At 36.4% G+C, this 144,179-nt stretch overlaps 4 protein-coding genes, 1 long non-coding RNA gene and 1 other non-coding gene across 6 annotated transcripts; 2 read left to right on the top strand and 4 right to left on the bottom strand.

Moving 5' to 3' along the window:
- Nucleotides 1-46,600: 46,600 nt before the first annotated feature.
- Nucleotides 46,601-47,002, bottom strand: LOC126656829 (uncharacterized). Its single transcript, XM_050351451.1, has one exon. The coding sequence runs from the start codon at nucleotides 47,000-47,002 to the stop codon at nucleotides 46,601-46,603; it is 402 nt and encodes a 133-aa protein (XP_050207408.1).
- A 31,578-nt stretch (nucleotides 47,003-78,580) lies between these two features.
- On the bottom strand, nucleotides 78,581-79,770 carry LOC126656828 (uncharacterized). Its single transcript, XM_050351450.1, has 4 exons — nucleotides 79,678-79,770; nucleotides 79,394-79,563; nucleotides 79,109-79,229; nucleotides 78,581-78,997 (listed from the first exon to the last, which is right to left on the bottom strand). Exons 1-4 carry the CDS (start codon nucleotides 79,768-79,770, stop codon nucleotides 78,581-78,583), a joined length of 801 nt encoding a protein of 266 aa, XP_050207407.1.
- Nucleotides 79,771-81,395: 1,625 nt separating this feature from the next.
- On the top strand, nucleotides 81,396-82,301 carry LOC126656827 (uncharacterized). Its single transcript, XM_050351449.1, has 3 exons — nucleotides 81,396-81,602; nucleotides 81,705-81,734; nucleotides 81,840-82,301. Exons 1-3 carry the CDS (start codon nucleotides 81,396-81,398, stop codon nucleotides 82,299-82,301), a joined length of 699 nt encoding a protein of 232 aa, XP_050207406.1.
- Nucleotides 82,302-93,595: 11,294 nt separating this feature from the next.
- LOC126656457 (transcription factor NAI1-like) lies at nucleotides 93,596-98,838 on the top strand. Its single transcript, XM_050351031.1, has 4 exons — nucleotides 93,596-93,865; nucleotides 93,938-94,498; nucleotides 97,021-97,401; nucleotides 98,429-98,838. The coding sequence occupies exons 1-4, from the start codon at nucleotides 93,836-93,838 to the stop codon at nucleotides 98,495-98,497; spliced, it is 1,041 nt and encodes a 346-aa protein (XP_050206988.1). The 5' UTR covers nucleotides 93,596-93,835; the 3' UTR covers nucleotides 98,498-98,838.
- A 17,067-nt stretch (nucleotides 98,839-115,905) lies between these two features.
- Nucleotides 115,906-116,012, bottom strand: LOC126658939 (small nucleolar RNA R71). Its single transcript, XR_007634504.1, has one exon. It is a non-coding gene; the product is annotated as a small nucleolar RNA R71 (small nucleolar RNA).
- A 12,258-nt stretch (nucleotides 116,013-128,270) lies between these two features.
- Nucleotides 128,271-129,479, bottom strand: LOC126655065 (uncharacterized). Its single transcript, XR_007632868.2, has 2 exons — nucleotides 129,397-129,479; nucleotides 128,271-128,481 (listed from the first exon to the last, which is right to left on the bottom strand). It is a non-coding gene; the product is annotated as an uncharacterized LOC126655065 (long non-coding RNA).
- Nucleotides 129,480-144,179: the final 14,700 nt, after the last annotated feature.

Genomic DNA, 144,179 nt, shown 5'->3' with positions numbered 1-144,179 from the left:
TATAAACGATTAAGATATGTTATATTTTATTAAAGGTCGCATAAGAATAAAGTTAAATTATAGAAATTTACCTTTTCGTTGTATCATCGAATTGTAATATTCTTTGATTTTATTAAGAGTATCGTGATGTAAAAGTAACTATTGCCTATTGTGGAAACATTATTAACATGACGAATATCGTTTTTAATAGCACGAATCATTTTAGTAGATGCTACTATCATAAAGATCCTAAGATATATGTGTGTGGCATAGAAAACTTATGAAATTTTACAAAATACTTATTATTTTAAAAGCTTTGTTAACTGTATGGAATTTCTAAGTCCAATGTGTTTAGCGTATGAAATTATATTTAAATCCAACTTGCGATCTGGGGAAAACGAGCTACCTATTGGGCGTCAATAGGCTGTGTGATCACCAGTATAGATACAAGTCTAGGTGTCTATGGTCAATTATTTACGATGATAAATTATGAATTTTGATTGAATAAGGAAAATGAGGATAAAACGTGATAGGCACAAGGTTTAACTCAATGGAACTATTTTGGGACCCGTGTCTAGTGGGTTAACTCGGTCGAACTATCTCGGGATCCACAACTTGGGATTAAGAGATGTTACAGTTAACTGTGGAATTATCTCGCGACCGAGCCACATGGACGATATGATCGAAAAAAGTTATTATCGAGGTATTAAGTAAGTCTTAGTAATTGGGTTTAGGGTTTCAAACGGATCCAATATTAGAAATTGATAAATAATATTTTATATTTGATTATGTTTATTGAAAAGCTTATCATTAAAGTGTATTTAATTATAAGTTATTGTTTGAATATATTGAAAAGTATGTTTTATTGTTAATGCGACCTTATGTTAAATTATAATATCGTTAGTAAATTGTGAACTCACTCAGCTATGTCTGACCCGTTGATATTTAAATTTTTCAGATGTGTAGTTGATAGAGTTTGGATCGAGCTTCCACTCGTTGACTCAAAAGGCTCGTCTCTTTTTGCATGTACAACTTCTGAATGTCTAGCGCTGCAGTAGTTCAGGCTTATATTTTTGTCGAGGTCCTATTAGCGGTCTACGTATGGTTTGGGCTAGTAACCGTTGCTGTTTATATCATTTTGTTAGTCCTCGTTTTCTCATTAACAAACAAACATCGGATGTAGTTATGTTTTAACTATTTAGTTGTATATTTTGTAAATGTCTGGATAATACTTGGTAATATATATGGCTATGTAAATTGTATTGCGCAGGGTGGTTTGTGATATCTTACAGTTGTGGTTAATTAAGTTTTCAGTCGTTATGTTGCCGATTTTTTGAAAATGAACTATTTAAGTTTTAAAATGATTTTTTTTAAACGCGAAAAAGTTTTTAGTAAATTTAGGCTTGCTACGGGTTTTGGAGCTACCACTCCCATTCTCTAGTGCAGGTGTCGACTAGAGAAATCGGGTCGCGACAAAGGTGGTATCAGAGTAGTTGGTCTAAGATACCACTGCTTTAGGAGAGTCTACCTAGGAAACTACTGCATCACATAGGGTTTGTATCATGTCTTGAATCGTAATCGCTGTTTTTGTCAATTCTTAGGGTGCTTTAAATATGAGTTATTTTTTTAGGCTAACTGTTAGGGGTAGCGTATTAAAATATGTTTATTGCGTGTGGGTGACGATTGAGTATTTATATAGTAACTTACCTTGAAATTGTTTATGTTGTAGCATGCCTGGGTTAAGGAGAGTTCGGGTCTATGAAGTATCATATGAGGAGGAAGCGCCTCCCGCTCAACAAGTTAGGTTAGGCAATATTAGGGTACCTGAAGTCAACCAGAATGGATTTTTAACTAGTAGTGATGGATCATCAGAGATTCATCAAAATGGGGTTATGGATGCTGATAATGAAATGGTTGAAGCTCAAGATAGGTCGGTAACACCTGAGGAGTTACCCGAAGAAGAAGAAGAAGAAGAGTATAGTGAAGAAAGTGAAAGGGAAGAGGATCCATCAGAAGATCCTTCTGAAGACTCAGATATTGAGATATTTAGGAGAGAGCGGTTTTGGATTGAGACCCATAGGTATCGTGATTTCAAGGAATAGGTAGCTAGAAGAGAGACTCAAGCAGAGTCGAGCCTGAATAGCATTAAACCAATGTTTGATATCTTCTCTAGGGGTGTGCTTACCGTAGAGTCCTATACGACCGAGTTTCTTCGCATGGTGCGAGCGGTCCCTGAAATTAATAGGAACAATGGGGAGGTGAACGGACGATACATTAGGGGTTTGGGACCGGACTTTGTCGAGCTACTTGATTATGCATTTGAGCATATTGGATCGATAGCTAGTAGGGCCTGGAAGATAGCTAGTGACCGTGAATTGAATGACGTCCCCATTCGTCCCTTTTATTTTCCCTGCGAGAGGTCAGTGTTCCCGATCCGTTGGGATGAAGCTTCTGGGTCCGTAGCTAGGGGAGGTAGTGGCCCGGGGCGAGCAAGAGGACGTAGGTCAAATGGGGTGGCTCGAGACCCTAGGACACCCGGTCAGGCTTTGCCAAGTATTAATTTAAATATGTGTATAACTTGTGCTTATGTTACAATATTGATAAATAGAACGAGTAAGATAGTGTGTGAGCAAAAAGCGAAAATAAAAAGATTTTAATTAAGTAAGGCATTTAGGTGTATTGATTTAAGGAAGGAAGATTAATTATTGGAATCAAACTTAGAAAGGAATAATTCAAGAACATAAGAAGGGAAACATAATTTATTGTATTGAATGTGATCAGAAAAGTGGCATATGAATAATTGATAGTAAAATAAATCGTAGGAATACAGCTTAATAGGAAGGTATTAAGGTTTAAAAACCAGAATGATAAAATGAACTTGTAACCCTATGCCATAAAGTGAAAGGTGGCCAAGAATAAAGTCTAACAAGCCATAATTCACTTAATTAAATAATGTAATGCTTTAGATAAGAGAATTGAATATAAACCACATAGATTGGCTTAAGTAAACAAACATAGGACCGTCACAGAGTTTTAGTCTAAAGGACTTACAAGTTCGTTATTATGTAAATATTTTACAACTTTAACGGTACAATTATGCGCGGACCCTACATAAGACATGTCATCCAAATCACCACAAAGTTAAGTTAATATTAGTACATATATAAATTTTTTCTATATAAAATAATATTTTCAACGATAGATCATGCATCATATATATGCATATTTCAAATAAAAGTAATTTGAAATTGCAACTCTTTAGTGATGAGAGGTGTCATAACTCTGTAGCGCAATTTTACTAAAGATTTTTGGTATCGGTAAAATGATTTTTATAATAGTTTTGAAAAGGAAAAGTTGAAAAGCCAGCAAAGAAAAATATTTGAGTTGTTTTAAATGTGTAAGCTAATTTGGACAAAAGACTCTATAACGATAATAGCAGCAAATAGCGAACATAGATGAATAAGTGTTTAAGATCAAATAGAAAAGAGTTTCTAGAAGTAAGAAAATAACAAAATGACTTGGAATAAGGGGAACTTTGATAAGAAAGGTAAAAACAAATGTAACATTACGTTTAAACTGTAAAGGTTGTATACATAAATTCAACAGAGGTATTTTTAGAGATAATATTTTCTTAAATATAATGTAAATAAATATAAAATCATAAAATAATTGTCACGACCCGATTTCTCGAGCCGAGACCGACGCTAGAAAACGGGAGTGGTTGCTCCGGAATCCGTAGCAAGCCTAAAAACGAGTAGAAATTTTCCAGATTCTAACCTCACAAACACCATCCAAAACACAACCGAATCCAAAAATAAAGAGGTTACCTCTTGTTCGTGCATGTGTTAACTCTCCAACCGAGCTTGAATCATCAAAACCGGTTGTCGGATAATTAAGTTATGGTCGCCATCATCCACCACGCACAAGGAGAGGAAGAGATGGTGATGGCGGTGATGAAGTTTCGTGCAGAAGGGTTGGGTTTTAAGTTATCATTTTTTGATTTTCGATTGATATAGAAATTGAAAAGATGGAGGGGATTATGTGTCATTTTCTTAATGAATTTGTGGAAAAAAAAGTCTATTTAAGTGCTCAAACTAGGCACCTTTTATAACTAAATCCTTAGGCTTCAATCACTCCAATTTAATATCAAATCGATTTCATAATTAAATGGAACCTTGACGATTATTCTTTATCGATAAATAATGGACTCCGTCGCATTATTTATTTATCTGAGTCCAAATAATTCATTTATGTCAATTTCCTTTTCCGATAATCAAATTCTGCTTAATTAAAATCCTTTCGTCCAATTTTTTAAAATTAAATCTTAGCTCCTTAAATTTATTTTACGAACTTTATTGTAAAATATATTAATTCGGGACTTACCATTTATTTTATTTTAATTTATTGATTTCTTCTTAGTCCCGCTAAAATTCAATTTATTGAATAATAACTTATATTTAAATTATTATTTTACGATAATTTTAATAGACCCGCTCTGGTCTAATCCTTATTATTTAAACTTAATTCCGATGTCCTTGATTTAATTTTTTGCACTTATGCCTCGTGGCACCTTACTTAGTACTTTAAAAGAACGGGGTATTACAATAATAGTGTGGTCAGTTAAGCCACCAAGAAATAAACGATCAAATAAGATATAAAATAAGATGGCTTATATAGTGCGATATTTGAATTGAACATGAGGATATATTTAAGAATTTGAGTTAAGTAAATCATAAATTATTAAATATAATAAAAGTAAAAATATTAATAAGTGGACATACTTGAGTATAATCACGCGGGCAAATAATTAAGCATAAATAAGTATCGTATGATTTAGCTGAAACTAGGAAATTATACTTTAGACCTATCTAATCCTATGGAGGACATTGCCAAGAATGGAATGAGAGACGGAAACGATTGAAGCAAAGTAAGTAAATCATAAAGGTAAAATTATAATAATTCATAAAAATTTGAATTTAATTTATCATCTCGGAATGGCTCCGAGATATTCGGAGAGATGGAACCCTAGTCCTGAACGTCGCGTTCATGGACTGCCGATCAGCATCAGCTCCCGGCAGCCACCGATCACCAAGAACAACTACTCAGATATACAGGCATCACGCAGCAATCCTATTCCATTGGAGGTTACAATTCCAGCTCGAAAATTACAAAACCAGGCCAACAACGTTGTTAATGATGTTAACACAGGGATTTCACAGGACTCAATTATCCACCAGGAGGAGAAGAGAAGGTTGATTTACTTTGATAACTTTCCTAAAACATGGAGATTTAGAGATCTAGAGAAAGTTTTTGCGAGATACGGCGTCGTCGGTAGAGTCTCCTTAGCAACTAAACTTTCCAAGAGAAATTGTAGCTTCGGGTTTCTTAGGCCTGAATCAGAGAAACCCATGTCGTGGATTCTCAGTCAATTGAATATGATCGCAATTGGTAAATTCAAACTTAGGGCATATGTTTCCAGGTTTCCGGAAGCTAAACAGAACCCTAGCATAAAGGCTGAGATAAAGAAAGTGCAACCTAGGTCTATCAGCTCTCCCTCTTTCAGAGATGGTAGATCATACAAAGATGTCATGTCTGCAGGTTCACAGCAGATTGATGAGCACAGAGAGATGACAAGTTTGGGGAATTTTCAATTGGCAGAGGTGACTGTTCAAGAGGTTACAGTGGAGACAGGCAATGCAGGTTGGATGGTAAGATCAATTGTTGGTAGGGTCAATAACATTCAAAAAATTCTTCACACAAAGAATTTTCTTCTTGAGAAGCAGATTAAGGTTCAGAATGTTTCGCTAATGGGAGGCAATCTCATATTGCTCACTTTTGATTCAATTTTTAATGCGGAGGAGTTTATTGTCAACATTGGTCAAATACTCATGGATTTTTTCCAATCTTTTATCTGGGCGGAAGACTATCAGCATTGTTTCTTACGCCTGGTTTGGGTCTCAGTGACCGGAATTCCTTGTGTGCATTGGTGTTCGAAAACGTTCAAACAGATAGGAGATGCCTTGGGTGAGACGATTGCAGTTCATCAACTGGTAGAAAAGAGGGAAAGGTTAGACTCAGGACTGGTCCTAATCTCAACTACATGCAGTTTTATTAATCAGTCAATTGTTTTGAAAATTGGTGAGGAGAAGTTGGCAGTTCACGCAACTGAATCGTGTCAACCGGTTTGTTTTGAAGAATCTGAAATCTCTTCAAGCTCATGGGACTCTGATGGTGGTAAAAATTCTAGAAAGGAAATCTACTCTACTGAATCTTCTCTAAAGGGGGTTAACTTACTACAATCCTTCGAGACTGTTGTAGCAGATACAATTGTGGAAAATGGTAGTAGCGGTTATTATGATGAACAATTGTTGGGAGGACCTATGAGGACATATTCTTATGTTCCTAAAGATAGCAGCATGGCAATTCATGAAGAGGAGTTCACCAAGATCATTCAAAGAGAAGAAATTTTCTGTGAAAATGCAGGGAATATATGTGAAAATGCAGGAAACATAGAGGAGCAGTTGGAGCAGCTAATTGACGAGCAAACAGCAGCTAATTCTCTGAAGCAGCCATACTTGGGGGACGTGAATATTATAGACAGGTGTGTTAATGGAGAACAAATCCAAAATATTGTAGAGGGTAGTGAGGAGTGTTTTCTTAACAGTGTGAGTAAGTTTCACAATGAGCAGAATGAGGGGAATTTAACAACTTTGGCAACTAAAACCAAATCGGCATGCAGACCTTTAAAGTTAATTAATATTTTGGGTGCTGTTGTGAATGGCTCAGAATCTCAAATGGAAGTAGAAAGGGAACTCTCAGACACAGACATTGCTAACATGTGTCGTTTGAATAAAATGGCCATGGTTCCGGATCCTTTGGCCACTCCGGAAGACGAAGCTACGTTGACATGGAATATGGGACATGATTTGGGGATTTTCGATAGGAAATCTAAATCAGCAACGGTGTCTAAATTGGCACATAATCTGGCTCTGACAGCCGATAGACAGTAACCTTTTTTCCTTTTCAAGGTTTTTTTCAGTTACTATGTCTTTCCCATTATCCTTTGTTTGTTTGAATTGTCGAGGTGGGATTTCTTTTAGTAGAAAGCAGAATTTTATTAAAAACATGGTAGCTCATAATAATCTCTCGTTCATTGGGTTATTGGAGTCGAAAAAAGAGATTATTGATGACTTTCTTGTTAGGAAGCTTTGGCCGAACTTAGATTACAAGTTTGATTTTATTCCTTCTGTTGGTGCTTCGGGTGGTATTTTACTTATTTGGAATTCTATTCTGCTGCGGAATGTTTCAATATCCAAAGGTAATAGATGTATTGTTCTGGATTTTATGTTTGAATCTATCCCTTGTAGGCATATTTTGATTTATGCCAGTAACTTGGTCTCGGAAAGAATGGTTTTTTGGAGGGAGCTTGGTGTGTATTTGTGTTTTTCAGGGACCATCTTCATAAGTGGGGATTTCAATGAAACACTTTCGCCAAATGACAGAATGCATGGTTCGGATTTTACGCCGTCAATGATTGCTTTGCGTGACTTTGTCAACAACGCGGAGCTGCTTGACCTTCCGTTACAAGGGAGGAGTTTCACTTGGCAAAACTCTCATTCTAGATCCTGGATAGATAGATGCTTGATCTCTGCTTCTGCTAGTTCTCTTTGGCCTCGTATGTCTTTATTGGCAATGCCTAGAGGTCAATCTGACCATGTGCCGATCTGCTTCCGTTCAGCAGAAAAGATAGACTGGGGTCCTAAACCGTTCAGATCCATTGATGCATGGTGGAATCATGAGGAGTTTGAGGAATTTGCAAAAGATAAATGGGGTGTGATTTGTTCGCGTTCTTCTAATATTGTGCATAGATTAAAGGAATTTAGGAGTTGCATTAAGGGATGGAATTATGATGTATTTGGTGACCAAGCCAAAAAAATCAAATTGCTTACAGATGATATTTTATCCAAGGAGATAGCAGGAGATTCCGGATTGTCAACTGAAGCTGAGGTTCAGGAGTTGTCTAAGCTCAGAGAAGAACTGTGGACAGCAGAGAAGAGATTAGAGTCTCTTTGGGTTCAGAAATCTAGAGTTAAATGGAGTGTTGCAGGTGATAAGAACACAAAATTTGTCCATAGTCTGGCTTCCATCCACTATAGAAATAATCAAATTTCATCGATTCAAGTGGATGATTCGACCTTCTCTGAAACTAAAGACATCAGATTTCAGATCAGGGAGTTCTATAGAAAGTTATACAGCAGAGCAGATAGTTGCCGGTTTGATATTTCAGGGTTGAGTTTCAGCCGGTTGTCAGATGGGGATGCTGAGTTGCTGATTCGGCCTTTCTTGGAGAAAGAAATTTGGGATGCCGTTTGTTCTATGGGGGAGAAGAAAGCTCCGGGTCCTGACGGCTTTAATTTCTACTTCTATAAGAGAGCGTGGCCATTTATGAAAGACGCATTTCTGAAGTTTTTTGCTGATTTCTTCAATTTCAATATCCTTCCCAAGGGTATTAATTCTTCTTTCATGGTTTTGGTACCAAAGATTGCGGGTTCTTCTCATATTACTGATTATCGGCCGATCAGTCTGGTGAATGGATTCTTTAAATTACTGTCGAAAACGCTTTCGAGAAGAGTATCACCGCTTCTTACCAATTTAATCTCAGAGAATCAGCATGCTTTCTTGAAAGGTAGAAGTATACAGGAATGCTCTATGATAGCTAATGAGTTTGTCCACTTAGCGTCAAAGAAAAAAGAGAAACTCATTGTTCTGAAACTTGACTTTCAAAAGGCTTTCGACAGTATCGAATGGGATTATTTGTTTGCGGTTATGGGATGTATGAAGTTTCCTAAAAAATGGCTGGACTGGATGTCTTGTTGTTTTTCTACTGCTACAACGGCTATTCTTGTTAATGGTAGTCCAGTAGATCCTATCAACCTTCAAAGAGGAGTTCGTCAAGGTGATCCGATTTCTCCTTACCTTTTTGTTATTGCTGTTGAAGGTCTTAAGAGTCTTCTGGACCGTTCTATGGAGTTGGGTTTTACTCGTGGGTTCTCATTCTCTGAGAATCATGATCCTGTCTCGTTGCTTCAGTTTGCGGATGACACAGTTCTATATCTTCCATATGATGTAGTGCAGCTCCAAAATTTGACTCGTATTCTGAGATGCTTTGAACTCATCTCCGGGCTTAAGATTAACTTCCATAAAAGCTCCATTATGGGAATTAATGTCAGTGAGATTGATATTTTGTCAGCAGCGGAGGTTGTAGGCTGTCGAGTTGAATCTTTTCCGATTAAATACTTGGGTCTTCCTTTGTCTAATAGAAGGCTCTCAGTTGGTTCTTAGGATTTTGTGGTAGAGCGCTTCAAATCCAAATTGGCTTTATGGAAAGGATCGCTTCTTTCTCCTGCAGGAAGGTTAATTCTTATTAAATCTGTCCTGTTTAGCGTTCCGGTCTATTTCATGTCTATTTTCAGTATGCCGAGATCAGTTCAGTCCCTGCTTGAGTCATACATGAAGCGTTTTCTTTGGAAAGGAGATGTCAGTTCCCGTGTCCTTAGTAAAGTTTTTTGGAGGGTGATTTGTCAGGATTTCAGAAATGGTGGGCTGGGTATTTCTAATTTGCAGGTTAGAAACCAAGGTTTGCTACTTAAGTGGATTTGGAAGCTTAGAACAACTTCGTATAATTCCTTGTGGTTTAAAGTTGTTTCTAATTGTTCAAAAGTGGTTGATTGGGATTTTTTGTTAAATGGTGAGGTGGGGAAGATGTCGTTTATTTGGAAGGGTATTAAAAGATCGTGCTGTCATGATAAAAAGATCTGGAATACTTTTGTGGCAAATCTGAATTTTAAGATAGACATGGGCAATTCCATCTCTCTGTGGTCTGATAATTGGATGGGAGTGGGTATGGCTATGAATTTATTTCCTAGACTTTTTCATCTCTCCAATCAAAAACGAGTTTCAATTGATATGGTTTGGTCGGAAGGATGGAAATGGCGTAGGAGATTGAGAGGTGATGAATTGTTATTGCTATCGAATTTGCAGGCAGCGTTTAGAAGCATAAATCCTCATCTGAATAGACCGGATGTTGTTGTTTGGAAAGATAAATCCGGGGTTTATTTATCCGCTTCTTTTTGTAAGTTATTACAGGCGGAGTCTATGGTTCAATGTGCAGCAGATAATTTGGAGAATGAGGGTGAAGAAAATACGCGGGTTGAGGAGGCTGTCAATGCTTCGGTCACAGTGGGGAGAAATGAGGGTGAATTTCTATCAGGTGGGTCCTATGGCGTGCATGGCACTGTTCATAGGAATAATTTTTCTGCTTTACCTAATGTTTTGGTTGGGTTACATGCGGTAGTGGATGATATAAATCTTGAGTTGGATGGGCTTCTACCGGCTGAGTTGGATGTGGTCCCTGTTTTAAGTGAAGGTGCAAGAGATTGGGTAGCAGGTGATGTTAGAGCTGGGCAGGGTATTATTCATAGGCAAGTTTTACATACATTACATAGGTCTTCGGCTTTGTTTGGTGAGGACCGTGTTGCTGTGCTTGCGAGAAGGAATTCTATTTTTCTTGATGTGTGGAATTTTCTAGCTCCTCCTCGAGTTAAGTTTTTTACATGGATTGCTATTCATAATAGAGTACCTTCGTTGTCGTTTCTTGCATATCGAGCGATTATCTCTATAGATAACTCTTTGTGTTCATTGTGTGGGGAGTTAGAAACACAGGATCATATTTTTATTCACTGCGTCTTTGTTAGACAAATTTGGATGGTCGTCATTCAAAGGTTAGAGATTTCGTGGTGTTGTCCTTCTTCTTTCAGGGATTTTATGATTCAATGGTTCCATATTATTCCGTCGGGTCCGTATTCGAAATTGTGGAGACTTCTTTGGTTTATCATGATTTGGGAAATATGTAAGTGCAGGAATGGTAGAGTATTTCAGAATGTGGAGAAGGATGCTGAGTCAGTTATTTTCAAGAGTTTTTCTCATGCGGTTTTTCTTTTTAAAATCTGTAATAAGGATTTTGCTTATACGGGTTTAGATTTATTTAGGAATCCCGCTTGTATTTTATTCTCAGGTACGTGATGTTTTGCCTTTTCTTGAAGTCGTAGCCTCTAGTGTGCCGCCTTGAGTGTGCCACTTCTTGTGCGAAAGCTTTAAGTTGGGTTTTTTGCCTCTTTTGGTGGCTTTAATATACATTTCATTCATCAAAAAAAAAAAAGTTTATAGTAGACGGGGAAAAGATTCAAGAAAAGTTTAAGTGCTAAAGGAGAGTAATATATAGGCATTTTCCGACACCTTAAGTATGTTAAATTTAATTCAAATCAAAACGGAAAATGTAAATGGAGTTATAGATAGTGCACTTAAAGATTGTGATAAACAATTTGACGATCATAAGTAAATCATTTAATGTTTTAAGTTACCATTAAATCGATTTTCATAGAAGTTATAATAGCAAAAAAATTGACAACTACGAGTACCCCAAGTGCAACCAAAGTTAAAATGTTAGCTTGCCATTTAAAATATAATTTCGTATTAAATTCGATTCAGGTTGGTAAAAAATTATTGGATTTAAAGTATGAGTATGGATACTGGGTAGGTGATTGAGATAGCTATTTTGGAGACAATTTCGAGCGTGTTCGCGAATTGTTTTGGCAAAAGTTCTTATTGACATGCGGAGAGGGTATTTCGAAAAGGATAATGATAAGCACGGATCAATCCTGCAAACCAAGATCTGCCTTAGGCAAGTAGGAAAACATACACACCTAAGTAAGCCTATAAATTAAAAGGAACAAAGGATCAATTCACCCCCTCAACTTGGCATGAAATATCAAATGAGTCATTCTCGCTGGTTTTGGTACAAACAAACCCAAAACTTGCGTTTTCGTATCAAAAAAGCCCCCGATAACATTTGCCCAATCTCAGCCCCTAGAGTGTGTTTCACTCTCCACTAACAACATGGAAAAAAGTCTAAATCAAACCTTATATTTAATATATTTTTAAATTAACACCTAACATTTTAAATTTTTCATTATAAACCTTATGATTTTAAAAAATCAAATATTAAATAAATAAAAAGATAAATTTAGGGACTTTTTTATAGTTTTTTCTTCTTCCTCAAAGAGGATGAACAACAACTGTTCATCCTCTTTGATAAGTCTCTATTTTACGTCAATTTCATATCATTTGTACTGCATATTTTAGTCTCTTATTGTGTAAAATAGAGAACTTTATACTCAATTTTACTTTTTGTAGTTTTTAATTTAAAATGTAAATACTTAGCATTTTTGGTTTAACTGAATTAACAGAGCATAAATGAAGTTAAAGTCAAGCCGGATTGATTCTATCAAGTTCAAGAAGAATAATAATGGAGAGTAAAGTCTAAATGGAAGCAAAGTGGCCGCTAAATCAGTCTCTGAAAGTTTGAATCGAAAAGCTGAAAATTCGGACATAGCTCCGTATTCGGATCTTATTTGGACTTAGGAATATCCTAATGATGTGATTAAACATCTCATGGAAAGATAAGAGATAGACCTACAACTTTCATGAGGAAACCGAGTCCAAATTCGGACTCGAACCGGCTCAGAAACGTCCCCCAAGACGGAACTCATGCAAACCAAGGATCAAATTTCCCAGAGTTGGTGGAATGAGTACATACAGCCCCTTGGCCGGCCCTTAACCGGCCCACGACCTCCGGGCCGGCCCAAAACCGGCGTAGACCTGGAAAAGTTTTGTTTTGGCCATTCTGGAAGATTCCGAAAGCCTTGATGACCACTCAAGCGCCTTCCATATCAAGTATATCCTTGCACCACACTCAAGAGAGATTTTTCTTGGCCAACACACAAGAAAAGATCTCAAAATCAAGCTCATTATGGAAGGAAGGCTAAACTTGGGCATCACTCAAGCTATATATGGAAACAAAAGATCTCAAACTTGATCCTTACTCCACCTCTTTATGAGACGAAGTAAATGCATACCTTGGGAAACACTCCTAATTAACGACACTATAAATAGGCTTTATTTGAAGAAGAAGAAGGACAACTTTGGAGATAGACATTTTCACACTTTTTGTATTCACAAATTCTTTTAACCATTTTCTCTTTTCTCTTCTTGTATTTCATGTTCTTGAGGTATAACAATTTTATTGTTATTTTCAATATAACAATGGATTGCTAAACCGCTAAACTAGGATTAGGGATGTAGCCTAGTTTGGGGAAAATTCTTGATTATTTTGTATTACATAAAATTAATGTTTTAAACAAGGTTTTTCTTTAATTCTATTGTGATGATCATGAATGTGAAGATTGATCAACTTAATATTTTTATCCTAGAATTCATGTGAAGGACTCAGAGGTGAAGCATGAATTTGAATCTAAATATTAAACACAATTTACTTAAGAATAGAGACATGTCTAAGGAATTGTGATGACGCTAATTGTTTTACTTAATGGGTTTAAATGATTAACATGGTAATTGAGAAATATCCAGACTCATTTAAACACAAGTTTGTGTCTTGAGAGGGAACAAACATATTTTAGAAACAATTGTCATGAAAAAGCTTTTGAGATGTAATATTAGATGTGATGGAATTTCCCCTCAAACTATGGTGAAACCCGAAATCCTAGTTATTCCAAATCTTGATATTTTATTCTAAAATATTCTTTTAATTTTCATCTATTACATAGTTGTTTTCAAATCCAACTCAAATTAACAGAACGGTTACTTAAACAAAAGTTAATTCAAATAACAGTTTAAAGAGTTTGTCCTTGTGGATTCGACCTCGGATACTCCGAGTATTACTTGCTACAATTGATTCTGTATACTTGCAGAATTGACCTATCAAGTTTTTGGCGCCGTTGCCGGGGACGACGATTATAAATTGTTATTTCTTTAAGTTTAGTTATTATCAAAATTCTTTCAAGTGTGAATTTCAGGCAGTATATGCAACTGAGGCGTTCCAAGAACACCGGCGGCACAAATTTATTACCAGTGAACTTAGAAATCGAGCGCACTTCTAGAAGAAATTGAAAAGAAAAGAGACAAGCAATGGCAGACCAAGTCGTTAACGCTGTCAATGCGCCTGCCACGCATCGATTAAGAGACATTCAAAGGCCAGTGGTGGTAAACAATCCTTCATGCATCAGGATCACAGACGAAGCTAGGAACTATGAGCTTAAAACCATTCATCTCAATATGCTACCACAATTCAATGGAACAGTAGTGGATGATCCATTATCATTCATCAAGGAGTTCTACAGTGTGGTAGAAAATTTTCCACTGAACAGATTGACAGAAGATAAATTGAGGAATAGGTGTTTTCCTTACTATATGAAGATGAGTGCAAGAACATGGCTTTTGAACTTTCCCAAAGGAATATTCAATACTTGGGGAGAGGTATATGATGCTTTTATTACAAATTATTATTCTCCACAAAAGACTTTAGATCTTTGTGGCAAAATATATAACTTCACGCAATTTGATGGCGAGCCATTTCATGAGGCATGGGAACGTTTCAAAATGCTCCTAGCTCAATGCCCACATCATTGTTTTGATGAGTTACTATTAACTCAAGTGTTCTTTGAGGGTTTGACCATGAGTGGGCAAACTTTGGTTGAAATGGCATCCGGAGGAAGTTATGGAGAAAAGGCGGCAGCCGAAATAAATCAAATTTATGATAATGTCTCACTAAATTCTCAACAAAGGGCCATTAGAGGATGAAGGGCAGCCGTCCATGAGGTATCTTTACATCATGATATGGTATCAGAAGTTGCTGAGCTGACTAAGCAGGTGAAGATGTTATTTAGCCAAAATCAGAAATCAACAGAGACTTGCGCGGTCTGTGCCATTCAAGGGCATGGTGAAACTTCTTGTAAGTATGCTAATAGAGTCCATCTAGAAGAAATAAATTTTGTTGGCTAAAATCAAAACAGAATGCCAAGGAACGACTCGTACTTAAACACTTACAATCAAGGGTGGCAAAATCATCCGAATTTTTTATGGAGAGATTCGAACAACGTTAAGCTGCAAGGTCCATCTGAATTTCACCAAAACAGACCAACACCTCCACCTCCACTACAAGAGAAGAAACCTTCTCTCGAAGAGATGATGGTTCAATTCATGGCAAATCAGAATGGAAATAACAAGAAAATGGAGCAAAGGATTAGCCAGATTGAACAATCATTTCAATATTCCATTCATGATGTGGAGCTTCAACTGGGGAAACTAGCAAATAAGGTTGCTGAAAGAGAAAAGGGAAAATTCCCTAGCCACACTGATACAAATACAAAGGAGAGAGCTATGGCAATCTCTTTAATATGCGAGAATGAAGTTGATGACGCATCAAAAGAAAAGAAGGCGGAAGGATCGGTTGTTGTGAACGAGAGAACGAAAAACAAGGTGGTAAAAGAGAGCATTATAGAGAAACCTTTACGACAATATGTGCCTCCAATTCCATACCCTCAGCGGCAGATGAAGAGGAATAACGAGTTGAATTTTCAAAAGCTTCACAACATTTTCAAGAAAATTCAAATCAACGTTCCTTTTACCGAGGCCTTGGCACAAATACCATCATATGCAAAATTCTTGAAAGATATCATTTCCAACAAAAACAAATTGTAGGAGTATGCAGCAGTAGCCTTGAATGAGGAGTGCAGTGCAAGGCTGCAAAAGAAATTACCGCCAAAGTTGAAGGACCCAGGGAGTTTCTCTATCCCATGTACTATTGGTAATGTTGATGTTGCTAATTGCTTATGTGATTTAGGTGCAAGCATCAACCTGATGCCGCTGTTGCTTGTGAGGAAGCTAGGCATAACCGAGATGAAACAAACTACGGTTTCATTACAACTTGCGGACAGATCCATTAATCGACCGCTTGGCATAGTAGAAGATTTGCTCGTAAAAGTTGGTAAAATATTTTTACCAGCTGATTTTAAATGCTTGATATGGATGATGAAGTGGATTTGTCTATTATTTTAGGGAGATCTTTCTTGGCAATATGAGGAGTAGTAATTGATGTTAAAAGTACTATGCTAACTTTTAGGGTGAGAGAAGAAATATAAGAATTTAACATAAGCACACCCCTAAAGAAATCGGAAATTTTGAATTCTTGTTATAGAGTTGACACATTTGATAAAATTGTGAATGATACATCTATGAGAAGATCAATCAAAGAACCACTTGAAACATATTTAGCTCTAAATTTAAAAGAAACAAATGAGGTGAAAGAGATCAATAATTGTACGCCTAATCTAGAAGGTATTAGAGTTGGAAAAACCAAGCACAAAACTATGCTCGGAGAATATTATAGAGAAAAACCAAAACCTAAGCCTTCTAAAAAAGTGTCACTAACATTGAAACCACCTCTCATTTTTTGGAAACGTGTATTTCCAAAAGCTAATGTAATTCGTTCAGTGGTTATGTATGCTAATCCTAGTTCTGCAGCGAAAGAAAAGTTGTTAGAGATTGACAAGAAAAAGAAGAACACGTTTCTAGTCAATGGTCAAACGGAAAAACATTACTACAAAACTGACCAACTAAGGGACTTAAGTGTCATGACCTTCGAGGAATGGTGATATGCATCGAGCCGCGACGTTAAACAAAGCGCTTGTTAGGAGGCAACCTAACATAACTAAGCTTTCGACATGATGGAAATTCGACTCAAAACCAACTGTTCAAAATTGACATTGTTGTGAAAGAAGATATCGGCTAGTAGTTCCTTTGGTGGAATTCGTTGTCGTCTAAAAAGGGATGATTTTTATTCTCCTTTCTTTTAGTTTTTCTCTTTTTTTTACATTGAGGACAATGTGTTGCTTAAAGTGTGGGGTGGGTAGTAGTCGAACAAAAAAAATATTGTTTTGAATAAATTATTCATTTAAAAAAAATTATTTAATAAAATAAATTTGTAATTTGTATCTCTTTGATTCAATCGTAAATTTGACTTTTTTATTAGATAATTGACTTGTAATTTTGAGTAAAAAGCAATTAAAACAAAAATTTATTAGACACTGTTTTACTTAATTATCATGTATGGTGCTAAAATTTTAGTAAAGCCACATTTAACTTGTTGAATCACACACTTAAGCAAAGTGGAGAAATTTCGAGCCTAAAAGCATATTTTTCGTGCTTCAATTCTTGTTGAGTGATCTGATTGTAAAGACTGTTTTTCAGAACTTGCTCTAACATACAATTTGAGACTTGCTGATAAATTATAGCATAAAAATGATATGGTCAATTAGGATTAACCCCAAATTTTTCCTTTCTTTCAGCTCTAAAAAAAATCACCATTAGATAAACCAATTTTGAGCCTAAACCATTTGTTGTTATACACTCCAATTAAGCCATTTCCATTTTTGTATCCTTCTTAGACTACCATTTTAAAGTTAAAATGACTGTTTATTTCACCATTAAACTTTGTTGTTGAAAAGAAAATAAATTGCTCAATCAAATAAAAATTTCGAAAATGAAAAGAAAAAAAACGGAAAAGAAAGATTATCGAGAAAAAAAATTAGATATATAAAAAAATGAGGAAAGAAACAAAAAAATAAGAAGCAAAATCAGTTGCTTTGAAAAAAAGAAATCGGAATAAAGTGAACATTTCAATATAGTACAAAGCCTATAAATGGTGAAATAAAAAAAAGAGAGCAGTCAATTTTAACTTTAATAAAACTTTCTCTAGCATTTTTCTATCATACCCTTACCTTAACCCCATTAAAACCCAATAAAAGTATCATTGATTTGTGTTTTAATTTATCTAAATAGTGGATTTTTGATGTTTTAGCAAGTTTTTGGTAAACCTTATTTACAGTTCAGTTGAGTGAAATTTTATAGCTGAAACACTTGTGCGCCAAGAGAGAAATCTTGCGAGGGTAATGATTCAACTTGTTGTTTGTGGTTAAACTAAATTTTTTGTATATTATTGATACTTAATTTTGACTTGTGTTGTAATTAGCAAAAATTCTAATTGGCCTTGAAAAGTTTTGCAAGTCAATTATTTTATTTGAAAGGATGGATTGAAAATTGATGATTAGTGTATATAATAATTGCAATTTACTTTTTGAATTTATTTTGCTTGAGGACAAGGAATTGTTCAAGTGTGGGGTAGTTTGATAAGTCTCTATTTTACGTCAATTTCATATCATTTGTACTGCATATTTTAGTCTCTTATTGTGTAAAATAGAGAACTTTATACTCACTTTTACTTTTTGTAGTTTTTAATTTAAAATGTAAATACTTAGCATTTTTGGTTTAACTGAATTAACAGAGCATAAATGAAGTGAAAGTCAGTACAGATTGATTCTATCAAGTTCAAGAAGAAGAATAATAGAGAATCAAATCTAAATGGAAGCAAAGTGGCCGCTAAATCAGTCTATGAAAGTTTGAATCGAAAAGCTGAAAATTAGGACATAGCTCCGTATTCGGATCATATCTGGAGTTAGGAATATCCTAATGATGTGATTAAACATCTCATGGAAAGATAAGAGATAGACCTACAACTTTCATGAGGAAACCGAGTCCAAATTCAGACTCGAACCGGCTCAGAAACGTCCTCCAAGATGGAACTCATGCGAACCAAGGATCAAATTTCCCAGAGTCGGTGGAATGAGTACATACAGCCCATTGGCCGGCCCTTAGCCAGCCCAAGACCTCCGGGCCAGCCCAAAACCGGCCTAGACCTGGAAAAGTTACATTTTGGCAATTACGGAAGATTCTGAAAGCCTTGATGACCACTCAAACGCCTTCCATATCAAGTATATCCTTGCACCAAACTCAAGAGAGATTTTTCTTGGCCAACACACAAGAAAAGATCTCAAAATCAAGCTCATTATGGAAGGAAGGCTAAACTTGGGCATCACTCAAGCTATATATGGAAACAAAAGATCTCAAACTTGATCCTTACTCCACCTCTTTATGAGACGAAGTAAATGCATACCTTAGGGAACACTCCTAGCTACACTATAAATAGGCTTCATTTGGAGAAAAAGAAAGACAACTTTGAAGATAGACATTTTCACACTTCTTGTATTCACAAATTTTCTCAACCATTTTCTCTTTTCTCTTCTTGTATTTCATGTTCTTGAGGTATACCAATTCTATTGTTATTTTCAATATAACAATGGATTGCTAAACCCCTAAACTAGGATTAGGGATGTAGCCTAGTTTGGGGGAAATTCTTGATTATTTTGTATTACATCTAATTAATGTTTTAAACAAGGTTTTTCTTTAATTCTCTTGTGATGATCATGAATGTTAAGATTGATCAACTTAATATTTTTATCCTAGAATTCATGTGAAGGACTTAGCGGTGAAGCATGAATTTGGGTCTAGATATTAAACACAATTTACTTAATAATAGAGATATGTCTAAGGAATTGTGATGGCGCTAATTGTTTTACTTAATGGGTTTAAATGATTAACATGCTAATTGAGAAATATCCAGACTCATTTAAACACAAGTTTGTGTATCGAGAGGGACCAAACATATTTTAGAAACAATTGTCATGAAAAAGATTTTGAGATGTAATATTAGATGTGATGGAATTTCCCCTCAAACTATGGTGAAACCCGAAATCCTAATTATTCCAAATCTTGATATTTTATTCTAAAATATTCTTTTGATTTTCGTCTATTACATAGTTGTTTTCAAACCAACTCAAATTAACAGAACGGTTACTTAGATAAAAGTTAATTCAAATAACAGTTTAAAGAGTTTGTCCTTGTGGATTCGACCTCGGATACTCCGAGTATTACTTTATAAAATTGATTATGTATATTTACAGAGTTGACCGATCACTCTTTTAGGAAGAACAACAACTGTTCATCCTCTTTTAGGAAGAACAACAATTGTTCATCCTCTTTGAGGATGAACAGATTGCTGTTTATCCTCTTTGAGGATGAACTTGTCGAGTTCATCCCCAAAGAGGATGAACTCGACAGTTCATCGTCTTTGAGGATGAACCCGATCTTTGAGGATGAACCCCAGCAGTTCATGCTCTTTAAGGATGAACCCAGATCTGGGTTCATCCTCAAGGATGATGAACTGAACTGGTACTAGGATGAACCCGATCTGGGTTCATCCTAAAGGAGAATGAACTCCACCAATTCATCCTTTTTAAGGATGAACTCGATCCTCAAAGAAGATGAACACATCGGTTTTTTTGTCTTTGGGATGAATTGACGGCGGCCGGAGTGTTTGCTGGTGTAGGTGGTGATTGGTCGGAATGCGAGAGGAAAAAGCGGTCGTGGCCAGAGTATGAGAGGTCGGGATGGGGGAACTAAAATTGAAAATTTAATTAATTAGATTTTAATTAAGTTATAATTAGAGGTTAGATTAAATTTGATTACAATTAATTACGTTAATTGAAAAAATTAAGAATCTCACTCTCTGGAGGGTCTTTTTGAGCTAAAAGCGCAAGTTTTAGGTTGATTTGTACCAAAAGCGGCGAGAATGACTTATTTGATATTTCCTGCCAAGTTGAGTGGGTGAATTGATCCTTTGTTCAAATTAAAAGTTAAAGACAATTTTAAAGCTAATCTAGGAAGGCTACTTCTGGATCAATTTGCGACCCCCATAAGTGTTATTTTAGATCTAGGACCAAAACAAAAATTGTAAACAGTGTTACATAGAATAGGTTTCAAGTGATAAATTAAAACGTGGACAAATTTTATATGTTGGTTTTATTGCCTGAAGTTGGCTAAAAACCTAAAGTTGTAAAATTAAGGAAAAGCGATTTTTAGTTAGTCTGAAAAACTAACTACGTAATACTTTGATAATATTAAATAAAGATAAATACATGTTTCAAAGAATCATAGAATAAGGTATTCTATGATTTTATGCTCTAAGGAAGTGGCGGAAATAATTAGCACTAGCAAAGAAAAAGGCAATATTAAAATAATTAGACAATAAGTCTTGTATGAAAATTCGAGAACGAATTTTTATAGGGGGGGGGAGAATGTAATACCCTGCATTATTGGTAAATATATATATTCGATTATTTATACTATTTTATCCAATTAATGCTAAAAATAAGGAAATTTCCGATATTGGAATGGATAAATAAAAGTTTGACGAGAATTAGAATTTTAATAAAGTTTGATTATGTGTTTTGCTTTAAATGAATATGAATTAATATTTATTTCATATTTGGATCTCGAGATAGTCATATCGGGATTAAATGAGAAATTTGGGAAAATTTCCATTAAATAAGAATTCAGGTCTTTTAAGTGGATATTCTAGATAAAATCCATATTTTGTGATTTGGATTATTTTAAGGGAATCTATAAATATTTGAAATATTATTTTTATATACGGATTAAAGCGTGACAAATAAATTATACGGTTAAATAACAAAATTTTAAGGAAAAGGTTATGATTAATATTATTTTGGATTATTTAAAAGGACTCCGTATAATTTAAAGTCATTTGAAAATTGGATTTAAGCTCGGTACTAAAATGACTAAGTTAGTCGATAAGGTTATTGATGGAGTCTGCCTTCTGATCCGATGATTTAACCTGCAAAATAGGGTAGAAGCTAACCGGACGGTGGTTGTCCGATTAACTCTTCGATGCGTGTTTAGGCATACCTCAAGCTCTTTATATAGTAGTTGAATGTATACCTTATAGAGTTGGAATAGGAAAATGAATCCTACTTAGTAGGGTTTGACCCTGATTAGGAGTATGATTCCTTATTCGGATATGAGTCCTATTTATGAACGTCTTTGTAACACCCCGTAATTTTCTGAATAGTTTCGTTAAGCCTATCATATACTTTGGGATTCGTTTGAGTGGTTCGACCACTTAGATTCGTGGTTCGAAGGTTCTAATCCTTTTTATATATGTTTTGAAGTGTCTTAGGTGTGGCCTTGGAGTTCGAAAAGGTTCCGAGCTCGTTTTCAAAATTTCAATTTTTCATTGGAGGAAGAAGCTTTTCGCGGGCGCGACAGGCTTGGATCGCGGGCGCGCCATTTGCATAGCGGGCGCGACGTGTGACATTTCAGCTCGACTCTTTTCTATTGAAACCCCTTAACTCGACCTAAAACACTTTCTAAACTTTTCTAAAAACCCTAATACGGCACCTACTTTCTGAATATTATCTCCTATTGATTCCTAAGCCTATTTTGATCATTGGTGAGTATTTTTCATCAATCTCTTAAGGTTTAATCATAGTTTAACATTTTCTAGTAGTACTTAATCCTTTAGCCATTGTTTTGATTGATTGTAGGCTGATTTTGGTAATATAATTTCTGGGTTTTCTTTATTGAACCGTTCTTGATCCGTTCAAAGAGGTTAGTGCTTCTAATCCATTGATTTTATGTGTAGAGATTGTTATGTTTTGATTTGATTATATACCTTGGCTTGTGTTTTCTGTTTTGGTTTGAAGTTAAATCTGGAATTAGTTAATTAATGTTGTAATTGGCTTGTGTATGTAACTTGTACCTTGGGTGGATTGGAGCGATTGTTATAATTGATTGAATTATCGATTTCATTATGTTGTTGGCTTGATAATTATGTTTTAAGGCTAAACTAAAATCTGGAAATTTTATAAAGAATTGATCTTAGGTTGTTAGATGTCTAACTAATACTTTGGGTGATTGTGGTTATTTGCTAGAGTTAAATATTATGTTAAATGAGATTTTTCAAAGGATTAATTCGCTATTCTGAAATGTTAATTTTACTAGAAATTATTTACAAAGGGTGGTTTAAGTATTTAAGAAGTTACCTTGGGTGTTTGTTGGTTATTGATATAATCGATGTTTTTGGCTTTGCTAAATGCCTACTTAGGGTGATTTCGATCATGTTACTAAGGGCTGGGAACTATTCTTTTTAAGTTATTTAAAACACATAAAGGATGTTTTCTTTATCTTAGGTTGTGGTTTAACGATTGGTTAAATGATATAAGGCATATAAAATGTTTGATGGTGTGTAATGTTTTGGTTAGAGTATTCTAGTTTCACGTCGATACATGAACGATGTTCGAATCTTATTGATTCCATATACGGTGATATATTTAAGTGTACTTTGGGTGCTACTTGCCAAGTGTTGGCAAGCTTAATTGGCTTTGTTGCTTTCTATGTTTATGGCATTATTAAGTTAGGGAATGAGTTCTTATTTCAAATGACTTTGGTTTTTATTTAAGGATTGGTTCAAAACTTTAATTTTCACTTTGGTTTATGGTTTGGTCGGGTTAGACTTAGTCGCCTGACATGTTGTGCTGAGCTAAATTGCAGATAAGGCTAACACACTACTTTGTGAAACTCTTTTGTTTGGAAAGGACTATTTAAGTATTTAAGAACTTCGGTTTTGGTTTTTAAGAATAAGAACTCACCTAAACTTAACTTGTCTAACTTTGCTATTTTTTTTGAATGAAATACTTTGGCTACTTTGGTTAACCTTTGGTTGTGTATTAGGATGCTAGTCCAATATGGTGTCTAGTAATCTTAGAGTTCGGGGTTGATCAGATTTTAACTTATACAATTGTTTTAGACCCGTCGACTGCTCGTGCTTTGGAGTCTACGAAGGGTTAGCTATTTGCCAAGATTCACGTGGATAACCAAGCAGTGAGATTATAGTGTTATTTACCACTTTTTTAATTAACGCAAAGCTATTTTAGTATATCAAATGTTTATGAACTTTTTTAAGCGATTATGGATTTGGATTGGAACGAGCTACTCGATAGGCGAGTATTGAGACTGTGTGCACCGGTAAGTACTTTGTAATCGGCTGACCAATGTCTGGCCTACTTTGGTAATTGATGAGGACATGTTCCCATCTACTTTGGGATTATACTTTGGGATTTCATTTTAATACTGTATGCCATAATCAACTATATTAGTATAAAAGGTTTTGTTTTAAGGGTATTAATCTTAATAAATGTAAATAGCATTATGAACTCATCTCAGTATTTCTGACTCCGTTTGTCACGGCCCATTTTCATGAATCGCGACCGGCGTTAGGGTATGGGTAATGTAGTACCAAAACCCGTAGCTAGCCTTTCATTTAACATATAAACACGTAAACCTGCAGAAAACCAATGCTCGGGGGAAACCGAAACTTCAGCCTAAATTTAGCAGTTATAATATTCAACAATTAAAATAACATGCTTTCCAATAATAGTATTAACTCGGCTTAACATAAATAATCTGAAATAATCGTTTAACATGCCAGAGCAATAAATAATCAGTCAGACTAATCTGACAACAACTAGAATAAAATAAAGACGTCTAGTTACTATTGCGGTCTAAGAATAAAACAGTTTTACAGTTTATCAAAAATAAATGGAACCTCCAAGGAAAAGTAAATGCGGAGATCACCAGACTCTCTCAGATCATAATCCTGGGAAAATTGGGAAAATAACGAGGTCAGATATACTGAGATGAGTTTATACCACTATCTACATTTATTAAGTGGAAAACCTTTAAAACCGTTTAAAATATTTAATGACGATATTACGAATAATAGTTGGAACCCTAATCCACAATTCTAAATAAATAACATAATCCAATAGGCCTGGTCCCGAGAGCTGAGCTACACCGAGTTACCACTGATCACACTTATACCAGATCCAGAGTCCCGAGAGCTGTGCTACACCGAGTTACTCTATTTGGTCCCGAGAGCTATGCTCACACCGAGTTACCACATTACCATAAATACCTTACCCAGATCATTACCGGTGCGCACAAAGTCCTAATGATGCCCATTAGGTAGCATGTTCCAACTAAAAGCCATAATATAAAAACAGTTCGAAATATACGTACATTATATATATTTAATATTAAAATAACAATTTACTTAATAAAGCGGTAAATAGTAAGTACAAACTCATTTCTTGCTAATCCACATGATAACCGGCAAGCAACTAATCCTGGTTCGCCTCTGGAGCACGAACAATAGACGAGTCTAGACAAATAAAATAATTATTAAAAACAGACCCTAATTCTAAAGAGTACTAGACACCACATAGGACTAGCACAATTAACACGTCGGAATTAAATAATCCATAACAACACAAAAATACCCAAAAGGTAACAATGCACAATTATTACAAGTCTATTGAGTTCTCGCTTAAAATCCAATTTATAAATATTATTTAATAATCTTTAAATAATAATTAATTTCCAAATAGTGGGTTAGCCGAGTTACCAATAACTACCAAGCTAACCACACTTGTCGAGTGACCCAAGTCTAACCCGACTCAAGACGTTTATCAAATATAAACCCGAGTTTATATTTATAAAATAATTCGATAAAATAATATCCATTTTAAAAGCGGAACTCAATAACTTCAATTTCAAGTAACCCAAGTTACAACCCAAAAATCTAACCATTTAAAGTTTATAAAAATTTAGGGACTAAACTGTACTTTAGCCAATTAGGGGCTAAACTGTACTTTAGCCAATTAGGGACTAAACTGTACTTTAGCCAATTTGATATTTGAAATCAAATTAATTACTTTTGTTACAATTAAAACAACATATAAAGTTACCAACCAAAAACCCATTTAATTAAGTTATAAAAACGTTCAGAGACTAAATTGTAATTTAACCAATTTCCTTAATAATTGAAAATAAAAATAATTACCTGAGTAATTATATTAACCTAAGTTTGTAAAACATTAAACGTCTACAATTACTTAATTATAAATCAAAGAGAGGTTCAAAAGTTATTATTAAAACAAAATCAACTAATAATTAACCTTAAGCATTAACTTGACTTAAATGGAACATTATGGTGACAATAATGACAATTTAGCCATCTTTTACAATTTGAAACATCAATTCTCCCCCTCATGGATTTGCAGCAACCATTAAACCAAAAGCAAAACAATATCTTACTTAGCAAAACTTAAATCGATCATAGTAACCAAGACTAGATACATCCCTAAATCACACCACAACCACATTATTCATGAACAAAGAACAATCTTAATCACCTAGCAAAACCCATAAACAGAAACACCAAGAACAAGAACACGGCAGTGAAAGAAAATCAAACAAAAATAACCATATGACAAAAAACTCAACTCTGATCTTAATTAATCAATCTTAACAATTATTGATGTTAATAAACATCAAGGAAATCCAAACTATGGATCAAGAATTTTTAAATGATTCGGCAGCAACAATATACATTAGAAACAGGTTATACAAAATTCAAAACGGTAAACCGTACGGCGATTGAAACGAGGTCAATCACGTACCGTTTTGCGAAATCAAAGTGGGGGATCGAAGGTACGCGAGTCTAGAACGTCTGAGATCAAGCGAAATCAATTTCGATCTAGAAACGAGGGAGAACGATTAAGAATACGGAAGTGTCGTCTAAAGCCAAAACTGAAATCAAAGGAATAATAAAACTTACCGGACAACAAAGTTAGAGGGATGATTACGGCTTCGTTTCTCAGCGAATGAACAAGGGAATAGAGGCTAGGGTTTGTTTGTAGTATGGAGAAGAGATTAGGTTAAAAATTACGTATTTAAGTAGGTGGGAATAGGTTAGAATGAAAGACAAAAGTGCCCCCACGAACTGGTATGGCTGTTCTCAAACCAGAACAGCCATTTTAAGCTGGTTCTCGTTCAAGAACCCTGGTTTCGATCGAGAACCAGGTTTAAACGTTGGGTTCTCGTTCGAGAACCAACAACTTCTCGAACGAGAACTTGTTGCTGAACCTCAGGTCTCGTTCGAGACCTGGGTTACCAGCACTTGGTTGAACCACACCTTAATGGATTTTTTTATTTGAACCTAAACCGAACCGAACTAAAAATTAAACTATGAATCAAACCGTCTCCCAAAAAACTCAATTTATTTCCGAAAACACATTTAGAAAAATTTAAAAAAAATTCGGGATATTACACCGTTGTTTTTCCAATTGTTACAGGCTTATGATTTTGAGACCGTTGGTCATCTTCGGCCACTGTATTCGTCTGTCTTAGCCCTTTGAACTGGAGTCTGATATCGTCTAAGAGTAGATCTCTTGTGACTCGGCTCGGTGGTATTTATGGTAGGATTCGATATCCATCAGTTATTAATCAAGGATTTAAGTTAGAAATAATAAAAAAGAGAGTTTAATTGATTTGGGGCTAAATTGAGGTTTAGATTAAAAGAGCTCATTGGAATTAATAAGCCCCACCCTTTTGTTTTAAGTCTAGACAATAAAACTTTCCAGAGAATTCATTTCTCTTAAACTCCATCTTCTACAAGTTTATAGCTCTATGGCATGCAATGGAGAAAAGCTTGGGTTTTTAAAATTTGGGTTAAAATTCCATCAATCTCTTCAATGAAGGGCTATTTTTATCATCTACTACCTAAATTGCAGCTGAAATTAAAGGTTAGAGTCTCAATCCTTAATTGAAATTATAGTTTAATAGGTTAGGGCTTTTGTGGGTTTTGAGTATAAATTCAATTGATATCTTACTCTTAACTCCTAGATGGTCTAAAGGTGTGTGTAGGATGTTTTTATTGCGGGTAATTGTTTAATTGACAGATATAAAGATTAAAGTTGATTTAAAGGTTTAATCAACCAATTTTGTTAAGAAAAGTTATGTACAAAAGCTGGAAATTTAAGGTTTTAAACAAATGCGAGTTGAGGTGGTTTGAAGTCGGTTTTGGCGGGAGAGCGGTGACCGGAAGGGATCAGTAAGGCCACGGTCTTCTCTGTTGAGCCGACCTGTGGGCCTGCTGGTCTGCTTCGAGGGGCAGACCAGCCGGTCGCTCCGGATACCGTGTCGCCAGAAATTTTGGTCGGCCTTAGGTGTTTTTGGAATTTTAAACAAATCTATTTAAGTGCCAAATTAAAGCTGAACATGGATTTAAAAAGAGATTTAATAGGTGCTTTTTGACTTAGAAGTTAAAGTGGGTTAAGGTATAATTGAATTCAAGCTAAAGTTGCTTGAACCTAAGATTTAAAGTGTGTTAAAGTTGGATTAAGATTGTTTATGGGTTGAATAGATGATTTAAAAATTGGTTTAATACAGTTAAAGGTATAGCTTAAAGTAAGTTTGAGATTTAGTTTAAGTGTTAAAATTTAGGAGTTAAAAATGGTTTAATTGAGGGATTTGTTAAGTGGTAAGTCGAATCGATGAATAAGTTGTTAAGAAGGCAAGAGTAAAAGAAAAGGACTTAGAATCAATTCAAGCTTGAACGCTTGAATATAAATGCGAAATTTTAAAAGTGAAATAGTTTATGAGTTAAAATATTAATTTAGTATTCATTTGTATTATAAATCCTACGCGTTATTGGGCGGAGAAATAGAGGATTTGGAAGGTTAAGCAACGGGCTATTATATTTTTACTTTCGAAAGTTGGAATAAGCGATCGAGGTGAGTTCGTGATTTACTATCGAGTATTATTAACTTTATATATAGAGATATATGTATTTGATTGAATATTTTAGTGTAAAGAGTTATGTATTTATTTGTGAAACTAATATTAGCATTAATAGAGCTCCATCAAAGTATTTTAATAACAAATTTATATCTTCTATTAATAATTTATCTTATGCTATAAACGATTAAGATATTGTATATTTTATTAAAGGTCACATAAGAATAAAGTTAAATTATAGAAATTTACCTTTTCATTGTATCATCGAATTATAATATCTTTGATTTTATTAAGAGTATCATGAGGTAAAAGTAACTATTTCCATATAGTGGAAACGTTATTAAAATGACGAATATCATATTAAATAGCACGAATCGTTTTAGTATATGCTACTATCATAAAAAGCCTAAGATATATATGTGTGGCATAGATTACTTATGAAATTTTGTAAAATACTTATTATTTTAAAAGTTTTGTTAATTGTATGGAATTTCTAAGTGTTTATCGTATGAAATTATATTTAAACCGCATGTGCCATCCGGGGAAAACAAGCTACCTATTGGGCGTCAATAGGCTGTGTGATCACCAATATTAATACGAGTCTAGGCGTCTATGGTCAATTATTTACGATGATAAATTATGAATTTCGATTGAATAAGGAAAAGGAGGATAGAAACGTGATAGACACGAGATTTAACTCCGTGGAATTATATCGGGACCGGTGTCTAGTGGGTTAACTCGGCCGAACTATCTCGGGACCCACAACTTGGGATTAAAAGATGTTTACGTTTAACTCGGTGGAATTATGATCAAAAAACGTTATTATCGAGGTATTAAGTAAGTTTTAGTAATTGAGTTTACAGTTTCAAACGGATCCAATGTTGGAAACTGATAAATAATATTTTATATTTTATTATGTTTATTGAAATGCTAATTATTAAAGTGTATTTAATTATAAGTTATTGTTTGAATATATTGAAAAGTATGTTTTATTGTTAAGGCGACCTCATGTTAAATTATAATACTGTTAGTAAATTGTGAACTCACTCAGCTATGTCTGACCCGTTAATATTTAAAATTTTCAGGTGTCTAGTAGATAGAGTTTGGATCGAGCTTCAACTCCTTGACTCGGAAGGCGCGTCTCTTTCTGCATTTACAGCTTCTGACTCTCTAGCGCTGCAGTAGTTCAGGCTTACATATTTGTCAAGGTCCTATTAGCGTTGTACGTATGTTTTGGGCTAATAACCGATGTTGTTTATATCTTTTTGTTAGGCCTCATTTTCTGATTAACAAACTAACATCATATGTAGTTATGTTTTAACTACTTAGTTGTATATTTTGTAAATGTTTGGATAATATTTTGCAATATATACGGATATGTAAATTGTACTGCGCAGGGTGGTTTATGATATCTTACAGGTGTGGTTAGTTATGTTTTCAGCTGTTATGTTGTTGTTTTTTCAAGAATGAACTGTTAAAGATTTGAAATGATTTTTTTTAAATGCAAAAAAGTTTTTAGTAAATTTAGGCTTGCTACGGGTTTCAGAGCTACCACTCCTATTCCCTGGCGCCGGTCTCGACTCTAGAAATCGGGTCATGACAAAGACGTTCTTGAAACTTGTACTGTCCTCCTCAAAGAACCTATTTGAGGAATAATTTTAGTCTAGAGTAGAATGGAGAAGGTGGAGCACAGCAGTAATCACAGTTTATTTGAGAATTCAAGTCAAGGTGAAAATTTTAGCTCTATTTGAGGCGACTCGATTCATATTCTGGCATACCGTTTTTACTTCTTCAACAAGATTTCTACTATTCCATCTTACTGCCACGTGTCAATCGTCCATTCCTTGTTGCGTTTGAATTTAAGACAAGTGTCTGTTCATGACTTATTTTTAACCATTGTGCAACTTCCATTTCATTTTTTGTCTTCTAAGTATTCATTTGCTTTCTGAACATTGCTTTGCTTGTTGTTAATATTCAATCTCTTGCGCTTGAATTATCAGGTAATCTTTGAAGTAGCTTTAAGGACTTTTGTTTTGTTTTCATCGCTGTTTTGGTAATTATCTTGTTCCTTTTCCTTTTAGCGTTTTTCTTCATTTCTCATTTTCTGGGTAACTTGCTCTTGGTGTTCTTCATTTTCTTGGTAATTTTCCCTCTTTGATCCTCTTCTTTCCTCGGTCTATTGAAATATTTGTTTGTACCTAATGGTTCTTGATCTGCCGGTTTGAGTTTGATCCAACCTACGAAAGAAAATAGGTTAGAAGGATTCAAGCCGGTGTTGGCTCGAATACCCTCTGATGCCTAAGTCAGATAGATTGGAATGAAGTTGAGAGTGAATATGAGTGAAATTAGGGTTTACCTAACCTAGGACTGAATATATATATATATACATGTAGTCATTGTAATGCGTTAGGAGTCTTCTCCTTTATTCTGAGTTCATCTTCTTGTTATGATGAGCTGTTTTCTATCATTATCCCTGAAGATCAGGGACTACTAGCTTATCCGTATGATTAGTTGGTTATTGTTGGGTTCTAGGTCAGGGACCTACGACTGGTCTTATCGTTTGTGACTTGCGTCTTGTTACAGTCTTCTGGTACTATTTCGGATGTGATATCCATCATTAGTCCCTCCCCAGAAGATTGTGTCTTTCAAGCATTTATGTTTGTTTTTCTGGGTCATCTTTGGGCCTGTTTTGGGGTGTCCCTTTTCTTTTTATCTGTTGGGATTAATTGCCTCTTCAATTCCGTTTTTCAAAATTCAAACTGCCATCATTTCGTGCTCCTGAATGCCCGCCACGTTTCCATTGAGTAACTGCTGTTGCGGTTTTCTAGATCCTTCTTTAAATTTCTTTCCTTTTCTTTCCGTTTTCTTTTATTTTCTTCTTCTCTGATCATTTCAAAAAAATTCTTTGTTTTCCTTTTTCGGCATTGTTCCCTTTCGCCTTTCTTCTTCCTTGTGGTTTCCAGGTAAATTTCATTTTCCTTCTTGATTTTTTGTATTGAATATGACGCGTACTAGGTCTTCTGTGTCTCTCCCTTCTTCCGGTGCTGCTGTAGATTACCGTAATTCTTTAGGTTCGTTCGTCACTAATATTGATAGAGAGTCTTTGAGTGAGATTCGGGATGATTACGGGATACCAGTTGCATATTCCCTTTCTGTCTGTGGCGCTCGCATGAGTGCTAATGAGGATGTGGGTGATGGGAAAGTAGTTGTCTATAGGGAACAATTTTGTTGCGGGTTACGTTTTCCTTTGGATCCATTGATTGAGTCTTTTGTTAAGGAGTATGGGATCCCCTTAGGCCAGATTCATCCAAACGCGATCCGAGTCTTGTGTTGCTTTATCGAGTTAATCTGTGACAAAGGTCTGGTTCCTACTTTGGGTCTTTTGAATGAGCTTTTCTTTATTACTCGTAGAAGTAATGAGTTTTATCATCGTTTGGCTGTTCATCGGGGTAGGCGTCTGATTGATGCTTTGCCTAAAATTACCAAACGTTGGCAGCGTTCTTTCTTTGTTGTGAGTCATGATAGTGCCTTTGTTGATTTTCCCTCTGATTGGGTTGATGACTCTGAGTCTCTATCTTTCTCCCCACTTTGTGTTGTTGACTCCGAGGTAATAGATTCTTTAGTAGATGACGCCCAGTCCCATCTATTCGATTGTTGTGACTTAGTGAATAGATACCTTCATCGTAAGTTTCCCCATATTGAGTTGCCTCCTCGTACTGTAACTGAGGGGCCTCTTGAAAGTGATGGTACACTGTCCCAGTCTTGCCGTTCCCCTTCACCTCTATCTTTTGTAGATTTGACGTCTGCGTCTCAGGGTATGCTTCTCGTTAGTCTTTTCTTGGCCTCTGTCATAATTGAATGTATACTTATCTATATTGCTTTTGCAGGAATGGGGGATGATTTTCTTGATGCTTTGACTCTTTCTTTTGATGATGACTCGGATGTTATCACTGGGTCTAAGCCTGCATCGCTGTTGTTGCCTCCTCGGCCAGTTGTTAAGATTGAGAAGAATCTTGAATCTGGATTGCCCCCCTCTTCTAGTAAGAAAGGGCGAGATATTCGCGATCGGACCAGACAGGGGTCTGCGAAACGTCTAAAAAAAACATGGATTCCTGCCCTAATCCTAGGGAATGGTTAGAGCAAAATATTGAGGGGTTATCTGCCTCTTCTCCCGAAGTGTCTTCTTTATTTTCCCAATATGTGCAATTTCCTAAAGACATGGAGGTTTGGGACAGTTGTACTGGATCTAGTGCTTGTGACCGGATTGATTCTGCCTTGCTACAGGTAAACCTATCTTCTTTTTTTTGTGACTGGTTTGTGTGTCTCCGTTTTTAGTGTTCTTTCTTTCTTATTTCGTGTTTCTGTCTTCAACTTATTCAGGGAAACGCCTTAATTCGTCGTAAGATGGAGGAGACTGCGTTGTTGGAACAGAGACATGAGAAAGAGATGGCCTTATTACGAGATTCTATATCTTCGGAGAGGGTGAAACTGAACAAACATAATCAAACAGCTCTGGACCGTATTAAGATCTTAGAGAAGAAAGTTTATGATCGCGAAGCTACTATGTTGCAACTTCAGACTTCATGTAAAAGGCTGACTCAAGATCAGCAAAACAACAAACGAGATGCTAACATTTACATGAGTGTATGTCTGACTAGCTTTTGTGCCACTGTGATCAAGATAGTTCGTGAAGATTATCCAGATTATGATATCAACAAATTCCTTTCAATTGATCTCCGGGCTTTGGGTCAGCGTGTTTCGGCTAAAGTTGCTGCTAAAAAGGCTGGATTACCTGTGTCACCAGTGCTTCCTTCCGACGTTATCAGTGAAGGTGTGAAAGATGCCATAGATCCTGGTGAGAAGACATCAGGTCCTGATTCAGATGTTTGTAGTGATAAGGGACCGTTGGGTCAAACTTTTGCGACTGAGACAGCTCTGGTCCTAGTTAGGGACTCTCATTCTTTCGGTATTGAAACTTCTAATGCTCAGGATCGTGATCCCTTGGCTTCTGACTCAGTCGAGGAGAATGTGGAGGAGAAGATTTCAGAAGATATGATTGGTCCAAAGGAGGGAGCGACCCATCCAAAGGAAGTGTAGTTGCCCGTATGTTGGGCCTCAGCTAGCTTTCTAATTTCTGAACTACTTTCATTATAGTACTTCTTCTGTTTGCTTATTTTCTTTTGCTTGGAGGGATTCATGGGAAACTCTCCTTTTCTGAGATTTCTGAACAATTACGATACTTTATGAATGCTATGTACGTTTGCTTTTCATTTCGTCTTTTTATTGAGTCACGATTGTGCATGATAATTTAATAGAGATACTAAAACATGGAAAAAATACGAGATACAACTTTATTTATTATTCGTTGTTACATCTTTTACTGGAAATATTTCTTCAAGTTCTCGATATTCCAGGTTCTAGGCAATGGTGTGCCTTCTAGATGAGCTATTCTATATGCTCCTTTCCCTACAACTTCAGTGACTCGGTACGGCCCATCCCAGTTGGGCTCGAGTTTTTCAACTACTGCATCTCCTTTCCCTATTTCAGCTTTTTTAAGGACTAAGTCACCTTCTGAAAAGCTTCGTTCCTTGACTCTAGCATTATGATACTTAGTCATCTGTTTGCGATAGGCCTCTGCGAGTACAGATGCTTGGTGCCTTCTCTCTTCTAACAGGTCTAGGCATAACTTCATTACTTCGTCATTGCACTCTTCGTCAATGATCTGTACCCTAAGTGTGGGCGTTCCCATTTCTACGGGAAGGACAACTTCTGTTCCGTAAGTGAGTCGGAAGGGTGTTTCTCCTGTGGCTCTTCTAGGAGTTATTCTGTAAGCCCATATTACGTGGTACAGTTCGTCCACCCATCTCCCTTTCAAATCTCCTAGTCTCTTCTTGATTCCAGATAGGATAGTCCGATTGGTGACTTCGTGAGGCCATTGGTCTGTGGATGCGCCACGGAAGTAAATTTCAGGTTGATCCTCAGTTTAGCGCAGTATTCCCTGAACTTGGCGCAATTGAACTGTTTCCCATTGTCTGTGACTAGGGTATGTGGCGTTCCAAACCTGTTGCGTATTAGTATATTCTTATTTTTAAAGGACTTTATTCACATAACTTTGAAATTTTACCTGCTCATAACTTCATTGGTGAGCCAATTGATGATCTTCTGGGACGTTATGGTGCTCATTGGTTGCACTTCTATCCACTTGGTTAAATGATCTACTGCGACTACGATGAACTTGACTTGTCCTCGAGCTGGGGTGAATGGTCCTAGTATGTCCACTCCCCATGTCATGAAAGGCCAAGGACTTCTGATTGCTGACTGATGGGCTGCCGGGGTTCTTATGATTGTGCCAAATCATTGGCATTTGTCGCACTTTCTCACCATATCCTCTGCGTCTTTCTTCATAGTTGGCCAGTAATATCCCTGGAGCAGTGCTTTCCAACTCAAAGTGGCTGCTCCTTCGTGCGCCCCACATTCTCCCTCGTGGATCTCCTTCAGTACATACGCTCCTTCTTCTATCGAGATGCATTTGGACCATGGGTGTGTGACCGAGGTCCGGTACAAGGTTCCTTCTATAATGGAATAGATAGACGATATTCATACCAGTTTTGTTGCTGCTGCTCTTCCTTCTGGGACTACTCCATCGTCTAGATATGCGACAATGGGTTGCATCCAAGGGTCTAGCTCCGTGACTGGTAGAACTTCCCTCTCGTTTACCATGGGACTCATCCTCTCCTCTTTCATGTAGAGTGAGAGATATAGGGGTTTTTTTGTTGCGGCTGCTTTTGCTAGTGCGTCTGCCCTCGTGTTCTCCTCTCTGGGTATCGGGATTATTTCCCACTGTCCTTCGTTCTTCTCTATTTGTTTCAACATCTTCTTTGCTCTTTCCATGTATTTTGCCATGTTGTCATCTTTCGTCTGGAATTGTCCCAAGACTTGGTTGGTAACCAATTGGGAGTCGCTATGGACCTTCAGCTTTTCTGCTTTTACTTCTTTTGCTAATGTGAGTCCTGTTAGAAAAGCCTCATATTCTGCTACATCATTGGTAAGGCATGAGTATCTTAATAAGTTTATGTAATAGAAAAAATAGCAGCGTACTTGTATACCTGCCACGTTGTTGGTTGCTTTGAACTTTAAGTGTACTGCATGTTCTATGACAACCTTCTGAGGTCCGAGTAAAACTATTCTGCTCCTGCTCCCTGTTCACTGGAGGCTACGTCTACGAACAAGTTCCCGGTTATGTCCTCTGTGACATCAGGTCCTGATTCAGATGTTTGTAGTGATAAGGGACCGTTGGGTCAAACTTTTGCGACTGAGACAGCTCTGGTCCTAGTTAGGGACTCTCATTCTTTCGGTATTGAAACTTCTAATGCTCAGGATCGTGATCCCTTGGCTTCTGACTCAGTCGAGGAGAATGTGGAGGAGAAGATTTCAGAAGATATGATTGGTCCAAAGGAGGGAGCGACCCATCCAAAGGAAGTGTAGTTGCCCGTATGTTGGGCCTCAGCTAGCTTTCTAATTTCTGAACTACTTTCATTATAGTACTTCTTCTGTTTGCTTATTTTCTTTTGCTTGGAGGGATTCATGGGAAACTCTCCTTTTCTGAGATTTCTGAACAATTACGATACTTTATGAATGCTATGTACGTTTGCTTTTCATTTCGTCTTTTTATTGAGTCACGATTGTGCATGATAATTTAATAGAGATACTAAAACATGGAAAAAATACGAGATGCAACTTTATTTATTATTCGTTGTTACATCTTTTACTGGAAATATTTCTTCAAGTTCTCGATATTCCAGGTTCTAGGCAATGGTGTGCCTTCTAGATGAGCTATTCTATATGCTCCTTTCCCTACAACTTCAGTGACTCGGTACGGCCCATCCCAGTTGGGCTCGAGTTTTTCAACTACTGCATCTCCTTTCCCTATTTCAGCTTTTTTAAGGACTAAGTCACCTTCTGAAAAGCTTCGTTCCTTGACTCTAGCATTATGATACTTAGTCATCTGTTTGCGATAGGCCTCTGCGAGTACAGATGCTTGGTGCCTTCTCTCTTCTAACAGGTCTAGGCATAACTTCATTACTTCGTCATTGCACTCTTCGTCAATGATCTGTACCCTAAGTGTGGGCGTTCCCATTTCTACGGGAAGGACAACTTCTGTTCCGTAAGTGAGTCGGAAGGGTGTTTCTCCTGTGGCTCTTCTAGGAGTTATTCTGTAAGCCCATATTACGTGGTACAGTTCGTCCACCCATCTCCCTTTCAAATCTCCTAGTCTCTTCTTGATTCCAGATAGGATAGTCCGATTGGTGACTTCGTGAGGCCATTGGTCTGTGGATGCGCCACGAAAGTAAATTTCAGGTTGATCCTCAGTTTAGCGCAGTATTCCCTGAACTTGGCGCAATTGAACTGTTTCCCATTGTCTGTGACTAGGGTATGTGGCGTTCCAAACCTGTTGCGTATTAGTATATTCTTATTTTTAAAGGACTTTATTCACATAACTTTGAAATTTTACCTGCTCATAACTTCATTGGTGAGCCAATTGATGATCTTCTGGGACGTTATGGTGCTCATTGGTTGCACTTCTATCCACTTGGTTAAATGATCTACTGCGACTACGATGAACTTGACTTGTCCTCGAGCTGGGGTGAATGGTCCTAGTATGTCCACTCCCCATGTCATGAAAGGCCAAGGACTTCTGATTGCTGACTGATGGGCTGCCGGGGTTCTTATGATTGTGCCAAATCATTGGCATTTGTCGCACTTTCTCACCATATCCTCTGCGTCTTTCTTCATAGTTGGCCAGTAATATCCCTGGAGCAGTGCTTTCCAACTCAAAGTGGCTGCTCCTTCGTGCGCCCCACATTCTCCCTCGTGGATCTCCTTCAGTACATACGCTCCTTCTTCTATCGAGATGCATTTGGACCATGGGTGTGTGACCGAGGTCCGGTACAAGGTTCCTTCTATAATGGAATAGATAGACGATATTCATACCAGTTTTGTTGCTGCTGCTCTTCCTTCTGGGACTACTCCATCGTCTAGATATGCGACAATGGGTTGCATCCAAGGGTCTAGCTCCGTGACTGGTAGAACTTCCCTCTCGTTTACCATGGGACTCATCCTCTCCTCTTTCATGTAGAGTGAGAGATATAGGGGTTTTTTTGTTGCGGCTGCTTTTGCTAGTGCGTCTGCCCTCGTGTTCTCCTCTCTGGGTATCGGGATTATTTCCCACTGTCCTTCGTTCTTCTCTATTTGTTTCAACATCTTCTTTGCTCTTTCCATGTATTTTGCCATGTTGTCATCTTTCGTCTGGAATTGTCCCAAGACTTGGTTGGTAACCAATTGGGAGTCGCTATGGACCTTCAGCTTTTCTGCTTTTACTTCTTTTGCTAATGTGAGTCCTGTTAGAAAAGCCTCATATTCTGCTACATCATTGGTAAGGCATGAGTATCTTAATAAGTTTATGTAATAGAAAAAATAGCAGCGTACTTGTATACCTGCCACGTTGTTGGTTGCTTTGAACTTTAAGTGTACTGCATGTTCTATGACAACCTTCTGAGGTCCGAGTAAAACTATTCTGCTCCTGCTCCCTGTTCACTGGAGGCTACGTCTACGAACAAGTTCCCGGTTATGTCCTCTGTGACTGCGTCAGGTGGTTTTTCTATCATTTCTGCGACGAAGTCCGCCAATGCCTGTGCCTTTAGCGTCTTCCTCGGCTCGTATCTGATGTCGTGTTCTCCCACCGACCAGCTTACTTGTCTTCCCGATGTTTTTGGGCGATGAAGAGCCTTTCATAGGGGTTGATTCGTTCGGACGATGACTGTGTGTCCTTGAAAATACGGTTTCAGCTTCTTCGTGGTTACCACCACAGCTAATGCCAGTTTGTCGATGGTTGGGTAGTTGAGCTCTACACCTTTGAGCGTTCTGCTAACATAATAGATAGGTTGCTGTTCTTCCCCTTCTTCTTGGACTAGAACTGAGGCGATTGTCTCTTTCCCTACTGAGAGGTAGAGGTATAGCGTTTCTCCTGCTATAGGCCTACTTAGTAGCGGTGGCTGAGTCAGGAAAGACTTCAGATTCTCAAAGGTTTTCAGGTAATCTTCATCCCAAGTGAATTTTTTCATATTCCTTAGCTGCTTAAAAAATGGCAATCATTTTTTAGCCGATGAAGAGATGAAACGTCCCAGTGCTGTGATGCGACCGTTTAACTTCTGTACTTCTCGGATGTTTTGCGGAGCCTTCATGTCAGCTATGGCTTGGATCTTTTCAGGGTTAGCCTCTATCCCTTGCTGGCTGATCAGTTTTCAGGGTTAGCCTCTATCCCTCGCTGGCTGATCAGGTATCCTAGGAACTTGCCTGCTTTTACCCCAAAGGCGCATTTGGCTGGGTTAAGCTTCATTCTAAATTTGTTTAAGACTGAGAAAATTTCTTCTAGGTCTTGGGCGTGCTTCTCTGCAGTGAGACTCTTTACAATTATGTCGTCGATATAGGCTTCAACATTCTTTCCTAATTGATCTTTGAACATGAAATTTACCAATCTCTGGTACGTTGCTCCGACGTTCTTCAGTCCGAATGGCATGACAATGTAGCAATACGTCCCTTTGTCTGTCACAAAGGAGGTTTTCTCTTGATCTTCCTTATCCATGGGTATCTGGTGGTACCCTTGTGCAGCATCTATAAAACTATACAGAAGATAGCATGCGGTTGAGTTTACTAACTAGTCTATGCTTGGGAGCGGGTAACTGTCTTTGGGATAAGCCTTGTTCCGGTCAGTGAAATCCACACACATTCGATATTTCCCATTTGACTTCTTGACTAGGACAACGTTGGCTACCTAGTCTGGGTAGTATACTTCTCGGATGAAACCAGCTACTTCTAGCACGTTAACCTCGTATGCGATAACCTTCTGCCTCTCCTCTGTGAATCGCCGTTTCTTCTGTACCACGGTTCTGCTCCCTAGCTTTATGTTTAGCTTGTGTGAAGCTATTTTCGGATCAACTCCTTTGATCTCTGTTGGCTCTGTAGCGAATGATTCCGCATTTTTCTTTAGGATGGACTGTATTCCCTCTTTCACCTCTTTTGGGACGTATGTCCCTACTTTTACTACTTTGGTCGTAATTATTTCGAACTCTTCCATGTCTCTGACTGGTTCTACGCCTCCTACTTCTTCTTCGTCTACGACCATCCCCAGAAAAGTGGTGATTGGTAAGCTTTCTTCTTCTTCTTCTTCTGTTGTTATCATACAGCACTCCCTGGCCATTTCTTGGCTTCCCCTTACTACTACTAATCCTTCTGAGGTGGGTATCTTTAAGGTTAATAACCTGATGCTAGTTACTGCGCTTGATTGGTATAAAAATGGTCTACCGAAGATTCTGTTATATGCTAGAGGTAAATCTACTACATTGAACTGGGCGTGTAGTTTCTTGAGTGGCCCTTTAGTCTTCTCTCCTAGTTCTACGTACAGGTTCACGGTTCCCTCCAGCCGAATTGGCTTTCGTAAGTCTGTGACCGATCCTTTCATCTCTTTGAAAGCTTCCAGGGTTAGAAAGTTCACAGAACTTCCTTCATCTATCAGGATGCGTTTGACCAGGTGGTTTCTTATCACTGATTCTATCACTAATGCATCATTGTGAGGTCCTCGTACGTGTCCTCCATCCTCTGGGAGTTGTTGTAAGGCTCGCCTCCGTCGATGACATGTATTACGCCTGCGACCTCTTTAGCTTTCTTGTTTTGTACTTCTTTTTCCGTGGTGTCTCTCTTCCTCTTTTCTCCTGTCTTTTCATGGACGAATTTCCTAAGCACTCCGGATTGGATTAGTTGTTCTATCTTTCTTTTAAGATCCCAGCAGCGGTCTGTATAGTGACTATAGCCTTCGTGGAAGCGACAGTACTTGCTCTTGTCTCGTTCTTTGTCAGGGTCCATTCTCCTGGGGGTGTTGAACATCACCCAGTTTTGCTTCATCCAAATAAGTATATAGACTGGGGCTCGGTTCAGTGGCATGAAGTCATAAGGTCTGCTCAATCCTCCAAATCTTTCCGTCCGGGGTCTCTCCTCCTCTTTCTTTCCTCGATATTTGGAGTTGTCTTGTTTCGCTGTCTCCGACTGCTTGGTTAAAGTTCTCCTTACCTCGTCTAGTTCCACATACTTGTGTGCTATCAGCATTAAGTCCCGGAAGGTGGTTGGTTTTTTCATCGGAATTTTGTCTCGGAGCTCTTCAAATCGGGTCCCAATCTTCATGGCCTCTATGGTCGTGTCGTGGTTCAAATTCTCGATTTGGACCTCCTCTTTATTGAATCTCTCCACAAAATTCTTCAACGTTTCTTGCTCTCCTTGTTTACATTTTCTCAAATCGCTGGAGGTTTTTTGCATTGGGATGTTGGTCCTGAAGCGTACTTTGAATTCTGTGGCCAAATTGGAAAAAGAGCCGATTGAGCCAGTTTTGAGATGTGAATACCACTTCTGTGCCGAACCTTGCAGTGTCGCTGGGAACACTCTACAGAGCATTGGGTCCGTCACATCGTGTAGCATCATAATTTTTTTGAACTTGGAAATGTGGCTCTTTGGGTCTCCTGTTCCATCAAAAGAATTAAATGTTGGCAATTTAAACCTTGAAGGGAATCGTACCAGTTGGATTTCAGATTTGAGGGGGGAATCCTCGTCTTCTTTGTCTTCATCTTCTCCCTTTCCTTCGTTTCGAAATTTCCTCATGGCGTTGTTGATTTTCTCGTCGATGTCTATTTGCTCTTCTGCTCCTCTTCTCTTGTTTGAGGAATGGCTCTCCCTGTCTTTCTCTGGGGCCTTCTTCTTCTTCTGCGCTGAGATGGCCTCCCTGGATACGTGCTCATCGTCAATATGGATTCGATTGCTTTTAATTGTCTCTGCGCCTACGTCTTTCTCTTTATTCTCTAATTCTCTTTCTTTGTTTCGTGGAGGAGCATCTGCTCTACCTTTGTCTGCGTCTTTCCGCTGAGGCACTGGCTCGGATTGCCCCCTTCTTGCGCCTTCTTCTCCTACTTTTCTTCTCTGCGTCAGAGCTTCGGGTCTGTGCCTCCCCGTTGGGACTGTAGGTTGCGCCTCCTTTCCTGCATGTCGTTCTGCTGACTGTTTAGCTAGTCCCACCAGATAGTCCTGAAAATCATTAACACTTTTCATTACTACTTCATGGTATAGCGGTGGTAATGGTGTGCCTTGCGGAACATACGGCGGAACCAATGTAGTCGATGTCACTGTTCCTTCTGTGTCTAAGGACGGGAAAGGAATTGGATTGACTGGCCTCTGGTATCCTTGGTAACTGGGGTGATTCCAAGGAGGATATCATGGGTACCATCCCGACTGTGGATACGTCATTGGTGCTTGATATTGGGGGGTGTAATAACCCCACAGTGATTGCGTCGGCCCTGGGACTCCTCTCCTCAGGGGCGGTGGTGTAATATCGTACGACACTCCGGTTGTTGGTGGAATAAGGTTGATTCCTGGTGCAACTCCTCCTCCAGTGCTGGCTACGGGAATAAGGGTTGGTCCGCTGCTTATAGGCAAAGCCCCGGTTGTTTCTACCACTCCTGGTGGCGGTGGTTCTTCCTCATTATTAATCTTCTCGGCAAGAAACCAAAATTAAGAATTTTTAAGTGCGTAGAAAACGAACTGATCGTTCCTACAGACGGCGCCAAATAATGGTTCTTGATCTGCCGGTTTGAGTTTGATCCAACCTACGAAAGAAAATAGGTTAGAAGGATTCGAGCCGGTGTTGGCTCGAATACCCTTCGATGCCTAAGTCAAATAGATTGGAATAAAGTTGAGAGTGAATATGAGTGAAATTAGGGTTTACCTGACCTAGGACTGAATATATATATACATGTAGTCATTGTAATGTGTTAGGAGTCTTCTCCTTTATTCTGAGTTCATCTTCTTGTTATGATGAGCTGTTTACTATCATTATCCCTGAAGATCAGGGATGACTAGCTTATCTGTGTGATTAGTTGGTTACTGTTGGGTTCTGGGTCAGGGACCTACGACTGGTTTTATCGTTTGTGACTTGTGTCTTGTTACAGTCTTCTGGTACTATTTTGGGTGTGATATCCATCAGTACTGTTAAATGGCGGCTAGGAGGGCAAAAATAGAGTTTTCCTCTATGGCCATATCTGATTCTTGTCTTGACAAGAATGAGGTTAGGGATATCTATTATAAGTATAATTTTCCTTTTGAGTATAGAGTTAGATTACCCGGTTACCAGATTCCTGCTTTTGCTTCTCCCGGGTCGTCTCGCGAAGCGGTTGTTTTTGAGTAGCAATTCGCTGCTGGTCTTCGGTCTCCTTTAGATCCTTTTTTACTAGAGTTATTTAGAGATATAAGGATAGTTATAGGAGCGTTCCATCCTGGAACTATCCGAGTCGTTCTAGCTTTTGTTGAAGCGTGTAGGCTTCGGGGGAAATCTCCTTCCCTTAATGTACTTTATCATTTTTTCGAATTTAGAAAGTGTGATAACTGCTTTGTTTTTTTCTATAGTTAGGGAAGGCCGCTCTTCCATTTAGTTTCCTTGTTTAGACAGTGGCTAGAGGAAGCGGTATTTCATAGTTATTCACGATTTTGCTTTTTCTCAATTTCTGGATGGTTTTTCTATTTATCGTGTACAAAATTATCCATCTCCTTTAAACTTGTCTGAGTCGATTCTCGCCTTTGACTTGTCTTTCCATAGTATATTCCAATGTCCTATTTTAGAGGTCTTGGTGAATAGTCATGCCCGATGTCGATGGCATTCTTTGGAAGATTTTTCACGAGGTTTGGCGGATCTCCACTATGAATATATTGGAGGTATTTATTTATGACTTAGTTTTTGTTTCGCTTTTCTTTTGTAGGATGTCTTCTTCCTCTGACGATCTACTTTCCGGTTTCAAAATAGATTTGGATGTTCCAATAGGTGAGGCAGCAGTAGATGCTGATGCTCCGATTCCCGAAGATGATGCTCAAGTTGCCCAAGTTCCTGCCGGGGGCGATTTTATAAGCGGGCGACAGGGTAGTCGTTGCGGCTGACGAAGATGATGATGTTGTTGGCATTGGCGAACCCGCTGGTGGCGAGGCTGCTATCCCCATTCCCCCTCTATCTCCGGCGATGTCAACATAAGTGGTGGAGTTAGTAGACCTTGATAAAGTAATTGTTCTGGATTCAGAGCAAGTTTCTCCAAGCTCTGATCCTTTTGTCCTGCCATCCTGGAAGAGGCGTGGTGTTGATGAGAAAAACCCTTGTGGTTGTTCATCATCCGCTCCAAATTTGACGGAGAGAGTCGAGGGCCATGATCTGGCGAGTTTACTAAACCCTCGAGTTCTGGCCGAGTATATTAGAAGTTTGGCGATTCCTGAGGACATTACCTGGTTCGCCTCTAAGCCTGGACAAGAGCTTTCATACATTATATGTTTTCATGGATTTTTGGTAAGTTTTTTGAACTTAGCTTATTTATCCGATTTTCTTTGTTGATTTATTTATCTTGTTTTTTCTTGGTGACAGGCCCTTAAGGCCGTATTGGTATTGAATGATCGCCGGCAATACGTTGAGGAGGAAGCTAAACGCCTTGCTGCTTTCTTGGCGATGTTTGAGTCTGAGAGAGAAAAGCTAAAAGCTTCAATGAAGGAGCATGATTCGCTCGTTTTGAGGTTGAAGGCTCAGGATACCATTAACGATTGCCAGGTCAAGGTTATCAAGAAGAAGACTGTTGATTTAACTCAGGAGATCGAGGAGCTGATAACGGTTAACACCTATGTCGGCGAGGAGAGGAATAAGTTAAGGGTCGAAGTAGAGAAACTTCATATCCGTCTTCTTGACACGAAGGCCTTCTATTCCGATTTAATCAGCGAGTATCGTCTCGCCATAGGGAAAAAACTCTTGGAGCAGAACCCAGATATCGATTTGTTTGGTGTGAATGGGTTGGATCTTCAGGCTATAGCTCAAGGATTGCTGGATAAGATGGCGAAAGATCGCTCGTTGGGAAAATAGACTTATCTTTAGCCTTTTTGGGGTTGTATCGCCGTAGTGCTTTTTGTAATTCGTACTATGTTGAATATACGATTCCTTTTTCAATTTAATGTTGATTTCTTTTCGAATGCTTGGAGTTTTTTTATTTTGTTTTTTGCGTTTGAATCTGGTTTCGATGGTTCGCCTTTGCTTTGTTTTGTTTCTGTGGTTGGCGATGTTTTGCTTTTCCAAGAGTTAATCTAAACTCTTTCTTTTTGGCGCTTCACCTATTTTAGAGTTAATCTAAACTCTTTGTTTTTGGTGTTTCGCCTTATTTTAGAGTTAATCTAAACTCTTTGTTTTCGGTGTTTCGCCTTGTTTCAGTTAATCTAAACTCTGTTTATTTTTGGCATTTCGCCTTAGTTGAGCTAATCTAAACTCATTTTTTATCGTTTCACCTTTTGTATTACTTGAAAACTGAAGTTTTATTAATATAAATGGCTTTGCTTACAAAAAGTAAAGATAGTTATAACACCATCGGGTACGACACAAAGTCTCTACTAGCGATGGGTTATCCAGTTCCTACTACTCTACTTTCTTCTCCTGCTTGCTTTCTTGAAGATCTACTACGGACTCGTCGTAGCACTTTTTGGCGACATTATGATCTCCTCTTATTATTACTACGCCCTTTTCTGTTGGCACCTTCATGGCTAGTGCTCTTATGCTGGTAACCGCAGCTGAATCATGGAGGAAGGGTCTTCCGAGAATTGCATTGTCTGTTCGCTCCAGATCTACTGTATTGAACATGGACATGCCCTTTTTGTTGATTCCCCTTTCTGGGCCGATGATGACCTCTAGAGTCATCGAGCCAAGTGGATTGATAGAAGGCCCTCAGAGTCCGGATAATGGGATCGAGAATCGGCGTAATCTCGCCGCGGTACCTCCTAACATTTTGTACGCAACATTTGTCATGAGGTTCACGCCGCTTCCCTCATCTATAACGATTCGCTCAATATTCCATTTTTCGATGATGGTAGTTACCACTAGAGCATCGGTATAAGGTGCTTTTACATGTTCGTAATCCTCGACATCAAAATCACTCGTGGCATGGGTGTCTCTCTAATGTTCATCACTTCTCTCCTCTGCTTTCTCCGAATGGTTGAACTGCTATGTCTTCCTACATTAATAATGTGTATCGTTCCTAGGATCTTGGATGGCCTTTCTTCTTCCTTTTCTTTTCCCTTGTCGTCCCTGCTCCTCTTTTCTCCCTTATCACTGCTTTTTGTTTTATGGGCTATGAACTTCCTTAGCTCGCCTACGTCTATCATTCTTTATATCTCTACTTTCAAATCTCTGCATTAGTCTGTTTCGTGTCCGTGTTCATCATGAAATTTGCAGAATTTTCTGGTGTCTCAGATCTCAGCTTTCATCTTTGGTGGCCATACCATATTTTTCACATTCTCCTTGATCCACATGAGGACGTTGGTTCGGCTGGTGTTCAACTGTGTGTAATAGCGTTCGTCATTTCGGGGATCATACCTTGGTTCATATCTCCCTTGGGGGGGGCGAAGCGCCTGCTCTCTTCAGGCATTGACCACCTATCCTTCGATCTTGATTTTGACTTCTCCTTTGGGTTTTCTTTTGAATCCTTGCTTTTCGCCTCTTTTCCTTGAATAGCTCTGCGGCCTTCATCTTGCTCGAAATATTTTCGGCTATGCCCATCAGGTTCGAGAAAGTGGTTGGCTTGTTGACCATAAATTTATCTATCCAATTCCCAAATCTCGTTCCCTCTCTCAGCGCTTCTACTGCCATATCGACATTCAAGTTATCTATCTTCATAGCCTGTTTATTGAATTGTTAGATGTAACTCCTTAGAGTTTCTCCTTCCTCTTGAATGCACGACCTCAGGATGCTGATGGTTGTTTTAGCTGGTATATTGGTAAGGTATCTATTGAGGAATTTCGTCGACAAAGAGGCGAAGCTCTTGATCGACCCTGGCTTGAGTTTATTATACCATCTCTGGGCCGTTCATGTGAGGGTTGTCGGGAATACTCGACATAAGATTGTGTCTGAGACACTCAAGAGACCCATGGTTGCGGTGAATCTGGACGTATGGTCCCTCGGATCTCCTTCTCTATTAAAAGTTGGCAAGGTGGGTAATTTCATGTTGTAGGGGATCGTTTCTTCCATGATTTTGGCCGATAAGGGCGAACCCTTAAGCCTTAGGTCATTAATATCCAGCTTTTCGGATTTCAGCTTCTTCAGTGCTTTGGCGATATTCCCTTTTAGGTCTTCTTCAGCTACATACGTGGCTTTGCTTTTTTGGGTCAATTCCGAGGATTCGCCTTCATCTTATTGGTTCTTTTTCTTGGATTATGCTTTTCCGGTATCTTTCTCTTGCTTCTTGCTCTTTGGTGGGGCATCTTCTTTCTCTTTTTCTCTTTGTTCCTCTCTTTTAGAGTTTAGTTCGCTTCGGGTATCGTCTTGATTTTCTCCATTCTTTCCCCCATTCCTTGGACCATCTTCTTCTGATTCAGTATCCATGTGCTCTCGATTTTCTAGGTTTTCTTCTTCTTCGTTTCTTCCCTGGTTTCTTCCTTGGTTTCTTCCCTGCTTTATTCCTTCATTCCTTCCTTCGTTTCTTCCTTCGTTCCTTGGTTTGTTTCTTCCTTCGTCTCCTCTGGTTCGTCCTTGGTGGTTTGGATTCCTTGTGTTTTCTGCCCTGTGCGTTCGTCGGGAAGGAGATGGGCTGAAATTGTCCCTTAGTATTTTCATGGTTGTCGTTTGATCGTTTGGCCTCGTAAACCAATCTGCCTAGATTTTCTTGAACAGCTTCCAGTACCCTTTTCAAGATCTCGTTGTATATTTCTGGTGTTACCCCTCACAGTGTTTGCTCATTTTAGCTTCAAGATCAGGGAACGCAATAGGGTTCCTGTGATGACCGCATGCGTTTTTAGGTCGCATTTGCATTTTTAATGCGGGCTCACACGATTTTGTCAAATTCCGTATAATACAAATGAATTGTGAAAATAAATATGGAGTCGCCACCCGGGATTAACCGGGAAGGAAAAGACGGTTAAAGCATTATAACCATCTTCACCTCTTCATAGATTAAGTTTCGGAAATACTATTTTATTCAATCCATCGTTTGCTTACTGATAATTACGAGTTAACATTTTGATTTCTAATTCTAAGGCAAAAGGGTCTGAAAACCAATATACCCTCACTGTTAATCGTATCTAAATTTAACAAGAGTTAGTTTTGAGTGAAAACTTTCGCGTAGAGCTCGGGGCTTCCCTCGAAGATGACAGTACTCATTTTCGTCTAGCCTAAAATAGAGGTGAATGGATCATCCTTTCCATTTTGTGAGTGTGTGTAACTAGTGAAGTTAGAAATAAATAAATAAACTAAATCCATAAATAAAGTACACATATTGTATTACGAATCTAATTGTAAAAATAAATTATAATTTTACTGCTAAAATAAAATTAAATAAAAAAGGACTAGATTTGAGCATATATAAATAAACACAAAAATATATTAAACATGGAACTAAAACTAACGTCAATTATAATACGAATCCGTATTATAAATGACAGATAACAAAATATGATAAAAAATCTAGATTTAAATCTGTATAAAAATAGATTCAAAAATAAATTAAATACAGACAAAGTTAACATAAATTATAATACGAATCCGTATTATAAGTGTGAGATAAAATAAATTATAAAAGGTCGGAATGGAACCTATATATAAATTAATGCAAAAATATAATGAACACTGAAATAAAATTACCCTCAATTATAATACGAGTTCATATTATAAATGAGAGATGAAATAAATTATAATTTTTATTGAAATAAAATAAAGTTTAAAAAGGCGAGACTTGAATCTGGGTCCCAAGATGCCTACGTATCCGGTGTGCCGGAATCAAAGTCGACGTAGTTCGAATGAGTATTTTTATATAAAAAAAAGCGAGTGTTTGAAAAATGGATTTGAATCCCGGTTTGTATGCCGAGATGCCTACGTACCCACTGTACCGGGATCAAAACCCACATAGTTCGTTTGAACCGTATAACAGAAATTTTTAGAAAAATGGATTTGAATCCCGGTTTGTGTGCCGAGATGCCTATGTATCCGGTGTACCGGGATCAAAACCCACGTAGTTCGTTTGAACTGTAAAACGTAAATTTTTTGAAAAATGGATTTGAGTCTCGGTTTGTGTTCCGAGATGCCTACGTATCCGGTGTGTCGGAATCAAAACCCACGTAGTTCGTTTGAACTGTAAAACATAAATTTTTAGAAACATGGATTTGAGTCTCGGTTTGTATTTCGAGATGCCTACGTATCCGGTGTGTTGGAATAGAAACCCACGTAGTTCGTTTGAACTGTAAAACATAAATTTTTAGAAAAATGGGTTTGAGTCTCGGTTTGTGTTCCGAGATGCCTACGTATCCGCTGTGTCGGAAACAAAACTAACGTAGCTCGTTTGAACTGTTAAACATAAATTTTTAGAAAAATGGATTTGAGTCTCGTTTTGTGTTCCGAGATGCCTACGTATCCGGTGTGTCGGAATCAAAACCCACCTTGTTCGTTTGAACTGTAAAACATAAATATTTAGAAAAATGGATTTGAGTCTCGGTTTGTGTTCCGAGATGGCTACGTATCCGGTGTGTCGGAATCAAAACCCACGTAGTTCGTTTGAACTGTAAAACATAAATTTTTAGAAAAATGGATTTGAGTCTCAGTTTGTGTTCCGAGATGCCTACGTATCCGGAGTGTCGGAATCAAAACCCACGTAGTTGCTGCGTTTTTTTGTTGTGATTCCAGGGGACTGAAAATTTGAGAATTGAAATGTTGAATTATGCTTTCAGTTATTTTCTGGTTTCTATATCGTAGATGTTTGATTTACAGGAAACGACAAAATAGATTGTTTATAAAGTGGCTCCATCAAACTGAAACTGTTAGCTCTAGAGTGCAAGTGTAGTTAAATTCGAGCTAAGGCTAGCCGCTGGAGTATCGGATGCGAAGAAAATGGGAGAAAACAGTGAGGCTTATAGGTGATTACGACTGGAGTTTTGAAGGTATTATGTTGCGGATCGGTATCGATCCATTCGATAATAAGGCTCAAGGAAGCAGAAACAGAAAGATGAAAATGCAGAGTATAGAGTTAAGTTCTCTTTTCATTTTTCTGCTTTGTGTAGTTTGTTAATTCTGGATGTGTTATTGATATGCTATTTTGTTTATATTTTGCCATTTTGAAAAAATGGGTATCCACCCATTTGATTATTTTTGTGATTTTTTTGATTTACACTTAAGTAAGAATGGATATCCACCCATTTAAAGTTATAGAAATACTATATGTTTTATGCAAACGATATGCTAATAAATGAAAATGATAGCAGAATATAGTTCAAAGCAAAAAGAAAAAGAATTAAAAGTTTAGATTCTGGAAACAGATTAATACCTTTCTTTTATTTGTGTTTTCTATCTCGTATTGACAGGGAACTTGAAATTTCAGTTGTGTGTATGTGATGTGTGGTTGATTAGTGTAATGCCCTATTGATGCGGGTATTTTATATAGCACTTTATCCGGTGTAAAGTGCTATATAAAATGTAAACATGTAAACATTCTTGTGGCGGTGGATTATGTTTCTAAATGGGTGGAGGCCATTTCTTTACCATCAAACGAGTCAAAACATGTGCTAAATTTTTTAAAGAAAAATATTTTTACTCGTTTTGGTGTTCCTCGCACAATTATTAGTGATGGTGGCTCCCATTTTTGTAATCGCTATATGACCACTCTTCTTGCCAAGTATGGTGTTTCTCATCGTGTAGGTACACCTTATCACCCGCAAACAAGTGGACAAGTGGAAGTCTCTAATCGAGAAATCAAGCGGATCTTGGAAGCAACGGTAAACTCTTCACGGAAAGATTGGGCATCTAAGCTCGACGATGCTCTTTGGGCTTATAGAACGGCTTTTAAAACACCTCTTGGTATGTCACCATACCGATTGGTATTTGGCAAAGCGTGTCATCTTCCGGTGGAACTTGAACACAAAGCATATTGGGCAATAAAGTTGCTTAATTTTGAAGAGGACGCCGTTGGTAAAAAGAGATTTTTGCAATTAAGTGAATTCGAGGAGATTCGCCTCGACGCATATGAGAATGCTCGGATTTACAAGGAGAGAACAAAGAAGCACCATGACAAACATATTCAACCACGTGAATTTCATGTTGGCCAAAAGGTACTTCTTTTTAATTCTCGCCTCCGACTATTTCCCGGAAAGCTCAAATCACGTTGGGGCGGACCTTTTTACATCACACAAGTTTTTCCACATGGTGCGGTTGAAATTGAGATCAGTGATCGAAAATTTAAAGTGAATGGCCAACGGGTCAAGTTATATCATGATGAAAGTTTTGATAGAAGTACGGATATCATCTCGCTTGAGTAAGCAAGCATCAAAGTCAAGCTAATCGACTATAAAAAAAGCGCTTTGTGTTTTAATTTCAGTTTTATTTTTTTAGCGTTTGATTTTACGTGGTATTTGTTTGTTTTTCTTATGTAGGAATCGTTTTTGCCAAAGACAAAAAAAAAATATTTTTTTTGGTCTGCACATTCCCGCCAGGGAGTTGAATCCTGCCGGGAGGCAAGATTGGTCACCTCGGCAGGATTGGAAACTGAGCCCAAGTCCTGCCGGGGTAACCAAATCTTGTCGGCCGGCGAGATAATTTTCCCCGGCAGGAATCAGCAGTGCTAATTCCTTTGCCGGGGAAAAATATCTTGCCGGGAGGCAAGATAACCTTCCTCGGCAGGAATCAGCAGTGCTTATTCCTTGCCGAGGAAAGTCATCTTGCCGGGCGGCAAGATGCCCCATCTCGGCAGGACTGGCTACTGTGGCCAGTCCTTGCCGAGGTGGGTATTTCCTGCCGGGCGGCAAGACTGAGTTGCCCGGCAGGAAATGCGGGCCAAGCCCAATTTTTATATTTTTTTTTCTTCTTTTCTTTCCTCTATTTTTTTTACAACACTCCATCTTCTTCCCCAAAATTTCTTCTCTCATTAACATAAACCCTAAGATTTTACTCTCTAAAATTAAGCTTTCTAACATTAAAATCAAACTTCAAAACTTCAAATTTCTCATTTAAATCATGCCTAGAGCAAAGCAAGTGGCCCAAAAAGCCAAGAAAGGAAAGGAAAAGGGTTCTTCAACACAACAAGAAAAAGAGCAAGTGGATGATCTTAGAAATTATTATGGTGCTCCCTTCTCAATTTTCTCACAAGAAGAAGGTAAGCGTTTTAATTCTCTCAAGGATAGACCTTTTGCTTTGCCTAAATACTTTGATGATGTTTTGTTTAATAGGTTGGGTTTAGCTAGATCTTTGAATGAAGCTTTGACTAGGATGGAATTGCTTGATTTTAGTAGAATGAAATTTAAGGTTTACAAAGAACTAACTCTAGAATTTTACACTTCTTTCCAACTTAGCAAGAATGGTAAGAAAATTGCTTTTAGAATGCATGGAGTGGATTATGAACTTGATTTTGAGTGGATGCATTCTAAATTAAGTTTGCCTAAAAAAGGTATAGTAGAATTTCCTCCTAATTTTGATATGCCAAAACATTGGCGTTTGATAACGGATGTTCCTATAGCAAAAGGGCAACGGGTGCCTAATGGTATCCTTAAAGATGCTTCGGTTCTTCTTTTCCATAAATTCCTTTGCCACTCGGTTTATGGAAAGAGTGAATCATGCAAGGTGTCAAAAGAGGACTTTCTTACTATTTTACCTTTAGCATTAAGAACCGCTAAAAATGTTAATATTTCCCATATGATTTTCAAAAAAATTTAAAATGTGGTAACGCACTCAAAAACAACCATTGGTAATGGTCATATCATCACCGGTATTGCCCAAGCTCTAGGGGTGTTGACCGATGAAGCTTGGGTAAGCGGGATGGAGTGCTATGATGAGGAGTACTTTACTTCGGTAATCCTCCCAAAATCGGATTTGCTAGATGGATTTGGGAAATAGGAAGGTTATGAAAGGCTATAGAAGTGGAGATGAGGAGGTGAGTGGTGATGATGAAAATAATGAAGGAGGGGATGATGGCGAGAGTAGTGAAGCCGGATTTGAGAATGTCAATGTTGAGATTGGCATTGAGCAACCGATAGGAGAAGAAGTGAGGAGAGAAAGAAGACCAAGACAAGCTAGACGTTTAACCAATGACGAAATTGCAAGGCGGTTAGTAGCTCTTGAAGCGTCCAATTCTCTTTTAGACAATAGAGTTACCGCAATGGATAACACCTTGCAACAAGTTAATGCATCCATGGTTGAGATGAGAAGAGAGCAAAGAAGGGCAAATCGAAGGTGGGCGGCATGTTTTGCCGAGCTTGGAGCCCACATCCCTTCACCGCCACACTCTCCGGATGCTTGAGGTACCTATATTCTACTTTTTAATTTATTAGTTCTTGTTTTAATTTGATTGGGTGACTATCATTGAGGACAATGACTAATTAATTTGGAGAGTAAAATTTAGCTAGTCTAGTTTAATTTTTTCTTGGTTGTCTTGTTTTGAGCGATTTTGTCTAGGATGTTTGTTTAAATTTATTTTCAGTTTTTGTAGTTTACATAGTCTTTGAGAAAATTTTGTTAGTTTGATATTTGTTCAAAAACTTAGAAAAATATGGATATTGGAGCATTCTTGAACTTTGCTAATTTGTTTAACTACACCTTGTGAAGTTTTAAAATTTGACTAATCTTGATTACTTTGAATTATTTGATTGGAATCTTAAAATTTGATATTTGATTAATGTCATGCATTAGCTTTTGAGCATAACATTTAAACACAAAGAACTCTATTATTTGTGAATTAAAGATTGCCAAAAGTCTTCAATTTTTATCAAAATCTAGATTTGCTTAGAGTTGTTTGAGCCTTTTGGAAAATTATTTCAGACCAACCTGTCACGACCCATTTTCATGAATCGCGACCGGCGCTAGGGTATGGGTAATGTAGTACCGAAACCCGTAGCTAGCCTCCCATATAAATCATAAACACATAAACCTGCAGAAAACCAATGCTCGGGGGCAACCGAGACTTCAGCCTAAACTAGCAGTTATAATAATCAACAATTAATATAACATGCTTATTCAATTCTGAATCTAAAATAGATTTATCATAAACCGATATAAATAATGAAACATGCCAAAGCAATATAACCAGTCGAACCAATCCGACAAAATAAATAATAATAACAAGGACGTCTAGTTACTACTGCGGTCTAAGAATAAAACAGTTTTACAATTTTATTAAAATAAAAGGAACCTCCGAGGAAAAGTAAATGCGGAGATCACCAGACTCTCTCAGATCATAACCCTGGGGAAAATTGGGAAAACAACGGGGTCAGATATACTGAGATGAGTTCATACCACTATCTACATTTATTAAGTGGAAAACCTTTAAAACGTTTAAAACATTTAATAACGATATTACGGATAATAGTTGGAACCCTAATCCACAATTCTAAATAATAATCATAATCCAATAGGTCTGGTCCCGAGAGCTGAGCTACACCGAGTTACCACTGACCACACTTATACCAGAGTCCCGAGAGCTGAGCTACACCGAGTTACTCTACCTGGTCCCGAGAGCTATGCTCACACCGAGTTACCACATTTCCATAAATACCTTACCCAGATCAATACCGGTGCGCACGCAGTCCTAATGATGCCCATTAGGTAGCACGTTCCAACTAAGAGCCATAATATAAAAACAGTTCGAAATATACGTACAGTATATATATTTAATATTAAAATAACAATTTACTTAATAAAGCGGTAAATAGTAAATATAAACTCACTGCTTGCTAATCCACGTGAAATACCGGCAAGCAACTAACTCTGGTTCGCCTCTGAAGCACGAACAGTAGACGAGTTTAGACAAATAAAATAATTATTAAAATCAGACCCTAACTCTAGAGAGTACTAGACACCACATAAGACTAGCACAAATAATCACGTAGTAATTAAACAATCCAAAATAACACAATATATACAAAAGGTAATAACGCCCAAATAATACAAGTCTATTGAGTTCCCGCTTAAAAATCCAATATATAAATATTATTTAAAAACTTTAAATAATAAATAATTTCCAAATAGTGGGCTAGCCGAGTTATCATAAACTACCAAGCTAACCTCACTTGTCGAGTGACCCAAGTCTAACCCGACTCAAAACAATTATTAAATATAAACCCAAGTTTATATTTATAAAACAATTTAACAAAATAATAATCCATTTTAAAAGCGGAACTCAATAACTTCAATTTCAAATAACCCAAGTTACGAACCAAAAACTTAATTGTATAAGTCAAATAAAAATTCCGGGACCAAATTGTATTTTAACCAAGTAGGGACTAAATGGTACTTTTGCCAATTAGGGGCTAAATTGCACTTTAGCCAATTTGATATCCGAAATCAATTTATTGCTTTTCTTTATAATTAAAACCAATAATAAAGTTATTAACCAAAAATCCACTTAATTAAGTTATAAAATAAGTTTAGGGGCTAAATTGTAATTTAGCCAACTTTTGACAAAACGACATTTGAAGGCAAATATAATTACCCGAGTAATTAAATTAACTTATTTTATAGTTATCTATCGTTTTCACTATTTAATTTATATTCAAAAATAAAACCCAAGTTATTAGTTTCAAGTTTAACCTTAAGGATTAATTTGTTTTAAGTAAAATAACTCCATGACTAACATAGCCCTTTGGCCATCTTCTCATTTCAAAAGAACAGAACCCCGCCTAAGCCTACAATTCCATAACTGGACATGATTTCAAAACCTTAATTCATTCAATTATAAAGCTAGCACATTAAGCTTTATCAAGAACAATCTGAATTTAATCTAACAATCAAAACAAAGATCAAACTTCAACACCAATAACAAAACCGTAGCAAAACCCAAAAACAGAAAATCAAGAATAAGAGTACGGCAGTGGAAGGAAAATCAAAACGACGATAACCGTACAACAAACCGATAGATTTAACATCACGTTGTCAATTTGTTTATGAATCACAACAAACCTAAGGATCTAACACCATGAGAAATATCAAGATCAAGCTAAAAGAAAAGAAATGGTTTGGCAGAAACTTCAAAAACCAAAACAGAAATATAAGGCAAACCGAAACGATGAAACGACATCAAACTGAGTTTAATCAAACAGCAACTAACATATCAAGCTATTTATAACAATTAATGTGAATGATTCAAAGCCAAACAATCAAGAAGAAATCGGCAGCAACATGGTTATTCAAGAACAGTTAAGCCAAAACAGAAAACGGAAACCGTACGGCGAATGAAACGAGATCAACGGCGTACCGTTCAGCGAAACTGAGGTAGGGAAACGTAGGTACGTGAGTCTAGATCGTCTGGAATCAAACGGTTCAGATTTCGATCTAGAAACGAGAGAGAACGAACCAAATTACGCAATGACGTTCAAAAACGAAATCTGGAAATTCAAGAATTCAGAAACTTACCGGACAGCGATCTTTGGCAGATGATAACGGCTTCGATACTCAGCGAAATGACAAGCGGAAAACGGCTAGGGTTTGTTTGCAGCGTGATGAAGGTTTTCTGTGAAGAAATCGACTTAAAAAGACGTAGGGAAGTGGGCCGTAAACGAGGTCGAAAAGGGCCACACGACGGGGTCCTAAAGCTGTTATGTTTCCCGTACGGGAATGGCTGTTCAGCCCATTACTCCCGTACGGGAATGCCTGGTCTCGAACGAGACCAGGCCCAAAAAAAAGGATTCCCGTTCGGGAATTCCAATTCCCGAACGGGAATGATTAAATTCCATTTTTTTTTTTATTTTATTTTTTTAAACCGAACCAAAATGAATCGAACCACAAAAATTTACGAAACTTCAAATACCCCTCAAAACACATCCGGAACCACGTCGGAAATTACAAAAATAAATTTAAAAATTTTACGGGATATTACATTCTCCCCAACTAATTAAAAATTCGTCCTCGAATTTAACACTACAAGTAAATCACATCAGAACAACACGAAACACAAGTAAAAACTACAAAGTCACAGAAAAAACAAGATGTTGTACCTCACGGAAATAGAAAAGGATAGCGATTCCGCATATCCAACTCGGTCTCCCAAGTACACTCCTCTACAGAATGATTGTGCCAGAGAACTTTGACCATCGGAATCTCCTTGTTCCGCAATTTACGCACCTGCGTATCAACAATCTCAACTGGCTCCTCCTCATAGGACAGCTCCTGATCAATCTCAACACTCTGAGGCACAATCACGTGCGAAGGATCAGAAATGCACTTTCTCAACATAGACACGTGAAACACCGGATGTACTAACGACATGTCTGGCGGTAGAACCAGACGATAAGCCACAACTCCAATCCTCTCCGAAATCTCATAAGGACCAATATACCTCGGTGCTAACTTTCCCTTGACGCCAAAACGAACCACGCCTTTCATAGGCGAAACCCGAAGAAATACGAAATCACCAACCTGGAACTCAATGTCTTTCCTCTTCGGATCAGCATAACTCTTATGCCGACTAAAAGCAGTCTCTAACCTCCGCTTAATCAACGGTACCTTCTCAGAGGTAATCTGAATAATCTCCGCTCCCGAGAGTTTACGCTCTCCGACCTCCTCCCAACAGATAGGAGATCTACACTTGCGCCCGTACAAAGCCTCATACGGCGCCATCTCGATACTCGCATGATAACTGTTGTTATAGGAAAACTCAATCAACGGCAAATGAGTATCCCAGCTACCCTGAAAATCGAGAACACACATCCTGAGCATATCCTCCAACGTCTGAATAGTCCTCTCAGACTGACCGTCAGTCTGAGGATGAAAAGCTGTACTGAAATCCAACCGAGAACCCAAGGATTCCTGTAACGCTTTCTAAAACCTCGAAGTAAACACAGAACCTCTGTCTGAAACAATAGAAACCGGTACACCATGCAAACTGACAATCCTGTCGATGTACAACTGAGCCAACCTCGAAGCAGTATACGAAACCTTAATCGGAAGGAAATGAGCTGACTTGGTCATACGGTCAACTATCACCCAGATGGAGTCGTATCCCTGTCGAGTACGTGGTAACCCAACCACAAAATCCATAGCAATCCGCTCCCACTTCCACTCTGGAATAGGTAGTGGCTGCAGATAGCCAAAAGGTCTCTGATGCTCCAGCTTCACCTGCTGGCACGTCAGACACTTAGAAACATACTCAGCGACATCCTTCTTCATCCCGCTCCACCAGTAGGTACCCTTAAGATCATGGTACATCTTAGTAGAACCCGGATGAACACTATAAGCAGACTTGTGCGCTTCTTCCAGAATCTGGTCCCTCAAACCATCTGAATCCGGAACACACAATCTCGAACCATGTCTCAGAACACCATCCACAAAAGTAAATTCAGGATTTCCATCCTGCTGAACTTCCTCAATAATCCGTTTCAACTGTGAATCCTCAGCTTGTAAAGCTTTGATCCGATCAATCAAAACGGGTTGCACTTGCAACTGTGCTAACAAACAACCAGTCTGAGAAATCTGAAATTCATAGCCTGAAGCTATCAAACTGTGCCACTCTCTAACCATGGGTCTACGCCCAATCTCAGAAATATGAGCCAAGCTGCCCGAAGACTTGCGACTCAACGCATCGGCTACCACATTAGCCTTACCAGGATGGTACTGAATAGTACAGTCGTAGTCTTTCAGCAACTCTAACCACCTCCTCTGTCTCAAGTTCAACTCTCTCTGATCAAAGATATATTTCAGACTCTTGTGATCAGTGAAAATCTCACAAGTAGCACCATACAAATAATGCCTCCAGATTTTCAGCGCAAAAACCACAGCTGCCAACTCTAAATCATGAGTAGGGTAATTCACCTCATGCTTCTTCAACTGTCTGGAAGCATAGGCAATCACCTGTCCATGTTGCATCAGAACGCAACCCAAACCAATCCGAGACGCATCACAATACACTGTGAAACCATCAATGCCAGAAGGCAATGCCAACACCGGAGCTGTAGTCAAAATCTCTTTGAGCTTCTCAAAGCTCGCCTCGCACTTGTCAGTCCACTCAAACTTGACACCCTTCTGTGTCAGTTTAGTCAAAGGTGCAGATATTCTGGAGAAATCTTGCACAAACCGACGATAGTAACCAGCTAAACCCAGAAAACTTCTGATCTCGGTAACTGACCTTGGCCTTTGCCAATCCATGACCGCCTCAATCTTCTTCGGATCAACCTTGATCCCATCTTTCGACACCACGTGTCCTAGAAAGGTAACCTGATCCAACCAGAACTCACATTTTGAGAACTTAGCATACAACTGATGCTCACGCAACGTCTGTAGTATAGTCCTCAAATGGTAAGCATGCTCCTCCTCACCCCGAGAATAGATCAAAATGTCATCAATGAAGACGATAACAAATTGATCCAAAAACGGCTTGAACACTCTGTTCATCATATCCATAAACGCTGCTGGTGCGTTCGTCAGACCAAAGGACATAACCAGAAACTCAAAATGCCCATAACGAGTCCGAAAAGCAGTCTTAGGCACATCTGCATCACGGATCCGAAGCTGATGATACCCAGACCTCAAATCAATCTTGGAAAAACACTTCGCACCCTGCAACTGGTCAAACAAATCATCGATGCGAGGAAGAGGATATCTGTTCTTAACAGTAACCTTGTTCAACTGTCTGTAGTCGATACAGAGTCGAAAGGAACCGTCTTTCTTCTTCACAAACAGAACTGGAGCACCCCACGGAGAAGTACTCGGTCTGATGAACCCGCTATCCAACAACTCTTGTAACTGGTCCTTCAACTCCTTCAGCTCTGCAGGAGCCATCCGATACGGCGGTATCGAAATCGGAGCTGTACCAGAAACCACATCAATGCAAAACTCAATATCACGATCAGGTGGTAATCCAGGCAATTCCTCTGGAAACACATCAGTGAACTCATTCACTATCGGTACACTATGTATATCACTACCACCAGCCTCCAAATCACGAACCACAGCAAGAAAACCCTGGCAACCCTTGCCTAACATCCGCTTCGCCTTGATGGCGGAAATCAGATTCTTAGGTGTCTCTGCCTTTTCTCCCTGAAAGGAAAAAGGTAGACCACCTGGAATCCTGAACTCGACTGACTTCTCTCGACAGTCAATAGAAGCATAATGGCGTGACAACCAGTCCATCCCCAAGATAACATCAAAAGAAAGAACGTCAAGTACAATCAAATCAGCACATAATTCTCTACCCTGAATAACCACTGGACACGAAGGATAAACAACGTCCACTACTACACCTTCAGACATAGGTGTAGACACAGCTAGAGGTTCATTCAAAACAGATGGTGCTCTACCCAATTTCCCAGCAAAACAAGTAGAAACAAACGAATGGGTCGCACCCGCATCAAATAATACCAAAGCATCAGTAAAAGAAATCGGAATGGTACCTTGCACCACAGCATTTGATGCACGCGCATCCTGAGGAGTAAGTGCGAACACTCTGGCCTGACCCTGCGGCTGCTGCTGCGAACTCTGTCCAGTACCATAACCGTTGGAACCTCTACCGCCGTTACCACGGCCACCAAAACCTCTGCCACCAGAACCACGGCCCCGCTGGCCACCAAAAGATGCTGCAGGTTGAGAGTACCCTACAGACTGTGTAAACGCAGGTCTCTGCTGCTGATAAGATGACTGCGCCACACTGGAGTTAGACATCTGCTGCCCAGATGTCGGACACTCCCTAGAAAAATGACCCGGCTGGCCACAAGTAAAACAGCCTCCAGGAGCTAACTGACACTGTCCATAGTGCCTGCGTCTGCAATTCTGGCAGAACGGAATGTTCGATCCACCACTGTACCCGCGTCCTGAACCACGGTTGCTCCCACTGCTACTGGAACTGTACGGAGCACTCCTGGCACTATGCCTCCCTTTGTTGTGAGTCCGTCGACTCCCCCTGTTGGCCTGAGAAGAGCCACTGTAGTAGTTCCCACTACCATGCTGCACTGGGGCCTGCTGCCCCCCACTAGGAACATCACTCTTTCCCTTCTGATTCTGGAAAGGGTCAGAGATCGTCCCAAACTGAACCATCGAATTCTCCATCCGCCGCGCACTATCCACTAACCGGGCAAACTCCATGTTTGTCCCTATCAGCAAAGGGAGAAACTCCGAGCCTAAACCCCTAACATAACGGTCGTTCACTCGCTCTTGATCACCCTGTAGATCTGTAGCAAACCGCCCCAAACGTACAAACTCAGTAGTGTAGTCTGTCACTGATCTATCCCCCTTCTTCAAAGTGAGCAGCTTTTCTCTGAAACTCTCAGTAACAGAGAAGGGTAGATAGTAACCTCTGAACCTGGTCACAAAATCAGCCCAAGGCAAAGTATCCATAACTGGCCTGATGTTATCGCGATACCAATCCTTAGCTGGACCTTTCAGCGACATTTCCACAAGCATCACTGATTGACGATCAGACGCTTGAATCCTCTGACTGTTGTACTCAAATTCCTCCAAAAAGTCAAGAGCATCCCCAGTACCATCAAAAGAAGTCGGATTCAACTTCAAGTAGGTCATCACCAACTCTCTGTCTGTTGGAATATGACCGACACCAGCATTCCCACCAATACCAGCTACAGCACCAACCTGAGGTTGCTGTTGCTGCGCTAACTGACCCAGTATATTACACTGATTCTGCAGTAGAGCCTGATTGTTCTGCATCTCGACAACGCCAGCCAAGAAAGTAGTGAAGTCGAACGCTTGCAAATTTGGTGCTTGCTGCACCCCTGGTGCCTGCTGCACATTCGGTGCCTGAACACCTGCTGCACCGCGTCCTCTAGCTCCACCTCTACCAGCACCAGCTCCTCTGCCTCTACCAGCACCTCTACCTCTGCCAGCACCTCCACCTCGACCACGTCCAGCATTAGCCTGAACAGGTGGTGCGTTCTGATCGACTTCCATAGAAATCGCATCATCAGCCACAGCTTCTTGCTCTGCCGCAGCACGAGCACGAGTACGAATAACGTTGTCCATATCCTAAGATTGAACAACAACAATTTAAATAACAGATATTTCATACCCAAGTATGAACAAAACAAGCAACATATAGGATTTCCCAAGAAATCAACAGCAATAAAATATTCACCCAAGTGAAATAGCATTAACAATTAAAAACATCAAATCAACAAATAATGACTGACTCGACGCAATCCTAATGGTGTAGGCAGAATGTTTTAAAATCAAAAGATGACGTTTTTAAAGACATGACAGAATCCTATATCCGCAGTAGTTCCTAAGACACAACCAAACTTAACAGAGTAAACACATAGCAAGCAATTGGCCTTGGTTTGAAACCAAGGCTCTGATACCAAGTTTGTCACGACCCATTTTCATGAATCGCGACCGGCGCTAGGGTATGGGTAATGTAGTACCGAAACCCGTAGCTAGCCTCCCATATAAATCATAAACACATAAACCTGCAGAAAACCAATGCTCGGGGGCAACCGAGACTTCAGCCTAAACTAGCAGTTATAATAATCAACAATTAATATAACATGCTTATTCAATTCTGAATCTAAAATAGATTTATCATAAACCGATATAAATAATGAAACATGCCAAAGCAATATAACCAGTCGAACCAATCCGACAAAATAAATAATAATAACAAGGACGTCTAGTTACTACTGCGGTCTAAGAATAAAACAGTTTTACAATTTTATTAAAATAAAAGGAACCTCCGAGGAAAAGTAAATGCGGAGATCACCAGACTCTCTCAGATCATAACCCTGGGGAAAATTGGGAAAACAACGGGGTCAGATATACTGAGATGAGTTCATACCACTATCTACATTTATTAAGTGGAAAACCTTTAAAACGTTTAAAACATTTAATAACGATATTACGGATAATAGTTGGAACCCTAATCCACAATTCTAAATAATAATCATAATCCAATAGGTCTGGTCCCGAGAGCTGAGCTACACCGAGTTACCACTGACCACACTTATACCAGAGTCCCGAGAGCTGAGCTACACCGAGTTACTCTACCTGGTCCCGAGAGCTATGCTCACACCGAGTTACCACATTTCCATAAATACCTTACCCAGATCAATACCGGTGCGCACGCAGTCCTAATGATGCCCATTAGGTAGCACGTTCCAACTAAGAGCCATAATATAAAAACAGTTCGAAATATACGTACAGTATATATATTTAATATTAAAATAACAATTTACTTAATAAAGCGGTAAATAGTAAATATAAACTCACTGCTTGCTAATCCACGTGAAATACCGGCAAGCAACTAACTCTGGTTCGCCTCTGAAGCACGAACAGTAGACGAGTTTAGACAAATAAAATAATTATTAAAATCAGACCCTAACTCTAGAGAGTACTAGACACCACATAAGACTAGCACAAATAATCACGTAGTAATTAAACAATCCAAAATAACACAATATATACAAAAGGTAATAACGCCCAAATAATACAAGTCTATTGAGTTCCCGCTTAAAAATCCAATATATAAATATTATTTAAAAACTTTAAATAATAAATAATTTCCAAATAGTGGGCTAGCCGAGTTATCATAAACTACCAAGCTAACCTCACTTGTCGAGTGACCCAAGTCTAACCCGACTCAAAACAATTATTAAATATAAACCCAAGTTTATATTTATAAAACAATTTAACAAAATAATAATCCATTTTAAAAGCGGAACTCAATAACTTCAATTTCAAATAACCCAAGTTACGAACCAAAAACTTAATTGTATAAGTCAAATAAAAATTCCGGGACCAAATTGTATTTTAACCAAGTAGGGACTAAATGGTACTTTTGCCAATTAGGGGCTAAATTGCACTTTAGCCAATTTGATATCCGAAATCAATTTATTGCTTTTCTTTATAATTAAAACCAATAATAAAGTTATTAACCAAAAATCCACTTAATTAAGTTATAAAATAAGTTTAGGGGCTAAATTGTAATTTAGCCAACTTTTGACAAAACGACATTTGAAGGCAAATATAATTACCCGAGTAATTAAATTAACTTATTTTATAGTTATCTATCGTTTTCACTATTTAATTTATATTCAAAAATAAAACCCAAGTTATTAGTTTCAAGTTTAACCTTAAGGATTAATTTGTTTTAAGTAAAATAACTCCATGACTAACATAGCCCTTTGGCCATCTTCTCATTTCAAAAGAACAGAACCCCGCCTAAGCCTACAATTCCATAACTGGACATGATTTCAAAACCTTAATTCATTCAATTATAAAGCTAGCACATTAAGCTTTATCAAGAACAATCTGAATTTAATCTAACAATCAAAACAAAGATCAAACTTCAACACCAATAACAAAACCGTAGCAAAACCCAAAAACAGAAAATCAAGAATAAGAGTACGGCAGTGGAAGGAAAATCAAAACGACGATAACCGTACAACAAACCGATAGATTTAACATCACGTTGTCAATTTGTTTATGAATCACAACAAACCTAAGGATCTAACACCATGAGAAATATCAAGATCAAGCTAAAAGAAAAGAAATGGTTTGGCAGAAACTTCAAAAACCAAAACAGAAATATAAGGCAAACCGAAACGATGAAACGACATCAAACTGAGTTTAATCAAACAGCAACTAACATATCAAGCTATTTATAACAATTAATGTGAATGATTCAAAGCCAAACAATCAAGAAGAAATCGGCAGCAACATGGTTATTCAAGAACAGTTAAGCCAAAACAGAAAACGGAAACCGTACGGCGAATGAAACGAGATCAACGGCGTACCGTTCAGCGAAACTGAGGTAGGGAAACGTAGGTACGTGAGTCTAGATCGTCTGGAATCAAACGGTTCAGATTTCGATCTAGAAACGAGAGAGAACGAACCAAATTACGCAATGACGTTCAAAAACGAAATCTGGAAATTCAAGAATTCAGAAACTTACCGGACAGCGATCTTTGGCAGATGATAACGGCTTCGATACTCAGCGAAATGATAAGCGGAAAACGGCTAGGGTTTGTTTGCAGCGTGATGAAGGTTTTCTGTGAAGAAATCGACTTAAAAAGACGTAGGGAAGTGGGCCGTAAACGAGGTCGAAAAGGGCCACACGACGGGGTCCTAAAGCTGTTATGTTTCCCGTACGGGAATGGCTGTTCAGCCCATTACTCCCGTACGGGAATGCCTGGTCTCGAACGAGACCAGGCCCAAAAAAAAGGATTCCCGTTCGGGAATTCCAATTCCCGAACGGGAATGATTAAATTCCATTTTTTTTTTATTTTATTTTTTTAAACCGAACCAAAATGAATCGAACCACAAAAATTTACGAAACTTCAAATACCCCTCAAAACACATCCGGAACCACGTCGGAAATTACAAAAATAAATTTAAAAATTTTACGGGATATTACACAACCACATGATGATTTTTGCCAAACTACACTTTAGAATGTGAGAAATTTTGAGCCTAAACATTATATTTTTATTCTTGAGTGTGCTACTTGCTATTTATTTGCTAGAACTTGCAATTTTTCAAATCAATTTGAGGCTAATTGAGATAGGTGATGACATAAATATGATTTGGGCAATTAGGAAACTCTTTTTCTTTTCCACTTAAAAGACTACCCTTTTTCCCCTTAGAATTAACCAAATTTGAGCCTAACCGTTTTTTTTGATTTCACACACATGTATTCACCCTTATCACTTCTTTTATTTTCCCCACTTTTATTAATCCATGAGTTAAAATTTTATTTTAGCAACATTATCAAGAAGGAAAGATATGGAGATCACTAAAAAAAATATAACAAGGAAATCAAAGAAAAAAAAACAAAAACAAAAGGGAGAAACCAAAATCAAAGTTAAAAAAAAAATGATCTTCTAAAAAGAAGAAAAATTACATAGAGCGAGAAAAAGAAATTTTGGTTTAAGAAAAATGTTTGATTCCTTGTTTTGAGTTTCATGCAAAGTTAGTAGAATCTCTTGTCTTATGAATAAATTTTTTTGGCTTATTAGTTTTAACTCATTTATCCTCTTTTGAGCCTTTCTATCATACTTTACCTTAACCCCATTACAACCAAAAATGTAAGTCCCTTTGATTTGTGTTGTTATTTATTTACAAATGGTGAAATTTTGTTTGAATTGCAAGCTTATGGTTCAATTTGTAGCAAGTTAGCGAAGAGCGAATTTGTCATACCTTAAATACTTGTGTGATTTGAGAGAAACCTTGTGAGGATAAATTTGGTTTAAACTTAGATTGTGGTTGGAAATTTGTAGTTTTCTAATTGGTTGATTGCATCTTAAGGTAATTCTTGGTGATGATGGGATTGTAACTTTTGTGTTTTGATATTAATTTGTTAATAATTTTGCAATTTGTGAGTTCTTGTTTAGCTTGAGTTAATGCATGATTATTAATAAAGATCAAAATTTTGGAGTTCATGATATGGTTCATGTAGTTGTGATTGTTTATTTTGGCTTTGCTTGGAGTAGCGACTCATGTTAACTTGTGACGGATTGATTCAATTGAATTATTTTACTTGAGGACAAGTAAAAAGCTAAGTATGGGGGAATTTGATGCGGGTATTTTATATAGCACTTTATCCGGTGTAAAATTGCGTTATTGCTTTGTTTTGAATGATTTTATGCTTGGAAAGGTGTTTGTTTTGTAGGATATTGCATTTGGAGAAAGTAAGACATATAAAGATCAAAAGCGAGAAGTTCGAAGTGGATTGCGGCGTTTGGGAGAAGTAAAGATTTCCCTGCCGGGGAAGCCATTCCTGCCGGCCGGCAGGAAGCCTTTGCCCGGCCGGAAAAGCTGCTGAGGCAAATTCCTGCCGGGCAAGGCACATTCCTGCCGGGCGGCAGGACCTCTTTCCCCGGCAGGAATGTCTAACGAATTGTTTACGCTCCAAATTCTAATTCTAATTGGATTCTTACCTCGACTTGAATTCCAATTGTAATAGACTACTAGAATTTCCCCTATATAAAGACTCAACTCAAGGCTATGTAATCATCTAGTTTTTCATTTTTTTTTTTTATTTTACAAACAATTTAAGTTAATCTCTTTTAGTTCCTTAGAGTTATTTTTCAAGACTTAATCCTTCGAAGCTTTGATTCGAAGGCGTGTTCAGAATATTTCCAAGTTTTATTTCAAGTATTTTTATTTTCAATCTCTTGTTTTGAATATGTTTATTATTATTGATTGTTTAGTTAATTTAATTATGTCTAGCTAAATTTCTTGACTTGGAATATTGTGAGTAGAATGGATGCTAGGTTTAAATTCTGAAAATTAATTTCTATATCTTTCTTTGTTAATGCAATCCTTAGTTATTGAGAGTAATGCTTGTGATTGAGTAGCTAACAATCACATGAACTTAGAATAAATTGTGAGGAGGGGAACTAAGCAATTTAATTGAAAAAGGGTAACCAAGGCATAATTACAAAGTATTGTCTGACCACCATGTTTGCGTTATGTGGTCTATGTGGATAACTAATCGATAATGCGTTGATTATAAATTGCCGTTTATCTTCTATCATTCTGTAAGCCGTGACAGTAAGGGTGATTCGGGGTAACGGGTTGTAATTAATAGGCCAACAACATTATAGGAATATTGAGCTAGTATCTTCAATCTATCCTCCATTGCATGTAACAATTAAAATTGATTGATATAAATTAGATTTTTAAGGCATCGATAATCCATACGAAAGCAATATTCTGAGTTATTTGTCGTTATTGTTTATTCCTTAAATTATTATTTTCTGTTTTTATTAGTTTTAATTAAAATCACACAAACCTCATCTTTGTTAGTTCAAATAATTCTTAATTTACTATTTTGGTACTAAATTCAATTCCTCGTGGGTTCGACTTTTACTTATCATTATATTACTTGATTTAACGATATTGTATACTTGCAATTTTGTGCATCACCTATCCTCTTTGTTCTTCCGTGAGAGTTTCTTTTAGCTTGTGCTTCAACTATTACTTAATATGTATGCCTATTTTCTCTTTGTTTTTATGCTATTCATCTCTGTATTTCAGCAGCTTTCTGCTCTCCTTTTTTTATGTATATTTCTTGCTATTTCTGCAGTGTTCCTTCCTCTTTTTAGCGTATTTTTCTTGGTGTCCTTATTGCAATTGGCTGTGCTCCTTATATAGAGGAATAGGAGATTTCTGATTGGTTATAGGAACGGTTATTAACGTATGGATGCTGAGTGATAAGTCTCTATTTTACGTCATTTTAAGATCATTTGTATTGCATAATTTAGTCTCTTATTGCGTAAAATAGAGAGCTTTATACTCACTTTTACCTTTTTATAGTTTCTAATATAAATTGTGAATACTTAGCATTTTTGTAGTGTAATTGATTAAACAGAGCAAAAATAAAGTGATAGTCAAGCCGGATTGATTCTATCAAGTCCAAGAAGAAGAATAATGGAGAATCAAGTCTAAATGGAAGCAACATAGCCATTAAATCAGTCACTGAAAGTTTAGATCGAAAAGCTGAAAATTCGTACATATATTCGTATTTAGATCTTAGCTGGAGCTAGGAATATCCAAATAATGCGATTAAACATGTCATGGAAAGATAAGAGATAGATACAACTTCCTGAAGCAACCGAGTTCTAATTCGGACCCAAACCGGCTCGAAATCATCCTCCAAGACGGAACACGTGCGAACAAAGAATCGAATCGGCCAAATTTAGTGATTTTAGGTGAAATAGTTGTTCGGCCGGCCCGGAGCCGGCCCACACCCTCCAAGCCGGCCAAAGCCCGGCTGAGGACCTGGAAATTTTATTTTTGACAGTTTTGGGAAGTGCGGGGCCTTGGTGAGCACTCAGAGACCTTCCATGTCGATATAACCTTGATTCACACTCAAAAAGGGATCTTCCTTTACTTGCACTCAAAGAAATGAACTTTGAATTCCATCAAACTCGTTATGGAAAGGAGAAATACAACATTGACTTCAATCAAGCTCCTTACGGAAATGAGATATGTCAAACTTGATTCACTCAAGCTCATTACGGAAATGAGATATGTCAAACTTGATTCACTCAAGCTCATTATGAAAAGGAAAGAGAGACTTGATCACTACTCCTACTCTTTATGGCAAGAAGATATGTCAAACTTGATTATCACTCAAGCTCACTATGAAAGGAAGATATTCTTGGCTTGGCTATCACTCATTTTGTGCCTATAAATAGAGCACTCTTGTGTAAAGATAGTCATTCGCTCATAAATACAATTGTGTAGACATTTTTCTATAATACAATTCTCTCAACCATTATTCTATTTTAACTTCTTTTCTTATATGTTCTTGAGGTGTAACATTTTCATTGTTATGTTCAATATGACAATGGATTGCTAAACCCTTAAACTAGGATTAGGGATGCAGCCTAGTTAGAGGGGAATTCTTGATTATTTATTATTGCATCTCATTAATGTTTTAAACAAGTTTTTTCTTTAATCTTCTTGAGATAATAATGAATATTAAGATTGATCAACTTAATGTGTTTATCCTAGAATTCATGTGAAGTACTTGACCGTGAAGCATGAATTCAGATCTAGAGATTAAACATAATTTACTTAGAATAGGAATATGTCTAAGGAATTGTGATGGCGTTAATTATTTTGCTTAATGGGTTTAATTAATAAACATGGTTATTTGAAAATATCCAGAATTAATTAAACACACATTTGTTGTCTTGGAAGAGAACAAATATATTTTAGAAATAATTGTCATGAAAAAGGTTTTGAGATGTATTATTAATTATGATAGAATTTCCCCTCAACTATGGTGAACCCCGAAATCCTAGTTGCTTTAAATCTTGATATTATACCAAAATTATTCGTCTACTTTTCTTTATTTAATTATTTGTTTTCAAAACCAAATCAACTTAACAGAACGGTTACTTCACAAAAGTTAAATTAAATAACATTTTAAAGAGTTCGTCCCTTGTGGATTCGACCTCGGAATACTCCGAGTATTACTTGCTACAATTGATTCTGTGCAATTGCAGAATTAGCCGATCAAGGTTTTGGCGCCGTTGCCGGGGACGACTATTTTAAATTGTTATTTCTTTAATTTTTGTGTTTTTTTTCTAAAACTCTTCAAGTGTGAATTTAAGGTAATATATGCAACGAAGGCGTTCCAAGAGCACTGACAGCGCAGAACTACTACTCTTGAACCAAGAGATCGAACGCACTTGCAGAAGGAATCGAAAAGAAAAGAGACAAACAATGGCGAATCAAGTGAATCTTGTTGTTAATGCGCCTGCCGCGCATACACTGAGAGATATTCAAAGGCCAGTGGTGGTAAATAATCCTTCATGCATCTGAATCTCGGATGAAGCTCGAAACTATGAGCTTAAAACCATCCATCTCAACATGTTACCACAATTTAATGGAACAGTAGTGGATGATCCATTATCATTTATTAAAGAATTCTATAGTGTGGTGGAAACTTTCCCATTAAATAGGTTGATGGAGGATGAATTAAGGAAAAGATGTTTTCCTTATTGCATGAAGACGAGTGCGAGAACATGGCTTTTGAACTTACCCGAAGGATCTTTCAATACGTGGAGCGATGTATATGCTGCTTTCATTACAAAATATTATTCTCCATAGAAGACTCTTGACTTTCGCGGCAAAATATATAACTTCACTCAATTGGATGGTGAACAATTCCATGAGGCGTGGGAGCGCTTCAAGATGCTTCCTGCTCAATGTACACATCATTGCTTTGATGAATTATTACTAACTCAAATGTTCTTTGAAGGATTGACCATGAAGCTGGTATTCGTATACTTCACAATATCTTTTACAAATCTTACTTGAACTTTGGGTTGAAATTGAAACCCGAAAGCGTCGAAAATTAGCCCAGAAGTAGTTTCCTGGGGTTATCGTTAGCCGCTTGTATAGGCTATTCTTTGAACCTATGGATTAAGAATTCAGGTAGTCTTTATCTGAATTATACTCCGTGTTCTTATACTTCATGTTTTTGTCTACTACTTCCATTTAGAGTCGAACGTCTTTCGACATCTTTTTAATGTCCTTAGGTATTCATTTGTACTAATCCCTTCTTATCGAGTATAAGATTAATCCTTTACCTTATCTCGAGGCTAATTTTTCCTTAGATTTTTTTATCTCGTGATGTGTTATTACTTAACACATGTTTCTTATTCTCTACTTTGAGTCTTTCCTTGTCTTATATAGTCTTGCCTCTTACTTCTTTCAACATACATGATGAACTATTATTCCATAATAGTTCTATCGATATCTCTTCGATTGTCTCTTGACCTCTTGGCTTTTAGCCTTAGTCCTAATTCTTATTCATTAAGTTGTACTATTCCTCGATGGATCTCCATTCCACTTTCTCAATCTTATAGACTTTTGAGTTTATCGAAGTCTCATGGTTCTTGACCTTTCTTGTCTTCTTTGTATTTGATCATATACGTGATTACTGTTTTTCCTTTTTTGCTTTCGCTGCGACACTCTGATTATCCATTTACTAACCATTTTCTTTATAGTTAGAATTATATAAAGCCTTTCGTCCAATATCCTTGTCCTTTTCCTTTGGTAGTCTTTTCCTTTACTACTAGTCATACACTTCATGGCTTTCTGAATCTCATGAAATTGAATGCCTCTTTGGCATTACTTGATATGTATCGCGTCCTTTTCCACGATACATACTATCTTTCGATCATTTAGCTCTAACGAATGCCAGACTGGTAACTTCTTACCTTCGCCCAGTGTAGCTCTTATCGTAGTTTTACTTGTTTATCTATTATCTTGTACTTCTTGTTTCAATTCCTTCAGTATCGATTATCGATATGAGATTGAAAATTACTCTTTCGAATTTTTTGACGTATTGCACTTTCGGTCATGTGCACATCCATCTATCATCTCCTTACTGATATTTCGTCTATCAGTGGTGCTGGTCTAATACTTAGACCAACTTTACTCTTCTCGACTCCATGCGTCCATGATTTTATATAAGTCGATTTCCTTATAATCTTTTCGTTACCTTTCAAGTAATGTTCCCACTTCCTTTCCTCGATTGCCTTATCGAGTACTACAACATACGTAGGTTGTTTAATCATTATCTACCTCGACTATCTTAGTCGATCTCTTCGTATCCTTTATCCATCTTTTGTTTTTATACTTCCTTATACTTGAATGCCTCTCTATAGGCGTCTTACTTCAAGTTCTTATTCTCCACCTTGATCTATCCGATAGATACTTCCGTGTTATAGCTCAACTCCTTTATTGAGTATCTCCTCCATATCCTTTCACATTCTTTGATGTCTACATGGCTTACGAGCCTCATCGATCATTTCCTTTATTTGCTTCTTCTAAGCATTATAGATTCATAATGATGTTCCCTTTGGAATTCGTGTAGTCGCATATCGCGAGTTCACATCGTCGTGATGGTTTTGTACATCAATCCTACACCTTTGTATTGATACTTTTGATCATATTTACCACTATCGATATCGTTAACCTTATACTTTAATGTCGTTATCTTCGGTTATCGCTGCACCTCTCACTCTTTAGGTGGCTTACTTCTTCTTATATAATTCCTACCTTTATAGGGTCTACATATGAGGTGTGAAGCCATGTTTGCTATCAACTATCTTTATACATATAGCTTCCATTCTTGCAGCTAAAAGTCATACTCAATGCTATGTAGCTGTTGCTATGTTTAATTAACTGATTATCAACTTTTCGCTCCGTTTTCAAAACATTTCGTTTTCAAATAAAACGTCCATTTCTCATTTTCCAACTTTTGGTCGGCCATACCTTACACTTTTCTGGCTCGACTTTCAAATACATGTATTTTCCACACCAGCTAGCCAAGACTCCACAGTCATTAGGCCCGGTCATCGGAATTTTCAAAATTTTGAAATAATTGTTTCACAATTGTTTTCAATTTCATTCAAATATAGGGAGCTTCCATTGACAACCTTTAGTTAATTAAAATATATCCTTTATATTTTAATCACTTATATTTTTGGTTCACTACCAAAGTTCGCGCAAGTTTCCTATCGTTACTTTCAAAAACCGCTATCCTCTAGTGGTCTGTTCGACAATCGCAACGGTTAAACCCTAGGTAACTGTCTTAGGAATATCATATTCCAAAATTTAACCGATGCAACGGTTCAATTAAAAGATATCAGTGTTATACTATACCCTATCTATTTTTAGAGATCATTTGAAAGTCGTAATCGATATACTATCTCTAACTGGTACACCTTGCATCGTGTACTTCTAACGTCTTAATCATAGCTTGATTAATAAGGTTCTATCTTTTCTTTCTTACTCCTCGTGTCTTAGGGTACTATGCTCTAGACATCCTCTTTGAGGGTATTCCCATCCGTCACTCGTCGTAGCACAGATGTATGTCTCAATCTGATATAAGTTGTAGTTCATTTAACTACAACTAGCTGTGTACTTCGTAGTCATAACTGAGTTCTCCAACTTTTACTCTCGTATGCTTCTGTTACACCCTCGAGAATCGCTTACTGCTTGATCTCGAGCATTTACTTTTGTTACAGAGTTCTGGTCTAGGTATACTTACAATAAAACAAATATGTTCAAAACATTTCAATCACTTGCGTACGCATTTTCAAAATCATTTTTTAAAATTAACTTTTTAAACATCTGCATAATTATGCATAGGGTGATGATGTCTCATGTCTAGGCACAATTATGCTTTAAAAATCATTAAATTGAATAACCATACGAGGTCATAACATTTAGTTTTGTAAGTTCCTTCCGGGCCCTAAAGTCTGTAACCAGTAAAAATTCTCCACACTACTTCACTTCCTTGAGTCGGTACTTTTTTCGCCAATTTCCCTTTGTACTACTGTCGAATGACTTCGACAGTGCCTTCAAGTTACTTCATTCTTGATATCCAAGCATCGATATCGAATCGTCTAGACCGTACGCACGCGTATATCGCAGTCTTATATCCCATAAGGGAAGGCTGAGACCCTATATGACCTAAGAATAGTTATAGAAGACATGACTCGAATCCTACAACTGCAGTAGTTCCTAGCTTATCCTAATGCCAACTACTCCATTTTCCAAAATCATGTATCAGCAATGTTTTTCAATTCTCGAGTCCGAGAACCGTTGCTCTGATACCACGTTTGTCACGATCCAAAATCTCGAGTTGTGACCGGCGCTAGGGAATAAGAATGGTAGTTCTAAAACCCGTAGCAAGCCTTATAAATTTTTTGCAAATCTTTCAATCATTCAAATACATATTATAATAGCTTGTCAAAGCTTGACGTTTATAAACGTCTATACATTTCTTCAAAACGTTAAGTAGGAACCTAGGTCTTATTATACGATGTCTCACATCCTAGCATAGCCCGTTCCAGAATAATGCAAACGGTTTGAAAATACAATTTTCAAAATCTTTTATATTCATCAGAGTGCGTAATAAACATATAAAAACCGTTTGACTAATAACATTTGTATTTTGGCCCAACTACTGCATCACTGCTCATTGACTCTTTCTTACAATATATAGGACTTCTGAAACAAGGTAGAAGTCCGTCTTATCAAAATGTGTTCACCTGAAAGGAAACAATGTGGGGGGGATGGTCAGTTAACACTGAGTGAGTTCATAATTACTGTAGAAAATAAATTAAAAACAAATACCTTTGTATGCATCCAAATATTGAACCGGATGAAATCCTATGTACTTTATGTTTCTTGTTTATTATGCTTTTCAATTCAATTCATTACTTTTAACGATACTATCAATACTCAATTCTTATTGGTCCCAAGTAACGGGATAATTCGACCGAGTTAAATGGGGTGATACAGGTCCCAAGATAGTTCACCGAGTTAAACTTGTATCTCGATTAATTCACTCCCGAGATAGTTCCCCACCGAGTTACTGTCAGTAATCATTTCCTGATGAAGTCCCGAGATAATTCACCGAATTAAACTCACATCAGTCGATATTATTGGAGGTACTTTATGGCTTCTTACTTTATTCGATATTGCTTGTACGTCATGTACTTTCAATATATTACTGTTCAAATTTTTCGTTTATTTCGTTTAGTATAACTGGTGTACACACAGTTCTATTGATGCCCAATAGATAGCCTGTTTTAACGGGTTATATATAACATTTCAAAACATTTAAATGAGATTTAAAGCATTTATAAAATTTTGCGGTATTAATAATCGACAGTAAAATATAAACTAACTTCTTGCTATCCAATAATCTCGATCAACTTATAGCGCCCGTCAAGCTCCCCGAGCTCCTTGTCCGCTAGTAGGTTTCCTTATCGAACCTAGAACAATTGCCAAATAATTCTCGAGTGAGAATCCAATTCGATAGATATGCTAGACTCAAGAATAAATAGCCCACATATAACCTATTATGTTATCGCGTCTAACTTGATACCCTTCTATTTATGCTTATCTGAAGTAGTCCGACCCTTAAACAAACTTTCCATTCCTAAAGTTAGGAATGTCTTCTGCAATTTCCGTTTAGGTCTCGGACTGATATGAGAATTTGAGGGTGTCGAAAACTAGCCCGTAAGTTAACAACGTCGGCTTTCTAGAATTGCAGAACTGTTACGCGCGACAGAATATTCCGCTCTGTTTGGACAACTTAGAGTCCGAATTAGCCAAAAAACAAACCTAAACATTTGTAGATAACACCTTTATGTTTTCGTACCAACAAACAGAAATTAATTCGGAGTTATATGACTTGAGATATTTCCCTTGCGATATCTCATTTCTGCAGTACACTATTCTGCCAAACATCTAACTAACGTGCGTATACGTAACTTGTAACTCATAACATGTCGAGACGTTTAAACCCTGTCGACGACATGACTTAATATAAATATATTCAATCCCTCAATAAGCACTACAAGGACTCAAAATACATGGTTCAACATCAATTCAAACATCTAAACATGGAATTGCAAAAATGGCTGAACCCTATGCACATTTTTCCATCAAGTTTTAAGTCAAATATTTTTCAATGAAACTTGATTATAATTCAGCCATTTAACTCAAATCCAAGGCTTACTATCATCACTTAATCCCTAATCATGTTCTTGACCCTTTGGCCGAACCATAGCTAGCATTTCATGTCCAAATTTTATCAAAATACAATTCCAATAGCTAAAAACATCAATACTTAATCATCATCTCAAACACCTTAATGCAAACACAACACTTAAAAACTCATCAAATTTCATACATTTAAAATCCAAAATTTCAAAAATCCTCCTTACCTTGATGATGCCTCTATGCCGAACTCTCGAGCTCCAAGAATCACCATCCATAGCCTCTCCTTTAACTCAATTTCACTTCAATTGAATCAATCATGAAAACCCCCAAATTAGTTCTATGAACCCTAATATTTCCTATTCCAATTACTCCAAAATACACCAAACAAATTACTAATTAATGACCTTACCTTGTCTATCTTTGATCCATGGTTGATTTGCTTCAAATTTGGAGTGTTTTAGTGAAGAATTCCTTAGCCATGGAGGAGAGGGTGTTGCGGCAAGGAGAAATAGGAAGAAGGGGTTTTCTTTTCTTTTTCTCTTTTGATTTCTTTTATTATCTTAAGAAATGAGAGAAAAATATCTAAATCAAGTCCTTAATGAAGAATTTAGTGACATCATCCAAGGGTACGAAATTCCACATAAGCTCGGTTAATTTACGTTTTAACTCAATCGATTAACCGATGTGCTTAATTCTCAAAACGACTTCCAATCATGCTTAATTCTCAAATCGAGTCCCGGAAATCCTTTCTTTTTCTATTTATTTATAATAAATGGAATGAATAAAAATTCATTTCCTTCTTGATAATTTGTTGGCTAAAGGACCACTCTGGCTGAAAGTGGTCAAAAGTCCATTTTAGCTCGAAATGGCTTATTCGCACTTTAGGTCAACTATCCGTCGTGCTTATCTTTCAAAAATCCTTTTCCGATTAATTCTTATTAATATTTCCCGAATGTTGTCGTGAAAATTATTAGCTCGGGACTTCCATTTTTTTATATCAATTTTTCTTAGCTTTCATAAAGTCCCGCTAATATTGCTTTGACGAATAATAATTTCCACGTCAAATTATTATTTCGTGATCCGATTAATTTTCTTATTCCATTTATACTTCTTATGTCGAGTCCCATTCCTGACCTACTTGACCTAATTTCCATAATTTAGGACTCGTGGCACGATCTAATTATCGCAACAACTTTAGGGTTGTTATAGCAGACCAAGCCGTTAACGCTCTCGATGCGCCTCTTGCACATCGACTGAGAGACATTCAAAGGCCAATAGTTGTAGAGAAACCTTCATGCATCTGAATTACGTTTGAAGCTTGGAACTGCGAGCTTAAAACCATTAATCTCAATATGTTACCACAATTCAATGGAACAGCAGTGGATGATTTATTATCCTTTATCAAGAAGTGCTATAGTGTGGCGGAAACTTTTCCATTGAACAGACAAATAGAAGATGAACCCAAAACATGACTTTTGAACTTTCCTGAAGGATCATTCAACACTAAGGTCCATTAGAGGACGAAGGGCAGCCGTTCATGAGGTATTTTCACAACATGATATTGTATCAGAAGTTGCTGAGCTAACTAAGCAAGTGAAGATACTATTTAGCCAAAATCAGCAATCAAAGGAGACTTGTACAATCTGTGGCATTCAAGGGCATGGTGCAACTTCTTGGAATTATGCCAATGAAGTACAACAGAGGAAGACATTTTTGTTGCCTATAATCAAAAGCAGACCACCAATGAATGATCCTTATTCAAATACTTACAATCCAGTGTGGTGGAATCATCCTAATTTTTCATGGTGAGATGGAAACAATGTAAAGCCATAAGGACCACCTGGATTCCAACAAAACTGACTGGCACCTTCCCTTCCTCAACAAGAGAAGAAACCTTCTATCGGAGATATAATTGCACAAATCATGGCAACTAAAGATGGCCATAATAAGATGATGGCGTAATTCATGGCAACGGCGCCAAAAACATAATTGGTTAATTCTACAAGTATACAGAATCAATTGTAGCAAGTAATACTCGGAGTATCCGAGGTCGAATCCACAAGGACAAACTCTTTAAAATGTTCTTTAATTTAATTTTTATTTAAGTAACCGTTCTGTTAATTTGATTTGGGTTTGAAAATAACTAATTAATTAATGAAAATTAAAAGCAAATTTGTGATAAAATATCAAGATTTGAGATGATTAGGATTTCGGGTTTCACCATAGTTTATGGGAAATTTCATCATATCTAATATTACATCTCAAAAGTTTTGTCATGACAACTGTTTCTAAAATATGGTTGTTCCCTCGTAAGACACAAATTTGGGTTTAGTTAGCTCTGTATTTCACAATTACTATGTTAATCAATTAAACTCATTAAGAAAAGTAATTGGCGCCATCATAATTCCTTAGACATATCTCTATTCTTAAGTAGATTGTGTTTTAATCTCTAGATCCAAATTCATGCTTCACCTTTAAGTACTTCACATGAATTCTAGGAAAACATTAAGGTAGCTAAAAGTAACATTAAAAATTTTAACAATAGATTTAAAGAATGACCTTGTTTAAAATATTAATGAGATGTAATACAAAATATTCAAGAATTTCCCCCAAACTAGGCTACATCCCTAATCCTAATTTGAGATTTAGCAATCCTTTGTAATATTGAAGATAACAATATAATTGTTATACCTCAAGAACATGAAAGACAAGAAGATAAAAGAGAAAATGGTTGAAAGAATTTGAGAATACAAGAATGTGTGTAAAACTCTATACAAGAGTGAATGAATTTCGTCTCTAATGAAGGATATTTATAGTGTAACTAGGAGTGAGGATCAAGTTTGAGATCTTTTATTGCCAAAAAGAGCTTGAGTGATGCCCAAATTTAGCTTTTCTTCTATAACAAGCTTGAGTATTAATCAAGTTTGCTTTTCTTGAGTATTGGCCAAAATCTCTTTTGTGTGTGCTGCAAGGATATGCTAATATGGAAGGTCTTTGAATGCTCATCAAGACTTCCAAACTTTCCCAAAATGAGCCAAACATATTTAAGGCAGAGCTTAGCCGGTTTGGTTCGGAATTTGGTCGGTTGACTTCAAACATGATCCAATTTACTCTGGCTTTGGTTATTTTTGAGACTTATTTAGAAATATTTAAAAAAATGTTAAGTATTTTATAATTTTTATTAAAAACTATAAAAGGGTAAAAGCAATGATAACCCTTCTATTTTACATAAGAAAATACTAAAATATACTAAATAAATGGTATGAAAACTACGTAAAATAAAAGCTTATCACGCTGTCGCATATCCGCTTCTGTTTCCCAAGTACACTCCTCTACTAAGTGATTCCTCCACAATACTTTCACCATTGAAATGTCTTTAGTGTGAAACTTTCTTAGTTGAGTATCCACAATCTCAACAGGTTGCTCCTCATAAGAAAGTTCCTCGTTTACTTCCACCGCTTGTGGTTGAATAATATGAGAAGGATCTGGAATATACTTTCGCAACATCGATATGTGAAAGACCGGGTGAACATGCGACATGTCTACCGGTAGGTCTAACTCATAAGCCATAACTCCAACACGTTCTACAATCGGGTATGATCCCACATATCTTGGAGCCAACTTCTCTTTCTTACCAAACCAGATCACACCTTTTATAGGTAATACCTTCAGAAACACATAATCGCCCACTTGAAACTCTATCTCTTTTCCTTTCGGGTCTGCATAATTCTTTTAGCGACTAAAAGCAGTTTCCAATTGTTGCTTAATCAATGGCACCTTCCCTGAGGTAATTTGAATAATCTCCGCTCCTGTTAACTTTTTTTCTCCGACTTCCTCCCAACAAATAAGAGATCGACACTTTCGAGTGTATAACACCTCATATGGAGCCATCTCAATACTGGAATGATAGATGTTGTTGTATGAAAATCCACCAAAGGTAAATATACATCCCAACTACCTCCAAAATCCAGTATACATAACCCAATCACATCTTCTAGAGTATGAATAGTCCTTTCAGACTATCCATCACTTTATGGATGAAAAGCGGTACTAAAATCTAACCGCGTTCCCAAAGTCTCTTGTAGACTTCCCAAAAACCTATAGGTAAAAACCAAACATCGGTCTGAAACTATTGACACAGGAACTCCGTATAAACTAACAATCTTATCAATATACACTTGTGCCAACTTTGCCGCAGTATAAGATATATTGATAGGTATGAAGTGTGTTGACTTCGTCAGACAATCCACTATCACTGATATCTAGTAAAAACCTTTCTGCATTTTAGGTAATCAGACCATAAAATCCATTGTAATTATGTTCCACTTCCATTATAGAATGGGTACTGGTTGTAAAAATCCATATGGTCGTTGGTGTTCCAGCTTAACTTGCTGACATACTGGACACTTTGCCACAAACTCTTCTATGTCCTTTTTCATTGCGTTCCACTAATACACTTCATTAATATATCGGTACATCTTTATCCAACCTAGATGAATACTCTACGTTCCACCATGTGTCTCTTCCATAATCTTTTGTCTTAAGTTCTCCATGTCTGGCACACATAGTCTAGTACCATACTTTAGTGCTCCGTTAACAACATTGAAATCTTGACACTTTCCCTTTTGGAATTCATCCATTACACGCTTCAATTGAGGATCATCACCTTGTAATTCTTTATTTATATCGATCAAAGTTAGCCGTATACTTAACTAAGCTAACAAACTGCCATGTGGTGAAACCTCAAACCTTATATCCTGACTGAATAACGTATAAATCTCCCTGACTAATGGCCTTCTCCACACTGTAGTAACATGTGCTAAGCATCCTACAGACTCCCTACTTAGCGCATCTGCTACCATATTGCTTCACCTAGATGATATTGTATAGTAAAATCATAGTCCTTTAACAACTCTAGCCATCTCCTCTGCCTAAGGTTCAATTCACGTTGATCAAACATGTGCTTCATACTCTTATGATTTGTGAATATCTCACATGTTTGTCACGACCGAAAATCTCGAGCCACGACCGGCGCTAGGGAATGGGAATGGTAATTCCAAAACCTGTAGCAAGCCTGAAAAACGAGTAAAACGTTTTTGCAAACCAATCACACAAAAGCAAAACGTTTTCATATAAGCTTTTCAAAGCTTGACATATACAAACGTCTGTTCAAAACCTGAAAACGTCATATTGGAACATGGGTCTTACTCTGCGATACCTTACATCCAGCATAGCCCGTTCCATATCATGCAAACAGTTTAAAGCGCAGTTTCAAAACACTTTTACAAAGCAGAATAAGATCTCGGAAGAGGGCATTGAGGTTGATAGGGCAAAGACGGAGGTTATTGCGAAGTTAGTTGCTCCGGTCATGGTTAAGGGAGTCTGGGCATTCTTGGGCCATGCGGGTTTCTATCGCCGGTTTATCAAGGATTTTTCGTCTATTGCAAGGCCTTTGACGAGTTTGCTAGTGAAGGATGCTCCTTTTAAGTTTACAAAGGAGTGTCATGAAGCTTTTGAGAAATTGAAAGAGGCTCTTATGACCGCTCCTATTATTTTGTCTCCGGATTGGAGCTTGCCATTTGAGCTCATGTGTGACGCGAGTGATCAAGCTCTAGGGTGTGTGTTGGGGCAACGTAAGGATAAGAGAGTCCATGTGATGCATTATGCAAGTAGAATTATGGCGGGGGCCCAATTGAACTACACTACCACGGAAAAAGAGATGCTAGCCGTGGTTTGTGCTCTCGACAAGTTTCGGTCTTATCTACTTGGGGCCAAGACTATTTGTTTTACCGACCACGCGGCATTGCGGCACCTCTTGGCTAAGCAAGACGCAAAGCCTCGCCCCATCTGGCGGATCCTTCTTATGCAAGAGTTTGATATCGAGATCCGGGATAAGAAGGGTACGGAGAACGTGGTAGCGGACCACTTGTCAAGACTTGAGAACCCGGAGTCGATTCCTATTGGTATGGAGATTAATGAGTGGTTTCGGAAACCACATATGATGATTCGGGAAATGGAAACGCCATAGTATGCCGATATAGCTAATTTTCTTTCTTCTAATATGATGCCCCCGGATTTGACGCACCATCAAAGGAAGAAGTTTCTTTCCGATGTTAAGAGGTTTCTTTGGAATGAGCCGTACTTGTTTAAGGAATGTGGAGACATGATATTGAGACGATGTGTTGCTTTGAAAGAGATGATGCCCATCTTGAGTGCTTGTCATATATCCGACTATGCCGGCCATTATGGAATGGCAAGAACCGCTGCTAAGGTGTTAGAGAGCGGATTCTTTTAGCATACCTTGTTCCGTGATGTTATGAACTTTGTAAGCCATTGTGATAGATGCCAAACGGTTGGCAACATCTCTGAACAGGGTGAGATGCCTTTGACTTTCGTGCAAGAGGTAGAGATTTTTGATGTATAAGGGATTGACTTCATGGGACCGTTCCCAATGTTGCATGGGAACTAATATAGTCTAGTTGGCATGTGCTATGTGTTGAAATGGAAGGAAGCGGAAGCTCTACCTACTAATGACGCCAAAGTGGTTTTGAAGTTCCTTAAGAGGTTGATTAATAGGTTCGGTACCACGCGGGTTATTATTAGTCATGGTGGTTCACATTTTTGCAACTGGCGATTCGATGCCTTGATGAAAAAGTATAATGTGTATCACTGGGTCGCTACCCCCTACCATCGGAAAACAAGTGGGAATGTTGAGGTCTCAAATTGGGAGTTGAAGCGGATAATAGAGAAGACGGTGAATAGCACTCGCAATGATTGGAGTTTGAAGCTTGATGATGCGTTGTTGGCCTATCGCATGGCATTCAAAACGCCATTAGGTATGACCCCTTATTGCATTGTGTATGGGAAGGCGTGCCATATAACCTTAGAGCTAGAACACCAGGCTTATTGGGCGATTAAAAAATTGAACTTTGATCTTAAAACGGCGGGGGAAAACGCTTGTTACAATTGAATGAATTTGGAGGAAATCCGATTCTCGGCATATGAGAATGCCAAGCTCTATAAGGAGAAAACCAAGCGTTGGTATGATGCCCATATTTCCCCCAAGACTTTTGAAGCAGGGACCTATGTTTTGCTCTATAATTCAAGGTTGAGATTGTTTCCGGGCAAACTTAAGTCCCGATGAAGTGGGCCATTTAAGATTCGGAGTGTGGCGGATCATGGAGCCATTGAGTTGGAGAATCAAGGGGGTGAAACGTTTTAGGTCAACGGACATCGTTGCAAGCCCTACTTGGGACCCTTAACGGATCAAATTGGGGAGCAATGTCATCTCGACCCCTTTACGTGAGTTCAAGGGAATGACGGTCGAGCTTTCGACCTTAGACAAACGCACTTAGGAGACAATTCCAAGAGGTTCGTTTTAGTACTTTCATATTTTTTTCATTTTTTAGTTGTTTAGTGTTTATGTTTATCTATTTATTTTCCGTATTTTCGTGGATTAGTTCAGTTTAATGTCAGGTGTGTTATTGTTTCATGTTGTGCAGGTTTGTGGGATTCCCATCTCTAGCATATCAAAATTTATACACGTCTTGATCGAGAAGTCTGTGTCTTGATCGAGACATGTGCATAAATTGATCTACACGAAATTGGTAGAAAGCTTCTCGATCGAGACACATGTTCCAAATGATGTCTCGATCGCGACATATGGAAGAAATGATCTGCAAGATTTGGGTAAGGAGCTTCTCGATCGAGACACACTTTCTAGAAGTGTCTCGATCGAGACGCTTCGTTTTCTGCAAAAAGGAATTTCTTGATTAATGAACCAAGCACATGGGAGATGAGGTGGATTAATCTGGGCCTTCTAATAGAAACACAATTCAGTTGGATTGCTGATGTGGCGAAAGCTGAGCCTTTGGAGAACTATTTGTACCTTCTCCATCTTCAACCTTTCATTTACCAAAAATAGCAAAAAGCCATAACCTTTTCCTTTCTCTTCTTCTCAACTTCGGCCACCACAATAAACCACCCTAACCACCGCCAAATCTGACAAAACCACTTTTTCGAGCACCCTTTTAATCATACTCATCATGGTTCAAAGCAAAGCCACCGAAAACCAACCACTCTGGGAACAATCCGCTAGAGCACCCAACCCAACAATTCCACCACTTCCGGCAACCAACTGACCTCGCCGGACCAAACTCACAGCCTCCGGGGCGACTAGAGTGGGTGTTAATATGCCGCGCTCCCTTACTCGAAGATTTGACGCTCCTTTTAAAATCCAAACCGAAATAAAGGGAAGAAATTTGAAGCGCTTCAAGCAAGAGTAATAGCAAGCCCATTTGAGATAAATTGGACATCCATGGAGGAATTGGGATTGGCGGAGGATTTGAGGCGTCATTTGGACATCTTGGGATTGCGGTTTTTGGCGGAGCAATCTCACACGATGTATGAACCGTTGGTGTGTGAGTTCTTCACGACCTTGAAGCGTATCCGCGGGTCCGATGTGGATATTGGGTTTCGTTTGGATGGAAATTCATGGGGATTGTCGGTGGAAGATGCAACCCGTTCGTTCCAAATGAGAAATGAAAGATCCCGGACCATTCCGTAAACATTCGATGCGGAGGATGTGTGGTTCGAATTGAGTGGATTTGGGGGCTATCAGGCAAAGACCGCCAAGTTAAAAGATGTCAAGGACACCGCTTTATTGGTGATGCTTAAGTGGTTCGGCCACACATTTGGTGGTCGGCATGAAGACAACAAGGTGGGGGAGATCGAATTGTATATGATGAAGGCGTTTTTGAGGCCGGAGGAAGGATCGTCCAAGCTCAACATGCCCCGCCGCCTCTTAAAGTATGTGCATTTTGTTTATAGACTCTTCCACCAAGATTGGTATGGGGTGGTTTGTGAAACTTATAGCCACGAAGTTTGGGTCGAACCTCTCTCGTTTAGCTCCCACGCTTGCAAGAAAAATTGACACGGAGCACTTAAAAAATGGCAAATATGTGAAGAATAGAGTGGTAGTTCTGTATTACAAGCGTACAACTTGGATTAAAGAGCATGGGTACGAAGCGGCTCATAGAGAAGAATTTCCCGATGTTGACCCATCCGAGATACCCCCAATTTCAAGGAAGGAGAATGTGCGTAGGAAAGGGAAGAGCAAGGTGGGAGAGTCAAGAAGGCGATCAAGAAATACCGGAAGACAAAGCTCAATGGTCCACTTTTCACCATAGGTTCCATGAGTTGGAGAGCCAAAACCGCCAAGCTTGGGCGGAACAAAAGGAAATTTTGGAGCGGATGGAAGAGGCCCAAAGGCGCGGAATGGCGATAATCGAATACAAGCAAGGGCGCTTGAAAGCAAAGTCAGACCGCCAAGATGAAAATTTCTGCAACTATGTGAATGGCCAAGGAATTAAATTGATCGACACCCCGCCACAATCTCCTGACACCCCGGAGTTCGACTAAGCAAGATTTGCACTTCCTAACTCAAACTCATACAATTTTGCTTATTTTGAATATTTCTTGATTAGGGCCTAAGCTCGAAATAGTATGAGGAGGGTTAGCGAATTGTATCTCGTTTGTTTATCTTGTTTTTATGTTTATTATTTTCATGCTTTAGCTTCATTTTGAGTTTGAAATTGTTAGTGTCGCCTCCACTAAATCCGTGTGTACCAAGTTTGTGAATGCATGTGTTATTAATGTGGCAAAACTTTGAATGATCAACCTTTGTTATCTCTCGTAGTGAATGGCATAAATGCATATTTTCATGAGTTAAACAGCCCTTGTGATGTGATTAAGAAAATGCAATCTCCTATGACATGTATCGATGAGAATTGGGTGATATCGTCCTTTGGTTGAGAAAGTTTCAGCTAGAATAGTTTATGTGAGATGCGGATGTATGATGTGCGTGTTTAGAGCAAATTGTGTCATTATCAACTTTTGGACATCATTGACATGAGAACATAGGAATCAAGAAATAGCATAACACCACATTCTTAATTAGTTTTGAGCCTATTTGTTTGTGTGTGTTGTATTGGCATTCCTAGAACTTGCTCGGTGTCAGTTTAAAGTTACATCGTTGAGTAGTCGGCAACTAAATGATTATGGCAATTAGGAGTACCTGTTTTTTATTAAGACCACGTAAAAGCCCACCCTTTACCCTTAGATCACACCATTTGAGCCTAAAACCTTTCCTTGATATACAAATTACACACACTTAACCTTCAACAATTTCTCTCTTTAAACACCCAAATTTGACTTGAATAACTTGAAATTAAGAGAAATGCGACCCTAGCTTAATGATTACAAAGAAATGTGAACAAGTACTTTAAAAGAAGAGAAAAATTTGCCTTGAGAAAAAGAAATAGAAAATCAAAAGAAAGAAAGAATAAAGAAAGAAAGAAAAAGAAAGTTTGAATAAAGGCAATACAAAATGAAAAGTTCATAAGTACGGAAAATTCCGGAGCTAGGTCAATAGTGCATTATAAGTTAGTTGTTCAAGTCAAGTGTTAGCCAAATATAAAAAATTTCCTACCCAAACTCATAGCCAAGTTGCAACCCCAACTAAGACCATAGGATAGTTGTTGACAACCGAACTAATTAGCGGAGTTCGGACTAAGAGCAAGCTTATGGCGAATGAGAATTTCTTTGAGCTTTATATCCTTCAACCTTAAACACGTGTGTGTTAGAGTGCAACTTGTGAGAATTGAAATGCTTTTGTTGATACCTATGTTTGATATGCCTTTGTGTCCTCTAAAGTTGTGTTTGAACCAAATTCTTGCATGTCCCGTAGATGATTATAGCGACTTGATTGTTCCTACAAGATTCTTAAACCAATGCGAGTGTAGTCTAGTTGTCATCGGTGTATTTCATTTGCCATTGCATTGCTCCTTGGTTGCATCACTAGAAGTTGTGTTGACACTTAATAGATGCATTTAGGTTTGTTCATGAGAGAGTTCGTTTGTTGATGCTTATGCAAGTTTTGTCATGATTGGTAACATTGCGATGTGTTGTGGTGCATTTCTTGCTTGGGGACAAGCAAGGACTTAATGTGAGGAGGTTTGATAGGAGTAGAAATACTCCTAATAATCGTGTAGTTTTCACATCGCTTTACCATAATTTGATGCGCATTTTTTAGTGTTTCGTACCTTATTACGTGTGTTTATGCTTTTAGGTAAGCGAAGCGTTTGTGGAGCTATTTTGGGTCAAATAGGGGAAGCATTGAAGATTTTGTGAAATAAGAAGTTCAAGCAAGCAATCAAAGAAATGAAGACTGGATTATTAAAGGTCTCGATCGAGAAGGTCAATTCATCAAGCTTCTCGTTCAAGACAAGGCTTGAAGAAATCGCGCGGTGTAAATTTTAAGAGCTTCTCGATCGAGAAGGCTCATTCATCAAGCTTCTCGATCGAGACACAGCTGAAACAAGGAGGGAAATCAATTTCGAAATCTGAGCCTTGCTTGGTCCACTTCCACTTTTGTTCCAACACACTTTGGCTATGATGTTTTTATTTCCCTTTTTGTCAAGACTATATAAGGAAACTTTATCTTATTTTAGGGTTTATCACCTCATTTTATAAGACATCATTCAATAGCTATAACTTTATTCCTTTTGCTCTCATTTTTTAGAGAGGATCTTTATTGTTCTTGAGCTCATACTCTATTTCCAGAATTTTGGATTGAAATCCTTCTTTAATGCAAGTTTATTATTGGAATCTTCATTTTTTTGTTTATTCTTTTCTTATCCATTCCACTTAAGGTAATCATCCTATCCCCTAATATGCTTATTAATTATTGCTTAATGCTTAGTGTTTTCTGAGTAATGAGTAGCTAGACCCCTAGTTTAGGGGGTGTTATGATTGCCATATTTGTTGAATAGGTGATTAGAATGGGTTTTGGATTAGGGATTTGTTATGTTGATTGAGACTTAATGCCTAGATTAAGTTGATCCCTTAATCTTTGATTTGTGGTTGATTAGTGAGGGCTAGAGTTGAATTAATCAATTGGACCTAGTTAGCATGAGCTTGAGACCTAGATGCACGAGAGTAATTTAGGGATTTAGCGGTTGTGTATGAGAATTAATTGGCTCGATTAGTCCTATCGAAATCTAATTGTGCGAGAGTGAGTTATATTTCGGTGCCTTAATCAAGTAGTGATTCTTTCAACTTCCGGCTCGAGAGAGCGGAATTGATACTCTCGAATAGCTTGACCCGAACACTATCCAAAGACCCGGCCTTATTAACTAGGATTCGTCTTGGCATGAGTAGCAACCCTTGGGCGCTTTTAATTCTCATTTTTAATCCTTTGAATAATTAGTTATTTGCTGCTGCATATCTTGAGTTGTTATTTGTTTAATTGTTAGTTGAGTTTAAGTTGTAGTGTTAATTAAAACCAATCTTTTCATTGCTAAACGAATTGAACTTCACAATCAATTTCATTCACTTTAAACCTCTAATCCTTGTGGGTTCGACCTCGACTTGTCGAGTACTACGAGTTGGTAAGTAAAATTGCTAACACCAAACACAATAGCTATTGAATCTAGGATGAACCAAATATGAAACCAATGAATTAAACAATGAAAACTAGCTAAGAAAACTTAACAATGATCAAAATAGGACAAGGATTGGTTAGGGAGTGATGTTCTATGAGTTCCAGCCGAAATTGGGTTTTCAAAAATGATAGAAAATGTTTTAGGTCGAGATAAGATGTTATCTATAAAAAAACAGCAAACTGAACAGTGCGACGTTGCGCCCGCTACACGGGTATGTCGAGCCCGCCACCCTTCCTATGTCACGCCCGGGAAAACCTTTTGCCGAGGAGGAAAAATGCGATTTTTGAGTTTGAGCTCGGGATCGTTCCGAAAGCCCGAGCCACGCCCAAAACATCTAAAAAATACATAAAAAAAAGTATTGACCCTGAAACCATGATTCTGAGGAATTAAACCAGTCAAAACGAACTCAAAGCACATCGGAAAATTCAACGGAACGTGCCGGAAAAACACGGGGTGTTTAATTTTAAAGTTTGTCTGCGGTGCAAAGTCACTTTCTGAAATGGTATCCGCTTCATAAGACCGTTGGACAAGTATTTTACTTGAACCAAATTTTTAATGCTCTAGTCTCTGTCTTGGGAGTTGGGGTACTTTGTGTAATATTGAAAACTTAATTAGCGGATACCAATTATCAATCTTTTAAGGCAAAACTCATCCTGAGGCCCCTCTACTTTACCATTTTGACTCGAGAAGCCCCTACCCTAAAGTTCGTCACAACCGAGTCCTTTTACTTTCAAAAATCGCATTTTTAAGCCCTTACGTGGATGGAAAATGGAGAGTGTAATTCACTCTCCGTTAACTATCAAAAGCACTATTAATTAAAAAAAATAATGCCACATCACAATGCCACCTAACATTTCTCTTTTAAAAATAAACAAAATTGAAGGAGCAAACATGCTACTTTACCATCTTCTCCAAATCAAACATACTTAATAGGCTAAACCCATTTAAAGACTCTTGTACTATATCATTTTTGTTCAAAAAGCCCCTGTACTATTTTTTTATTTTTCAGGTCCCTCTACTTACATAATTTTAGATTTTCAGGTCCTTTTTTTGTTTTTTCCAGTCACTCTACTTACAATTTTTTTGTTCCTCCAGTCCCTCAAAAGGACCTAAAAATCGGAATTTTGTCAAGTACAGTGACCTGAAGAACAAAAAAATAGTATAAGGGCTTTTTGAACAAAAATGATATAGTACAAGGACCTCTAGATGGGTTTAGCCTACTTAATAAAAGAGAAACTTCTCATCAAAAAAAAAAAAAGAGAAACCAAAACCACATACCATCTTCTCCAAAGTAAATTAACCAGAATCTTGAAGCCTCTTTCTTCCATATAAATTACTTATGCTTGATAACTCTACAGATTCACACGCAGAACCTAAACCACATAGAAATTGGAATCCGGGCACCATTTTGGAGGGGATAATTGGGTCAACTAAACACCAAATCAATTAAATCCTCACAAAATTCCTTACAAGAACCTCCATAAAAAATAGAAGCATGAATCCTAAACACCAATAAAAGAAACACATACAGTACTAGCTGCTAATTTCAGTACGACAAAAAAGTATGCTCGGGTTGCTTTCATGTGTTTAAACAACTAACAATCCAAGTTCAAGTAGGTCAATGGTTAATTAACATAGAAGCCGTATAGTTTTAAACCTGTTTCCAGCTTCAGATATAAGCTATGGTTATCCGCTCCACAAACAGCTTAGTTTAACAAACAGCTAAAACCTCTTTCAACTTCATATCATTTCTACCACAATCCAAACCTCAACAGTTCTCCCCCACAATACTTTTCTACCACAATCCAGAAAATCTACAGCTTTACCAGCATATGAACGGACCCAAAACGAAGAAAGAAGTTGATTTTGAGATTAAAAAGGAGAAACCCAGATGAGAAATATGAAAATAAATGGGAGTGAGTGAGGTGAGTTGAAGAACCCATTTTTTTTATTTGGGTATGAGTGTCTAGCATTGGAAGAAAGAAGAAGATGTATAGTCAGATGTAAAATTACCATATCATCACTTATTAAAAAAATAAAATTGTCATGTCGTTTTTTGTGGTTTAATTTATCGCATTTTTTTTCTAGTCTCACTTAACGGAGAGTGGGTTTCACTCTCCATTTTCCATCCACGTAAGGGCCTAAAAATGCGATTTTTGAAAGTAAAAGGACTCGGCCGTGACGAAAATTAGGGTAGGGGCTTCTCGAGTCAAAATGGTAAAGCAGAGAGGCCTTAGGATGGGTTTTGCCATCTTTTAATTACTAATCATAAACATCAAAACTTATGATACATAAATTATGCTTACCAAAGCAACTTAAACAGTAGCAGCTTACTAGAATTTCATATTCATACCAGAAATTCATTTATAATTCGAGACAAACAATAGATCGAGCAGGTTACGAGCAACATTTTTCACCTAAAGATCCATCAGTAGAATATCGGTAAATTAACAACCTTTATCAAGCAAAATTGATTGAAGAGTTCATAAAATTATATGAATCAATTACAAATATCTTACATATCTTAATCAAGAAAACAAAAACAGTTTCAAACGACTAAACTATGTATCAGTTACAAATAAGCTTCAACTAAAGGAAACAGAACTTGAGATAGAATCAACAAATCACTAAAATATAAAGAGAGAATAGATACAAAACTAGTATTCCAATTCCATAAGCTAATATTACAAAATACAAAACCCGATATGAAACACCATAAGCCCTCAATTTAACAATTGTATCCAAATCTTCCTTCATATGATAGAACAATTTAATCAAAATAAGAAAAAATCACCAAATTAACACATATAATACAGCCTAAAACTAATCCAAATTACTTCAAAGATAGATTGAATCATGTTGAAGTGGAAAATCTCACATTGGTTGTGTGTGTGAATGGACATGTGTTTAAATATTAGTTGGGCACCTCCACTTGATACCAATTGGTTTTAAGATGGAATCTAACATGGTATCAGAGCCTTGTCCATTCACACAATTTGAATTTGGTCCGACCCACGTGAGTTGCGCGTGAGGGGGGATTGGTTACTCAGTCCGGACACGCTACGCGTGAGGGGGAGTGTTGGGGGAGTGTTGAAGTGGGAAATCCCACATTGGTTGTGTGTGTGAATGGACATGTGTTTAAATATTAGTTGGGCACCTCCACTTGATACCAATTGATTTTAAGATGGAATCTAGCAAATCATAATGAAATTACTCACCACATCTTTGTTAGCATCAAATTTCTCGCGTAAGTTTCATGCCTATATAGAAGAAGAGCTATAGTTAATTTCAATAAAATGAATCATCAGAGTGAGATTTAATTCAAAATTAAAATGGAATTGAATTGAAAATAAAAAATAAAAATGCAATGAATTAGAAGAATGGAAATTCTTAATCAATACCTTCTCTTCGAGATAAAAATCCTCCATGGACAATGAATATTCTTGTCAAGAACTTCCATTGGTGATTAGAATAATTAGAATTGGATAATAGATAGAACAAAGGACGGGAAAATCGAAATTATCAGCAGGCTCATCATTGGCTCCTCCTCCTCCTCCACCGTCACCACCACCACTCAAGCTTGCGACGCCTGCAAATACCAAAGCAAGTGAAGAATTCGTATACGCATACGAAGCAACAACACCGATCTTTTAGGTTCTATGCTGTCGTTCAATCTCTTCGCCTCCGTCATTATAGCCGATTATTATTGAATTCGGATCTCCACCTTCGCTTCCGCCATGACCTCCTCCTCTGCCTCCACAATCGACGCCAACACCAATAAACCCAGACCGCTTCTCTGTTATCCCTTTTCTCCTTCGTCAACCATTGTAATTAACGGAGAATCAGAGCAGTTAACAAAGTCAGATATCCTGAAACTCAAACTCTACCGCCTCTATTATCGCTGCCTCTGCCGCCTCTTCCATACCATAAATTTTTCAAAGAACTAATGCCGGAGAAGAAAGAGGAGGATTTCAGCAAACTCCGACACTGGTGGTTGAAGAAAGAGGAGACAGAGACAATTGAAAGAAAGGAGGATATCAGAGAACTAACTCCGGAGAGGAAACTGAAAAAAATAAAAAAATAAACGGCAGTTAAACGAAGAGTTATTTTGGTAAATAAAAAAACAAAAGAGGTAAACCTAGTAAAAAAAAAGAAGGTTAAAAAAGTAAAGAGAAAAAATACAATTAAAATAAGAAATAGTGTAGTTTAGGAAATTAACACTTTTAAATAGAGATAATATATAAATATTAACATTAAAAATTGTTAATTTACTAGAAGTGAACAAGAGTTTGGAATAAAAAAAATAGACAAACAGTTCACTTTATCCCTTAAGGTCGGATCAAAAGAATAAATAGACCCTCAAGGTTGAGGTTTGCTCACTTCACACCCCGTAGTTTTCCGAAATGGCTCACATTAAACTGCCTTTAGTTTATTCAGTTAAATGATGACGTAGCATGTAAGGAAAAATTTCAAAAACATTCTTAATATTTAAAATACTTACCAATTTTATATTAATAATTTTTTTAACCATTTTCACCCTCTTATTCATTTAAATATCAATAATTGAAAACATACATAAAGTTAAAATATTTATTAAAACAATTAAACACAATTAAATATTTCGAACCCTAATTAAACGTTTTAAAATCCAATTAAACAATAAAAATTTAATTAAACAATTAAAATTAAATTTAAACCTAATTAAATTAAAAATTAAAAGTTTATACCTAAACCATAAAAAATTTAAAATAATAAAAATAATAAAAAAAATTCACCGGAGAATACGAACGGGACGAACCGGTTCGTCTTCTCCGGCTGTTTCTTCCAAGGGGAAGACATATCTATTCTTCCCCACGGAAGACCAGCCGACGTGGCTAATCTTCTTTCGGGAAGAACAACTGGTTCTTCTCCAAGGAAGAACACGGGCTGTCCTTCCACATGGAATTACATATCTGTTCTTCCATGGGGAAGAACAGTCCAGAGAAGACGAACGGATCTTTTCCAGTAAATTTTTTGTTATTATTTTTTTAATTTTTAGTTGGAATATTTTTTTGTCAGTGTGGTTTACGGCGGGTGTTCGGGAGTGAGTGGGTGGATTAGATTTGATTAGTTTGTTTTTTAAGAAAAAATTTAATTAGTGTGATTTTAAAGCGTTTAATTGGATTTCGAAGCGTTTAATTTTGTTTCGAAATGTTTAATTGTGTTTCGATTGTTTTAATAAATATTTTAATTTTAAATATTTTTTAATTATTAATATATAAATGAAAAAGAGGGTGAAAATTGATAAAAAAAAATTGTAAGTATAAAATTGGTAAGTATTTTAAACATTAAGAATTTTTTTTAAGATTTTGCCTATGTGCCACGTCATTATTTTACAGAACAAATTAACGGTGTTAAATTTTCGGTGCAATGTGAGCCGTTTTGAAAAACTACGTGTGTAAAGTGAGCCAACTTCGATCTTAAGGGCTTATTTATTCTTTTGATCCGATTTTAAAGGCTAAAGTGAGCCTTTTGCCAAAAATATAAAGTGGGCAATTCATGTAGTAAATATATTCAAATAAAAAAAATCGAGACGGAGTAAGTAATAGAGAGCCATAAAATGAACAGTGGTTTCTTGAAGCAAAATGAGAATAATACACAACATTTTCACGAGGGAATATAATTTTTTAATATTTTTGTTTTCTGTGTTCAATCAGTGTTATGTTTTTCCTATAAAAGATTGTAAAACTCTGACTTATTAGCCTACAGAAAAGACGAAAACAAAAGTGAATATCATAATATTCCCTTTTTGGGTCTTCTTTTTCAAATTCTTGAATTTCCCAGGAAATTAATCTTTTTCCAAGCTCATTAAATCGGACAGTCATATCCTTCTTGAATTACAAATCTTGTTTTTGATCCGTTTTCTTCATTAAAATTTATTTTCTTTTGTTATTTTCCCTTCTTTTTCACTTTCTCAACAAATATTTTGTTCAGTCCTAAACAGAAGTTTACTGTAATAGAAATGACATCGGCCAAATGGGATTCTGAATTGGTACGTTCAATCTGCAAATAACTATTTGAATTAAATTAATTTTTCATTTTCACAGATTGTTTTTATTTACAGGAAATGGAGGATGCAGCTGCTTTCAACTACTGTATACACACACTTGATTACTCCATCGATGATCTTGAATTTCAATCCTTTTTCACATCAAATATGGACCATATTTTTAATCATCAAACTGTTCAGAATTTCAACTCTGCAATGACCGATCCCGGTCAAAAGCCAGCGAAACAACTAAACACCAGTAGCTGGAAATCTTACACTAACACTCATGATAGAGTCACTTTTCCTTCTTCATCTTCTCATCTTTTATCTTTCGAAAACTCGAGTCTGTCGCCCGCTGCTTCATATGGAGATCAATCGAGTACATTAAAGCCTAAGATTGAAATGAGTTCCGATGAGAATTCAAGAACAAATTTGTTCCATCCGGGTTCGTTGGGGAATCAATATGGTTCCATCTGTAATAATAATAATAAACAAGGAACTAATATGAAAGGTGGTGGAGTAATAAGTTGGAGTCCTCTACATGTGCCAGATCATGTGACGGCAGAGAGGAAGCGCCGAGAAAAGCTTAACCAGCGTTTCGTTGCTCTTTCAGCTGTTATTCCTGGTCTGAAAAAGGTATACTACAATAACCTAATCTTCACTTTATGAGAAATTTTTATATATATATATATATATATATATATGATTTTCTCTTCTTGATTTCATGTTATAATGTGTTAGCATGATTTAAATTTTTATTAAAATTTAAAGATAGTAAAAGGCAAGAGTACCATATGATTCTTTAGGTTACTAGTTTTAAGATGTACAACTATATATCGATTGATCTATGGCCATGTTTGGTTCATGCAATAGGTGCGGAATGAAATAGCTATTCCGTATAAAATGAAAATTCTTTACTTTGGTTCACGGAATAGGTATTCCACGGAATTGCTATTCCATGATTTTGTGGAATAAGTATTTCTCTCAAAAATTAAAAAATGGTTATTCCAGTGTTTTAAAAACCGAACCGGTGACTGAACCGGTAAAGTCACCGGTTGCCAGTTCAACCGGTTTAACCAGTTCAACCGGTGGTTCAACCGGTTGACAAATTATACTATAGAAAAACTTTTTTGTGGAACAGTAACACACGTCTCCTTTTTTCCATATGAGAGAGTGGGTCTTTTTTTCTTCTGCAATATTACAAAATCTAATTAAGTCACTATTTAAAGTCTTTTCTTTTTCAAGAAATAATTGTTGCCATTTTCGATAAAAGTTGACCAACGTATCCACTAATTGACTTTCCATAAACTTCTTCTTTCTTTCTTTAGCCCTGTCATTATAATTTCACCTCCATTTTCATTTTCTTTCATTTCTTTCAATTAATTATCTGCATCTCTCTTGAAGACCATTTATTATTTTATAGTAGTTACCCTTTTCGGAATTCATATATATATTTCTTTCTTTTTAGTGGCTGATTTTTTGCTCATCCTTGATGATCAGTTTCTTTCCTTTTTCTATTTCTTTTCTTTAAAGTAATTTTTTGTTTTCTCTTTTGGTTTCTTGCAATTAATTGTATGATCATGTTTATAAATATTGGCATTTTCTGTTTGCGGGAGTTTTTATATTCTTTAAAATTATTTTATTTGAAAATTTGTTTTTGAGATTGCTTTTGATCTATCTTTCTCCTGTGTGTCTTTTTGTTCAAACTTGATTGTTAAATATTTTTCTGTTTGATAGTGAAAATTTTGACTTCTGGGCCAATTGAAGTTAAAGATTGGTATGAATCTTCAGGGAAAAATCCTTTTCCAATTCAAAACAAGTATAACCGGACGGTTTTAAAAAAATTGCCGGTTTTCCGGTTCATTCCGGTCCTGGCGGTTCTGGCCGGTTCAATCCGGTTGAACCGGATTTCCGGTTCTTTATAGGTAGTTGGACCGAATAGCTGACCGGTCTCCGGTTGAACCGGTTGAACCGTCCGGTCCGGTCCGATTTTTAAAACACTGGGTTATTCCATTTCTTATGGAATAACTATTCCATTCCATGCTATTCAATTTCATAAACCAAACATAGCCTATATTGTAAATAAACTTCTTCAATTCTACGTTTTAATGTTCCATTTTCATTTTCAAAAAGACTTTTGAAATTCTGAAGTTAGATAGTTTTAATCTATTATTGTAAATATGTGCTTTCTACAGCTACTTTATTTTTTTACAGAATAAATCTTACTTTGCACGGGGTTAAATATTTTTGAGGCCACCGAACTATAGTTTTTTGACAAAAGCCTTACCCAATTATAAAAGTTATAGAAGGGTTACCGAATTGTAATGTTTTTAGAAAATGGTTACTTGTTTGTTGTTTCGGTCTTTTTCATTTATGTGATGCATAGTAGTTAAATCATGGCTGAAAATGAATTATTTGAAAGCGAATTGCTACTTAATTTCATAAAAGACCAATTGATAAATGTACATACAGACTAATAAAAAGGGGGGAATGGGAATGGGTATAGGAATGATTCTCATTGTTTGTGTTTGTTTTATCAAATTGTAATAGGAAATGGGAATGTGATTACCCCCTCAATGGGAATCACTTATTCCCCCGTTAACCCATGGGAATGGACTTTTAGGAATGAGAATAAAAAATTTACAAAATATTTTAATAATAAATAATAAATATATAATTATTAAAAAAACTATTTTTAAATATTTATTTTAAAAAATATACTTAAAATAAAAAAAAAAAATTAATATTTTTTAAAAATTTTTTTTTAATTTTTTTTAAATAATTTTTATTTTTAAAAAAAAATATTTTTTTATTTTTTTTTAAAAAAGTTTTTTAAATAATTTTACATTAATTTTTTCGAAATTAATTTTTTAATTTTTTCGAAAATATTTTTTTAATTTTTTTTAAAATATTTTTTTAAATTTTTTTAAATTTTTTTTTAAATAAAAAAATATTTAAAAAATAAAAAAATATTTTTAATAAGTAATAAATAATTTTTTTATTAAACTTTATTCATTCCCATTCCTACACTAATTTTGAATTAAACAAAAAATGAAAACAATCATTCTCATTCCCATTACTTTTCATTCCGATTCCCATTGCGATTCCCATTCCCAACCTTGAACCAAACGGCCCCTTAGTGCTATGTTGACTTACAGATGGACAAAGCTTCTGTTCTTGAAGATACAATTAAGTACGTTAAGAATTTACAAGGTCGAGTTCAGACATTAGAGGATCAATCTGCCATGAAATCAATGCAATCAATAATTTTCGTGAATAAATCAAAAGTTTATGTTGATGATGAGCCATCATCATCAAATGATGAGATTAATTCTGGGGAAATCTGTGACCAATTACAACTTCCGAAAATTGAAGCAAGGATTTCAGACAAAGATGTTCTCATTAAAATCCATTGTGACAAACAAAAAGGTTGCCTAATGAAGATATTATATGTAATGGAAAAGTTTCACTTGAATGTCATCAACAGCAATTCGCTTCCTTTTGGAAATTCCACCATTGATGTTACTATTGTTGCCAAGGTATATATATTCTTACTTTAACAGCTTTATTTACAAATCATTTCCGGTCAATAATTACTTACATGGCCGATGGACATCTAATTTTGCCAATCCATCGGCCATATAGACAATTATTTGTCGGAATTGATAGGGTAATTTTACGTTTTTGCAAATCCATCGGTTGTTTAATTTTGATTTTGTATTCGAACTTCTTTTATTTTACTTTTTGATAATATATGGCAGCGAGAAAACTTCTGATTTCTTGTATCCAACCTTTCACTTCAAAAAATTAAAAAATTGATTACAAAAATATAATTAATAAAATGTTGGTACCTTTTTCAAAAAAATCGTCAATAATGATTTTGTAAAAAGCGTATGGTTCAGTAATTCAAAAATAATTAACCCTAACTAGTAGTTTATAATTAACCAACATTTGAAAAAAATTATTTAACTCATTTTATACAAAATTAGTCTTACATGAGTCAATTTTATAATTTAAAAATAGAGATCACAATTTTGATCTTCAATTAAATAGTCTCTAGTTATAATTCAAACTTGAAATCTCACTGCATTGATATCAATTTTTTATATAGTTCAAATTCAGAATTTCACATCATCCATATCAAATTTTTCGTAAAAGTATTTATTTAAATTAATTAGGTTTTTAATTATAGAGTAAGAGAGTAATAGCTAGAAAGTCTAAGAATTAGCATCTATAACATTATTTCTAATTAATTCTTTGTATTTTAATTAAAATTAATTACATATAAAATCATGATATTTGCATCAAGTTTAAAAAATAACATGATTTTAAAAATTTGTCAATTATAAACACCACCTTTTATTTCTTTTTAATTTCATCATGAACACATTTTTCGGTGAAATTTCACAGATTTGGACACTCAATGGGTCTGCCATGTGTCATGTCATGTCTATAAAAATTTCATTAAAATCGCCAATGTTATTTTTGAAAACAAATAAAATGTGTTATCTGTAATTGACATATTTTAAAGGTCATCTAATTAACCTTTTTAATTATAAATTGCAGATGGATGGTAAATTCTCCATGACAATTAAGGATCTCTTGAGAAACCTAAGACAAGCTCTACTTAATTAAGAATTTGTGACAGACATCAGCTTTTTAAGTTTGTTTCTTTCTTTGAGACATTATCTATTTCTCTATGTCTCTTATTATAATCTTATGTTTGTCGCTAAAAGGTTTTCATTTTTAGCAGCAGTGGTTTTTTTAGGGCAAATGATACCCTATTTTTTTAGCACGGTTGACTCGTTGACCGTGTTTAATTAATTACCCTCATGCTGAATATATGGAACCTGAAGCCTTTTTTTAAGTGTTCTTTAAGGATTTTGTACCATTTTTTTAGAGGCTGTTGTTGTTGTACGTGTATAAGTTGTCAATAAGTTTCATTTGATTATCTAATTAATTTCATGTTTTATTAATCATTAACTTTTTTTTATGAATAATATGTATATTAAAAAACCACAAGGAGTGACAAAAAAAAAACTGACGCTCAAGAATTTTGAACAACAAATGACTTATAAAAAAGCACCCTAAAAGTTTAGGCCTAGAGCGAGGAAACAACGATCAATAGTCCGAGAACAGAATACAACGAGGATTTCTAAAGAAAACCATCCCTGAATAAGGGAAATTTCTATTACAAAGTTTAAAAAGAAAAACAGTCCGCATAAAACAGCTAAGAATCACGTCTTCCTTTGCCAACAAGTTGTTTTGAAAGACTCTTCTGCACTTCCAAATTTCTCTAATAATAAGAAAACCCAGAGCTTGCCAAAGCATGTAACAGCGACTCAATGGAATGACATTTTGCCACTGAATTAAAAAAATCTACAAAAGAAAATGGGACAACTCAAACAACATCCAACTTCTCCAACACACTACACCAAATTAATACTCCTAGCAAAAGAACAATGAATAAAAGGTGCGCCTCCAATTTGACAACATCACAAAGAGAGCACAAGAATGTTCTACCGGAATGATAGAACGCTTTTCCAAGAACTCAAGAGTTGGCACTCTACCCAAGAATTTAACCCTCGGAGGAGCTTTCGATTTCCAAACTTGCATTTACAGATTATGGATTCGAAGTCTATTTTTAATACCACAAAGCAATGGAACAGAATTGGAAAGACTAGCATCACCTGCTACTGCCGAAGGAGCTGCTGTTAAAACAGCAGTAGCAGAAGTCACTCTGGCAGCAGAAAGAGCAGTAGCTCTACCTGAAGATCCCCGCTCAACATCATCAACTAACCACGGCTGATTCGGCTCAGCACCAGCAGCTCCTCAAAACGACTCCACCTGAACAGCAGCAGCTGAAGAACGACCGGTTGCAGCCCCTGATGAACTCAGCTGAACAGTAGCAACTGTTTCGGACAAACCCTACACAACGCCAACAGTTCTCCTTTGATTTCCAACAAGTTGCGAATCAATTGTAGACTGCAAAATTTACAATCAAATTGCAAAAAGAGGCAGCAGTATACACGCCAGAGCCAATATTCCACCGAACTTCATCCTTACAACTTGAATTTTAGTTAAGCCGACTAAATATAGATTCAAAATCATTTAGTGTCAACAACTCATTACCGCACAATCTACGACTCCACCTCCAATTCCCCCTCCAAATATCCTCAATTCTAGCTTGCTTTTTATTTGAAAGATTATATAAGCAGGAAAATAAAATAGTTGTCGGACCATTATCTATCCAATTCTCATGCCAAAATGAAGTAAGTCCCCCATTCCGACTTTGAATTTCAGATTAGCAATAAAAACACCGCATCCTTCTTCATCACGACAAAAACTTTTGGTAATGTCTTTCCAAATAAAAGATATTTTCTTCACATCTCCAAAAATCAGAGAATCTCAGTCAAAAACTAATGAGCAACATGAGGTAACATTAAACCAAAGAGACTCTCTATTCGTAATCTGAAGCTTCCAAATCCATTTGAATAAAAGACTCTGATTTCTAGTTTGCAGAGTATAAATTCCCAAACCTCTATTTTCAAAATTTTGACAAACCACTTTCCACGCCACCTTACTCAAAACATGATTAGAGATATCACACTGCCAAAGAAAGTGCATCATATACGATTCTAACAAAGACAAATTTGATGAGACACTGAACAAGACAAATTTGACTAGACTGCTTGTGAACCATCGTAAGCATACCAAACAAAGACATAAAGTATACTGGGACACTGAACAAGACAAATTTGATGAGAACTAACCTTCCTGCATGAGATATAAGAGTGCCTATCCATAAAGCTAATGGCGATTTGAATCGCTTGACAACATGATCCCAGGACCCCGAACTAAGATTCATGTTAGCCAATGGAAGCCCCAAGTATTTTATAGGAAAAAAACCAACTTCACAATAATACTAGTTGTCTTTATTAATTAAGTTGAACTATTTTTATATATTATCATTTATTGATTTTTCTCATATTACAAAGTTGGAATTTATAACTCTCAAATTTATTTAATAAACCAACGAGTTATTGCTTAAATAGTATAAGCGTTGGAGAGAATTCTACTAAGATCGTACGTTTATTTCCTCCAACAGGCACTCCACTCTTCAATTCTAAAAACAGTTGCGTTAACTAATGTATTTATGATTGTTAGTCTGCTAAATAGATTATTTAATCATACTTAGGGAGTATATGACAACTATATATGCCAGCTGTATATTCCAACTTTAGCAGTTCGTATATGAACTCAGTTTGCAGGAGAGTAGCGGTTATCTTTTTTATCAATACAAAAACTTCTTATTTTCTCTCAAATTCTCTCAAATCCAGATTTAATATGGTATCAGAGCTTTTAGGAATCTAATCCTGAAGCTTAATAATCTCTACAAATCGTAGAAAACCAGCAGTTAATTTGTTCAAATCTCTATAACAATGGAGGAATCTAGACACGACAGCAATCTTGGACGCGAATCAACCCCAAATATTGCGAGAAACACAAATTACTACAATGGCGATCCGCTATTGCTTCAATCATCTGATAATCCAAACAATCAATTCGTGAGTACTCTTTTGAACAATTATTTTAGCTGGAGCAAAGCTATTATAATTGTTTTAGGAGGTAAGAAAAAATTAGGGTTTATCAATAGGAAATGTGTAATGCCTGTTGAAGAGTTTGATGCATATGAACAATGGATTAAGGTAGATTGTATGGTGATAGCATGGTTACTTAATTCAATTTCTCGAGATTTATCAGGAGCATTTCTTTATGGAACTTATGCCAAAGAATTATGGAATGATCTTAAACAACGATTTGGACAAGTAATGGACCTACTCTTTATCAATTGAAAAGAAAAATAACCCTAATTACACAAGGAAATGATGAAATTTATGTGTATTTCACTTAACTGAAAAGACTTTGGGATGAGCTTAATTGCATGAATATAATGTCTCTTGTACTTGTGGAGCAATTAAGAACTGTGCTTGTGGCTTAAGCAAAGCTGTGACAGATTATCATTCACAAGGCAGATTAGTTCAATTCTTGATGGGATTGAATGAGGAGCATGAGTCCACTAAAAATAAAATTTTACTAATGGATCCATTTCCAAATAAAAATAGAGTTATTTGATGCTTCTTACTATGGAGAAACAAGAACAAGTTACTAGAAACAATGCTACATTAGTTGACTATACTTCTTTGTTGGCTAATCCTCAAGGTATTACAAGAGGGACTTGTAATAATAAGCAAACATATAAACAAGGATACAAGAAGGATGCTAAAGATTAGGGACATTGTGATTAATGCAACAAATATGGACACACTAAGGCAGGATTTTTCAAGCTGATATGATATCCTGACTGGTTCAAACAGAATAAGATGTAGGGTCAATAACTAAGTTCTAGAATTATGGGACAAGCACAATGTTAGTGTGAAAAATAATGTTGGTTACTCTCATATTATTAATGAACACAAAGCTGAAAGTTGGGACTTACCAGATCATTTTACCAACTATGAACAATTGGGGAATACTTTAGCAAGAATGTTGATGTTCATAAAAGGAATGTCTGTTGCAGATACTTCTTACGATGTTAGGAAATTTGCTGGAATAGTAGAACGCAACTATGCAGATCTGTTGGCTTTTTCAGGTATTTCTTCATCTTTTGCTCTTAATGGCTTTACATTATATCATAGAGACTCTTGGATAATAAATACAGGAGCATCAGACCGCATGACCTTCTATACAAACCTACTTACAACAAAAACCAAACTTTCAAAACCAATTCAAGTATATTTATCTAATGGTTCAATCAATTTAGTCCATCAAACATGACATATTATTCTTTCTGATGATATAACTCTCAAAGATACTTTATTCATACGTTAATTTAAATACAATTTACTATAAGTTAGTATGTTAGAAAACATAATCCTTTAGAGGTAACATTTTTCTCCAAAGGTTGCCTTGTATAGGACCTGAAGACTGAAATTATCTTGGCTAAGGGACAACAAGTTGATGGACTATACAAACTAGACTCTGCCTGTTTCATGTATAATTCTATCTCTTCAAATGTTAATACTAATTTCAATAAAACTTAATGTAATTTAGTTATCTAACATGAATAAAGAAGATACGTTTCTTTTGAATACTTCTATTGATGATTCCACTTATTTTATCTGGCATGCCAGACTTGGACATGCTAGCAACTCTACAGTTACTCATGTGCCTTCTTTATCACTTAAAATACCTGGGACCTCAAATTTTGAAATATGTTCAAAAGCGAAACAAAAAAGACTATGCTTTGCAACATCTGAAATCAAAACCAAACACCATTTTGACCTTTTACATGTAGAATTATGCGGTCCCTACAAAGTTCCTTCCAATGAAGGATCTCACTATTGTTTACCATAGTTGATGATTTCACAAGGTTTACTTGGACATATTTATTAAGACAAAAGCTAAATTGCACCCAAACATTATTTTATTTCTTACACATGATTCATAACCAATATTCAACTCCTGTCAATATTGTCAAAACTGGTAATGGTCTTGAATTCCTCAATAACCAACTCTTCTCTTATCTTCAAGCTAATGGATTCATACTTCGACACACTTGTCCATACACATCTCAGTAGAATGGTGTTGTGGAAAGAAAGCACAAACATTTACTTGAGGTGGCTAGAGCCTTAAAATTTCAATCACATTTACCTAAACAATTTTAGGGAGACTGTTTATTGACTGCCTCTTATCTCTTTAGTAGAATGCCTATGAAAATCCTTGATTGGAAAACTCCATATGAAGAATTCTATGCTAAGCCACCTAATTTCCAAAATCTCGGAATCTTTTGTTGTCTATGTTATGCCATTAATTTCTCTCCTTCTAAAGACAAGTTTGACACAAGGAGTGTAAAGTCCATTTTTTGTGGATACTGTTCTACAAAAAAAAGCTTACAAAGTCATGAGTCTTTCTACTAATAAGTAATTTATTATTAGAGATGCAAAGTTCTTTGAAAATGACTTCCCTTATTCATATATAGTTCATGATCCTTTGGATAATACTTTTCGTCCTATTACTTCTTTTTCTAACTCAGACTTCCCTTTGCCACCTAACATTCATATTTCCACTTTATCTACTCCTCATACACCTGGTATACCCCCTCTTTTTTCTCACACTCCTACAGTATCTCATCCTACTACTAAAGCTTTTTTAGAACCTCGTGTTTCTATTAAAGAACTAGTTTCTAACACTCCAGCTCATAATATTGCTCCTCAAAAATCCACTAGACAAACTACTCCACCTAAATAGCTTAAAAAAATTCATAACTCTAAGTCTTTCAATGAAAAAGCTAGTCTAGCTACTTCTTTCAAACCCCAAAATGGGAAACAATGCCCTTTACCTGAATTTTCTCTTCTGACCAAAACCATTCCATCCTCTACCAATAACGCATGCTTCTCATCTATCATTAAAGAAAAAATTTCATGTAACCAAGCACATAATGACTTTATATGGGTAGATGCTATGAACTTAGAATTGGCAGCTTTAGAAAAGAATAATACTTGGATTCTTACTACTCTACCTCCCAATAAATTTGCTATAAGTTCTATATGGGTATATAAAATAAAAAACAACTCAGAAGGCACTGTAGACAAACTTAAAGCTAGGCTAGTTGCTAAGGGTTACAATCAGATTGAAGGTCTGGATTATAAGGAGAGATTTTGTCCTGTTACTAAGCTTGTAACTGTGAGACTTTTGGTCGCACTAGCTGCTTCTATAGGTTGATGCTTAGAACAAATTTATGTTAATAATGCTTTCTTGCATGGATCCTTAAAAGAGGATGTTTATATGTTGCCACCTTAGGGTTATACCAAAACCAAGCCTCATGATGTTTGTAAATTAGTTAAGTCATTATATGGACTTAAACAGGCTTATAGGCAATGGAATATCACTTTCACTCTTTCTTTACTAGAAATTGGCTTCACTTAGTCAATTAATGATAATTGTTTGTTCACCAGGTAGCTTAATGGTCTTTTTACAGTATTGGTTGTCTATGTAGACGATGTTTTGTTTGCAGGTTAAATATGGCAGATTTAGTTATTGTTAAGCAATTTTTGGATTCCAAGTTCACTATTAAAGACCTTGGTCCCTTGAAATATTTTCTTGGTCTTGAGATTTATCGTGACTCCAATGGTATTACATTAAATCAACAACGATATGTTTCAGATATTTTGGCAGATTTTGGATTAACAGGTGTTAAGCCTACTTCTTTTTCGTCCGCCTACAATAAAACTTTCTGCTAGATTTACTATTTGACCCAAATCAATGCCGTCATCTCATGGGCAAGTTATTATACCTGAACATTACCAGACCTGACATTAGTTTTTCAGTTAATGTTCTGAGTGATTAGTTCTCAATTTCTCCTCGTTTGCTTCTTTGAGAATCTACTACGCATGTTCTTCGAGATTAGAAAGGGTGTCCTGATTTGGGTTTAAATTACTTTGCTTGTTCTGATCTAAAGCTCCAGGCCTACCGTGATTCAGATTGGGCTTCCTGTGTGGATTCAAGAAGGTTTTTCACTGGTTTTTGCATATTTCTAGGCAATTCTCTTCTTCATTGGAAGAGTAAGAATGATGCAACAATGTCTCGTTCTTCAATAGAAGATGAATACAAATCCATGGCCTCTACCACTTGTGAGTTAATCGGGCCCAGCTATCTCCTTCATGATCTGAACATTACCATTTCTGCTTCTATTGTGCTTCATTATGACAACAAAGTAGCACTCCACATAACTACTAATCCAGTTTTTTATGAACGGACCAAACACCTTGATATTAATTGTCACTTGGTTCTCAACACTTCAAAGATGGCTTCATTCTCCCAACTTTTATTCCGTCATAGTTTCAACTCGTTGATTTTTTCACAAAGTACCTTGGTGCATCCTCACACTAGTTTTTGTTATCCAAATTGCATCTTGCTTCTCATCGAGATCTAACTTGAAGGGGGAATGTTAACTAATGTATTTATGATTGTTAGTTTGCTAACTAGATTAGTTAATCATACTTAGGGAGTATATGCCAGCTGTAGTAGTTTGTATATAAACTCAGTTTGTAGCAGAGTAGCTATTATCTTTTTTATCAATACAAAAACTTTTTCTTACCTCTCAAATTCTCTCAAATCCAAAATTTAATAAGTTGTTTAATGATGGAGACATTTTTTTGAGGCCTAATTACTTAAAAATTACTCACCTTGTAACTTTTTTTCATTTATACCATGACCTAGGAAAATTTTCAATTGTACCCTATTTTCGATTTTTATGTTTCGTTTGTACCCCAAAAGTAATTTTTTTGATAATTTAATTAATTTAAAGATGAAAATATTAAAAACAAGATACATAAATGATTAATATTAACGTTTTTATTAGAATGTAGGTTACAAATGAAGGACTAATTTAAATTCTTTTTTAAAAGAAAATAAGTCAATTCAACTCATTAGGGTAGAGATGAAACATAAAAATCAAAAATAGGATACAATTGAAATTTTTTTTAGGTCATGGTATAAATGAAAAAAAGTTATAAGGTGGGTGGGTTTTAAGTAATTAGGTTTTTTTGATGAATATGATGTAAACAATTACCGTTGCTTTTCCATTCATATATATTGCTAATTAAAATTAAAGTTTTGGTTGTGTTTTTAATTCTTTTAAAACATAAATACTAAAATATTGTTCAAAATTATTTTTTTATTAGTAAAATATGATTTTTAAGGAAAATTATATATCATTCGTCATATATCAAATTGTACTTGCATAATGTTTATGAATTTTGTTTCATTTGTCGATATATTAAAACTATGTAAAAAGAAGATATATTCTATAAAATTTGGTATATAGACTAAAGAATTTAAAATTGTATTTAGAGTTGGTGATGCATATGCATGATTACTACAGTTGAAATCACACCAAAGGGTCCAATTGACAATAATTTAGAGTGAACAATTGGCAATCTTTACACAAATTTAGTCCCCACTTAAGATTGTATGATCTGGATTTTTCATAGACTTTTCTTTTTGTGTGTGGCTTAATCTGCCTATATGTGCTGACATCAAATTCCATTTATATATCATAATAAAATCTATTAATTATATATACTCAATAAAAAAAAGGCCTAATTACTTAAAAAAACCACATCTTATAATATTTTTCGTTTATACCCTGACCTAGAAAAAAGTTCATTTGTACCCTTTTTTTGATTTTCATTTTCGTCTCTACCCTAAAAGCTAATTTGACCTCTTTTCATTTGGTCTAATATTCAAAATAATTCTTTATATTTAACTTATATTCTAATTAAACATTAATATTATTAATTATTTATAATATTTTCATCGTTTAATTAATTTAATTATCAAAAATTTAAATTTTAGGGTAGAGATGATAACGAAAAATCAAAAAAATGGTACAAATGAACATTTTTCTAAGTGAGGGTATAAACGAAAAAATGTTATAAGGTGGGTTTTTTTTTAAGTAATTAGGCCTATAAAAATAACATTCATTGGGGTTTAACTGATCCTTCTGATTGTACTTGATCAGAATCCAAATTAAAATAAAATGATTTGCTGATTCAGTCTAGCATTCTGGTCACGTCTTCTTCTGACCTTATCAATTAATTTAAGAAAAAGAGTCATTTATTCTTTTAAGGTTTGTCTACAAAATCAAATGAGCCCCTAACGTTTGAAAATGTTCAAATAATGCCTTTAACGTCTTAAAAAGTGAACAATCAAGTGCCAATTTTAACTCATAAATGAGGCATTGGGAGTCTGGTTGTCAAAATCGGAATGCCTGATTGTTCACTTGTTAAGATGTTAGGGGCATATTTGAGCCTTTTCAGACGCCGAGGGCTTACTTAATACTCAAGTCAAACTTTAAAGACATGAATGATCCTTTTCATATCAATTTAATAATTAGCATGCAATATATTAGTAATCAAATTTATCTCTATGTAATATCTCAAGATATGACTAAAAAAGATGAATCAATTAATAAACTGAGGGTTCAGTTATTCTGTTTTATTTGATGTGTTGAAAAACACTACATCATTTTGCAATTTCCTTGGAGAACTTTCAAATTAAAATTTAGCTTTATTAATATGAATATTCATAAAACATTAAATTATCAATACTATATATACAAGCACGGAGGAGGGGACAATCAAATTTACCAAATAATCTTTTCTAAGTTATTATCTATCTATGGATCGCAGGTGCTAGAGTCTTGGTAGAATCGTTTTCTGATTTTTCGGTTGTCTAGATTGCCGATGTCGGTGTCTTGGTAGAACCGTTTTCTAATTCGTTTGGCTGGTTGCTTGCCAACGTTGAAGTCTGTAGGATTGTTTTCTGGTTAGCCGGCTATCTGGATTGCCGATGCTAGAGTCGTAAAAGTATTACAAAACTATTTTCTGATTCGTTGGTTGTCTGGATCACCAATTCTGGAGTTATAGGACTGTTTTCTACTCTATCAGGTTGATTGCTTGACATTCTGGATGTCAGCTGGGTATCCAATAGAACAGTCAGTAAAATGGCTGCAAGACAGTGGGTTAGTTCATGATGCATGTATACTGCTGCATCCATAAGGGGTTAGTATGTGATATATAGTATGCATGATGTATGATATGCAAGAGTTAGTTTTAACACGTAGCACGTAACACTTAACAGATAACACGTATAACAGTTGATATCACAAAGACAAATTGTTCCTTCCAACCTTATTTCTCCCACACACGTGCTCCGGACGAGGTTTAATTCCTAGGATTTCTGGTCTGGACCGTAGATTCTCAATGCAAGAGTCGACGTATACCTCCAAGCTCTCTTTAGCATTTCTAAATAGACAAGCAGCAATAGTCGATGTAAGAATTCATTTGTTCCCTTTTAAAGGTGTTCAAACATAGAGTGGACGTGACGGTCCGTTTTTTTAAATTTGGAATGATTTAGCGCTACGGCTAGTCAAGTGCATGGACAAACACTTGACTAGACTGGTATTCGAGCTGTAATCAAGTAAAGGAGTTTTACTTAATCGAGTTTTGTATATTAGGTCTGGCCTAACAGAATTTTTTGAAAATCTGGTTTTGAAAACTAGAACATTTATTAGGCCGGACCTAAGACTAATATTGAAATGGTAATTTTTTTGAATTTGGACTCGGAATCCTTACATTGACAGTCATGCCAAATACAAACATATATTGGGTATTTTTTTGGAGGGTAGTGTTTAGGCTGGAATGCATGTGGGTTTAGTCATGGGTTTCTGTGGTAACCAGTTTAAGGCTCCCATAGACTGATATACCTATGATAGGCCTCCTCAATCACGAGTATAGACGACCGAGGTACTGGCTGTGAGTGACGCTACTCCAAATAAGACATTTCGGACGTTGGAGTGCAACACGGAAGCATGATATCGGCTATGAGCATCGGGGCTAATAAGGGATTCCTAGAGAGAACATATAACGCAATGATGGTAGGTGTATATGTCTAGTAAGTAAAACACAGAGATTGATAAGGCACAAGCCGTGCGGTTAGGTCCATGGAAACCATTTTTTAAAACAATTCTAAAAAAATTTATGTTCTAAAAACAGTTGATTTTATATTCCCTAATGGAGTCGCCATTGTGAGCGGAAGCGGGGGTTTTGGGGTTCCCGTTCGCCCAGGCTTATGGCATGACTCTATTCTGGACATGTTTTAAAATAAGTGTGGAGTCGCAACCTAGCTCAACTAGGAAATGCCTTTTATACCGACTCGATAGCCTTACTCGCTTATGGGTAAGATTACCGTACGCCGAACCAAAAGACTGGGTTTATGGACCTATCCCGACTCGTGTGCTTGGCTTATCAGTTTCCGTTTTTTACCTAATAGACATACTGGATATCATCTTGACATACATCGTAGTTTATAGGATATATTGCTGAAAATGTAAACATTTTTGAAAGCAGTAAACACGTTTGATGCGCATATGACTCGATTTGGACTGGATTTGAGGCAAGTAGTAGTTACCCCTAAATATTCATCTAAACCTGGTGGTTTCTAACAAATAATCAAGTATTGGTTGGTCTGGATATTTTACATGCACAAAGGCTAAACCGGATGTCTAAGTTTGATTGATTCTATTATAGGTCATTCTTGAAATCCTATGCAATCTCTAATTAGATTTTCAATGCAATCCTAAGATGTCTAGGTGATTGGCTAGATTTGATTTGATTTGATAAATTAACGTGGTTAGTCCTTCAGCCTGTTAATATTGGATTTGGAAGGCTCTTTGGAAAGAGGTAAACATTTTCGACGTACACATGAACAGTTGGATATACATGTAAGGTTAGGAATACTTTTAAACCTCCTCGACTTGTGCAATTGGCACTCGCTGTGTTTTGACCTTCGGTTTGATCAGAATTGGCTCTTGGGCAGAACACGAAAGTTGTTTGTCTCATCAATACTGTTCCACTGGCTTGATTCAGGGTCGATTTCGAGTTTGGTTGAACCCGAAATTACATTTGAAAGACGCTGGATTCATCGATGGTAGGCTTCGGAGCCCGATTGGCTTGATAAATTACAATTTTGGGCTTCAAGACCTGAATTAAATTGGGATTGACTTATTACAACACATAAATAGATTCTACAACTAGTTACAAAATCATGGCCTCAAACCAGGCCCAATTCCGAGTTCAAACGAGCCTGAAAATGCGAAAACAAGTATTGATCGTATTCTAAAAGATCTGGGAGTTGTTTTGTGGCTCCAGAAGAAGTGGCGACAACGCCTCTGTGATTTGGCCAAGGCGGTTCGTCGTTTGGTCTCCGTTTCATGGAAAAAAGGCTCAAAAATCCATTAAAACGCAAGGGAAAACATACTGGAACATACTGAGAACGAAGTATAATGTCTAAAATCGAATTAAACAGCCTAAACGCATGCTCTCTAGATGAATTTTTAATCAAAGATAGCAAGAACATTGAAAACACATAGTATGGCAATTTACCTCTATCATACAACCTAAGCACCTGAATTGAACTGTTTTCAAATATAAGGTATAAAACATAATAGGACAGCCCTAAGTATGCTAACTAAGAGTTTTTTCATGGAAATTACAATAAAAGCATATCAAAGGCGGTTTATGACAATTATTGATGGTTCTAGGTAATTTCACAGTAGAGCAATCTAGCATGCAATCTAACACAATAATTCATCAGTTCTAAATTATACAATGATAAAAAGTGATAAAGACAATAGTTGGATCCTCGGAAGTACTGTTCTGAGTCCTTGGCTCTTTTATTGGCGAATTGGATGCAGAATCTAGCTTCGAATAGTGCGTAGTAGCTTTGAATTTGACAAATTAAAACGTATAGCTTTGTATTAGGGCTGGTGCGGTTCGTGTGTGTGTGGGGGGGGGGGGTGCTCGGCCAAAAGGAATATTATAGGGTTCGGAATTCGTTCTTGGGTGTATGATTTTTGTGCTCTGGTCCGACCTCTGGCTAGGTTGTATTTAATACCCCGTGCTTTTTCGGCTAGTTCCGATGAATTTCCGATATGTTATTTCTTGTTGCATGGTGGTTTGATTCCTTGGTATTGTGAGTTGTTTTTCCTAATCTTTAGTGTGTTGATTTGATTGGTTTCCGAGCTTATTCGAATCAGTGTTCGTGTGTTTTCCAGAGCTGGCATGCTTTAGTAAAATGTCATATATCCCTATTGCACAGTCGGAGCGGGGCCCCCTTCGGACATGTTGATCCTAAGAGGTTTTGCTAAAATCTTGTCGGTTGGATCGTTGTTTGGAGGCTTATAACTCTAAAAATAACAATTACACCGTTTGGCTTTAATCGATGCCCATGTAAAGCCCGCATGAGTCTATAAATAGACCCTTAACTCATTCTATTTTGCCTCCATAGATAACGAAACCCTAAAAACGACCTAACACACTGATTATACACATTTCCTTCATTCCAAATAATTCAAGGTCGATTCCTAACACTTTGAGTGTGATTATATATTCGATTCGCGAGATCTACGCAATTTATACGTTCGTGTTCTTCGCGAGTGCTTGGTTATTCAAATTGGTATTTGTCCAGACCTAGTCTTATTGGTTATTTTCACTTGTTATCATCTCATACATCATTCTTGGGTAAGCTCCAACTCGTTTTCATTTGTGATTTGTATATTGCGATTTGTGCATATAAATGCATGTTTTAAGGTTGTTGGTGTTTGGAATCATATGAGTGTTTGGCTGGGTTATATATTCTGAATTGTATGAATGTAATGATGGTTTGTTCATGTATAATTTTATATTTTATTAGTTGAAAGCATTTGGGTATGATTAATCAATGTTAGGGTTAATTCTAGCATTTTATGAATTTGATTTGAATTGTTGTTTTGCGTTGATGTTGGATCTAATTTGGTTTGATATTAATTGAATTTGTATGTTGGGTTACTGATGTAAACTATTGAGATTTATCAAACACCTTTTTATGTAATAAATTGTAATATGCGTTTTTGCGTAAAAGTGGTGAATTCATGGGTTAATCGCATGATTGTTTGGAAATGTTGTACCTATTGTTCTAAGATTTTTCTTATGATTCTTATATGGTTTAGGCTCAGTGTTACAAGATTTAAAATGATGGATGCATGATTTGATTCGATTGGCATGTTTAGGCAATTTGAAGTGATATTGCGTAGTGGATTGTTTAAGTGATTTTTGCACGAGTTTAGATCTTAGTTGTTATTGTATATTGTATATATGTGTGATATACTACTAATCTAAATGACTTTGGGAGATTGAATCATGTTTGTTTTGGTACGTGTTGGCTTATTCGCAAAACTAGCTAGTTTCGCACTAAAATACTTTGTTTATGGATTTGATGCTTTGTGATGACTTAGGATCTGAGTTGCTTTGACATTATTAATATTGGCATGTATGTAATCTGATTTAAGGTGTTTGGGTTTGGTGATGCATGTTTAGACTCGTATTGTTTTAAATATTGTGAATGCTTAATTGGCCTGATTTTGTGCAAAGCATGTTATTTGATTCCAAATGTTTCGTTATGGCATGTGTTATGTCAAATAAGATTAGTATGCATGCTAGGGCTGTTGTATGTTAGCTTATTGCCAACTTGATTGCATTTTCCCTTTGGGAACTTTTATCGAACACTTTGTAAGCATGGATTCTATACTTGGATTTTTATGTTGAATTTGAGTTCCCTTGTTTTCCAAATTGAGACTCTAGTTTATTAAAGTGTCTCCGGACTTTAAACTAATTGTTTTACTTTGGTTGGATGTTTGGGTCGGGTTAGGCTTGGGTCGCGCGACTTGTGCGGTTAAGCTTGGTAGTTATGATAACTTAGCTGACTCACCACTTTGGGATTTTAAACTTGGTTTCATGATTTAAACTAAGTTATTTGAAATGATTTTTCGGATTATGTTTTCAAAGTGGAAACTCAATTTGACTTAACTTGTTGTATGACTTTGGTTATGTTTGAGTATGTATGATTAGTCTACTTTGATTTATGCTTTGGCTTGTTGGTTTGTGCTTGTACTTTGTGGGGTCGTTTTTAATTATAACTTTGTTTTATTTTAGACCTCTCGACTACTCGTTCCTCGTAGTCAAAGTAGATCTGCTTCCCATACTTTCTCGGGAATTTGCAAGTAGTGAGTTTACATTATCGTTTACCGCTTTATTAAGTAAAGTATACATATTTTTGTATCTATATATTGTATACACAGTTTCGAAATGGTTTTGAATTCATTATGGAACTAGAATGGAACAAGCTACTCAATGATCGAGATCGTGTGCACCGATTATATTTATTATCAGCAAATTATTATCTGACCTACTTTGAATTCGGCAGGGTTATATCTCTGGCCTACTTTGAATTCAGTAGAGATGCGTCTCACCTACTTTGAGATTGATTCAATACTTACTCCAGAATGATTATATATATATATATTATAGTATAAAGGGTTAATGTTATAAAGATTCACCAACTTTACACGTTTTCTCAATTTAATCACATTCTTTAAAACCTCTCATAAAAATACACCAACTTTTACTTTTCCCGAATTCATACACGGTGCTGACGTGTCACTCATTCATTGGTTAAAAATGACTTACACCTCAGCAAATTGCACCAATAAATGAGTGTCACCTCAGTACCGTGTATGAATTTGGGAAAAATGAAAGTATTTTTATGAGAAGTTTTAAAGATCATGATTAAATTAAGGAAACGTCTAAAGTTTGTGAATTTTTATGACATTTTCCCCAGTATAAAAGAATTGTTTTGTTTTAAAGGTTTTTCACTTAATAAATATAGATGATAGTATGAACTCATCTCAGTATATCTGGCCCCGTTGTTTTCCCATTTTTCAAGTTTTATGATTTTGCGTGTGTCTGTTGATATCTCGATTTCATTATTTCCGTGGAGGTCTACTTTTGGTTTTAATAAAGATAGTCTTTCTTATTTTAAAACTTTTAGACTGTAGTAGTACTAATTTTGTCTTTATTGCTTTTAAATTTATTTTGGTTTGTCGAAGTGATCAGACTGTTGCCTATTCTGTTGGCGTGCTTTATTGTTTACTTTAGATTATTTATACATTGGCATGCAGGTTATGTGTTTGGAATGTTATGCACAAGGCTAGCTACAGGTTTCAGAGCTACCACTCTCATACTCTAGCGCCAGTCATGATCTATGAAAATGGGACGTGACATTATCTAACAATAGTATTTATAGAGGTGAGGGAGACCTAGGGTTAGCTAGAGTTTGTTTTACATTAGGTCTCTGAAAGAGTGTTAAGTGATAATGTGAAAGTGTGTGAATTGATAAGTCCTTTTAGTGCTAGGATAAGGGTAAACATCTATTTTATTAATTAATCCCTATTAAATCTTCAGGGTTAATTAGAGTATGCTTCAAAATCAGTTTTAGTGCCTGAAAGTGCTTAAAAAGTCTTTTGGGACCCTAGGGGTTTGGGTGGTAAATTTTAACCCGTCAAACTTGCAAATTGGCCCACAAACATCTAAGATATTGGAATTGATCCAATTTCTCGACTTAGACAATAATTTCTTTGGATTTTTATAAGCTATTTACAGATAACTACGTTTTTTATCATTCAAACTTGCAGCTACGCATCGATTACGTCTGAACGAATTTCACTCCTTGTGGGTTCGACCTCGTATTTACCGAGTATTACGAGTTGGGTTTTATCTCAACATGTTTTTGGCGCCGTTGCCGGGGAGTGACGAGTGTTTATTGATTGATTGAAATTAGTTGTAGTTCGGTCGAGTTAGTTTTATTTTCTGTTTTTGTTACAATTGTTTGTTTTTGCTTTTTTCCGGGTTACGCGTGGTTTGCTTGTTGTTGTTTGTGTAGGATATCAACTATAGTGTATGCACAATACACGAAGGGCTAATCTTCCACTAGAACCGTTTCATGACAATCTCGGGGGTTTTGAAAGAAGTGTGAGGCGGGAAAATCGTACACCCGGTATCATGGAAAATGAGAATGAAGATTATGAGGAAGGTGAGCGGTTCAATCCTCAAGTGGAAGGAGCAGAACAACATTATCCGCCTCCTCCCCCACTTGAGAATGTGAATCGCCAAAGGCATCAAGAACGCCCAAGGGATGATCGACCCCACTTGCATCCACAAGTGCACAATCAACCAAGACAAACTTTGGGCGAGTTCTTTTTGCCGAATGTGGATAATGCCACGTTTGGATGCTTTGCAATGCCGGTTCAAGCGGCAACCTTTGAGATCAAGCCAAGTACGATACAACTTTTAGAGAACCATTGTGCGTTTTACGGGTTGAGTCAAGAGGATCCCAATGCGCACATCGCCAAATTCTTGGGTGTACTCAATACGTTCAAGCTTCATGGGATAACCGCGGATCAAATCAAGTTGAGAATGTTCCCCTTCTCTTTAAGGGATAAGGCTAGCTTATGGCTTCACTCTCTACCCAACGAATCCATCCACAATTGGAGGGAGTTGGCTCAAGCGTTTCTCAACAAATATTTCCCTCATGGCAAGACTACAAAGTTGACCAAGGATATTCTTGAGTTTATTCAATTTGAAGGGGAGTCACTTTATGAGGCATGGGAGCGTTTCAAAGATTTACAAAGGAGTGTCCCCCATCATCGGCTCAATAAAGAGCATGTGATCCAAATCTTCTATGATGGGACGACTATTACTACTAGAGCAACAATTGATGCGGCTTCGGGCGGATCACTAATGCAAAAGACGTATGAAGAGGCGCTAGAATTGGTGGAAAAGTTGGCGATAGTTAGTAGCACTTGGGGCCCTATTGATAGAAGAGCGCCATCTACTCAAAAGTCGATAATGACTCTTGATCAAGTGAGGGAAATGGAGGCCATAAAAGCAACTAATGCTTCTCTACAAGCACAAGTGGATGCCCTCAAGAAACAAGTTTCTCCAAGAAACGCACCGGTCGCCTATGTTCAAGTGGGATGTGAGCATTGTGGGGACTACAACCATAGTAGTGGGGAGTGTTATGCCACGGGGAAAGCTTGGAGTGAGCAAGTGAACTATGTTGGAGGCCAAGGGCAAGCTAATGACCCGTACTCTAATACCTACAACCCTGGATGGAGGAATCATCCTAACTTTGGATGGAGAAACCAAGAAGGTCAAGGCAATGCTCAAGCCTCCAACCAAGCGGGTCCTAGTTTTCAAGGAGGAAATAGACCTCAATATCAACAACAACCACAAGGTCAATACCACAACAACCAACACCAAGGGAACAATTATGGTGGTAGACCACAACACCCTCCCGGTTTCCAACAACCAAGGAACACGGATGAGGGAAACATGCTTGTCAAATTGATGGAGAAATTTGAAAAGATGGAGGTTGAAAATAGGCAACTTCACAATGAAAATAGGCAAAGGGAGAAGAACCAAGCTTCCACCATCCATCACTTAGAGACCCAAATCTCGCAAATGGCACTTTCGCTTCAAGGTAGACCTCAAGGGGGATTGCCCTCTACTACGGAAAACAATCCTAGAGAGCATGTGAAAGCCATCAAAGTTGTGGAACTTCGAAGCGGTAGAGTCCTTGATGTTGATCATGATAAGGATCTTGAAAAAGCTAATGGCAAGAGGCCAATGATTGTGGAGGTTGAGCCTCAAGTGGTAATAGATGTTGCAAGCTCTAGTCAAGAGCTACCAAAGTCGTGTGAGGAGGTGGCTATTGATATTGATGTTGAAGAACCATATGTGAGACCACCACCACCACCACCTTTTGTGCCTAAAGTACCATTCCCAAGCAGGTTGAGAAAGGCTCCGGATAATGAAAAGTTTCATAAGTTTCTTGAAATATTCAAGAAACTTCAAATAAGCATGAGCCTAGGGGATGCCTTGCGAGAGATGCCCAATACGCTAAGTTCTTGAAAGACATAATTATGAACAAGCGAAGTTGGGAACAAGGCGGAACAATTCCTCTAACGGAAAGTTGTAGTTCTATTATCCAAAGCAATCTACCGACCAAGCTACAAGATACAGGGAGTTTCACGATTCCTTGCTTAATTGGCACTTCTACTTCTCTTAATTGTCTTTGCGATTTAGGTGCAAGTATAAATCTAATGCCTTTGTGTCTTTTCAGGAAAATATGTGGAAACCAACCGATAAAACAAACTTCCATGATGCTCCAATTGGCCGACCATTCGCTCAAGAGACAGCACGGGGTTGCGGAAGACGTGCTAGTAAAAGTGGGCAAGTTCATCTTTCCTGTGGACTTTGTTGTGCTTGATTATGCGGTCGACAAAGATTGCCCCATGATTCTCGGGCGTCCTTTTTTGAATACGGGGAGAGCATTGGTTGATGTTAATGGGGGGAAGATAACATTAAGAATGAATAATGAGAGCATGGTGTTTGACATCAAGCATGGCAAAAGAAAGTGTGAGGAGGAGAAATGCATGAAGATTGATACTATTGAGCCCACATTGCATGTGCCTATGAAGGAGGTTCCTATGAAAAAACCCGAGGTTGTGTGTGCAAAAATCAAGACAACACCTCATGTCAAGCCACGCAAGGGAAAACCAAGACGTTGGGCATCATGGAAGTTGAAGCTCAACGGGATAGCAACCGCAAGCAAGAGACAAATATGCACGGAAGTTGCTACTCTTGGTGAGTACGTCCAAGTTCGAACCTCTCAAGCACATTCACAAGCGGGGAAGTTGATTTCTAAGTGGAGCGGGCCGTTTAAAACACGGCGCAAATTGGATAATGATTTGATTGAGTTGGAGGGGGCCAATGGAGATGTTTTTAAGGTGCTTGGAGAATGGTGCAAACCATATCCTAGAGTGTTGATCGATGAAAGTCGCGAGCAAGTCGCTCTTTTTGATCCTCCATGATTTTGAGGATCGATAGTCGAGCTTTCGATTTAAAACAAGCGCACTTGGGAGGCATTACCAAGAGGTTCGATTTCTTTTCTTGTCATTTATATTTTGTTACTTATTTTTAGTGTTTCATTTATGTTTTTGTGTGTTCGATTGAACACACAAGATTTGATTTTCTAAACTCAACTGCAATTCAATTTTTATTTGTCTAATTTCTTAGCATTGAGGACATTGCATCGAAATGTGTGAGGAGGGTTGGAAAATTGAATGTAGTTGCGTAGGATTGTTTGTTTTTGATGTTTTTTCTTTTTCGTTGTTAATTTTAGTTGTTTGTGTGTTTTTGATGTTTTGTTTAGGAGAATTTTAGTCGAATCTTTGAGCATGACCCTTAGCTTAATTTTGTATCATGTTAGCTAAGTTGATCAAGTACTTGCATTATATCAATTGTCATGTTCTAGTTAATGAATCATTGAATGGTTTTTCTTGTTCTAACAATTGTTGTTGATGATTGCCTAGTGAAATGCCAATTATATGACATAAGTTGATAAGATTAGAGTGAAATCACTTGTTAGCAACAATTGACCCTAGATGCATGACCAACGAGCTTGATGCGGATACATGATGTGTATGTAGTAAAATTGTTGAATTTTAGGAAATTGGGCATATGTGGCATGATTGTTGTAGTTCTAGCATTGGTTAAAACACACCCAAGTCTTGAGTTTTTTCGAGCCTATTTTGTTGTTGTTGTGTTTTGCATGTTTAGTCCTAGAATTTGCAAGATTGTATTGTTGAGTTTTTGGCAATTAGGTGATAATGGCAATTAGGATTACACACTTCTCCAACCCACTCAAAAAGCCTACCCTTTTACCCTTAGATAACACAATTTTGAGCCTTAACCAAATTTTTGCTTTAAACCATGGTTTCACACAAAATCAACCTTTTCAAAGTTTACCTCTTAAAAATCCCAAATTTGACTTGATTAACTCACATTAAAATAGACGGAAACTCTAGCTTGATGAATCAATGGAGTTGTGAACTTAAACTTACAAGAAGAAATGCCTTACAAAAGAAAAACAAAAGAAAAACAAAAGAAAAGAAAAGAAAAAGAGAAAAATTGAAGAAAAGAAAAGAAAAAAATAAAGGCATGAAAAAGAGTTCTCATTTGGTAAAAAGTTCACTTGTATGTAAATTTCCAAGCTTGATCGAGTAAAAGAGTGCATATGTTATTCAAGTCAAGTTTTTAGCCAAATACTATCTCTTTACCTACCTCTAACCCTTAGCCCCGTTACAACCCGTAAAAGTCCGTTTGATAATTGCCGGAAACCGAGCTAAGTAGTGGAGTCCGGACTTTGAGCAAGCCTATGGTGACTATTGCATGTGTTCCTTGTACACCTTTGTTATCTTGAGCGAGTGAAATCTAGTGAGGTATACGCCATTGCTTGAAGTAGAACGTTTATGTCATGTTGTGCCCAACGTAGCTTGAATCCAATTTGTATACACGTCCCGCATAAGATAGCAACTTGGTAATGTAGAATGGTCGATAAGCATGCTTCCGTGATCGTAATCTTGATAATATCAACTTATGTCATTGACATTGCATTTCTCACTTGTTTGCATCGCCGTAAATGTTAGGTCGGGAATCATTCATTAGGTTATTCATTAGTTGGAACATTATATGCGATTTATATGCGGGTTTGAGGTTATTATCTAGCATGCGTCCCCGAATAAGATTCATCTCTTGCTTGAGGACAAGCAAGGGTTTGTGTGAGGAGGTTTGATAGGAGTATTTTACTCCTATTTAGAGTGTCATTTCCGCATGCTTTTATTATGTTTTATCACGGTTTTATGGTATTCTGAATGCCTTATTACGTGTTTTAGTATTTCAGGTACTTGGGAGCATTGCGGAAGCATTTTGGTGCAAAAGTTGGAAAAGTCGACAAAAGAGATGCGGAAGCTCATTTGCAAATCTGAAAAGCTGACCCCCGTGCACTATTTGACCGATTTGGACCAGATAGAAGCTTCAAATGAATTTGTGTTCTTCATGAAAGTTAAAGTAGACGTCCTAAGCTTTCAAACGGTTCAAGAATCGACTCAATCAGACATTTCTACACTGATTTATGAAGGTTTGAAGATCGCGATCCGGAGCAGCAAAAGGCAGCTCGAATCGAGCTCACCTAGTTCAGAATGGAGCTCGATTCGAGCCACATGAGGCTGAACTCAGAATGGCTGAGCTCGAATCGAGCTCCTCACTTGGCCAAAGTGAGCTCGATTCGAGCCAAGGCTAAAAAGAGGGGGGATTTTTGATTCCAAACATCATAAGGCTTGATTCAATTGCCATTTTGGGCCCAACACATGTGTAATGAATGTTTTTCTTTCCTCTTTTGTGGGTACTATAAAAACAACATTACACCAATTTTAGGTCACAATTTTACTCTAGAGAATTATTCCCTTTTGCTATTACTTTTCATAGTATAGAATCTCTTTAGAATTAAGTGCTCCATAGCTTCTTCCATTGTTGAAGCTCTTGAAGCTCTTGAAACTTTTATTTACTTTATATGAACAAGGTCTTCATTATTATTGCAAGCTTATCTATTATTGAATCTTCATTATCTCTTGTGATTGATTGCTCTACTCATTTACTTAAGGTAACCCATCTTTACTTTATAATGCTCTATTACTCTTATTCATTGATTGCTTGTGTTGCTTTAAGTATGAGTGGCTAAACCCCCCCTTGTTAGGGGGTTGGTATGATAACTTAGGGTTTTATTGATTGGTTGGTTTTTAGTGTTGTATGCTTATGTTTCACTCCTATTGCTTATTGCTTGATTAGGATTAGCTACCTTAATCATGTTTATTGTTTGATTGATACACCGAGAGGTGGTTGATTAGATTGACTAATAGGATTGGAAACCTAGATTTTAGAGCACCACGAGAGTGGGTTTGAACCTAGGTGGTCCTAGAGTGGATTGATTAATCGCTAGTTAATGATTTGGTTTTGCCGTGTAACACGAGAGTGAGCTTGGTATTGATTAGATGATTAGATAGCGGTTTTGTCATTCTTTGAGGCTCGAGAGAGTAGGAATGATGTTTTAGACCTCGCTCGGTTCGTAGCAACTTCCAATTTGACCAACCATGAAATGCATAACCTAGGTGGGACTACCAATCCCTTGACGTCTCCTTTCTATTGAATTACATCTTTGATAATTAGTGTTTCTTTAATTGTTAATTGCAATTTTGTGCTTAGTAGAATTCTTAATTAGTAATTGGATACTTAAAACTTCAACCACTTTTGTTTTGCTAAACGAATTGGATCATAACTAAATTTCATTCTCGTCAATCACTCCTATTTCACTCCTTGTGGGTTCGACCTCGTATTTACCGAGTATTACGAGTTGGGTTTTATCTCAACAGTGCCTTATCACTTTTTATATGTCCGCAAAATAGGTGTCTACAATAGCCCTTTCAAACTAAAATAAAATATTAATTGTCAAAAATAATCATTTATAAAATCAAACTAAATAAAAATTATTCATAATTTTAAAAAACAAATAGATTTAAATTAAAGTATGGATGTAATTGGCTCAATTCGCAAAGTTGACACACCATCAGAGACGAATACAAGATAGGGTCAGGTAGTGCTTGGCCCTATCTAAAAAAAAGTTCCTTTTAGAAAAATCAAAAAATAAATAAATTATACAAAAATATCCTATCTCAAATTTTTAATAATTATATTGTTATATAGTATTTTTTTATGGTATTATATTTCATTTCTTTAACTAAATTGTATTCTATTTAAAATTACTATTTGGCTTCGTAACTTCATAATATAATTAAAATTAATAAACTTTAATCTAATGGGACAGTAGCATCTGTTGGGCGCACAGCGGAATTACTTTGTTGAAAATAAATTAAGGACGGCAAAAATAAAATAATAGATGACACCGATAATTTTTAATGTGGTTCACCCTTAATGAAGGATTACGTCCACCGGACAAAGTCTGACTAATTTTCCACTATCAAAATAATAGGCATACAAAAGAGAGCAATTTTACAGAGATCTCACTAAAATAATAATACTCAAGTATTTTCCACACACCCAAAAAATCTTACTATTTTTATCTCTCAATTCTCTCACCCCTCACCCTTTAGAGAAATCGTTTCCCTAACTCGCCTATTAGCCCGAAGCTAATAACCCTCACAATTGTGTATTGTGAAATTGTGGTGGTGCATTTTCTAATGCACCTCCTTGCTATTTATAAGCAAGGAGGTGTGTGACCTCCAAGGACAATGCCTGGAGGCTACTCCAATTAAATAAGGTTGGGCCGACATGTGGAGGGAGTCAGACAAACAAATCTTCGCGTCCCGATTACATGGGAGGCACCACCATTCCCGTTACTTGTCGACAGTATTCAAACTTTCACCCTCGGAAGAGCTTTGCTTAACATGTCATATCCATTTTCAACAGTATGGATCATTTCAAGCTATAGCAGCTTCATCTCCAATACATCTCAAATCTAGTGATATCTCATTTCAATATGTTCAGATCTTGAATGAAAGGAGGAATTCTTCCCGAGCTGAATAGCGCTTTGACTATCACAAAACAGCTCGTACTTTGTCTGGTGGAAACCAAGTTCATTTAAGAACTTCTTCATCCATTGCATCTCCTTACATGTTTCAATTGCTGCAATAAACTCTGCTTTTGTTGTTGAGAGCGCAACATATTTTTAAGTCTCGATTGCCATGACACAACTCCCCCTGCAAATGAAATCAGATAACCTGATGTAGACTTTCTCGAGTCAACATCTCCAACCATATATGTATCTGTGTAGCCTACTAACACAAATTTTCCATCTCCAAAAGATAGACACATTCTTGACATACCTTGAAGGTACCTAAGTATCCATTTCACTGCAGCCCAATGTACTTTTCTAGGATTTGAAAGGAACCGACTCACTACTCTAACTGAGTGAGCAATATCTGGTCGTGTACATACCATGGCATACATCAAACTCCCAACTGCTGAAGCATATGGAACTCTTTCAATTTACTCCTTCTCTTTCTCAGTAGAAGGGAACTGTTCAGAACTCAGTCTAAAATAATTAGCAAGGGGATAGCTAACCGTTTTAACCTTATCCATGTTGAATCTTTGAAGTACTTTTTAAATGTACTTCTCATGTGATAACCATAGTCTATTGGATCCTCTATCTATGGTTATCTTCATGCCTAGAATTTGTCTTGCCGAGCATAAGTCTTTCATAGCAAAAGTCTTGATCAACCGCTTTTTCAAGTCGTTGATTCTTGAAATATTATGGCCAACAATCAACATGTCTTCCACATAGAGCAAAAGTATAATAAAATCATCATCAAAAAATTTATGCACGGACACACAATAGTCTGAAGTAGTCTTCTTGTAGCCTTGCTCTCCCATAACAGACTCAAACTTCTTGTACTATTGTCTCGGTGCCTGTTTCAAGCCATATAGGCTTTTCTTCTAATTGCAGACGTACTTCTCTTTCCCATTTTCTTCGAAACCCTCTAGCTGCTCCATGTATATCTCTTCCTCCAAATCACCATGAAGGAAGGCAGTCTTTACATCCATCTGCTCGATATACAGGTCGAGGCTTGCTGCTAACCCTACCATTGTACGAATGGATGTCATTTTCACCATCGGTGAAAAAATCTCATCAAAGTCAATCCCTTTTCTTTGGCCAAATGCCTTGACAACTAATATAGCTTTGAAACGTTGTTGGAGACCGTGTTCCTCATTCTTTATTCTGAACACCCACTTGTTCTTCAAAGCTCTCTTGCCTTTAGGGAACTTCACCAGTTTAAAAGTATCATTCTCATGCAAGGATCTCATCTTGCATGGCATAAATCCATTTAAGCATGTGTTCATCGTCCATAGCTTCTTGAAAGCTCTCAGGTTCTTCCCCGTAAGTTAATAACACATACTGATCTTCAGGATATCTAGTAGATTGTTGTCGAGATTTATCAGATCTCCGTACAACTAGAGAACCCACATTTGCTGGTGGTTGATGATGAGCACCATAGTCATCAACATTACCTGGTTCAAACTCAATGGGAGCATCTTGACCACCTATCTCCGGTTGGTCCTTCTTCATCTCCAACACATCTATGAACCGTTGTTGGAGGAATTAATTCCAAGCCTGTTGAATCTCCATCGGATTCCTTAAAAACATTCTTAACCTTTTTAATATCCTCAATGGTCTGCCTTTCAACAAGCATGGCATCACGACTTCTGATAAGCCTCTTATGGATTGGATAATCTATAGCCAAACTGATCTTGACCATAGCCTACAAACATGCACTCTCGTGTCTTGGCATCAAGCTTGGACCTCTCGTTTTTGGGAATATGCACATAGGATTTGCTCCCAAACACTCGCAGATGACCATGGGAAACTTCCTTTCCCATTCATAATCTTTCTGGAGTATCAGACTGTAGAGGGATACACGTGGAAAGGCTAAGCACATAAACTACTGTCAGTAAAGCTTCACCCCAAAACATCTTAGGAAACTTTTCATGTGAGCGTAGACATCTAACTCTCTCCATCAAAGTCATGTTCATCCTCTCAGCCAAACCATTCAACTGTGGCGTTTTAGGAGGTGTGGTTTGATGTCGAATACCATTATTTTTGCAATAAGCATATAATGGTCCAATGTACTCTCCACCATTGTCTGTACGGATGCACTTCATCTTCTTGCCGATCTGTCTCTCCACTAGAGTTAGAAATTGCTAGAAAACATCTAAGACATGGTCCTTCGTTTCCAAAAGGTACACCCATGTCTTTGTTGACTGCTAACCGCAAGTGACGGTATCGCACAAGTAATATAATCCAGAAGTACGGATATCGATCCCACAGAGACAATGGATTTGATGACCAATTTTAAGAATTTTTTTGACCGGTTAGCTACGAAAATGGTTTGAGAGTTTTGTTACCAAAATAATTAAAAGTAACCAACTAACAAATAATTTAAGTAATTAAAATCAATAAAGTAAAAAATCATTTAAAATATGATTTTTGTAAATAATAAGAGTAAAGGTTCAAGGGTTGATAAAAGATAGAAATAATCTATACTAAAGAGTTTTTGTAGTGGCTAAACCTAAGTCTACACTAAGTTATATTATGATTTCTGTATACAAATGGGGTCTATTTATAGAGTCACTTGGAGTGGAGTTCAAGCCAAAGATGTAATCTCTCCATGTGAAGCTTGAATCATAATCAAGTTGAGAATATCTTCTTTCCTTTGAAAGTGGAGTAATGATCAAGTCCTTCCATAATCAACTTGAGTGGACCAATCTTTAACTTGTCTTGTTTCCAAAAGAGCATAGCTTCTTCCCTTAATGAGCCTTTATCTTATTGCCAAAGCCCACTTATTTGTTTGCAAGTCAAGAAAGAGCACTCTCTTGAGTGTGAATGCAATATTCTGCTGATTATGGAAGGTCTGATGTGATAACTTCAGAATTTCGTTGCCTTATTCCAATGCGAACACATTTTTGCGCATATCCAGGTGTCAGCTGGCCCTTGGCCGGCCTGATGTCTGCCGATCTGCCTCTCTTTGAGTCTTACCGGTTCGATTCAAATCAAACCGGTTGGGCTTGGGTTTGGCTCCGGTTTTCTGAATTCTTCTGATTTTGACTATTTGACCCTGTTTCAATCATAAGTACCCCAAAAATGATAAGATTTAATATTTATTCTTAAAAACTACAAAATATGAAATCCTAACTATTTAAACTTTTATTTTACGAATAAGTACAGAAAACTGACGAATAAATGCTATAAAAACTACGTAAAATAATAGCTTATCAAACCTCCTTACACTAAAGCTTTACTTGTCCTCAAGCAAAACATGAATCTTGCCCTAACTATAAACTAACCCGGCTCAAAATATGTTAAATACAAGTCAGTAATTAATTTACCAAACTAATGAAATAATTAAGTGAGATTTCCTAAACCAACAACTATTAATGATACAGACAAATGATGGATGAAAATAGAATGACATAATCCGATAACACTAGGAATACTGTCATTCTAGCTTATGCAACACTGATAACATTAATGAATCACCATCGTTTGCGGGACATGTGAAAGATAGTCAATTTTCTTACTTAAGCACATCATGTCATAATCTCATAATAAATAAGCAAATGGCATTAATTCCTCACAAGTTTTCACTCCGACACTCATGTGTTTAAGGTGTAAAATCAACAATTATCTCTCAATTGAAAACATGTAAATTTACCATAGGCTTGCTCCGCTACTTGGCTCGGTTTTTGACAAAAATCACTTGGTCTTTATTTTTTGGGTGTGATGGGGTTAAGGGAAAAAATAAATAATATTTTTGGATTTTTGACATAACTTGACTTGAATCAACTTTTCTTTGAAGTGTGAAATAGTGGACTAGCTTGGAATTTTCTTGAACGAGTGAACTTTCATTTCTTTTTAATTGCCTTTGTTTTCTTTTTCTTTTGATTTTCTTGTTTTTTCTTGCTTCTTTTCTTTTATTGCAAGGCATTTATTTTCTTTTTAAGGCACTCATTCACTTTTTTCTTTTTATCATCAAGGTAAAATCACATTTTTCTTCAATTTTTGTTGATCAAATCAAGTTGAGGTGTTGAAAGAGGTGAAAATTTGAAGGGTGAAAGATGTGAAATGTAAGGTGAAAAACAACAGTAAGGTTAAAGCTAAAATTTTGTGTAATCTAATGGATGAAGGGTAGGCTATTTAAGTGGTCTAAAATAAATTATGTATACCTAAATGTCAAGTTCATCTAAATGTCAAAAACTCAACCGTGTAACTTTGAACGGACACTGAGCAAGTTCTAGAAATGTAGCATGGTAATCAAGTTAATCAATTCTCACAACAAACAATTAGGCTCGAACTCTCAAAAATAATGTTGTGTTTTTCCATTTACTTAAGTATTACAAGTCATGCCAAAAATTGCAAAAAGTTCGAAAATGACTTATTTTTTATAAAAAAGCAAACATGTCATGATTCCGGATCAAGCTCTTCAACCGAGTGTTAGGGATTACTAAAAGCTAGAAATTGAATTCACCCTAGTCCTATCGAATCATGTCATAAACTTAACATTTTAATTTGTCGAGCATCATTAACTACTGTTGGAATTGAAAACCGCACTTACATTTATTCAAAGTTTGGAACTAATTATTTGACAAATATTTAAAATTTCAAGCCAAAACTTTATTTATTTTTCTATTTACATTTATCTTTGATTTTTCCTCCTCACACTATTTTTAACCATAATTTAAATTAAAATTATATATAAAACTGTATTTTAGATTTTAGATTTTCTATTTTTTAAATTTTTTATTATTATGATTTTTTTCTTTTCCCACCCCCCTCACTAGAATAATGCATGGTCCTCAATGTATGAGTAAGTGCAAAATAAAAGAAAGAAGAGTAATAATAAAAAAATTAAAATTGCTTCTCTTTTTGGCGAGACGGAGAAAATTGCTCCACAAGTGGTTGCAAGCCGCTCCACTTTCTCCGATTTCCAAAGTCCTTCGCAAGTAGCGTTGGGCTGGATAACAAAAATCTAAAACAACCGTTTAAACTAAACCAAAAAATAACAAAGGAATCTAAAAGGGGCTAATGAAAAATTGTAAGATGACTTAATAATGCAATCAAACTAAAGCCCTATATGCAAAATTGATTCCTTTCCGAAATACCCAACTTCCCTTCACCCACAAGGCGCTGGCTTCCAAACCCGGCAATATAGTTTCCGAGGACGTCCAACTTTGCCTTGCCTTGCTATCATAGGACGGCCTCTACCACGGACTAACTCATGCTAACTATCATCCATCTCCGGAGGATAGTCCAACTCCTTAAGGTTCTCCAACTCTAAGATCTCATCATCCGTGAGGAATTGACGCGCCACCTGTCATACCTCGCCTTACTTAGCACGAGATTGACGATTATTTAAAATATATTTATCTCAAAATCAACATTTTAAAAACGTGTTCTATAAATAATTAAGCACAAATATATGAAAACCTTTTATACAACATTTTAATTAAACCACTGTATGAAAACTAAATATTGTTAGAAACTTTTATACATATGATTCAAAATATATATTTAGGTGCAAATAAGTTTATTCTAAATAAAAACATCAAGACATCTCAAAACTCGGAGATGTGGCCAACCTCTATGTCTCAAGCCCAAACTCTAAGCCCAACTCCCTTTCTAGTCAACTGTACTGTAGATTGCCTTGCTGACTGAAAATTTTTTAAAACAACTAAAATGAGCGAAAGCTCAGTGAATAGACATAACAAGCATAAAACATTTATATACTTAAAGCAAGTATATCATATAATAACAAATACTAGAAAACAGTCCAATACAACACAAAATACTTGTAAAGTTCATCACGAAAACATTTACAAATATAAATGATATCAAAACAATTTCACTTTAAATATGAATTATAGTTCGTATCAATCATCAATTATAAGATTGATATATTACCCTGTAACAACAATATAAACCATAGACTTGTAATCAGGAACACAACACTGATCTACAGTCTAACCAACATATCTAGGAACACTTGATGGCTAACCCTTCTCCATCATTAGCACGGTCAGCCCTTCTCCCTTCACTGACCATCAATCAAGTGACCAGTTTCAAATGCGCATAGACACTCACAATATCTCAGATGTGCATATAACTATCTCAGCACATAACCTGGTGCATATCACAGCTCAGCACCTCCCAAATATATCGTTACAAAGTAGCCATATCACATAAAAGAAATCTCAATTCATTTCATCAAAACTCAATACAATTCAATAATAAAACCATTTCAAATTCTCATTCAAAGTTAACCAAATCAAACGACTATCGAATTTCCAGAAGGCATTACACTTTCATATTCAATAAGTCAACATATCAAAAGGATAATATCTTAACTATAATCAAATCCACATATTGATTTAAATCAACACACCTTTCACTTATAAACAACATTGCATAATGTATCATTTGAAACGTTCAAAGAAACATTTTATCGAACACCTTTCGTGCATTTCAAAAGAACCATATATAACCATTTAAAACACAATAAAACTTGACACTTTGAATATCAAAATAGCATATCGATTTTAGTAGCAAGGGCTAGTATATCTACTTACCACACAAAAACAAAAACTAGTCCAAAATCACGTCACAAGCTGCCTTACTTTCTACTTGCGCCGTCGTTGCCAAAATGAGCACCTAAATGAGTAATGTAAATCACAAAACACCATCACAATCATATATACATACCTGTACAGATATCCAATACTCATTTGACCTAAATTCAGATCCTACAAATGGATTTCTATATGGTTTATGCATGATTATGAACATGGCAACAAATCTGCCTTAGTAGGCAAAACATTAAGCTTCTAAGCAAACATGTCCTGTGAATAGTCTAGACATAATTTTAACAAACCTTTCGGTGAAGTTTTAGCCCTTTCAGTCTAGAATCCAAGTCAAAAGGAATTTCATAATTTCAATATCTAAGCAATGAGTTATACCAGGTTTAGTTAGGTCAGGTCAAACTGCTTTCACAATTTAAGCAATAAAATGTCGCGGTCGTTTTCAATATCAAAAAGATAGATTCTAATAAAACTCAAAGAACAAAAGTTGTAGTAGACACTCTAAAGTTTCTGTGAAATAAAGAATTACTCGATTTGGAGTTGTAGAACTCAACGTATATGCAAAATACATAAGCTATAATTTCTGTCACCAAACAGAACAAAGCAACAAAGAGGTAACTATAACTCAAAGTTTAGATAGATGAAAGAACTTACCAATTCTGCTTTCCAACACCTTTTAATGACTTAGAACATGAAGGAATAAGGTTTAGGTTTCTGAAATTGAGTTAGGAATGGAGAATTTCGAATTTTCTCTCTTAGTTATAATACTTATCAATTACAATTACATAAGGGTACATAGCCTAGTTTTGACACATAATTAACTTTAAGGTTATAATTGACATTTTTTTTAACATGATAACTCCAAGAGAACAAATGAATATTGAGTCCTTCATGTTTTCTTTTATTCCTCCTTTAGTCCCTAACCTTTTATTGTTTTCATTCGACTTAGTTTAATTAACTTATCATTTCCTAATAATTTTCAAACTAATCGATTGACATGCTAAATAAATTCTAATATTTTAATGCATGATAACTAATTTTTAATGAATGTACGGGTGTGACACCACCTTCTTCTTGTCATCTTCAATGTCATCACTAATGACAATGGGATTATCGCTAGTGCCCTTCTCAAGTGTGGTGGGGTTAGTCTTACCCTTCTTTGTTTGTGGCTCCTTGGAAGAGCTAGCGGTTGCCTTTTGCTTTATTGTCACCTACAAAAGTTATAACAATCATTCCAACACAATCACAACTCACAAAGTCTAACCCCTTTTATCCAATTTACAACATCAAATTCACACAACGCATCACCAATTCACTATGTTGATTAACAAGTATAAATGAGGTATTATTGTGTAATTACTCCTACAACTTAACAATATGTTATCCAAAGCATTGAATTACACTTATTTTGCCTAATTTCCAATTCCCCCAATTTTGTTTTTCTAGGATTCTAAGTGAAATTTACAATTTCTAAACAATTAAAGCAATTAAAGCACACATTAACTAATGGGTAATCATTGTTAGTGCTATCAAAACAATCTCTAATCATCAATTGCACAAAAACTACACAAATCTATACTATAATATAATCTTGAACTCCAAATTAATTTTGACAAGTGGATCGACTACAAATTGCCATGTGAAAATTACTCATTTAAAATTAATTTATTATTTTATTACAAAATCTAATAATTAATATTTTTTAAGTTATAAAATATGAAAAGTTAAAACCTACAAATTAATTTTGACAAGTGGATCGACTACAAATTGCAATGTGGCAATTACTCATTTAAAATTAATTTATTATTTTATTAAAAAATCTAATAATTAATATTTTTTAAGTTATAAAATATGAAAAGTTAAAACTTGCAATAATTAAATTTATTTCATAACTTATAAATATTTATAGTATAGAAAAACTCTTAAGATTTTATAACTTACAAACATGAAAAAAGAAACTCTTCAAATTTCATCACCATCAAATTTATAAAATTCTAAAAGTCTAAATTTAAATTAAATTAAATTAATTTTTTTTATTTTTAATATATAATAATATAAAAAATATTTCATTTCTCATAATTTAAAAATACATCTTATTGAATATTACATATTTTAAAATAATATTATAAGAATTAAAAAATTAAATTATGAGAACTAAAATACTTTTATTTCATTATATGCTAAAAATATGAATAATTTTAAAACTAAATTTAGTTAATTAAAATTTAAAGTTATAGAATTTTATAAATGTGATGGTTATAAAATTTGAAGAGTTTCTATTTATATTTATAAGTTATAAAATATTAAGAATTTTTAAATATTATTAATATTTATAGGTTATGAAACCAAATGTATTAATATTTTTTAACTTTTCATATTTTTAAAAATAAGTTTTATATAACATCTAACTTTTCATATCTTTCAATTAATTACAACTTTTTTGTCATAAAATATATAAGTATATATATATATATATATATATATATATATATATACATATATAAATCCATGCACACATATTTAATTATAAACAAACATGGTTTTTTAGAGTTTTTTTATATCTATTTCTTTCTATTTTTCCATACTTGATATTGTCTCATGCAACCTTTTCCGCAATAAAAGAGTTTTTAATCATTCATAATAAAGTACGCTTGGATTAAGTATCGTCTATCTTTTTGAAATTGTTTAGTTTACGTGTATGGTTGTTGTTGTTGTATTTTAATTTATTTTAGTGACATGTGACCTAACTTGCTAAAGAATTCAAAGAAACGAGGATTGAATGCCATTGGAATATATATATATATTTTAGACATGTACAATCGTAATTATATGATTTCAATGATAATGTTGATTTTATGAGGTTCATCAAAACAATTTAACATAAAAGATTTTATTTTTGCACTGAATTGATTTAAGGTTGACAATTATTTTCGATCAAATGTCTTTTTTATTCATTTATATGACATATTTTTTATTTTTTTAATTATATTAAAAAAACAGTACATTAATAAAAAAAATTGACTATGAATTTTAAATGTTTAATTATAATATCATTATTTATATGTTATGAAATATGAAATATTTTTGAAATTAAATAAAAGTAATTAAAATTTAATCTTACTACATTTTTTATTGTTTTGGTTATGAAATTTAATGAATTTTAGTTAAAATTTAATAAAATTTCCTTAAAGTTTATGAATAGTTCTAATTTACGTTTAAAAGGTATGAAATATGACGAATTTTTATTAATGTATTACATATATGAAATTTAAAGAATTTTTATTATATTTAAAACTTATGAAATTTATCATGTTTATAAATTATGATATAGAGAATATTTTTTAAAATTATTAAAATCACCTGCGCAAGCGCGGGCATCGACCTAGTTAGTACCTAATTTTGAAAAGAGAAATTCAAAGAGAAAGATGGTATATACCTTAGAGTTCATGACTTATGTTGAGTATTGACTTGAAAAGAAAAGATGAAACACTAAAAGCAAAGCAAATCAATCTCTTTGAATGATTGTCCTCCAAATCGAAGCTCAAAAATTCGGTCTACGGTTTTGAAAGGTGAAGTTTTTAAAGAGGAGAAGGAAAATTGAAAAGTGCCCTTTAAATAGCAAACAACAGATCAGTTGGCATCGTGGGCCGGCTGAGGGCCGGCTGAGCATACTGCTCTTTTATTTGTTTTTTTATTTTTTAAATATAAAAGTTTTAGCCGGCTCCTGGACAGTCTGAGTGACAAGGCCGGCTGGAAGCCGACTAAGGCTTTGAATTTTTTTTTCCAGAAATTTTAAGATTTTGTAATGTTTTTGATTTTATGTTTTTCACTTATTTTTGTGCTTTTAAACATAATATGAACATTAATATGACATAATTAAAGCAAATGAACAACACAAATACTAATAATTTGGATTTTTTTATTCAATAATTCAAAAAGAGTACAAAATATAAAGACTCCAAATAAAAATAACACTAGCAAAATGACTCAAAAATACAAACAACTTAAAAGAAAACAATTTAAAGTCCAAATTGTCAATCTTTCTTCTAAATCAAGCCATCCTCTTCCAACGCATGCAATACGCTTTCCTAGGGCGACCGACTCTTCCCTCCCTCACAATTCTAGGGCAACCCCTACCACGAACTAGCTCTCACCCTAAATTCTCCATTTCATAAGGGCTAGCCATTTCCTCACGCTCCCTCATGGTCCAAGCATTTTCTATCGCCTCCTCTTCCTCAAAGAGTTGGCATTGCACTCTCCTCCTAGTAACTTAACTATTGTCGGGAGCGACAAAAGGATTGATAAAAGTGCCGGGAGAGCGCACCGAGGAATCGCTACCATTAGTGGTGGTAGTGTAGGAGGGAGAGGAAATCATTCCCGACACCACGGGATTAAAGGATGAATCAATGGCGGCCACGGTCGCCATAGTGTCGGGAACCGCTTCCTCTAAAATCACAACCTCTACTTCATTCACCTCATTTTGCTCCTCTACATTTTCCGCTCCTACATTAACCTCCTCCTCATTTGCTTTCTCTTCCTCATTTTCTTCCTCCTCCTCCTCCTTGGATGAGTTGGAGTCTAGATCCGAATCTTGTTCGGAAAAAGGTTCTTGGAAGATTTTGTCTAAGATATCCTCGGGTTGGTGGGGGAGGTCTTGCAAAAATTCATGCGCATCTTTTGGTGCGTATGGGATCCACACCAGCTCGGTTTCATAATGAGGGTCGTAGTGGAAGGGTCGTAGGTGTCATCATTCTCGGACTCGGAGTCGCTATGTGAGTAGTAACTCATGATTGCTAGATTATTTGTCTATTTGTTTAGAGAGTAAGTGTAGAGAAGAAAGACTAATGAACTAACTATATTTATAGGGTTAAAAGTCTAAAGATTTATTAGGGTAGTATTGTAATGAAAAGGGAAAATAAAAATGCAATAAGGTAATGAAATTCATACTAACATGATTAAGATAATAAACTAAATTAGGAAATCAATTAAGAAGCTAATTATGGTGGGAATTGGAATTAGAAAAAGGAAATTAGACAAGGTAATAAAAATAGAAAAAACTTCCTAAAAGACTAAATATGTTCCCTTATTGGTTTGAAGAAAAGATTCAAAACTAACAATAAAGACCTACATGCAAATCTTTATTTGATTTTCTTGAATTCTGATATTTAATGAAAATATGCTCAATATTTTAAAAAAAATTGAATTTTATTTTTATGGTTTTCAGTGTCTCGGCCGGCCCTTGGCCGACCCTCGACATTAATCCGGCTGGGGGCCGGCTGAGCCTCTGCAATTTTTGACAAAATTTAAATCGTCATTGCAAACGTCGGCTTGCCCTTTGCCGGCTCACCTCCCAGGCCGGTTGGGGGCCGGCTGAAGGGCTGAAATATTTTTTCAAAAATCGAAAAAAAGAAAAATTTTGCAAAAAAGAAAATTGCAAACCTCTCGAGAATGCCTCTCGAGTGCGCTTGTTTAACGTCAAAGCTAGACTGCATGGTTGAATTACGGAGGGGTGGTGAGTGAAATTTGCTCCACCATTTTGTCGGTCAACGGTCCGAGATAGGGTTTGCACCTATGACCATTGACCTTGAAAATTTCCCCTCGTTTGTTCTCCAACTCCAATGCTCCATGCTCCGTCACACTCTTTACTTTGAATGGGCCATTCCATCGTGATTTAAGTTTTCCTGTGAACAACCTTAATCGTGAGTTGTAAAGCAAAACCAATGCACCTACTTCAAAAACCTTGGGGTTTATGTGAGCATCGTGCCATCATTTTGTTTTCTCTTTGTAGAGCTTGACATCGTAAGCCATGAATCGAAACTCGTCCAATTCATTTAACTGAAGCATTTGCTTCTCACCCGCGGCTTTCAAATCAAAATTCAGCTTCTTTATCGCCCAATATGCACGATTTTCGAGCTCCACTGGAAGATGACACGCTTTCCCATAGACTATGCGAAATGGAGACATTCCGAGAGGCGTTTTAAAAGCCGTACGGTATGCCCATAATGCATCGTCTAACTTTAGTGACCAATCCTTTCTTGTGCCATTCACTGTTTTCTCTAGAATTCGCTTCAACTCGCGATTTGATACTTCAACTTGTCCGCTTGTCTGAGGATGATATGGGGTAGCGATGCGGTGGTAGACATTGTATTTCTTCATTAAGGCATCAAATTGCCTATTGCAAAAATGAGATCCTCCATCGCTTATTATGGCTCTCGGAGTGCCAAACCGGTTCATCAGTCGCTTGAGAAACTCTAACACCACTTTGGCATCATTTCTGGGTAAGGCCTCCGCCTCTACCCATTTGGAAACGTAATCCACACATACCAAAATGTATTGCTTCCCAAAAGATACCGGAAACAGCCCCATAAAATCAATTCCCCATACGTCAAAAATTTCTACCTCTTGAATGGAAGTCAAAGGCATCTCATCTCGTTTAGAGATATTTCCAACTCGTTGGCATCGATCGCCCAGGGCTGCTCCACCGTTTGTCTAACAACTCCGGCCACCACGGCCTCCGACCAGCCACCTACATCACACCCTAACTTCCCCACAATTCACAACTCTCACAACTCACTCAAACTACCCATTAATGTCAGTTCTAAACAATCATTTATCCATCAAAAACATGATTATCAAGCTTAAAAACATCATCATCATCAAGCTCAATAAAATCAGAAAATATATTCAGAAACCCTAGCTCCAAGTTGTGGTTATTACCTTGATTTGCTGGGCTTGATTGAAAGCTCTCGTCCTCCTTGTTTCGTAGCCGCGAAAATCACTTCAATCCGACATCAAACGAGTATTTGGCAAGGTAAAGAAGGTTTAGGAACCTTGAAGAAGATGATGTTCTTCTTCTCTCTTTTTGTTTGCTGGAAATGAAAGTAATATGAATAATTATTCATATGCAAAGGGTATATATAACTTGGCAAATGTTCTCTTTTGGTCCTTTGAGTTTCCCCTCCATTGGTTTCATTTTATAACTTTTCTTTTGCTCAATTTAGTCCTTTAATCCTCTAATCGTTCGATCTCGATAAATTTTGTATTATTTATATCCAAAAATAAATAATACCACCTCGATATGTCATTATTTTATTCCAATAATATAATTTAGAAATTTTCGGCTAAAAACGCTCAAATTCCAATTTCAGCTAAAATGCACTTTTTCTCACTTTTTCCTTTAAAATTTTGCTTTAACAAATATCGATATCCAATTATTCAATATTATTTTTTATAAGTACTAATTCCCGTCAATAATTTATTAAACTTCCATTTTCCGGAAATTAAATCCTTATTTTCATATTTTCGAGCCTAAGTGCACTATATCCACTTTTCCATATTTTCATTTTTAAGTCCAATTCCATTTCCTTTATGAAATTCTTGATATTGAAATTTTCTTATTAAAATCTCAATATCGACCTACTCGGGTTCTCTTTTATTTAATTATTTTCCAATAATTCCTTTTCTGGCCGCTTTAACTGTTTAAATTTTGAAATGTTGCCTACTTTGATAACGTCAGACACACGGGGTATTACATTCTTCCCCCCTTACATTCTTCCCCTCTAATTCTGTTTCTGGTAAAGATCTTACCATTTCCTTACATCGTTTACTACATTATCACGATGGTAGGTAAACTTGTCACTTCGATTATCGCACATCCTTCGCGTCCCGTTGTAGCTGTTTCTTTAATCAGATCATATTTAATGTAATTTAAATATCCGTTCTATCGTTGGCCAATTCCTCGCATCTTCTCATTTCTTAGCGTTGTTATTCTTCAACGTTTATTCCTCGTTTCTTCGCAATTCCTTGCGAGTCGTATTTGTAGCGTATCATATTTGATACTATCTTAAAACGTCCTTTAAATACCTTTAGCTATTAATCAAAATCTTAATTTGATTAATTTAGAACAATTTATTTGAATAACTTAATGTTTTAAGTTATTTTGAACTTGTCAAAAATTACCCTTCTAGTCAACTGCAGTCCTTAAAATTTGCTAATGTCGAGTAGCTCGTTTTTTTTTTCAAATAGAGTTGATGGTCTTATAGTCGTCAATGCCATCTTCAACATTCTATGGAACATCGAGTTCTACATAATCCTCGACGATGTCGAAAATTTGCGCTGAAATCACTTCCTTGAGGTAGTTTTGAGACTGCACTTGCAGTTCTTATAGGCCGTTGTTCAAGTCGATAAACCAACTGTTTAAAAACGTTTAACTCTGAATTAAATTCAGTGTTCTTATATTTTGCTATCCCGTCTACAACTTTCATTAAGACCAAATTTCATTTTGATATCTCCTTAATGTCTGAAATTATCCTCAAAGTTGGCTACTAGCCATACTTTTACCCTTATGTTAACTCATGTTTTCGGCTAGTCTTTGAGCTTGAAAAAAAAACAACTAATCCAATTGAATAATGTTATGATCAAATTATCCAAATTTGATCTATGCAATGTCATTTACTTATATCCATTGATTCTGATTATATATCATCGGGTTTCGGGGTCCGAACTTCGCCCGAAACATACCCTCAAAGGCTATGGAACTGCGTCTTATAATCACAAATTCCAACTTCATCTCACTCCAGAGATTCCTTTAACGTTTATGCTTAACATGTACTTATATTATTCTTATTAAGTATAAGGTTGATCCTTTACCTTATCTCGAACCTTATTCCTTGATATTCGGGTTACCGTGTTTGTCTGTATCAAACAACGCGTAGCTTATTATCTTATACTCAATTAACGTCATTCTCTTGATTCTCCTTCTTAATCTCAATCCATCTCTCGATATGTTATTATTAGCATATATTTCTTATTCCCAAACTATGCCTTTCCTTGTACTTTAGTTGTTCGCGTTCTTTGATATTCATGATAAATTATTATTCCATAATAATTCTATCAGTTTCATTTCGATTGTTTTTCAAATCTTAATCTTAATCTTAATCCTAACATTTTCTTGTTAGGTTGTACTATTCTTGATAGTCTCTATCTTTGTTTCGCATCATATAAACATTTAAAGTTTATCGGGATTCGACGTCATCTTTCTTTGACGTTTCTCATCTTATCTTTTCCTCTTCATGCTTTCGTCGCGATATCTAATTATCCATTTAATAACTTAGTCAACTAATAGACTTATACAATCGTTTATCTGAAATCCTTATCGACGTCTCATGGTAATTAGAAATATCTTTTCCTTTCTTATCAGTCGCATACTTCGCGGCTTCCTATGTTAAATCTCATCAAGTAATGCTCGTTAAGCATTACTTAATATGTTTTACGTCCATCTTTCATGGTGTATCGCTTATCTCTCGATCTACTAAATTTACTTGTCCATATCACATTGATAGCATCTTTACTATCGTCCAATGACATCCTTTTTCTTTTCTTGATATGTTCCTTGATCGTTTCATCATTCCTATTATAATACTTTTCGATCACTTTATCCATCTCATTCCAATGTACATGTTGTACATGATACGTTTTGGTTCTTACAAACATATGACTATTGATTCCCTTATCATCGTCTGTTGAAGTTATTGTCTTCGTCTTATCGTATTTTTCGATCTTCTTGTACTTCTTGTTTCGATATCTCCAATATTGTCACGGCTCATTTTCATGAATCGCGACCGGCGGTAGGGTATGCGTATGGTTGTACCAAAACCCGTAGCTAGCCTTGCGGATAATAAACATTTATCATTAACAACATTGTACCTGCATAAAACCACATGCTCTGGGGCAACCGAGACTCCAACCTAGTCTAGCAGTTTATATGTACAACATATAATAATAAATGCTCGGTCAACTCCGAGTCTCTAACATGGCATAAATATTAAAATAACATAAGTTAATATAATAATGCCACTCAACAAATAATCCAATTGAATTAATCTGACAACAAGTACTATAACAAGTAAGACTTCTCATTACTACTGCGGTCTAAGAGTAAAATCAGTTCGATAACTTTAACAAAATAAAGTAAGACCTCCGAGGAAATAAACTGAGATGAGTTCATACAACTATTTACATTTATTAAGTGAAAACCTTTAAAAACCATAAAACATTTGTAAAGCAATTTATCATTATGGATAAGCATTGAAACCCTAAACCACAAATATCTAAATCCAGTTGTCGTGTCGGTGAGACGTATCTCCATAACCGATCCCCGACTATCACTCAAATAAAATATGTGAGTCCCATGAGACGTATCTTCCACCGGCGGCCTCACTAAGGCGAGACGTATCTCAAACCTACCTCAATACCATATGATCATATACCGGTGCGCACGTAGTCTCGATGATACCCATCGAGTAGCCCGTTCCAATTCAGATCCATAATGTCGAAAACAGTTCGAAAGCTGTATATACAATATATATATATATATATGCAAAAATACAATTTACTTAATAAAGCGTTAAATAGCGATATAAACTCACTGCTTGCTAATCCACGTGATAACCTGGCAAGCAATCTAATCCTGGTTCGTCTCCGAAGCACGAACGGTCGATGAGTCTAGACAAGGTATAAATAATAATTCAAAACATACCCTAACTCTAGGGAGTACTAGACACCATGTAGGACTAGCACACGTAATAACAAGCCAACGTATAACCGAACACATAAGGTGCATACACATCCAAACCACAACCCAAGTTATAAAATACGAACCATATAAGTTTCCATTTCAAAACACAATCCAAATAATTCAGAAAACAACTTAAAATAAACCAAGTTAAAATTCATGTCAGTGAGTCAGCCGAGTTATCACAAACTACCAAGATTCTTTCCACTTGTTGGGCGACCAAAGTTGTAATACCCCAAAATATTTAATTAGCTAATTGGACCATGTGTCCAGTCTGGATTCGCCAGAATGGCAAAATCAGAAAGATTTCCGATAAAACTAAGATAAATAAGTTTTAGTAGGTCGGTTTGGGGGAAATTAATTATGAGGAAATTACGGTTATATTTCAATTCTAAAGTTAGAATTGGAATTAAAAGGAAAAATGGCAAGAAAAGCCCAAAATAGAGTATAGGGACCAAAGTGGTAATTTAGCCACTTTGTGTCGGAAATGGAAATATTGGATTTTGACGGGAAAGTGTTAATATCAAGCTTCGTATTATTTATCGGATATAAATAATACGTAACAGTTGTAATAAAAGAATTTATCGATTTAGTTATGGACTAAATCGTACGAAAGAAAAGTTTAAAGGATAAAGGATAATAAACAAAAAGAGCGAGGACCAAAGTGAGCATTTAACCTTAATATATAAGGATTGAAATATGAAGAAAGGAGAATCAGAAGGGTGATCTCCAGAAGCTTCAAACGCCGATTACGATCGTTTCGCCGCCGTTTCGCCGTTCGACGTCCGAATCAAGTGATTTTCGCGGCGATTTCTTCAGAATCGAATCCTCTATCGATCCTAAGCTTTGTTTCAAGGTAAATCTTCAAGAAATTTGGTTAAAAATCGAATATATATTGCTGTTTTACTGAGATTGAGTTTTAGGATTGAATTCGACGTTTTTGAAGTTATTATAGCGTTTTAATGAAAACCGAGATGCGGGTTTTATATAGTTGAATGTATAGCACGTCGGGATGGCTGAAAAGCCCCGGAAAACGACTTTCCGGGGGGCTGTTAAGGGTGTGCGTTCGCACACATTGAGTGTGCGTTCGCACACTCCTTAAAAACTAGGGTGTGCGTTCGCACACCTACTGTGTGCGTTCGCACACTACCCAAAACTTGCCAGATTCAAAATCCCAACGGTCAGTTTATAGATTTGCCTCTTAGGAACGCCTCTGTCAAATTTTATCTCGATCCAACGGTTCAATTGAGAGAGATCGTTGTTTTACTAAACAGTGTCAGTGTGCAGGCAGCACCTGCGCATTGTCCTGAAAACTACTTGAAACTTCATCGGAATGAAACTGAACTCTAAAGTTTGAAAGTATCATACGTATAGGAATACGACTAAGAGATATAACAAGTATCTCGACTAAGGGTTAGAACACGATCAAAGTTAAAAGACGTATTTAGAATAAGATCGTGTTAACCTAAGTTTATAACTTAGGATTTTGATACTAAGTTTACGTTTATGAATTAAACGTACAGGTAATTTGGATAAGTAACGGACGTACCGACGAACTACCAAGCCGACGAGTTGGAATAGCTATAAGATTGAACAACACGAGGAACTTGCGTGATAGATTGATAACATTGCGGTAGATTGGATAGCAGTCACTGTGAGTACACTTTAATTACTTGCTAATATTCATAAAGTCGCGTATTTTCATATACGGACGACTATATGAATACTTATATGTTTGAAGGTATGTTTGCAAAGGTATATATACGTATGCTTTAAAATAATTGCATTATGTTATTTTAAATAACATAATTATATGAAATGAATACGAATACTTAAAGAATCGGGGAGGGTAAAAGAAATATGTTATGAACTCAAAGTTTTAGTAATATACATGTATCAAGTAAGATACGTATAAGAGAAATATAGTACATTCCTATATGTACTATTATTCATATATTTATAAAGAAACATAGTACGTTGCCATACGTACTTTTAGTTATAATGAATACCCATACGTGCGTGTGTTATAGATGTATGTTTGTAGATTGTAATATGCATGTTATGGTTCATAAAGGATCAATATAACAGAACGAGAAGTTGTACGATGGTACAACCAAATATAAGAACTGAGATACAAGGTTGATCTCGGTAGAGGTATCCCGAGACCTGTATCTACCCATTCTTGATAATAGTCCTCGGGACTCATATAAAGATAAAATCAAGTATATCTATATACATCGAGAATCAATATGAAACAAGAGCAATAATTAAGATATGAGATAAGACACATCGGTTGGCGTGGCTATCGATGTCAGATGATTAAAGACACATCGGTTGGCTTGGCTATCGATGTCAGATATGTAAAACACATCGGTTGGCTTTGCTATCGATGTCAGATATGCGTAACACATCGGTTGGCTTTGCTATCGATGTCAGACAGATGAAACACATTGGTTGGCTTTGCTATTGATGTCAGAAAAATGAAGTTAGAGAAACTTAATAAGAAAAATAAAGACAATCAAAACTATAACAGTAAACAAAACATGTCAAGCACGTACGCAGTATAAACGTACATGAAACATAAGAATGAGGCAAGGATATCAAGTACGTCTATAACATAAACGCTTAGTTTATGACACGTACATGGCCTCTGGTAGTATGAATGAACATACGAAGTATGTTTGGGAGTAAGATCGTGTGAAGTATAATTCAAAAAGAATATTTTCTATATAAAGAGGTTTTTAAACGTTTTCACCCTTTATGCAATATTACTTGTAATTATGTGTATTCACTCAGTTTTATACTGACCCCGTTGTTAATCCAATTTTTACAGGTTGAGTTAGGTACGATGTGGAGATCGAAGCTTCCGAAGTTTTTAATTCTCGGAAGTAGTACGAGTCATGAGACTAGGTTCTCATTCTAGCAAGTCCGCAGTAGTTTAGAATAGTCAGACTCTATTTGTGAAGCGCTTTAACTCTGATATGTATTTCAAACAGGGGTCGTGTATATTTTGATATTATGATGATATACGAGATATAATTTGATTTGCGAAAAATTAATATGTATTTTCAGGCTTGCTACGGGTTTTGGAGATACCACTCCCATTCCCTAGCGCCGGTCGCGGCTCAATAATTTGGGTCGTGACAAAAGTCTAACCCAACACAAAAGTTAAACCAAGTTAAAACCAAGTTTAAATCCTGAATTACTTGAATGAAAAGTATAGTGTTTTAAAAGAAATAACACAATCCATCGTTTAGCCAACAATTGGCAAATCACACCATACTAACACAAGAATGTTAAACTTCTTTTAAATGAACTAAAAAGGATTAAATCTTTCATTTAAACGTCAAACTTAGATTTGAAACGATAATCAAATCATGGTAATAACTTGTCTGCAGGCATAATCAACACGAATGAGTATAACACAAACAAAGCAATGCCAACATGTCAAGAACGATACAAAACAGCCCCAACACAATAGTGGGCAGCAACTAGATCATTGAAAAGTAATCAACACAATAACAAGATGAAATCATGCATTATAAGCCATATAATCAACCTATGATTTACCAAGCATGTCAAAAATATACCATTGATTCAAACACATAAGATCAGCCCCAAAACATGGATTTCCAGCCCTCTATAACAATGCTAAAATAGCAATTTAACAAGCTGTTAACATACGAAATCAACTAGCACTTAAACCCAACAATTGACATGAGTTCTAATGATTAAATCAAATCAATCTAATGCTAAACACCCTATTACAGAATTGACATGAAAATTCAGAGATCGAATCAGCCATAATATGAGTAAATCACATTAGAACACAATCTAGCAACCTAACACATGAAGCCATACTCATAAATCAAGGGATAGCAACACATACCGTTAAGAACCAAGATCAGCGAAAGAACCAAATGAAAACAATGAATCAACACCCACAACATGCTGGAAAAAGGGTTTGAATAAGTTAACAATCGATATACGCAATAAGAAATTGATTTAACAAAGGACGGCGTGTTAGAATCGCTTACCAAATCCAAGAACGTGAGAGATAGCAAATAAATTCGTATTTCAGAGAGTCTTTTAAGTGCCTAGGGTTTATAAAATAAGTGAGGGCTGATATGGGTCGAATAAGGGGTCTATTTATATGCTCCAACACAAAATTAGAGGTGGGGCGCGATGGGAGGGGCGATGC

This window comes from Mercurialis annua, linkage group LG7, assembly GCF_937616625.2.
Source record: "Mercurialis annua linkage group LG7, ddMerAnnu1.2, whole genome shotgun sequence".
In the NCBI taxonomy this organism is placed as follows: domain Eukaryota; kingdom Viridiplantae; phylum Streptophyta; class Magnoliopsida; order Malpighiales; family Euphorbiaceae; genus Mercurialis; species Mercurialis annua.
Note: the sequence above shows the minus strand (reverse complement) of the source record. Positions and strands in the feature narration are given on the sequence as shown.

Bases quoted from the DNA above. Each gene is read 5' to 3' on its own strand.
- LOC126656828 (XM_050351450.1), bottom strand. From the start codon at position 79,770: ATGAAAAAGGACATAGAAGAGTTTGTGGCAAAGTGTCCAGTATGTCAG. The intron at 79,564-79,677 runs GTACCCATTCTA...TGTCTGACGAAG, and splicing joins CATATGGATTTTTACAACCA to TCAACACACTTCATACCTAT. The intron at 79,230-79,393 runs GTTAGATTTTAG...CTATCATTCCAG, and splicing joins CAAGAGACTTTGGGAACGCG to TATTGAGATGGCTCCATATG.
- LOC126656457 (XM_050351031.1), top strand. From the start codon at position 93,836: ATGACATCGGCCAAATGGGATTCTGAATTG. The intron at 93,866-93,937 runs GTACGTTCAATC...TTTTATTTACAG, and splicing joins CCAAATGGGATTCTGAATTG to GAAATGGAGGATGCAGCTGC. The intron at 94,499-97,020 runs GTATACTACAAT...GTTGACTTACAG, and splicing joins TTATTCCTGGTCTGAAAAAG to ATGGACAAAGCTTCTGTTCT.
- LOC126656829 (XM_050351451.1), bottom strand. From the start codon at position 47,002: ATGAAAATACTAAGGGACAATTTCAGCCCATCTCCTTCCCGACGAACG.
- LOC126656827 (XM_050351449.1), top strand. From the start codon at position 81,396: ATGCCCCCGGATTTGACGCACCATCAAAGGAAGAAGTTTCTTTCCGAT. The intron at 81,603-81,704 runs GTGTTAGAGAGC...ATCTCTGAACAG, and splicing joins TGGCAAGAACCGCTGCTAAG to GGTGAGATGCCTTTGACTTT. The intron at 81,735-81,839 runs GTAGAGATTTTT...TTGAAATGGAAG, and splicing joins CTTTGACTTTCGTGCAAGAG to GAAGCGGAAGCTCTACCTAC.